Source organism: Artemia sp. Qi Xiang Cuo, chromosome 12, assembly GCF_049724085.1.
Source record: "Artemia sp. Qi Xiang Cuo chromosome 12, ASM4972408v1, whole genome shotgun sequence".
In the NCBI taxonomy this organism is placed as follows: domain Eukaryota; kingdom Metazoa; phylum Arthropoda; class Branchiopoda; order Anostraca; family Artemiidae; genus Artemia; species Artemia sp. Qi Xiang Cuo.
In genome coordinates this window covers 45,179,815-45,305,285 of record NC_142805.1, presented here as the reverse complement: position 1 = coordinate 45,305,285, position 125,471 = coordinate 45,179,815, and the positions used below count along the sequence as shown (strand labels likewise).

The following is a 125,471-nucleotide window of genomic DNA, read 5'->3' as shown; positions in this document are numbered from 1 at the left end:
GATTTTGTTCATAGATAGCGTTGCTCTTTCAACCAAAATATAACACAAGTCCGAAGTCTTGCTCAAATAATTCAATCAAAGATCAAGGATTCCAAATTCTTCACCGTATCTTAGTGCTGAAACAAATTAACTAGCAAAGCAGGAAATTTGGTTCAATAGCCATTGACGATTTCTCACTTAAACACCGTCCTGGACGTCCGCCTGCTCGTTATTCAGAGGCATTTGCTAATTCTGGAGCCAACCCGCTGTATGACTGGAAATCATTCTATGCTAAGGAGCTCTGCGGTATCCTTAGAGCCCAAGTGACTGGCTTGGATGTCGCAATCTACGACAACTCCTCTTTTCTGGGGCCAGCATACCAAAGTTTACCGGGTAAAATGGATGACAGCTACGAAAGCCTTTCCAAGCTCATGAAGATGTTTCCTGGAAAAGGCTTAGAACTAATGTTAGAATAAGGCGCGGAACTAATGTTAGAGCTAAAGGCTTTCAAGCACTTTTTGGCCAGGACTGAGGTTGAAAGCAACAAAGTCATAGATCACACCATCTTTGAGGGACTATTTCGTAAAATTAACGCTGTCAAATTGACATTCCCGACTCTCTGGTCAGTTTACCAGTGGTTTGCGACAGCACCACCAACTGTGGCCACAGCAGAAAGAAGTTTTAGGAAACCGAAACTAGTCATGACACGTTTACGAACAACGATGGACGATGACCATTTGGATCACCTTGTCATGATGTGCTGCAAGACTGACGTTGCAGACGAGCTGAAACTCGACGAATTACTGAAGGTCTGGCTGTCTTCCAAACCATGACGTTTGAATTTTAAATTGAAAGTATATAGTTGTATTTTCTTCTTTTTTTGTTGAATCTGTGTATTTTAATTCACATTTGCAAATTTTTCACTTCTGAGATCTTTTTGTATATAAATCATGTTATCACTTTTCTCCTAATATGTTGCTCCATTCTTCATCATGTCGTTGTTCGTACGCTTCTTGTGGAAAAAAAAAAAGCTAAGCAGCTATTCTTCCTCGGATTATAACACACATAGAGACGACACACATAGAGATAATACACATAGATACACATAAAGATAAGGTTATTACTGAAATCTTTGTCGTAGAAACTTGAAAAAGGGCTCATTCAATTTGAAATTCAAAGGACTAATACCCATTTTAATAGTCGAAAGGGATTTGAGGGCAACTAACCCCCCTCTCACGCCCACCTTTTCCCCAGACACTCACCCACAACCCTCAGTGCAAGTATTATAAATTATGCCCTTGGGGCATATAAGGTTTTTATTTAAATTTTTGTCGTAGAAGATTGAAAAAGAGATCTTTAACTTGGAAATTTATAGAGCTTTCGCCCCTTTTAATAGTAAAGAGCGTTTGGTGGGTAACTACCCTCCCCCCCTCTCACGCCCACCTGTTCCCCAAATCCGTCCCATCAAAATTTTTATATAGCCATTTTATTCAACGTAGTTGAAAGTTTTGGAACTTAGATCTTTAAGGATGACAACCCCTCACCACACAGCCCTTGGGGCAAGTGTCGTAAGTTATCCCCTGGGGGGCATATAAAGTTTTTATTGAAAGCGTTGTCGTAGAAACTTCAAAAGTGTTCATTAAATTGGAAATTGAAAGACCTTGTGCTTTTTTTAATAGTTGAAAATGATTGGATAGAGACTAACTCACGTCCACCAATTCAAAAAGCATCCAATCAAAATTTTGAGATATCCATTTTGTTCAACGCAGTTGAAAGTTCTGGAAATTAGGTCTTTTAGGATGATAACCCTCTCAGAGCCCTCGAAAAATGTTATAGAAATTTCAAAAAGGGCTCATTTGATTGGAAATTGAAATTGCCCTTTTAATAGTCGAAAGTGAGTGGGGAGTAATTAACCCTCCTCTTACGCCCACCATTTCCCCAGAAACATTCAATCAAAGTTACAATGAATGAAACATTCAATCAATGTACAAATGAATGTGCATTGTCAGTTTAGTATACATATACTGATATTTAGTAATCAAAATGTTAATATTATTTGATTTATTAAAGTTATATAAGTAAAAACATTTATATTTTTTCAGTAAAGTGCAAATTTTGTTCTGGCCTTGTGAAGGCATAGGGGTTTTGCCCCCAACTTATCTTAATTTCTGCTCGTTTTGAGTTTGACTCGGTTGTTTATTATAATTTCTGTTCTTTTTGGGTTTCATTTGTTTATCGATGCTGATTTGTGGTAGTTTCACGCTTGGTAGATTATTTGATTTTATTTTTGCTCTATTTTTGTTTAATTGAGTTCTTTACTTTTCTTTGAAAAACTTATCTTGTAGAAAAAGTTTTTTTAATTAATCTTCGTAAAAAGATAAGCTAGTTATACATTATTGAACTCAGGATCCTGCGGATATTTTGATCCAGGCTATTTTAGTTTTTTCAAAAGAAATCTTGGGATAACAACTCATCTTATACAAATGACTAATGAAATAACGCATCATTAAACTATATTAGAAAGGTGAGAATACGTTGCTGCAACTTGGACCATGCAGAAATTGTTTTATTTCAAAACAATTTAAGGATCGCAAGGACCTTACCTTTTTTCTGTAAACTTGGCTAATCGACTTGGCTAGACTTTATGAGAAAGAGGAACATATTGATACAAGCAATATGAATTAAGCAATGCGAGTAGAAATAGCCTTGAAGGACTTTTTGTCCTCCTCCTCATTTCATCTCCCTAAAACTACGGTCACTAAGGATGTCCCAATCCAAACCAATGGTCATAGAATATCAGAAGTTTTTTTCGGAAAAAAAATTCGAATTTTAGTATTTTTTTTACGGGCTAGAAGTAATTGGAGGGAGAGGGGTAACAATCCCCTCGTTGAGATTTTGATCCAGGATTTGAAATAAAAATTCCAAGAACAGTTGGATGTAAAACTATAGCTTACAATTTGACAATTTAGAATATCTTCTGCGAAATAACAGAAGTTCATGAGATGACAGTTAAAAATAAAGTAAGCAAGATCAGAAAAAAAGGCTAAGTTTCGCAGAAGAGAGAACGGTTTTTTAAAAGAAATTTCTGAGTGATAGATCTTGCAAAAATAAGAGGGAAGTAAGTCAAGAAGGTAACGCATTAAAGTGTGAATTAAGGAGATGTGAAAAGTAAGCTATGAATAAAATTGCTGAGAATGTGGAAAATACAGACTGATGTCTAAATACCATATTTAGAAGTCAAGTGAAGTAATTGGAGGGAGAGAGGTAACAATCCCCTCGCTGGACTTTTGACCCAGAACCCTATTTTAGCAAAACATGATGTGAGATTGAAAGTCAACATAGTCATTCCAGTGAGAAAAAATGGAATATACAAAAGTTGTATCTTTTGAGGCAGACCTCTGGAAATGCCCTAAACATGATATTAAAAATGAATATAAATTAATTAAAAAAAGGTTTTTCAAATGAGAGTAAGAGCAACAATAAAACTGAAAACAAACAGAAACTATCCTGTGTATGATAGGGTCTGCCGCCACCCAGTTTCTCTCCTCCTTCCTTCTAAGATTCTTCCGACTATTTAGCTAGAAATCTGACAAAATAATTTTTGTTCTCCATTTTCCTAAAAATGTCAGTAAAAACGCGAGAAATTCTCTCTGACTATTTTCTTGTGCTAAGAATAGTACTACCGTTCTGAAAACAAGAGTTTATTTGATGTTTCAGTCGATTTGAAGCTTCATTTTTTAGTTCTGAGCCGTAATTATACGATATTCTGTATTATTGGGTTTTTGTGTTTGAATATTTAGCTGAAAATTTACAATTTTAGGGGTTTTTTCGGTATGTAAGGTCGGTATGGGGGCATTTGAGATAACCCGTATTTAGCTTCGCGAAACGGCTTTAGAAACGACTGAACAATAGCATGTTTGTTATAGTTAGAACAGATGTATTCTATAGAAACAGCATTTTTCTGCAAGTTTCACGCTGTATACTGAAGGACTGCCCCCCCCTCCATCACCTCAACTGCACGTTTCCTGATATTTCTACTGGCTGCGTTGAGGTTCCTCACGGTTCCATACTTGTCATGGTACCCTCTTCTTGTTAGAATTCTACTTCTGGAAGAAAGATTTGCACTTCAAACTGATTCAAACTGATGCAATGAAATTATTTTCTTAGGCACCTCAGTTTCTTCGACCAGTTTGTGGCAAAACTGAGTCTATAAGATTCTGCCACAACGCCTGACAATTTAACCACAGTTCTACCGAATACTGGTTTCGGTTGGCAAAATTATAGAGCAGTAGGTATAATCTGCAGTCTCTCTCACAAAAAGAAAGTAGAGTGTAGAACTTGCTGTAGTTTAGTCAATTTCGGTCACAAACTCAAGGTTCTATCCCCCCCCTTGCAAATTATCGTCTTATTTTGACAGCTTTGATACATGCCTCTATTGAAATACCCTTCCAAAGACGATTATCTCTGTCCGATTTGTTTGGACCTGAACGATTCTAATTATTTCACTAGAATCAATTAATCTTTTTCCCTTTATTCGAGCAAAATTTATACAACAAGTGGTACAAGCAGACATCTGGAAAATGGACAAGAAAAAATAGCAAAATAAATAGTTAGGTCACACAGACTTTTTTTTTATCATATTAAAATACCACTTTAAGGGTATATTCAGAATAAAGAAATGGGTCTTGAGACAACTACCTCATTGTTTTTTAACAATAACATGTTCAATAGATAATCATACATTTTTGGTGACTATGTGAATGCCATAACAATATACTAAAAACAATATGTGAGCAAACAAAAAACTAAACACCATAAACAATCACTAATTCTTTACCCGCAGAATTGTAGATCCTTGGAGATAATAAATAAACCACACTTTCATGACTACCAATAATTTTGAACTCGAAGAAAATATTGAATAGCAATTGAGTTTATAGAACATCTTTTCCAAGATTATTGTTAGGCCCCAGTTGAGGCAGCAGGAAATTCAGTTGTCTACTTGTATGCAGGTTATATCCACAGATGTTATAACATTAGCTAAGAGTTGTTTTACGGCCTCTTGGAGAAAAATCAGATTTTAATTTTTAAGTTTAGAACTTAGAGGCTCAAAGAGCATTAGCCTCTCCTAGAATACGTTTGAGGACCTTCAATGGTATGACGACAGGAAACCCTGAATTTTTATCAAACATGTTAAAAAGAAGACAAACAGGCAAACCTACCTAATTCCACGACTTATTATAAAGAACTTGCGTTTATCATGGGACAGTTTGCTAGTCATCTATGCAAAAGGAAAAGTGACAAGCTAGATAGTTTGAGGACATGTTACACGATGCCAGCCTCCCCTTTTCCCTCGGAAAAACAGAGATGAAACCAAGTATGGCGATCGCATCATAGGATAGAACATGTAACCATGTTTCAACTGAACTTCTAACTCGAAACCGAATTGAAATCAACTTTTGGCGGAGTAAATCTTAGCTTATTCTTAAATTGTTCCACATTTTTTGAAGATATTGCATACGCTTAAAATTTCTAAAATCATAATTGATCTGCGATATCTGTGTAACCTAAATAATAACAAACTTAATAACAGAAGAGAGTATACATGAAGCCCATATATCACGGGCTCATTCATTGGAGACGTGCCTTGATGACTTCAAAATGCAAACCATTCGCTTCAAGACGGTCGATTAGAGATGTGTCAGCAAATGCGGCCCCTGGTGGAAAAACTCCGCCTCTGAAAAAGAATGGAATGGAATATTCAAAATTGAAGTAAGATTGGTTGATTGAATACCTAGCTCCATTGTTGTCCTTCTCTCCCGTGCCTTACCGCCTCTCTGTACTGTTATTCCCTTTTTTCAGACGAGCGGAAGAAAAGAGAGGCGACAGCAGGAATTAATTTCTCTAATAGTGGAGAAACTGCTTAATTTTGGCATAGTCGCTATTGCAGACCCTTTCAAGGAAGAATTCATTTACAATTTTAATTTTTATTGCATTTTATTTTTCAAAACTAACTCACGAGAAAAAAGGCCTTCAGGTATCTGAGCATATCTTTCTAAGCACAGAAGGCAAATGTAGAAAAAAAATTATGTCATAAGTTAAGATTCATGTCAGTGACGTCATATTTATGAATACATTCAAATATGCCTCAGTAGTGGTTGTATCGTTTTCAGTGTCTATGGTGTAGGCAAAATTACATAAGAAACATATAATTGACAAGAACAATCATATGATTGACGTCATATTTATGAGTACATTCAAGAGAATAAATTACATCCCCCCCCCAGAAGTGAGCGTTTCGTTTTATATCTATGACGCATGCAACATTACAAAAAAAACATAGCTCAGTATAAAATACCAAGTGTAATTAGTCTATTTACAAAAGGCGTTTTAAATTGTTTCAGAATGCCTAACCTACGTAACTGTTTATTACAAGTCATTGGGACCCTGCAATGTTCTATGTGTTCCCTAATGAGCCTTCCGTTTTCCCGAGGAAAGAGTAGCAAACAGAGCTTACTCATTAGAGGTTGCTACTTACACCGAGAATCAATATATACAAGCCTACCATATGCCGAATGCTGAGGCCAAGTTTCAAAATTGGCCAAATAGTTGTTTCTTTATGATCTGCCGTATTGATATTCTGACCACTAAAAGGATTTAAATAGTCACAACTGGAAAAAAAAAATTGTATGTTTGCCAAGGTGGTTGTATAGAACCTATTATGACGCCCTGACATCAAGAAGAGGCTCCCATTGTCTGCGGTAAAAAGATAAATGACTATGTAAATCAATATAGACAAGCCTGTCGCGTAGCCATGATGGGACCAAGCCTCGAAATCGGCTGCATAGTTTTTTATTCTTCTTAAAACTGGCAAATTGACATTTCTGATCTCAAAAACGATCTAAATAGGTCATAAAATTAAAAAAGAATTCATATTTTTCCCAGGGCGACTGTATCGAACCTGTGGTGACGTCTTGACATCAAGAAAAGGCTCAAATTGTCTGCAATTACAGGACAAGCGAAAATAAGAATCCATATATAGAAGTCTGCCGAGTGTCGGGCTCAATATGTTTAATATATATATATATATATATATATATATATATATATATATATATATATATATATATATATATATAAACGAGCAATAATTGTATATTTATTTATGTATGTATCTATGTATGTATTTTTTTTCGAAAACAGCTCCATAATTTTCGGGAAAATTGGCATCCTGGGATATTCTAGCCTAGAAAAACGATCTAGATAGGTCAGAAGTTTGAAAAAATTCGTTAAGAGCCTTAATTTTAGGAGAAAAGAAATCTATGTGAATGACGTCATTTTTATATACATCAGCATTGCAATGACGTTGCCACCCTTGTCACACTTATGTGGAAAAATTGAGGACTTTCGTGCAAGGAGAAGTTTATATTAAATTGCTTAAAGAGCAAAACAACTGACAGTTACAAAAATATTTGCATATATTTTGACAAGGGCTTACAACAATTCAAAAACCTTAAAAAAGAAAACCAAAAGTTTGAAGCTTAGTAGAAATCGTTGTTAAAAATCGGACTTGCTGTAATAATCAAATATATTTGAATAGACTGCAGTATGAAAAGAAATTAAAAAGAGCAAAGAGCATAAAACTGGTAATTGCAAAAATATTTATATATGTATTTTACCAGGGGATTACAACAATTCAAAAACCTTAAAAAGAAAACCAAAAGTTTGAAGCTTAGTGGAAATCATTGTTAGAAAAACATCATTACCGAATTTATTTTCTTATCAAACAGTTAGTTTTAACGAACTGTAAGTAAGAAGAGACCCGTCTCAATGGTAGCCGAAATTCTAAAAAACGAAATTTTGGAACCAATATATACATCAAAAGAATCAAAATTTTATGCTGATTTCAAATATATAAGTTCAATAAAGTTTAGTCTTATCAAAAGTTACGCGCCTGAGAAAATTTGGCTGATTTTTTAAAAAAGGGGGAAAGACACCCTAAAAGTTATAGAACCTTAATGAAAATCACACCATCATATTCAGCGTATCAGAGAACCCTACTGTAGAGGTTTCAAGTTCCTATCTACAAAAATGTGGAATTTTCCATTTTTTGCCAGAAGACAGATCACGGATGCGTGTTTATTTGTTTTTTTGTTTTTTTTCTTTTTCCCAGGGGTGATCGTATCGACCCAGTGGTCCTAGAATATCATGGGAGGGCTCATTGGAACGGAAATTAAAAGTTCTAGTGCCCTTTTCAAGTGACCAAAAAAAATGGAGGGCAACTAGGCCCCCTCCCACACACATTTTTTTCCCAAAGTCACCTGATCAAAATTTTGAGATAGCCATTTTGTTCAGCATGGTCGAAAATATTATAACTATGTCTTTTAGGATGACTTAATCCTTCGAAGCCCCCAGGAGGAGGGCTGAAAGTTATGAACTTTACCCAATGTTAACATATAGTATTGGTTATTGGGACCCGGCTCAATGGTAACCGAAACTCTAGAAAACGGTATTTTGATACAAATAGATACATCAAAAGAATCGGATTTTAATGCTGATTTCAAATATATAAGTTTCATCAAGTTTAAAGACCTCCTAAAAGTTATATAACCTGAATGAAAATCACACCATCATATTCCGCGTATCAGAGAACCCTACTGTAGAGGTTTCAAGCTCCTATCTACAAAAATGTGGAATTTTGCATTTTTTGCCAGAAGAAAGATCACGGGTGCGTGTTTATTATTTATTTTTTTCCCAGGGGTGATCGTATCGACCCAGTGGTCCTAGAATATCGTGGGAGGGCTCATTGAAATGGAAATTAAAAGTTCTAGTGCCCTTTTTAAGTGACCCAAAAAAAAATGGAGGGCAACTAGGCCCCCTCCCACGCTCATTGTTTTCCCAAAGTCACTTGATCAAAATTTTGAGATAGCCATTTTGTTCAGCATGTTCGAAAATATTATAAGTATGTCTTTTAGGATGACTTAATCCCCCGAAGTTCCCGGGAGGAGCGCTGAAAGTTATGAACTTTACCCAATGTTAACATATAGTATTGGTTATTGGGAAGTATACAGTACAGACGTTTTCAGGGGAGATTTTTCCTGGTAGTGTGGGGGGGGGGTCGGGCAGAGACGTACGCAGGGGGGGGGGGCATCCTGCCCCCCCCCCCCGAAATCTCGCGATTTTTTTCATTTTCCCATAATTTTCTGATTTTTCTCACAGAATAATGGGTTTGAAGGATTTGGCCCCCCCGAAACAAATTCCTGTGTACGTGCCTGGGGTCGGGGGTTATGTAGGAGGATCTTTCCATAAAGGAAGTTTTCATGGGGGAAGGGACATTGCTATGAAGGGGACGCCGGACATCCCAGCATTATTTAAAAAACGATCAGAAATTAAATATAAAGAAACAAGTTTTTCAACTGCAACAGCAGCAACACCGAAACTTTAAACGAACAGAAAATATTACATATATGATTGGGTTCACCCCCTAGTCAATAACTCACTCTTTAAGCCAGAGATTTTTTAGTACTTTCATAAGAGCTATCTATTCTAATTAACGGCGGTTGTGATTAAGGGGTCATTTTTAAAGAATTGGAACAAAATTTGGACTTTCGCTTAAAGAGCAATGTATTGACTAGGGGGCGAGCCCCCTAATATATGTATTAAAAATATACTAATAGAGAAGTTCGTTACGTAAGTTGATTCGTAAGCTACATGTATTTATTACACATAAAAACGTTCGTAAATAAAATTAAAAAAGTTTCGAGAAAGCCATTTAACCAAATAAAAGTAAATTAAAATGAAAATTTTGTTTTAGTTATTCATGTAATGTGAGCCAAGATCAAAACCTGTATTTATTCAAAAACGTTCAAAAATTAAATAAAAAAACAAGTTTTTTTAACTGAAAGTAAGGAGCGACATTAAAACTTAAAAACGAACAGAAATTATTCCGTATATGAAAGGGGCTGTCCCCTCCTCAACGCCTTGCTCTTTACGCTAAAGTTTGACTTTCTCACAACTCTATTTTTTTTAAACAATAAAAAACTTTAGCGTAAAGAGCAAGGCGTTGAGGAGGGGACAGCCCCTTTCATATACGGAATAATTTCTGTTCGTTTTAATGTCGCTCCTTACTTTCAGTTAAAAAAAACTTGTTTTTTTATTTAATAAGTATAAGCAATGTCTTTTTAAGACATGAAAAAAAAATGAAAATTTTAAGTTCAGTTCAGAATCGCTAAAGTTATTACGTAAACTGCAAAAATATTTACGTGCCTGAGCAATAATTTTAATTTTTAATTCAAACTGCAAAAATGATTGAAAATTTTGAAGTTAGTTTGTTTTTTGTTAGATAAAATCCACTCGCTACGTGATTAGGTTTACAGGTTTGAACGCAACCAGCTGTATAATGTTAGCAGGAAGGCCCGAAAAACGAAAATTTGCAATTATTACAAATGATGATTTGATATTTTGACAAGGGAATACAAATAATTCAAAAACCTTAAAAATGAAAGCCAAAAGTTTCAAGCTTAGTACATATCGCTAGAAACCGGGGAAGCTTCAATAATCAAATATTTTTGAAAACATTGCAGTATGAAAAGAGGTTAAATTACGTAAAGAGCAAAAAGCTGGTAATTGCAAAAATATTTGTATATATTTTAACAAGAGATTACAACAATTCAAAAACCTTAAAGAAGAAAACGTTTTTGAACACAACCAGTTATATAATGTCAGTAGGAAGGTCCAAAAAACGAAAATTTGCAATTATTACATATGATGATTCTCTATTGTGACGAGAAATTACAAAACAATCAAAAACCTTAAAAAAGAAAATAAAAAGTTTGAAGCTTAATAGGTATCGTTGTTAGAAATCGGACTAGCTTCAATAATCAAATATCTTTGAAAAGACGCAATATTACTGGTTACAGTTTGAGTAATACCTTTTACGCTAAGGTCGGAATAAAACTGGTAGAAAAAATGCACAATTAACTCTAAAATATTGACCTGGGAGTAGAAAGACCAATAGATGGTCCAATAAAATCTCTGTTTTTGTATTTTCTCAGCTAAATTGCTTTTATTTTGATTTAATTTATGCAACAATTTATATTAATCATTACAAGGTCAATACAAGTAGCCATTGATTTGTAGTCATCATAAGGATCCAGCCAGTCATAGACTTGCGATAAAAAAGAAAAAAAAGGCAGTATCATATATTTCTTACCCATTTGGCATTTTTTCTTTCTCTTCAAGGACCGTAATTGCACTTTGAAGCGCAGTAATCGAGCATGTGTAATAACCAGGTTCTGGACCAAATACCTACAAAAAAGGAAAATAATTATTATCACAGCTTCGTCTGCAACTGTAACAAACTCGTTGCGGCGATGGAGTCGACACAAAACCCTACTAATCTAAATTATCCACAACACCTAGCTTTGTCACAGTCTCGATGGTTCGTTTTAGGCTGGTGAGGCTAAAATAAACACGAAAATCAAACAAAAAAAAAAAACAACTCAGCATTTGCCCTACATATTTCACAAATGACTTCTGATCTATAACACAGTTTGTATTCTTGGGTTTCTAATCTTGTTCATTAAAACTGCAAATTTTCGGCAAGGTAGTCAAAAATAAAAACACAGTAACTACTTATTTCACAAATGGTTTAATATTCACGAAAGTTTGTATCCAAGGGGTTTGATTTTATTGCTTACAAATATGAGGCTTAAACTACAATATGAGGATCCTAAGCCAAAAATATAGTGTGGGTTTATAATTTTTTACAAAGTAACCAAATTGTACCATAATCTGTGTCGAATGATTACCAAGCTTGCCAATTTCAAGGGATTCAAAAATTTCAGTTTTTGAAAGACCCTTGGGTGAAATGGCCCTGGATGGAACTTTTGGAAAATTTCGTACGGTACCTTGTCCTACCAATCAGTGAGGGTGTGAGGAGTAAAAATGCGTGGTTGAGCAGTATAGAATTTTAGGTAAAACATACACATTTAACTGAAAGGGAAGCCCCTCAAGGGAAAATTGTAGCAAAAAATACATTTTGTTCGTTTTCTTAATCTCCTTTCCTTTGGGATCTTTTTTGAAGAGTCTTCCTTGGTAGTGTCAAGGTGTAAACCATTGTTTTTTCCCATCCCGAAAGCCACCACCCGATTTCATATCATATCAACCTAAAACTGGCCATACTCATCCCTCGAAAGAAAGGAGGCAGTCGCCCACCACTTGCCACCACTTGCCAACCATCTGCAGCAAGCGGCACTTGATCTTTAGGACCAGTAAAAGCAAGAGGACGTCTTTCTCTCAGTTCAGTTCAGTTCAGTTTATTTAACATCAAAACACATTTAACAAATATGCCAATACCCGCCCCAAGAAAGATACCAAAAAGCCCTTGCGACTGGGCGGGTACATACAACTCATTTACTAATTAATGATTAACTATAAACAAAAAAAAAACTTAATAATAATAATAATAAAAAAACAAAAAAAAATCAATCTCTCATCAATTCATTTAATAATAATAATAAAGATAAATAATAATAATAATAAAAAAGAAAAAAAAAAAAAAACTATGAACCTTGACCTAACAAATATTTTTTCAATTTATCTCTCACCTCAGATTGCTTCCTAAGGGATCTTTACTTTTCCTTAAACCATGGACGGCGCTTCATCTGTCCGCAGATTGACTCCAAGGCATGATTTTGGCAGACATTACTTGCTTCAGGCCATCCAATCGCGGCAACACTTTCTGCAAAATACCCTGCCTTGTGTTCAGACAATTGGTAGGATAGCCAATGTGACTGAAATTGGCAGTAGTAGGCCATATTTGTGCCTAGTACTGTCAGGGCCACCAAGAGAAGGTTGTCTCCGCTACCCCTCCCAAAGAAAAAGCAATTACATATGAGCAAGGTAAAAAAAAGATATACAGTCGACTCTCGCTAACTCGAAATTCTCGGGACCACGATTTTTCTTCGAAATTGCTAGGTTTTATTGGGGAGGTATTTGAAGTACAAAGCTGTTTCATCGGCGTTAAAAGGGGATAGTCCTTCAAAATATCTTTTAAGAAGCGCTTCCAGTCATCACAAACATTACTATCTACAGATACACTCTCACCACAAACTATCTTAAATGTAATATTGTGCCACTTTTCAAGGTTCTCGAGTTAGACGTTACCGACCTTAAAATATCATGTCCTGGAGACTTGGCGAAGTGAAATGAGCCCCCAAGGGAAGTTTTTTTTCTACATTGTCTGGACCAATTACTCATGCACTCTTCTGTATGTCGATAAACTCTTCCTCCTACACTTGATGTTACCATCATTGGCTCGCTTTTTGATTTCTGTACGTTTTTCTCTGTTTTTAATAGTCGAACGTGTACTGAATGGGATGTTGTACTTAGCAGTTATGTCTTTCCTCTCTTGCGTTCCTTCATACACCATCTTAATTATCTCCATCTTCTCACCAGCCTTCAATGTTTTTGCTTGTCTCTTCACACCCATTTTCACTCGAATACGGTAAGCACAATCGTCACACTATCGATGTAAACAACGCACACTCTGCAATGAAGTACAATACTCAATGCTGTGACAATACTGACATGGGGATGTGATTCATCGACTCGTTGCAACCTGCACATCGAGTTTTCGACTAAAAAAGGTCCGAGATACACAGGTAAACTTCGACTTATGAATGTAAAGTGAAAATTAAATTCAACTTCTTTATTGAATTTCCAGTTATAGAGGTAATTTTCGGGTCACTTCGACTCATAGAGGTAAAATATAACTGCTAAATTATTTCGAATTAAGCATAGTTTTTTCTTCGACATACAGGTTTTTCCACGGGGACTGAAAATTATTCGAGATATCGAGGATTTTAAGTTTTCAAGAGTTGACCGTACTAGTAAAACAGCTTCCCAGCCTCTAAAAACATTGATAGAAAATTGACTGACAGCCAAATGATGGTGCACATCAGTAGTAAAAAAGTAAAATATAAAGAAAAAACAGTGAATTTACATGACTCGAACAAGAAGACGAAAAAATGGGATTGTAGTTCCCTTCTACTAGGAAAGAGGAAAACAAGTAATAGTATTTTCCAGGCGAAGTAACTGGTTTTACTTCTAAGAGTGACTGTTTTAAGTTTTTGTGGCGTGTCTGAACTTATAATTAAGTCCAATTCCCAATCATGCTAAGCTAGACATTTATGTCCAGGCATAGTCATTATCTGCCAACCCTCATGTAATTGCAAGAAGATAACGCATTAGCGAGTCCAAAAAATCGTAGAAGAAGAAGATCTAGCAAATCATAAATTTCTTCCTCCTTTATAGGCAGCCCTGACTGTTATAAAGTGATGAAGGGCTGGGCAATCGAACGTGTAAACGAGAGTATAAAGCATATGCTATGCCTTTATAAGATACAACGTTTTATTTATTTCACTATCTGGCTAAAGTATAATTTTTACATACACGATGATATTTTCACACATTCTATCCATTTTATTTCACTATAGAATTTCGAACTTTCCTATGAGCGAAACTCCAACTCTTACCTTCACATCCAGCGTTTTGTCAGGTTTTTCAACATGTTGATCAGTGGGCTCGGCAGCCTTTTCTTGCCAACCACGGCCATGAAAAACCATTTCAAAAGACATGGCATCCATCTCTTCCCTAGTAGGTCCTTGATGAGAAAACGCACCAAGTGAAAAGAATCGTGGATACTAGAAAATATAAAAAAGGTATACAAAAATTCTCACACTGAAAATTGATTAGTTTCATTTTTTATATCGTTAAGCCTTTATTTAAATTTGTATATTTAAGTTCTGCATTGACACTTGAACTTCGTGGTTACAGTAGTAGCTGTCATCTAGTAGAGAGCAAACCAAGGTACGTAGCGGCCAAAATAACAATAATAAAAAATAAAAAATTTAAGAAACTGTCCAGTGACAAATATTTCCCATGTAAAACTAGTTTGAAAAAAAAAATCCATTCAGATCCAAGGGAACACTGGTTTGTAATTACGAGAAGGACATTTTTTAACTTTAGAGAGCCTGAAAACCCTAAAAAAATTGTGTCCAACTGAAACAAAAGTTTATTGCTGAAATTGCCATTGCCAAAACCAACTAGAGGATTATACCCCCCCCCCCTGAATAACAAGGAAAATCACGCTTTTGCATGAGTAGCACTAGTACGATTAGTACCAATACATGACATCATTTTTATACAATCCTGAAAAAGGCTTATGCCAGCTTTGCCTCTCAGTCAGACTATCTGTCTTGGCTTATTTTTCAATTAGTCAGGGCTTTATGGCAACTTAATTTTATTAAAATGTATCTTTTTCCTTCAAAGAAGGAAGCAAATCAAGCTTGAAACGAACAAAAATCACTACAAACAACAGTTTGGGAATCCTTCTCTCACTGTATAAGTCTAAAACCTACTGCATCATGGCGCTTTACTGAAAACGAATTGTATTACAAATTTTTTCTTTTTTACTTAATATTGAAAATAAACATTGAAATTACAGTAAAATTTTGAATTGATGAGCTTTCAGCAATTAATATCATTACACATCAAATATTCAGTTTAATTTATTAGTTCTTTCTAAAATTGTTAGAGACCCCTAAAATTGTCCTCTTTCTTAACTCTAAAAACCTAAAGCCAACTGCATCATTGGCGCTTCACTGAAAAAGAACTATATTACAAATAACAAAAGAGCAGGAAACAGGAAAAAAGGTAAAAAAGGAAAAGGAAGAAGCGGAAAAGATCCTCCAGAACACCCAGCCTTTTATATTTCCCCTCCCTGTGTGTCTTCAAGCTCCTCCATAAGAACTATCTTCTATAACCCTATCCTCTAAAGGAGAGGGGTTGTGTGCACTTATGACAGCACATAATTCCAGAAACTATTGGTTTGTGCGATTAAATTCCAGTTTTTAAATTTCTAGCATCCACAATTAACTGAGCAATAAACCAAGCTATAAAACCTCATTTTTTTTTTTCGGCCATTCTATGTCCCACTGTCCACAGTCAAGCAATTAAGACATTGTGTTAGAAGTTACCAATTTAAGTTTCTACTCAAAGTAAGGTTTTTCCAGCACGTTTTTGTCTTTAGTATGACTATATTTTACCTTTTCAAGCAAAGATCTTCCAAATCGAAAACTCGCAAGAAGTCCAAAAATAGCTGCTACAAATATGGTTCCAATAGTAGTCAGGATCGATTCTTGAGCGACATAGGCCAACATCTGAATTGGCCTTTGTCGTTTATTTTCAAAGAAGTGGCGCTGCGAACGATTTACAACTGATCTGTCGGATCCTGGGAATGGCAAACAATATTTCTTCACAAGAGGGCTGTAGTGGATAACAGACCTGAAATAGTCGTAACTTAAAATTATTTATCTTTATGACCACTTAGTGAACCTCCAAGTAAACCCAACACATACAGCGTTTTAAACTCTTCGGCTGGCTTTAATCTTATTTCGGATACGTCACAATTGCTAGATTACTTAATAAAACAGAGTAAACCATATTCTTTTTTCCTGCTTGAATAATGTAAGATAACCTTTATCCGGGTTGCAGCAGTAGCTAGCAACCTAGTAAGAGACGATCACGCACCATAGTAAAAAATGAAATAGGTCATAACTCCTAAAACTAGAATCAGTTCAAAAAACGAAGTTAACTGATAGAATCACCCTATCCGAACCCCCTATATAGGAAAGTTATGTTTTTTTGGCCTTAAACCAGCGGAAAATTTATTGGATTGAAAATATAAAATAGTGGTTGAAACATCGACAGTCTGCATATACGGCATCTTTTTTCTTTTCCTCAGATAGCAGGGCACTGGAAAATCGTAGAGAGCTGTTTAATGGCTCATTTTAAAGGAAACTGATGGGGTTAAAAACATTTTGTAATGAAAAAAATGTATTTTCAAGGTCAAGATTGATGAATGATGTCATAATCGCAGGTATTTAATCGTCATAATAGAGAGCTGTGTAATGGCTTATTTTAAGGGAGCTTGAATTTACAATAGATTCGAGCCTATTTATGAGTTCAAAACTTCACAAGTCGCTGACTGGAAACTGGTCTTCTCCGTTATTCATCAAGAGAAGTAGAAATGTGGTAGAAACAAAATAGCTGTGGCGTTTCAGAACCCTTGCATAATAGTTGAAGTATCTATTATATATGTATTCTTAACATAAATAATTATCAAAATTAGTATTTTTTTTTTCATCGAGCATTACTGCATACAAAACTTCAAATACTGTATAACAAATAAAAACTTTGAATATAAGTTTGAACTTAGAAGCTTAATTTTTTCATAATGCCCTTTGCCTATATCTGTTTTGTCACCTTTAAAACAGTTGAAATGGGCGACTTTGATATTGATTTATTTTTGATCTTTTAAATTCCCAAAAAGCCTTCCTTGTACTAAAAACAAGTTTTTAATAACAATTTAAAAAAAAAAAATACATTTTAAAGCTTTTTTGGCTTCTTTATAGAATATATGTCATGTAGGCTATGGCTGAACTGCTGCTTTTTTTATTGCTTTTGGCTGCTCTTTTGGATATTATTCATTTTTTCTTTTGGGGATTCATTCCAAATTATAAATTCATAAATACCTAATATCAGCTAAATTATAAACTGCATCTAAAAGGAGTAAATTCATCAAATTGAAAAATACATGATGAACACTTCACACGAGAACACTTCAATTACAAAAAACACTTAATGGTTTATTCGGTATGAAGAAAAATGAAGTGCCAGCTATTTTCTTAGGCAAAAAATGAAAAGCTCATCCGTTTTAGATGTAATTAAATGAAATAACATGCAGACTGAATTAGCTCCAGGAAGATATTGAGATTTCCTTCCTAGTTCGTCAGTGTTAATCCAAGCAAAATGTTAGGAGACTTGGTATCAGTTATTGAGTTTAAGCTTTGATTTCCAAATGCTCACAAAAATTACCAAACTTAAGAAAGTCGCAACAATAAGTCGCCTGGGGTCAAAATGCTCAAAGACTCCTCTTTGATCCCCACCCAGGCTCAAAGCTTCTGGTATGGTCATATCCATGGGAATATCCAAAGAGTTTCTTTTTAAAATATCGTTTAGACGTAGTTAAGGGCATTTAGCCTTTATCGATTTTCTTCAAAGCTTTGAAAAAAGTGTTAAAATATTCCAAATTTTACATTTGTTATATTTGTGCAAACTTTTGGTCATCATTTGGGGGGTGATCGAATTTTTAAACCACTGTAGATACGTAAGAACGTTGCAACATCTAGTTCCCTGAGGTCATAAGACTGTCAAAGACTCCTCCTTGAACCTAACAAATTGAAAGCTTTTAGTATGACCTGGCCTTTTAATGTAACTTGGGCACTGGACAAAGGGCGCCATTGTCACTCGAGCGCAACGTTAGGTGGGGATGTCAATTCGTTTTAGTGTGAATCTGCCTGGTACTTATGAATGAATGTTTTCAAAGTAAACTCGTTTCATCAATAACAAAAAACAGGTTGGACGCACGTGTCCCTTTCCCATTGGACGATAAAACTATACAAGTGCTGTATCAAGTATAACTCACGAAAATTTTGTTAATTTTTGTCAACTTTTCAACTTTTTGGCATCCCTGCTTTCAATAAAATAAAAATAAATGTACTATCACTTAAATGTAATAGCTCCCAATCCCCCCCCCTCTGGATACCATCTTGATAGGATACCGTCTCTGCTTTAAATAAAAAAAAATAATTAACTTATTGGCATCCCTGCTTTCAAAAAAAAAGAATTCGAGGTATTATCATTTAAATATGATAGCTCCCTACCCCCCCCCTCTGGATACCACCTTGATAGGATGCCGTCTCTTCTTTAAATTAAAAAAAAATTAAATTTCTGGCATCCCTGTTTTCAATAAAAAAATTTCGAGATATTACCATTTAAATGTAATACCTCCTCCCCCCTCTGGATTCCGCCTTGATAGGATACCCTCTCAGCTTTACATTAAAAAAATAATTTATTTAATAATTAACTAGGTCACTATATGGTTCAAAGAAACACGTAAAATAACGTTAAACAGCTTAGTGTTCCTTGAGAAAAAAATTGAGGGTATGAGTAAAGGGGTACAAATACAACAACAAAAATGTCGAAATCATTCAGATTTACCTCAAATTATTGGAAAACTGAGTCATAGATTCGCCGTGGCATTCAATAAGATCCAAAGAATCTAATCAAAAGGGAGAACACACAAAAGCGAAATTAGGCCAGTAGCCTATGAGAAATTGCAAAATACCCAAGACAATGAACAAGTCCCAATGTGTGGCCCTCGGTCTATCAAAATATTTCAATGGTTTCTCAGGGAATTTGATATCATTTTCTTTCGTCTCCACTTTAAATGAAAAAATAATTATCTTTTTGACATCCCAGGTTTCAATAATAGAATGAGGAATTATCAATTAAAAACGATAGCCCCCTACCCCCCCCCCCCAATAGGCAATAATTTACAATTTTTTATGAATCATATTTTTGGGGTAACTTCCGTTTCAATCTTTAATTCTACAACCTTGTACATAGCTTAGTCTATAGCTAAATTTTGTCTCAATAGAAGGTTTTTGTTGTTGTTTTTTGTTGGTAACATTTTTTCAGAAAGAAGATTGTATTTTCTTTAATCTATCAGGCGTTCAACAATCGAGTATTAAACATTAAGAAAATCTTATCCTAAAACAGCAAAAGAAAAAAAAATTCTGCAAACTTATAATTCAGATGTAGAAACAATCCGTCGGCTATCAATTTCAAAATCTAACTGAAGGCTGATGCTGTATAGTAGTGAATGCGTTCTGCAATTCTATTCAACATGAAAATAAAATTCTTGACTACAAATAGCAATCGGGAAACTGCATTCGAAATGATCTTAACTCATTTCATAAAGACAAATACTTCTTTGGTCAACATATGAAGAACTGTGTATAGTGCAATATTTGCAATTGCATATTGCATCTGTCTGGTTTTTATGCAAAGTAACAAAAGAGACGAAAACTAACGAGCAAGAGAGTAGTGAAGAATTATGGTATGCAAAGTAATACTTGGCAGGGAAATTCACTGGTGATAAATCGCTATTTTTTTTAGGGTAACGCATAGATTTTCGGGGAAATACCCGAAAATTTGGGGATAGTGCAGGCCCTGCTTGATTTCTAATCAGGAAAATCGAAACACTAAACCACACGAGAAAGAAAAGCTCCGACTTTGCGGTTGACGCAATAAAGAATTGCCGCAAAATTAACTTAAAGTCAGCCGAACGCCGCCGCTTCTGCCGGTTGCGGTGCGCCTGCGGCGTAACGACACTTCGGCGGCGGTCGATCGGGCCTCTCGTCGGCGGCGTTAGGTCCATCCACCGGCGTGGCGCCGGGGTCTACCTGAGGGCATATAAGGTTTTTATAGAAAACGTTGTCGCAGAAACTTCAAAAAGGCTCATTCGATTGGAAATTCAAAGGGCTGGTGCCCTTTTCAATAGTCGAAAGTGATTGGAGGGCAACTAACCCCCCTCCCAGCCCCATCCTTTCCCCAAACACATCCAATCACAATTTTGAGATAGCCATTTTGTTCAACGTAGTTGAAAGTTCTGGAAATTAGATCTTTGAGGATGACAACCCCCACAGCCCTCAGGGCAATGTTAAGTTATGCCCTAGGGGCATATAAGGTTTTTATAGAAAGCGTTGTCGAAGAAACTTCAAAAAGGGCTCATTCGATTGGAAATTGAAATGGCTAGTGCTCTTTTTAATAGTCGAAAGTGATTGGAAGGCAACTAACACCCCATCCTCGCCCACCATTTCCCCAAACACATTCAACAAAATTTTTAAATAGCCATTTTGTCCAAAGCAATTGAAAGTTCTGGAAATTATACCTTTGAGCAGGACACTCCCCCCACAGTCTTTGGGGCAAGGGTTCAAGGGTTATAAGTTATGCCCTAGGGGCATATAAGGTTTTATTGAAATCTTTGTCGTAGAAACTTGAAAAGGACTCATTCGATTGGAAATTCAAAGGGCTAGTGCCCTTTTTAATAGTCGAAAGTGATTTGAGGGAAACTAACCCCCCTCTCACGCCCACCTTTTCCCAAACACATCCAATCGAAATTTTTAGATAGCCATTTAATTGAACGTAGTCGAAAGTTTTGGAAATTAGGTCTTTAAGGATGACAACCCCCTCCCCCCACAGCCCTCAGGGCAAGCGTTGTAAGTTATGCCCTGGGGGCATATAAAGTTTGTATAGGAAGCGATGTTGTAGGAACTTCAAAAAGGACTTATTCAACTGGAAATTGAAAGGGCTAGTGCCCTTTTAATAGTCGAAAGTGATTGAAGGGCAAGTAACCCCTCTCTCAAGCCCACCATTTCCCCAAACCCATCCAATCAACATTTTGAGATATCTATTTTGTTCAACGTAGTTGAAAGTTCTGGAAATTAGGTATTTTAGGATGATAACCCCTCAGAGCCCTCAGTGCAAGGGTTGTGAGTTATGCCCTGGGGCATATAAGGTTTATATAGAAAGTTGTTGTAGAAATTTCAAAAAGGGCTCATTTGGTTGGAAATTGAAAGGGCTAGTGTCTTTTTTAATAGTCGAAAGTGAGTGGAGAGTAATTAACCCCTCTCTCACGCCCACTATTTCCCCAAACACATTCAATCAAAGTTTAGAGGCACCCATTTTACTCAACGTAGTTGAGTTCAGGAAATTATGTATTTGAGTATGACAAACCCCCCAGAGCCCCCAGGGCAAAGGTTGTAAGTTATGCCCTGGGGGCATATAAGGTTTTTTATAGATAGCGTTGTCGTAAAAACTAAAAAAGGGGCTCATTCAATTGGAAATTGAGAGGGCTAGTACCCTTTTTAATAGTCGAAAATGATTGGAGGTTAAGAAACCCCTACTCACGCCCACCATTCCCCCAGACAAATCCAATCTAAGTTTTCAGATAGCCATTTTGTTCAACGTAGTAGAAAATTCTTGAAATTAGGTTTTTGAGGATGACAACTCCCCCCCCCCCAAGCCCTCAGGGCAATGGTTGTAAGTTATGCCTTGGGGGCATATAACGTCTTTATTGAAAGAGTTGTCGTAGAAACTTCAAAAAGGTTCATTTGATTGAAAATTTAAAGGGCTAGTGCCTTTTTTAGTAGTTGAAAGTGATTGGAGAACAACTAACGCCCCTCTCACATCCACCATTTTCCCAAACACTTCCAATCAAAATTTTGAGATAACCATTTTGTTTAACGTAGTTGAAAGTTCTAGAAATTAGGTCTTTGAGGATGACAACTCCCCTCACAGCCCTTAGGGTAAGGGTTGTAATTTATGCCCTGGGGGCATACAAGGTGTTTATAGAAAACGTTGTCGTAGAAACTCAAAACGGGCTCATTCGATTGGAAATCGAAAGGCCTAGAGCCCTTTTAAATAATCGAAAGTGATTAGAAGCCTTGACATTTTTATAGTAAAGATCGTTATGGGTACAATATATATTTTTTTTTTTTTTTTTTTTTTTTTTTTTAGACCGGATCACTTCGTATCGAAGAGGTTGTCGTAGGAACTTCGAAAAGGGCTCATTCGATTGAAAGTAGAAAGGGCTGATGCCCTTTTTAACAGTCAAAATCGATTGGAGGGCAACTAATCCCCCTCCCACGCCCATCCTCCCATTTGCCCATTATGTTTAAAAACTAAATGTTGCCTTAAGATTAAATAAAAATGTATAATGATAATGCTAACTCCTAATAAGGCATCTCAGCACTATCCCAAGATTAACTGAGGGTATTATGTTCAAACTTTCGGGGCTATTTCTGTTCTTAAAACTTAACCAAATCAAAATAGCACAAGTGTATCCAAGCTATCAAAAACAGTAAACAGATTTTTCTGCGAACGGTATCAAGTTTTTCATTTCAGGTCAACTAGAGGAGGTATGAAACTAAATTAAACAGTACTATTTGTGTCCAGATTTTTAAAGGATGTATGTTATTAAAAATTGCTGAAAATTTTTCTCCAGCATACAAATAGCAGGTCCAACTATGGTATAAAGTCTTAAAAAAACGAAAATATTTAAAGTATTATTTTCTTTTTCCCTGTAAAGACTAAGTCAATATAAACGAACAGAAATTAATTAAAAAAACTTTTTCCACAAAATAAGTTTTTCAAAGAAAAGTAAAGAACTCCATTAAACCAAAAATGAGCAAAACTAAAATCAAATAATCTACCAAGCGTGAAACTACCACAAATCAGCGTCGATATATAAATGAAACACAAAACGAAAATAAATAACAATAAATAACCGAGTCTAACTCAAAACGAGTAGAAATTAACAAGAGTAGGGCTCAAAACCCCCATGCCTTCCCAAGGCCAGAACAATATTTATACTTTAGTCTAAAAACATAAATGTTTTTACTTTCATAAATATGATCAATGAAACAATATTAAAATTTTGACTGCTAATTATCAGTATGTGCATATTAAACTGACAATTCACATTCATTTGTATTTTTTTTTTCAGTAAAGTGCAAATTATGGAGCTCAATCGAAGCTGAGAGGTCACGAAATCATCTCCAGCAGCAGGAAAACTAATCAAATACATACTTGTTTCTAAGGAAGAGTATTGTGAGGAATACTAATGAGCTTATTTTTATCTAACTAAAGGGGTATGTTATAGAAAAACCCTGACCTTGACTTTCGTACCTAAAATAAGATTAGGTGTAATTAAATCCACAAACATAGAGAGGTTTGTTAAAGAAAAACATGACTAAGATTCTTCAAAAATAACATGACATAACTCAGGCATGCACAGGGAGCTCCCAAGCCCTAATCTTTAGGAATTTTTCAACAACCTCCAATAATTTTTAATATAATTCATGAATTTTTTCTACCTCGCCGATTTTCCCCACTCGTCCCTCTTTTTTTCAGATTAAATTCATGCAAATATGCTCATTTAGTAAATGTAGCAAACTAGTTCAAATGAAACATAATACCCTATAAACTCTACCTATCGCAAAGTACCCATGAGAATCGATTGTAGAAGGGAATTGGAAACAGTATGGGTCTTCGATAAGCTGTAACGGCAACGAAGAAGAGAAAATATTTATATTCGAGAGATTTAAGACCCTTTCTAGGAAAATTTCTTGAAGTCATAACTCTTAATTCAGACTAATTCTATTTTACTTTTATACTAGATTCTTACTAGACTATATCTAGATTCTTAATTCTATTTTACTTTTATCAGTTGCTACACTCTTTCTTCATAAATTTATCGTTCACACGTTATCGTGTTACCGTTATCACAAGTTTAACGTTATCATAAGTTTAGCGTCCACAAGTTTATTTATCGTTTCTTTCTCGAAAAATTTACAGAAATTTTATATGAAAAATGTGAAATATTGAGAGTATTTACCCCCCCCCCACCCTCTCTATCTGATTTCCATGTGATCCTATTCTTACAACAGTTCAAAGTAGGCTAATTTATAAAATTGGCAAAATTATCGTAACAATTAGCAAAATCAATAGTCGCCTTGTCTTCAGCTTTGGCTTAAACTCGGGAAGCCTTTCTGGGTATAACTTCCTTCTCAGAGGCTTCAGCTCATTTGCGTGAGCAAAACCATAAATAGCTGACTGCCAAGTAGCGTAGTGGAATGATGATCCTTTTGGTGCGTGGGAACTCAAGTACACTTCAACGGAATTCAACTCCCCTTTGAAGAAAATCTAAATATTAGGTAATGTAAAAGCAAAAGTTGAACGCAAAAGGAAAATTTATCAGAATCTTAGTTAGCAGTACAATATTATCGATCTTTAAGTTAAAATTCGTTAAATGACTTTTGGACAAGGTGTACATATAACGTAAACTATTCAGTATTACCGACCTTAAAACTAAAATTCGTAAACCTGAAAATAACACTTTTGAAGGATGTCAAGTATTACCGATTGTCACGACCTTCAGCTTCATGTCATCTCTGCAAGTTTTAGGCATGTTTAATGGCTTTGATTTTCAGAAAAAGGCGAAACTATTACTACAATTCTGTTATATACATCTCCCAGATTACATTTAAAAATTGAATTTTTCTTTTTTAGGCTGACAAATACGTACAGAAGTTCCCTAGGAGAAAGTATAAGAAAAAACATTGCTTTGGCTCAGTGAATAAATAGATCTAAAACTTATGAACCAAATGATATAGGTATCTTGTTTCTTATGGTGCAAGTTACAGCGGCGGGCATGTCGTAAAATTCCATGTTTCGCAAGGAACATCAATCTTAAGAGTTGACAGAAATATACACGTATATCCTATTATTAAGAAATAAAAGGGCGTAATTTATGTAAATATGACAAAGTCCGTTCTTGAAATAGCAATTCTTTTTAAAATACCGAATTCGATTAGCTAGACAAGTGTACCCATTTGTACATCAATCCTTTACTTGGAAAAATCTCTTGATTCCCTTCTAAAAGTTTTAATTGTGTCTCTGTGCTATAATCTCTAAAAAAAATAACGATAAACTGATCTTAAACCTTTTGTCTAAGAGACACTTGGACAAGAAAAGACATTTTATTTGGTCTGAGTTTCATTGCTAATCCATTTTCGTAATCTTTTTTTGTCAAATCTTAAACCACCAAATAAAAATAAAAAAAACCCTCAAAATGACAGCCAAAAATATATACAAAATAGAAAACTTCCTAATCATGACATTACAAAAATATAATTTGGCTATTTTTGCACAACACTACTAAAATATTATTTCAAATATCCGTACTTTGGAATACCATAATGCATCAGAGCTTAACCACGTTTAGTAACGGAGTAAGCAGTTGCAGCTCTACCACTAGATTTAAAGGATTCATTAGATACTAAAAACGTGTAACTGATAATTTTTATGGTGTGAAAAAAGCATGTAATTCTCTAAACCATTATTTTGACTAAGTTACAAAATTCAAGTGTAAGAGCCAAATATCCGACTGTCCTTCAGTCTTACCTTGCATTATAATTGGGTCAACGGTTTGAACTTATTAAGCCCATGATACTTTTTTTTTCAAGAGTCGGCACTGGTCCCCATATTTTTTTAATTTATAGCCATGAAATCACCAAGTTATTTAAAAAATAATATGTCTGTTTCCTTTAGGCATGTGCGCAGGTGTATTTTATAGCGTTATGTATATTTCATAAATAAAATAAAATATCTATCTATCTTACGAGAAGATTGCTGCAAACCAAGGAAAGCATGATAGATACTCTCTGACCAAACCCTATCCCGCCTTCTGAGATCACTCTATTCAGGTATTTTCCCTATTTTTAAGATTAGTGATTGGACTGAGATTTGAATAAAACATTTTTAATTTTATAATTTCTTCTTTATCTTCTATCGTGGGTAAAAAATCACTTTGTTTTGAATAATTTTCGTGTTTCTGACATGGTTTGAAATTTAAACAAAAAGCATAGGAAAATTTCAGGTACAACTAGTACACTTCTATCCTGCCACCATTTTCTACTGGATTTTTTGTTGATTATGCGTTTTTTTTCTTTTTTTTAGAGTAATATAATTTCATTTACAATATCAGTTATTTACCTTCAAATTTCTTGCTTAAATAGACCACACCCATATCAGCAGGAATGGAATCAAATCCACATGCTCCAATGACATAAATCTCCTTTTCTTTTGCAATTGCATTATATTCAAGCTGCATTCTTTCAAGATACTACAATAAAGAAGACCCTATTTAATAATAAATATATAAAGAAAACATCAACAGTTTTGAGCAATCTACTTCTAAAAATCTTTTCCATTCAAAAAGCTGATCATTATTATTCACAAGCAAACACTGAGAACTTTTCTCAAAAACCCTATATTGTTTATTATACTATTATATTTTGCAGGACACAAAATTCATTACGTTTTCAAAATACCTCCATACAGAGAATTCCCCCTAAGATTAAGCTACATCCCTTCCAAACATTTTCTATGGGTTTAATATTTAAGGAAATGCGATTGATTTAGTCAAAAATTACAAAACAGCCTTGAAAATAAACGAATTATGACAACATTTTATGCTCCATCATCTAATTTTTTTTTATCTTATTGTCTATATTACGGACGGCACTTTCAAGCCAACCAGCTAAATCATCTCCAATGCTCTTGGCAAATAGATTCCAGGCACTCTGGATTTTTCTGTCTTGTAGTCACAGTTTGATTTAAGATAAATATGTCTTGCTTGACAAAAAATGTGTCCAAAAATCAACCCCCCCCCTGCCCTAAGATTGTTCCCTCCTCCTAAAGAATTTGAAAAACAGTCCTTTTATCTAATTCTGTAGATAACAAAAAATTGTTTTCTAAGGAATAAAATACATATTTTTGAATTTTAAAGCAATTTCAATTTTCGATTGAAATATTCATTTTGTTAGCTAAACAATTTTGGACTTGATTTATTCGGGTAATTTGTTAACAAAAACATTTAATAAATTATTATCACATTTAAATCAGATTCCAGTTTTGAAATCTACATATAATATTTGATAAATTAGTACGTAACAGGATAGAGACAGTATCCGAGTAGTCATCGCCATCTATTTAAAACAGAGGATGTAAACTAAAAACTCTTGATTCTTAGGGGATGACTATAGGAGAATCGTCCCATTTAATGGGATTAAGTTTCCTCAATTAGTTTTCCTAGTCGAAGTTTCCCTCGGATGCTTGTTTTAGTCTGTTGTGCCTAAATCCATTCCCATTAAAATCAAAACAAACATTTAATGAACGGAAAGTTTTTTTCCGTCCAATAAATGTTTGGCTTGATTCTCTAGGGAATGAATTTGGGCAGAACAGAAAAAAAAAAAAAAAAAAAAAAGTATCGGTCCATCTTTTCCGTACATTAAATGATTGATTTGATTTTGAAGAGAATGAATTTGGACACAACAGAATAAAATAAGCGTCCGAGGGAAACTTTGATTCGGAAGGCCAATGGAGCATACTCAGTTCCATCAAATGGAATTATTCTTCTCAATTCATTCCCTGAGAATCAAGTTTCCAGTTGACACATTTTATATTAATAGATGATACTGACATCAGATACTTTCTTATTCTGTTACCCCTAAATTATTCAAGAATTACATGTTGATTTCAAAAACTGGAATCGGAATTAATTGCAGGATAATTTATTAAAAGTTTTTATTAACAATTTACCTGAATAAATCCAGCTCAAAATTGTTTAACTCCCAAAGTAAATATCTGAACAGAAAACTGCTTTAAAAATGAAAAGGATACGAAAACTCGTTAGAAAATAGAAAAATAACAATTCCAGGAATTTTTTTTTCAAATTTTGCCTCAGCAAATATCACTCTATTTCCCAGGGCTAAATCTATGTGCAGAAGTGGTATTAACATTGTTAACACTGCCTTATTGTTATTTATCTTTCTTTGCAATATTCGTGTTTTATTTCACTTCCAATTATCTGAACTTATTTTCACAGTGGCAAAAATGGAAATTGAGAAGTAAAAAACTTACTTTTTTTGTTTAATATATGATTTTGGTTTCCCATACCTAGCAATATTTAAGAGGCTATATCATTCATAAAAAGTGGGCAGATTATTCAGGAGAGGGGTGTAGGCTAGTTAGTGCCTTTTTATAAAAGAGCTTTGGACATAGTGAATAATGGACAAGCCCAGCAAGCCAGTTTCACCGTCCTAAGAAATGACAAACATAGGAGAAGATATGCACTAATTTTCAACATATGGCATGGCATAATTGACATCAATCAAGGCAAACAAAGAAAATTGTTATCTTCACAGTCTCATGTCCTATTGAACATAGTACGTGCTAAAACAGGACAATGTATGTGAGTGGAGGGAGCCAAGAGCCAACTATTTGTCTAATTTTACTATAGTTATACCTTTTGCTGTTAAATTCTTCAATATCCACTAGTTTATCTATTTACTGTAGGCTAAGGTGTTTCTTGCCAAAAATATGATTGGCTTCAGTTTAATATTACTGAAATCGAAAAAATTGGTATGGAATAAAAAAGTCTATGTTGCCAGAAATTAATATTATAAATGACTCTCGAAAAATCCACTCATAAGTGGGGAGTAGAAGAGAGCCCTCTTCCTAACGTGAGAAGGCTCCCACCCCCAGGAAAAAAATTGAAAAAAAGAAAGAAAAACACTTAAAGCATATATTCTAACATCTTTATAATAGCCACCAGAGATGCAGTTTTTGGTGCCTTTTTTACATACAATTTTTAGAACAATGCTATAGTGTTCTATCTCTAGAATCGTTAACAACGGACCTGATTTTGTAGTATCTGATAAATAGGAATCTCCTGACTGAGATGATATTCTTTGTTGAAAACATATCCTTTGTCTGTCCAAATTTTAGTTCCATAGTTTCTGATCATATTTTTGTTTTTAAGGAAGAGCCCAAAAGTACAAATTTAGATTTCTTTTTTTTAAATTTCTTTACGAAAGAGTAAATTAGGACTGTGTTACACTCCCTAAAAAAGCTTTTAAATCTTGAATTTTTGATTTTGGACCAACTAGATATCACAAACGGTTTTGTTTTGCACGACCAGAATATAGTAAACAAAGAACAAAAGAAAAGAATCTTGGAGGAAATTTTCTTTTGTTGCAACTAATATAAATTACAAAAAAGCAAAAATTCCTTATAGCTCTCCGGTTATATAGCCCTAAAAAAGTTAAATATACACATTCAAATATATTCCCATCTTCAAGACTGCTCACATAATATCTTCAAAAGGAGGGGGGATCAGATTAAAAAAAAAAAAATATGCTTGCCAGAAAAGTCTTACATTTTTCACAATATTCTTAAATTTTGAAATGTTTGATCATTTTTGGTTTACCAGGAATGGGGGATGGGGACCCTAAAGCCCCTTCATATACCTTCAGATCAGTTCAAAACCACCAGGCCCAAACTGATATAGTGAAGCTTGGCCTAATAGGCTATACAGCTTCAGCTGCTTTTACTTAGTGCTTGTGCTTCCCATATTTACAAAGTTAGTCTATTTTGGGCTTTCAAAGAATCAAAGATTCTAAACATTAAAAAGCATGAAATCTAGAGTAAGAATTCTAAAAAAATATTTAACAACTAGATAACTAAAAAAAAAAAAAAAAAAAAAAAAAAAAAAAAACTAACCTGAGGCTCTCCACTTATATCAATATGGTGACATGCATGTTTAACACAAGCACTAACAACTGGTTCCCCATAGAACCTGTATGGTCCAACACAATTTATGACCAATTTGGATTGTCTTGCCATATCCTCAAGAGATTCTGTATTTTTAACGTCAGCAACAATGTAACCGCATTTGGCATCAGCTCCTTAAGTAAAATAACGGCAATGAGAAAGATTTTAAAAGAAGAAGGCATTGGTTGAAGAAGATATGGGCATCAAGTTGCAAACCTGTACGAAAATAATAAAGGTTCACACGGGCAATATTCATTATTAGCGCATAAATCTCTATTAAAACATATGCTATCCTGTTCGTGTAAGTAATGGGAATTGATAGTGTGTATGGAAATGACGGTTTTGTTGATAAATAAAGTCATAAGTTTTCATAGTCCTAAATGTACAAACTTCAAAATGGTATACACTTCTTGTTATTTTAAGTGACTATGAATGAAACGATTATATGTTTTTAAGAAAGTTTAAGAAACTCCTAGTACCAAAAAGATTTGTCCCCTTTTTAGGAGTCTGTAATTCCAGTACATTCACATAGATCTCTTTTAGTGTATATAAAATCATTTGATTGAATTTTAAATATGAAAGTCATAAATTTTCATAGTCCTAAATGTATAAACTTCAAAATGGTTTATATTTCTTGCAATTTAAGTGACTGTGAATCAAATTATTATATATTTTTAAGCAAGTTTAAGAAACGCCTAGAATCAATAATTTTTACCCCCTTCTTAGGAGTCTGTTATTCTAATACATTCACAAAGATCTCCTTTAGTGTATTTAAAATCATTGGATTGAATTTTAAGTAGGAAAGTCATAAATTTCCATAGTCCTAAATCTATGAGTTTCAAAATAGAAAACAATTCTTGTTCTTTTAAGTGACTATGTATGAAATGATTGTATATTTTTAAGAAATTTAATATTTGCATAGAAACATTATTTTTGCACCCTTATTAGGAGTCTGTAATTACAGTACAGTCACAAAGATCTACTATAGTGCAAATGAAATAATTTGATTTACTTATAAATATAAAACTATTTATGTTTAATAGTAATAAATGTCTGTGTTTAAATTTTTTATTCATATCTTTTTATTTTAAGTGACTAATAATGAAAAGAGTATATATTTTAAAGTAAGTTTAAGAAACGACTATACCAACAAGTTTTGCCCAATTATTAGGAGTCTGTAATTCCAGTACATTCACAAAGATCTCCTTTAGTGCATATGAAATCATTTGATTTCATTATAAATATAAAAGTCTTAAATTTTCAGTACTATATCTATGAGAATCAAAATATAAAACATTTCTTTTTCTTTTAAGTGAAAATTAATTAAATGATTGTATATTTTTAAGAATTTTAAGAAAGGACTATAAAAAATATTTTATCACCTTAAGTAGGAGTCAACAATTCAAGAAAATTCACAAAGATCTCCTATAGTGCAAATAAAATCATTTGATTGCATTATAAATATTAAACTCGTAAATTTTCATAGTCCTATATCTATGAGGTTCAAAATAGAAAACATTTCTTTTTCTATTAAGTGAATATTTATTAAATGATTGTATTTTTTAAGAAATTTAAGAAATGCCTAGAAAAACGATTTTAGCACCCTTATTAGGAGTCTACAATTAAAGTACAGTCACAAATATCTCTTTTAGTGAATATGAAATAATTTGATTGCATTTTAAATATCTAAGTTATAAATTTTCATAGTCCTAAATGTATCAGGATCAAAATGGTATACATTTTTTGTTATTTTAAGTGACTATGAATGAAACGATTACATATTTTTAGGAAAATTTAAGAAACGCCTAAAACCAAGACTTTTTGCCCCCTTTTTAGGAGTCTTTAATTCTAATACATAAGAAAGTTTAAGAAACACCTAGTACCAAGAGTTTTTGCACCCTTATTAGGAGTCTTTAATTCCAGTACATTCACAAAGACCACCTTTAGCGCATATGAAATCATTTGATTGCATTTTAAATATCCAAGTTATAAATTTTGATAGTCCTAATTGTATCAGGTTCAAAATGGTTTACATTACTTGCAATTTTAAGTGACTATGAATGAAATTATTATATATTTTTAAGCAAGTATAAGAAACGCCTAGAACCAAAAAGATTTGTCCCCTTTTTAGGAGTCTGTAATTCCAGTACATTCACATAGATCTCCTTTAGTGCAAATGAAATCATTGGACTGAATTTTAAGTGGGAAACTAATAAATTCCCATAGTCCTATATCTATAAGGTTAAATATGGATAATATATCATGTTCATTCAATTGACTGTGAATGAAACGATTGCATGTTTGAAAGCAATGTAAGAAATACCTAGTCACAAGATTCTGCACCCTTTTTAGGAGTCTTTAATTCCAGTACATTCACAAATACCACTTTTAGTGAATATTAAATAATTTGTTTGCATTTTAAATATAAAAGTAGAAAATACTCCTAGTCCTAAATGTATGAGGTTCAAAATGTTATACATATCATGTTCTTTTAAGTGACTATGAATAAAAAGATTGCAAGTTTTTAAGAAATTATAAGAAAAACCTAGTACCAAGAGGTTTTGTCCCCTTTTTAGGAGTCTTCAATTCCAGTACATTCAAAATGCTCTCTTTTAATGCAAATTGAATAATTTGATTTTATTTTAAACGTGAAAGTCGTAAATATTCATAGTCCTAAATGTATGAGGTTCAAAATAGTATATATTTCTTGTTATTTTAAGTGACTACGAATAAAACGATTATATATTTTTAAGAAAGTTTAAGAAACGCCTAGAACCAAAAGTTTTTGCGCCCTTATTAGGAGTCTTTAATTCCAGTACATTCAAAAGCTCTCCTTTAGTGCATATTAAATCATTTGATTGCATTTTAAATATGAAAGTCGTAAATTTTCATAGTCCTAAATGTACGAACTTCAAAATGGTTTACATTTCTTGTTAATTTAAGTGACTATGAATCAAATTATTATATATTTTAAAGAAAGTTTAAGAAACGCCTAGAACCAAAAGTTTTGCACCCTTATTAGGAGTCTTTTATTCCAATACATTCACAAAGATCTCCTTTAGCGCAAATAAAATCATTTGATTGCATTTTAAATATGAAACTCATAAGTTTTCATAGTCCTAAATGTACAAACTTCAAAATGGTATACATTTCTTCCAATTTTAAGTGACTATGAATGAAAAGATTATATATTTTTAAGAAAGTTTAAGAGACGCCTAGAACCAAAAGTTTTTGCCCCTTTTTAGGAGTCTGCAATTCCAGTACATTCAAAAAAACCACTTTTAGTGCATATGAAATAATTTGATTGCATTTTAAATATGAAAGTAGAAAATTCTCATAGTCCTAAATGTATGAGGTTCAAAATGGTATACATTTCTTGTTATTTTAAGTGACTATGAATGAAAACGATTATATATTTTTAAGAAAATTTAAGAAACGCCTAGAACCAAAAGTTTTAGCGCCCTTATTAAGAGTCTTTAATTCCAGTATATTCAAAAGCTCTCCTTTAGTGCATATTAAATAATTTGGTTGCATTTTAAATATAAAAGTCTTAAATTTTCAGTCCTATATCTATGAGTTTCAAAATAGTATACATTTCTTGTTATTTTAAGTGACTATGAATGAAATGATTATATAGTTGTAAGAAATTTAAGAAATGCCTAGTCACAAGATTTTAGCACCTTTAGTTAGAGTCTTCAATTCCAGTATATTCACAAAGATCTCCTTTAGCGCATATGAAATCATTTGATTGCATTATAAATATAAAACTCGTAAATATTCATAGTCATATATCTATGAGGTTCAAAATAGAAAACATTTCTTGTTCTTTTAAGTGACTATGAATAAAACGATTATAAGGTTTTAAGAAAGTTTAAGAAACGCCTAGAACCAAAAGTTTTTGCCCCCTTCTTAGGAGTCTGTTATTCTAATACATTGAAAAAGCTCTCCTTTAGGGCAAATAAAATCATTTGATTGCATTTTAAATATGAAAGTCATAAATTTTCATAGTCCTAAATGTATAAACTTCAAAATGGTTTATATTTCTTGCAATTTTAAGTGACTGTGAATCAAATTATTATATAATTTTAAGCAAGTTTAAGAAACGCCTAGAACCAAAAGTTTTTGTCCCCTTTTTAGGAGTCTGTAATTCCAGTACATTCACAAAGATCTCCTTTAGTGCATAAGAAATCATTTGATTGCATTTTGTATATGAAAGTCATAAGTTTTCATAGTCTTAAATGTATGACGTTCAAAATGGTATACATTTCTTGTTATTTTAAGTGACTATGAATCAAACGATTATAAATTTTTAAGTAAGTATAAGAGGCGCCTAGAACCAAAATGTTTTACACCCTTTTTAGGAGTCTGTTATTCTAATACATTGAAATAGCTCCCTTTTAGGGTAATTAAAATAATTGGATTGAATTTTAAGTATGAAAGTCATAAATTTTCATAGTCCTAAATGTATAAACTTCAAAATGGTTTATATTTCTTGCAATTTAAGTGACTGTGAATCAAATTATTATATAATTTTAAGCAAGTTTAAGAAAAGCCTAGAACCAATAGTTTTTGTACCTTTATTAGGAGTCTTCAATTCCAGTACATTCACAAAGATCTCCTTTAACGCATATGAAATCATTTGATTGCATTTTAAATATGAAACTCGTAAATTTCCATAGTCCTAAATGTATGAGGTTCAAAATGGTATACATTTCTTGTTATTTTAAGTGACTATGAATGAAACGATTATATATTTTTAAGAAAGTTTAAGAAACGCCTAGAACCAAGAGTTTTTGTCCCCTTATTAGGAGTCTGTAATTCCAGTACATTCGCTACATTCACAAAGATCTCTTTTAGTGCAAATAAAATCATTTGATTTCATTATAAATATGAAACTCTTAATTTTCAATAGTACTATATGTATGAGGTTAAAAATGGAATACATTTCTTGTTCTTTTAATTGACTATGTATAAAAAGAGTTCAAGGTTTAATTAAATATAAGATATACCTAGTCCCAAAAGTTTTTGCCCCTTTATTAGGAGTCTTCAATTCCAGTACATTCAAAAAGCCCAACTATAACAAATAGTGTCAAATTTGTTTTTATTATAAATGTAAAACTAGAAAATACCCATAGTCCTATATCTATGAGGTTCAAAATATAAAATATATCATGTTCTTTCATGTGACTATGAATGAAACGATTGTAAGGTTTTAAGAAATTTAAGAAACGTAAAATAAGAATGGTATAGATATGTTAGTCATGACCTTTACGATTAATGTTTGTAGTAGCACTTTTTTTTATTGGACTAAATTTTTTTGGGACTTCGAAATTATTCCGTTTTTTTTACAGGTTTTAGAATGACAGGAAACATACTTAAAACATAAAAAAAATCACATTTAATATTTTCCAAATTCAAAATGAGAACAATATAGAAATATTAGTCGTGATTTTTTCTATTAGAAAAATATTGTTTGTAGTAGCACTTCTTTTTTTTTATTGGACTAAATTTTTTTTTGGACTCGAAATTATTCAACTTTTTTTTCTTTTTTTTACGTATCTTAAAATGACATGATACACAATACAGCTATTTTATTCAAGATAGAATTTGTATTAGAATGAATAAATTCCTTATCATCTTCCTTTGTCGGTTACGTCGGATAAAATTGAGAAAATCTAAGTATCATAGTGAATAAATTCTTTATCAATGTCTTTTGACAAATACGTTTGATAACAATGACATAATTCAAGTATCGAATTGAACAAATTATTTATTAAAATTCTTTATCGATATCATTTGTCAGATACGTCGGATAACATTAAAAAAATCTATGTATTAGAATGAATAAATTCTTTATCATCCTCCGTTGTTGGATATGTCATTATGAAAAAATTGTACGTAAGTAAGTAACAAACTCTTTCTTGAATTCACTTCTTGGATACACAATACAGAAATTTAGTTCAGGAAATTATGAAAAACAATTGAACAAATTCTTTATTAACGTTCTTTATCGATTGAATTCACTTCCTGGACAGACAATACAACAATTAAACAAAATCTAAGTATCAGAGTGATTAAATTCTATATCAACATCCATTTCTCGGATACATAGGATAAAATTGACAAAATCTATGTGTTAGAGTGAATAAACTTTTTTTTATCAACATCTTTTGTAAGATACATCGGATAAAATTGACATAATCTAAGTATTACAGTGAACAAATGCTTTATCAGCATCCTTTGTCGGATATCTCGGATAAAATCTAAGTATCGGAGTGATTAAATTCTATATCAACATCCTTTTCTCGAATACATCAGATAAATTGACAAAATTTAAGTGTCAGAGTGAACAAGTTTTTTTTATGAACATCATTTGTCGGGAATATCGGATAAAATTCACAAAATTCATGTATCAGATTGATTAAATTCTATATCAACATCCATTTCTCGAATACATGGGTTAAAATTGACAAAAGCTAAGTGTCAGAGTGACTCAATTTTTCTTTATCAACATCTTTTGTCAGATACAACGAATATAATTGACAAAATCTAAATATCAGAGTGAATAAATGCTTTATCAGCATCCTTTGTCGAATATGTTGGATAAAATTGCCAAAATCTAAGTGTCAGAGTGAATAAATTTTTTCTATCATCATCTTTGGTTAGATACATCAAATATAATTGACAAAATCTAAGTATCAGAGTGATTAAATGCTTTATCCGCTTCCTTTGATACTTATTTCGGATAAAAACCAAATACCCGAGTGATGAAACTATATATCAACTCCCCTTTCATAAAAACTTTGGATAAAATTCACAAAATCTAACTATCAGAGTTAATATTATTTTTTCATCAACATATTCTGTCACATACAACAAACATAATTTACGAAATCTAAATTTGAGTATTATGAAAAAATTGTAAGTAAGTAAGTAACAAAATCTTTCTTCAATTCACCCCTTGGATACACAATACAGAAATTTAATTCAGGAAATTATGAAAAAAAATTGAACAAATTCTTTATTAACATTCTTTATCGATTGAATTCACTTCCATCAACATCCTTTGTCAGATACATCGAATAAAATTGACAAAATCTAAATATCAGAGTGAATACATGCTTTATCAACATCCTTTATCGGATATGTCGGATAAAATTTACAAAATCGAAGTACTAGAGTGATTAAAATCTAAGTATGAGAGGGATTAAATTCCATATCAACATCCCTTTCTCGGATACATGGGGTAAAATTGACAAAATCTAAGTATCAGAGTGAATAAATGCTTTATCAACATCCGTTAAATGCATTATCAACGTCATTTGTCGGGAATATCGGATAAAATTCACAAAATTCATGTATCAGATTGATTAAATTCTATATCAACATCCATTTCTCGAATACATGGGTAAAATTGACAAAAGCTAAGTGTCAGAGTGAATATATTTTTTATCAACATCTTTTGTCAGATACAACGAATATAATTGACAAAATCTAAATATCAGAGTGAATAAATGCTTTATCAGCATCCTATGTCGGATATGTTGGATAAAATTGCCAAAATCTAAGTGTCAGAGTGAATAATTTTTTTTTTATCAACATCTTTTGTCAGATACATCAAAAATATAATTGACTAAATCTAAGTATCAGAGTGAATAAATGCTTTATCAGTATCCTTTGTCGGATATCTCGGATAAAATCTAAGCATCAGAGTGATAAAATTCTATATCAACATCCCTTTCTCGGATACATAGGATAAAATTGACAAAATCTAAGTATCAGAGTGAATATTTTTTTTTCTATCAACATCTTTTATCACTTACAACGAATATATTTGACAAAATCTAAATATCAAAGATAATAAATGCTTTATCAGCATCCTTTGTCAGATATGTTGGATAAAATTGACAAAATATAAGTGTCAGAGTGAATAAATTCATTATTAATATCCTTTGTCAGATATCTCAGATAAAATTTAAAAAATATAAGTGTAAGAGTGAATATTTATTTTTTAATCAACATCCTCTGTCAGATACATCGTATAAAATTGACAAAATCTAAGTATCAGATTGAATAAATGCTTTATCAACATCATTTGTCGAATATATCGGATAAAATTGACAAAATCTAAGTACCAGAATGAATAAATTCATTATCAACATCCTTTGTCGGGTATGTCGGATAAAATTGACAATATCTAAGTATCAGATTGAATAAATGCTTTATCAATTTCCCTTTCTCGGATAAATGGGATAAAATTGACATAATCTAAATACCAGAGTGAATAAATTCATTATCAACATCCTTTGTCGGATATGTAAGATAAAATTGACAAAATCTAATTATCAGAGTGATTAAATTCCATATCAACATCCCTTTCTCGGATACATGGGATAAAATTGACAAAATCTAAGCATCAGCGTGAATAAATGCTTTATCAACATCCTTTAAATGCATTATCAACATCCTTTATCAGATATATCGGATAAAATTGACAAAATCGAAGTATCATATTGATTAAATTTTATATATACATCCCTTTCTCGAATGCATTCGAAAAAACTGACAAAATATAAGTGTTAGAATTAATAAATTTTTTTTATCAACATCCTCAGTCAGATAAATCGGATAAAATTGACAAAATCTAAGTATCGGATTGAAAAAATGCTTTATCAAAATCATTTGTCAGATATGTCGGATAAAATTGACAAAATCTAACTATCAGAGTGATTAAATTCTATATCAATATCCCTTTCTCGGATATATGGAATAAAATTGACAAAATCTAAGTATCGGAGTGAATAAATGCTTTATCAACAGACACACATTCATAGTGAGAGAGATATACAAAAAGTTAGGTTAAATAAGGTTCACTTAGGTGGCGCCACTCTAAGTGAACCTGAATTAACCTAACTTTTTGCATATCTCTCTCACTATGAATGTGTGTCTGAGCGGGTGTGGTGCCATCTATAACCGGTCTAACCTAAATTCAACGTAACGACGCATGAAGTCAAAATGAATAGAACTTGAATTTTATGACTGTTATCTGATGTATCCGATAAAAACTTTGAAAACGAATTTATTCATTCTGATACTTAGGTTTTGTCAATTTTATCCGATGTATCTGACATATGATGTTGATAATGCATTTAAAGGATGTTGATAAAGCATTTATTGACAAAACAAAGTATTTATTCACTCTGGTATTTACATTTTGTCAATTTTATTCGATGCATCTGACAAAGGATGTTGATGGAAGCGAATTCAATCGATAAAGAATGTTAATAAAGAATATGTTCAATTTTTTTTTCATAATTTATTGAATTAAATTTCTGTATTGTGTATCCAAGAGGTGAATTCAAGAAAGAGTTTGCTACTTACTTACTTACAATTTTTTCATAATACTTAGATTTTGATTTTGTGAATTATATTCGTTGTAACTAATAAAAGATGTAGATAAAAAAATTATTCACTCTGATATTTATATTTGTCAATTTTATCCCATGTATCCGAGAAAGGGAAGTTGATATAGAATTTAATCACTCTGATACTTAGATTTTATCCGAGATATCCGCCAAAGGATGCTGATAAAGCATTTATTCACTCTAATACTTAGATTTTGTCAATTATATTTGATGTATCTGACAAAAGATGCTGATAAAAAAAAATTATTCACTCTGACACTTAGATTTTGTCAATTTTATCCAACATATCCGAAAAAGGATGGTGATGAAGCATTTATTCACTCTGATATTTAGATTTTGTCAATTATATTCGTTGTATCTGACAAAAGATGTTGATAAAAACATTTATTCACTCTGACACTTAGATTTTTTCAATTTTAACCCATGTGTTCGAGAAATGGATGTTGTTATAGAATTTAATCACTCTGATATCTAGATTTTGTCAATTTTATTCTATGTATCTGACAAGGGATGTTCATAAAAACACTTATTCACTTTGACACTTAGATTTTGTCAATTTATCCGATGTATCCGAGAAAGGGATGTTGATATAGAATTGAATCACTCCGATACTTAGATTTTATCCGAGATATCCGACAAAGGATGCTGATAAAGCATTTATTCACTCTAATACTTAGATTCTGTCAATTTTATCCGATGTATCTGACAAAAGATGTTGATGAAAAAATTTATTCATTAGCACATAGATTTTGTCAACTTTATCCTATGCATCCGAGAAATGGATGTTGATATATAATTTAATCACTCTGATACTTAGATTTTGTGAAATTGCTGTATTGTCTGTCCAGGAAGCGAATTCAATCGATAAAGAATGTTAATAAAAAATTCGTTCAATTTTTTTATAATTTCCTGAATTAAATTTCTGTATTGAGTATCCAGGAAGTGCATTCAAGAAAGAGTTTGTTACTTACTTACTTACAATTTTTTCATAATGAAATATCCAACAACGGATGATGATAAAGAATTTATTCATTCTAAAACATAGATTTTGTCAATGTTATCGGACGTATCTGACAAATGATATCGATAAAGAATTTTAATAAAGGATTTGTTCAATTCGATACTTGAATTATGTCAGTGTTATCAAACGTATCTGTCAGAAGACGTTGATAAAGAATTTATTCACTCTGATACTCAGATTTTCTCAATTTTGTCAAGCATATCTGACAAAGCATGTTGATAAAAAATTTATTCACTCTGATACTTAGATTTTGTGAATGTTATCTGATGTATCATTCAAAAAAGTTGATATAGAATTTATTCACTATGATACTGATATATGGTCAGTGTTATCAAACGTATCTGTCAAAAAGACACTGACAAAGAATTTATTCACTCTGATACCAAAGAAGTTCTAAATTTTATCCGACATAACCGACAAAGGATGATGATAAGGAATTTATTCATTCAAATACAAATTCTATCTTGAATAAATTAGCTGCATTGTGTATCATGTCATTTTAAGAAACGTAAAAAAAGAAAAAAAGTTGAATAATTTCGAAGTCCAAAAAAAATTAGTCCAATAAAAAAAAGAAGTGCTACTACAAACAATAGTTTTCTAATAGTAAAAATCACGACTAATATTTCTATATCATTCTCATTTTGAATTTGGAAAACATTAAATGTGATTTTTTTATGTTTTAAGTATGTTCCCTGTCATTCTAAGACCTGTAAAAAAAGTTGAATAATTTCGAAGTAAAAAAAAAATTTAGTCCAATAAAAAAAACAGCTACTACAAACATTAATGTTCTAATAGTAAAGGTCATGACTAACATATCTATACCATTCTCATTTTGAGGTTGGAAAATATTAAATGTAAAGTTTTAATGTTTTAAGTAGGTTTCATCTCATTCGAAGACATGTAAAAAAAGTTGAAAAATATATCACGTTAAAAAAAATAAAAAAAGTTAAAAAAAAACTTCAAAAAAATGGGAGGGGGGCGGGCGAAAATTTGGAGCGGAGGGGGCCCCCTTGGAGTTTGGGGATAGGGGATCTTTGGGGGTTGAGCTCCCTGGTGGTTAGGGTCATTGGTGCTTATGATCCTTGACGGTTCGTAATCATATACACCTCACTACTTGATTTTTAAGGATTTCTATGGATTGTTCTGAATGTCTTTATTAAAATTCTTTTGTTGACACTTACGTCTCTCTTAGTATCAACTTTTTAGTATACTATAGCGTTAGACTCTATTTTAAATTGACAACACTGTTCAAACGCCACTTGTGTATTATACAGAACACATCGAAGAAGTAAAGCTAGGTCAAGTCACAAGACCATTTTATCATTGCTAACCATTTTCATAGATTGATGGTATTCTAAATTTATAATAAATAAGCTATGAGTTAACAACCCCGAGGGGTTACCTTAACTGCTAATCAGTTTAACCCTTTTCCTCCACCTTCATACGATCTGATCACTAATTAGGATCATTCATATCCCTATGATTCCATCAAAAATTAATATCGTGCATACAGTCCAATTCACAAATGCTGTATCCTTTTTCGCAAATAGAGTTAGGTTTTACGCAAAATGGTGTAAAGCCAATTAAGCTACTGAATACCTTGTACCAATGTCTCTTGTAGGTGTCAAATCTATTACGTATCTGAGCATATTCTTTGTATTGTTGATGCATTCCATTCCTCATTCTTTAATTACCCGTGACGCATTCTTAAACAACGGAATATCGTTCCGCAAATACCTTTTCGCAAAAAAAATTCGCAAATAGAGTTATTTTTACGCAAATGGTACAATTTTCAACTTAAAACCATTCTAACTATAGCATTCCATTCCTCATTCGTTAATTACCCGTGACGCACTCTTAACCATCGGAATTTTAATTTGGTTATTGAACTTGAAATTTATTGCCCTTTTCAAAAACATTAGTTGTTCTATTAATGAACCCGTGAAACGAAACCAGTCTGATTGCATTATACAATCTCAACCATAGTTCCAAAACGTGTTTGATCGCTTTGCTTGGAAAGGTACCAACGAACATAAACCAAGCAAATAGCATGGAATGGAACATAAGCCAAGCAAAGTATAAAATAAGTGTGAGGGGATACTCACTCTCTTTGAAAAGGTGTAGAGAATTAAGCAAACAGCATGGCGAGGAACATAAGGCAAGCAAATAGCATGGCAAGGTAGTAAGGCACGTGCTGCAAGCAAATAGCATGGTGATCCCTATAGCTTCAAGCGAAGTATAAGGTACTATTCTACTCTTATATGCCCACAGAGCATAACTTAAAACCCTTGCCCTGAGGGCTGTGGGGGGGGGGGGGAGTTGTCTTCCTTAAAGACCTAATTTGCAAAACTTTCAACTACGTTGAACAAAATGGCTATCTCAAAATTTGATTGGATGTGTTTGGGGAAAAGGTGGGCGTGAGAGGGGAGTTAGTTGCCCTCAAATCACTTTCGACTATTAAAAAGAGCTAACTAACCCTATGAATTTCCAATCAAATGAGCCCTTTTTGACGTTTCTACGAAAAAGCTTTAAATGACAAACTTATATGCCCCCAGGGCATAACTTATAATCCTTGCCCTGAACAATGGGAGGGGGAGTTTCCTGCTTAAAGATATAATTTCCAAAACTTTTAACTATATTGAACAACAGGGTTATCTCAAAATTTGATTGGACTGGTTTGGGGAAATGGTGGGCGTGGAAAGGGTGTTAGTTGCCTTCCAATAACTTTCGACTATTAAAAAGGGCACTGGCCATTTCAATGTCCAGTCGAATCAGCCCATTTTGAAGTTTCTACGACAACGCTTTCTATGAAAATCTTATATGCCCCCAGGGCATAACTTATAACCCTTATCCTGAGGGCTGTGGGGGGTTGTCATCCTCAAAGACCTAATTTACAGAACTTTCAACTATGTTGAACAAAATGGCTATCTCAAAATTTTGATTGGATATGCTTCGAGAAAGGTGGGCGTGAGAGAGGGGTCAGTTGCCCTCCAATCACTTTTTACTATTAAAATGGGCACTAGCCATTACAATTTTCTAATGAATGAGCTCTTTTCGAAGTTTCTATGACAAAGCTTTCTAGTAGAGCCTTATATAGCCCCAGGGCATAGCTTACAATCCCTGTCTTGAAGGCTGTGGGGGTAGTTTCCTGCTCAAGGATATAATTTCCAAAACTTTCAACTACATTGAACAAAATGGTTATCTCAAAATTTGATTGGATGTGTTTGGGGAAATGGTGGGCGTGGAAAGGGTCTTAGTTGCCTTCCAATAACTTTCGACTATTAAAAAGGGCACTAGCCATTTCAATTTCCAATCAAATGAGCCCATTTTGAAGTTTCTACGACAACGCTTTCTATGAAAATCTTATATGCCCCCAGGGCATAACTTATAACCCTTGTCCTGAGGGCTGTGGGGGGATTGTCACCTCAAAGACCTAATTTACAGAACTTTCAACTATGTTGAACAAAATGGCTATCTCAAAATTCTGATTGGATGTGCTTGGGGAAAAGATGGGCGTGAAAGGGGGTTAGTTGCGCTCAAATCACTTTCGACTATTAAAAAGGGCACTAGCTTTTTTGAATTTCTAATAAATGAGCTTTTTTGAAGTTTCTACGACAACACTTTCTATAAAAATCGTATATGCCCCCAGGGCACAGCTTACAACCCTTGGCCTGAGGGTCGTGAGGGAGAGTCCTAAAAAAAAACAATTTCTATCTGGAAATCAACTACGCTTAACAAAATTTCAAATTTTCATTGGAAGTGTTTGAGGAAATGGTGGGCGTAGAAGAGGTGTTAGCTGCCTTCCTATCACTTTCGACTATTAAAAACGGCACTAGCCCTTTCAATTTCCAATTGAATCAGCCCCTTTTGAAGTTTCTACGACAATACTATCTATAAAAACCTTATATGCCCCTAGGGCATGACTTACAACCTTTGCCTTGGGGGCTCTCGGGGGTTTGCCATCCTAAAATACATAATTTCCAGAACTTTTAACTACGTTAAACAAAATGGCTATCTCGAAACTTTCATTGAATGTGTTTGGGGAAATGGTGGCCGTGCGAGGGGGGTTAGTAGCTCTCCATTGACTTTCGACTATTACAAAGGGCACTAGCCCTTTCAATTTCCAATCGAATGAGCCCTTTTTGAAGTTTCTATGACAAAACTTTCTACAAAAACCATATATGCGGCCAGGACATAACTTTCAACCCTTGCCCTGAGAGTTATGGGGGGAGGGGGGTTGTCATCCTCAAAAACCTAATTTCCAGAACTTTCAACTATGTTGAACAAAATGTATATCTCAAAAATTTGATTGGATGTGCTTTAATCACCTTCGACTATTAAAAAGGGCTCAAGCCTTTTCAATTTCCAACCGAATGAGCCCTTTCTTAAGTTTCTAAGACAACTCCTTCTATAAAAACTTCATATGCCCCAAGGGCATGACTTGAAACCCTTGCGCTGAGGGCTGTGGGGGGGATTGTCATCCTCAAAGACCTACTTTCAGAACTTTCAACAAAGACCAGAACTTTCAACTAAGTAGAAACTTTCAATACATATCTCAAAATTTTGATTGTATGTGTTTGGGGAAATGGTGGGTGTGAGAGGGGGGTTAGTTTCCCTCCAATTACTTTCGACTATTAAAAAGGGATCTAGCCATTTCAATTTCCAATCGAAAAAGCCCTTTTTTAAGTTTCTACGACAACACTTTCTATAAAAACCTTATATGCCTCCAGGGCATAACTTACAACCCTTACCCTGAGGGCTGTGGGAGGGGGGGGGGGGCTTGTCGTCCTTAAAGACCTAATTTCCAAAACTTTCAACTACGTCGAACAAAATGGCTATCTCAAAATTTGATTGGATGTGTTTGGGGAAAAGGTGGGCGTGAGAGGGGGGTTAGTTGCCCTCAGATCACTTTCGACCATTAAAAACAGCACTAACCCTTTGAATTTCCAATCGAATGAGCCCTTTTTGACGTTTCTACGACAAAGCTTTCAATAAAAACCTTATATGCCTCCAGGGCATAACCTATAACCCTTCCCCAGAAGGCTATGGGGAGAGTTTCCTGCTCAAAGATATAATTTCTAATACTTTCACCTACGTAGAACAAAATGGCTATCTCAAAAATTTGAGTGGATGTGTTTGGGAAAATGGTGGGCTTCGAAGGTCTGTTTGTTGCCTTCCAATCACTTTTGAATATTTAAAAGGGTACTAGCCATTTCACTTTCTAATCGAATGAGCCCATCTTGAAGTTTCTATGACAACGCTTTCTATATAAATCTTTTATTCCCCCAGGGAATAAATTATAACCCTTGTCCTGAGGGCTGTAGGGGGTTGTCATCCTCAAAGACCTCAAAGAAGGGGGGCCCTCCAATCATTTTCGGCTTTTAAAAAAGGCACTAGCTATTTTGAATTTCCAATCGAACGAGCTTTTTTCTCTATGACAACGTTTCTACGACAACGCTTTCTATAAAAATCTTAACTGCCCCCAGAGCATAACTTACAACCCTTGCCCTGAGGGTTGTGGGGGAGTGTCCTCCTTAATCATAATTTCTATCTGGAAATCAACCACGCTGAACAAAATGGCTATCTCAAAATTTTGATTGGAAGTGTTTGGGGAAATGGTGGGCGTAGTAGGGGTGTTATCTGCCTTCCAATAACTTTCGACTATTAAAAAGGGCAAAAGCCACTCCAAATTCCAATCGAATGAGCCATTTTTGAAGTTTTTACGACAACTCCTTCGATACGAATTGCCCTGGTCTAAAGGAAAAAAAAATAATACATTGTGCCAACATCGTTCTTTACTTACGCAGAACTATTGCGCTGCCTATGATACTACCATACGTAAGTGAGATATAGCACTGAGAACAACACTTTTGTGTGCCACTTCGTAAGTAGAAAATCTAGGAAGGATGAAACGGTATCATTGTAATAATTATTGTCCAAAACCATTAACTGGAGGTTTGCAAGAACACCTCCCGCAAATTCCTCCTCCAGTCCCCCTTAATAAGCTACGCAATTAAAGTCCTACAAACATCAATACATTCAATTATTCGAGGCATGGTTCAGTTAGTACAGCGCTGGATTTCAAATTAGATTATCACGTGTTCGATTCCAGCTTGGATTTTTTTTTTCAATCATGTTTTGTCCCTTCTTATGATTACTTTTAAGATAATCCACTATTTTTGCAAATATGATTCATCCATTTTTAAAATCATATCCCGGGATCATACCTCATTTTAAACCTAATACTCATATCTATGTGCTGTTTATAAATTTTACCATCCAAAAGTGCCATATAGCACAAAAAACGGCACTTTTGGTACCACTTCTTAATTGGAAGAGTTTGGAAGCATAAAACGGTATCACTGCAATAACTATGGTCCAAAGTCCCTAACTGGAGGTTTATTATACCCCTCTCATATACTCCCCCTCTAGACCCTCTTAGTAAGTTTCATAAATCTCCTAATCTTAAAAATAAAAGATTATTGCGAAAACTTTTCAACTGAAAATCCACCAAAAATTAAGCTAGAATGATCAACAGTTTTGAATTGAACCTTCAAAGTTCACTCTGCGATGAAGTCTGTGTGCTAGTTCTTACGGCGGTAATTGAGGGGAAGGGACGTCTTTGCCCCCTTAGTTTTTTGCTCCTGCCTAGATTTTGAAAAACATCTTTTTTGGTCATTTCATTGGAAAAGATACTTTTTTCATTAAAAAAAAGGGGGAAACAACCGAAAGTGCACTTTCTGGGAATGTGCTATCAAGTCGAATTTATAAAAAGCGATTAGGTATAAATATAAGCTTTTAAATGAGCCCTTAAACAGCTCTCTTTTGTTACAGTAGTCTTCTAGTTTCTGTTAATCAGTAGGTGATTTATAAAGCCCTGTCTTCAGTATGGTTTTTCTAGGGGAAGTCGGCCGAGTAAAAACAACTTTTTGCTCATCGAAAAACAAACATTCCTGAAAAACATGTATTGTTTTGTGAAGTATGGATGATGAACTTCATGTTATAGACTGAAAGTTTTTTGTAGCTGTGAAAGTTGTTTGCAGTATTTTCTATAGGTGTCTTATCGGTGATAATTAGAAAATACATTAAAAATAAGTTTTTCAACTGAAACTAAGGAGTGCCATTAAAACTTAAAACTAACATACATTATTCCGTATAATAAAAAAGATCATGGAAACGTTGTTTCTAGATTAAATTTTAATCAAAACGAAAAGAGATTAATTTAAAAAACAAAGTTTTTTCGAGGGAAATAAAGAGCGAAGTTGAAACTTAAAACGAACAAAAATTATTACTTCACAGCCTATCTAACATATATCAATAAAACTAGTACAAACGAACCAACTAATTATGTTTCCCTTTGCTTTTAGAATTATACAAAACTAGCGCTTTAGTGAAAACACAAAAGTCAAGTATAAGAAACAGGATTATTGATTTAAGAGTCAAAAGTGAGTATGTAGCCTGACAAAACTAAATGAATCGATAAGGCATTTCATTGTCTCACACCAGTTGTGAGATCAGTAACTTTCAGTATACAATTAAAATTATCTTAAAAACATAAGCGTAAAAATAAATGTTTCTTTAATAAGTACGAAGTAATTGAGCAGCATACAGAAATATTGGATTAATTTATCAAGCATCATTTTAGTCTTACCAGCTATAATACCAATACTGGGTAATATACAGTCTTAAATTGTGAGAAATATACTCTCGTATCACTTGAAATGAAGATCAAATAAGACATAATATGAACTCTGGAAATCCGCTTATTTCTCTCATTACAAGAGCGAATTTCAAGCTATGATACAAATTCTAAACCTAGTCTGTAGCCATAATACTATCGAGATGGCTTTACTTCCAACTTGTGTACAAACTAATCATGACATATCCTTTTAAGAACCAAAAACGAGAGCCAGTGATTGAACTGAGCCATTGTGCAGAAGTGATACCAAATTAAACGTAAAAAAATAAAGGCAATCCTAAAATGGATTGCTGCTTTATTTTAAAAGGGATTGATAATATTTTGTTTCTATAAAAAGTGTTCTTAATTGCTTTTACTTACCTTTTAATGTTGCTTTTACTGTACCATAGTCCTATATTATTTTGTGTTTTCAGTAAAGTGCTAGTTTTGTATAATCATAAAAGCATAGGAAAACATAATTAGTTAGTTTATTTATACTAGTTATATTAGTATATATTAAATAGCCTGTGAAGTAATAATTTTTGTCCGTTTTAAGTTTCAACTTCGCTCTTTACTTCCCTCGGAAAATTTTTGTTTTTTTAAAATTATTCATTTTTCAAGAGTCTTATGTTTCACCCTGGGTATACGGACACTTTGAATTTCAGAAAGCAGAGGCCTGAGCCTTCCATACCTACAGTGATTCTTTCCCTTCCTGTATTTCAGGGGACTTTTAAAGTTTAAGTTTTATTTTTTTTTTTTTTTACTTTAAAGGTTTTGCCTTTAATAATTTTTATTTTATACCTTTAAGATTTTCAGTTTTTTTTTAAATTTAAGTTCGACTTTCAGTTTTAACTTTTAGATTTAAGGTTCTACTGTCAAAGTTTTAGTGTTAAAGTCTTATTTTAAAGCTTAATTTCAAAGTAACGGCTATAAAGTTTTTTTTTCTATTTTTACAGTTTAAAATTTTACACTCATATAACATCATAATGATAACAAATCTTTAGTTCTATTATTTTTTCTAATTAAACAAAAATAAAGAACGAAGAAATATACAGCTAGAATACTTGCGTCAACGACAATTAAACGAGTCAAAAAAAAAACTGAAGAACAAAGAAATATCCAGTTTGAAGAAAAGTGACAGCAAGAAATAAAAAGAATCGAAAAGAAAAACAAAAAATATATATATGGGGTTACAAGACATTCGACAACGAGGAGTAGAACGAATTAGAAATGAAAGTGAAGAACAAAGAAATACGTAGTTAAAAGATGTGCCACAGCGAGAACAGAGATGCAACTAGAAGATAAGTGGCAACAGAATTACAAGCTATAGCGAAAATCGAGTATCAGAACGTGTCAGAAATGAAGTGAAGAACAAAGAATTGTGCTGTCAGAAGACAAACTATAGCGAAAATCAGAACGAGTCAAAAATTAAACTGAAGAAGAAAGAAATATTTCGTTAGAAGAACAACGCATGAATAGGGTCAAATCTATTGTAAATTTAAGCAGTGGTTTGAGAAAAACTAATGAAAACATCAATGTTTGCGGTCAACATTGATCGTGCCGTTAATTAATTTATCAAGCATCATTTTAGTCTTGCCAGCTATAATACCAATACTGGGTAATATACAGTCTTAAATTGTGAGAAATATACTCTCGTATCACTTGAAATGCAGATCAAATAAGACATATTATGAACTCTGGAAATCCGATTATTTCTCTCTATACAAGAGCGAATTCCAAGCTATGATACAAATTCTAAAGCTAGTCTGTAGTCATAATACTATCAAGATGGCCTTACTAGAACTTTTGTACAAACTGATCATGACATGTCCTTTTAAGAACCAAAACGAGAGCCAGTGATTGAACTGAGCCATTGTGCAGAAGTGATACCAAATTAAACGTAAAAAAATAAAGGCAATCCTAAAATGGATTGTTGCTTTATTTTAAAAGGGATTGATCCTAAAAGGGATTGATGAAATTTTGATTCTATAAAAAGGGCCCTTAATAGGTTTGCTTTTATTGTACCAAAACTCCTATATTATTTTGTATTTTCAGTAAAGCGCTAGTTTTGTATAATCCTGAAAGCACAGGGAAACATAATTAGTGGATTTATTTGTACTAGTTTTATTGATATATCTTAGATAGGCTGTGAAGTAATAATTTTTGTCCGTTTTAAGTTTCAACTTCGCTCTTTACTTCCCTCGGAAAAATTTTGTTTTTTTAAAATTAATCATTTTTCAAGAGTCTTATGTTTCACCCTGGGTATACGGACACTTTGAATTTCAGAAAGCAGAGGTCTGAGCCTTCCATACCTACAGTGATTCTTTCCCTTCCTGTATTTCAGGGGACTTTTAAAGTTTAAGTTTTTTTTTATTTTTTTTTTTACTTTAAAGTTTTTGCGTTTAATAATTTTTATTTTATACCTTTAAGATTTTCAGTTTTTTTTTTAAATTTAAGTTCGACTTTCAGTTTTAACTTTTAGATTTAAGGTTCTACTGTCAAAGTTTTAGTGTTAAAGTCTTATTTTAAAGCTTAATTTCAAAGTAACGGCTATAAAGTTTTTTTTCTATTTTTACAGTTTAAAATTTTACACTCATATAACATCATAATGATAACAAATCTTTAGTTCTATTATTTTTTCTAATTAAACAAAAATAAAGAACGAAGAAATATACAGCTAGAATACTTGCGTCAACGACAATTAAACGAGTCAAAACAAAATTGAAGAACAAAAAAATATCCAGTCTGAAGAAAAGTGACAGCAAGAAATAAAAAGAATCGAAAAGAAAAACAAAAAAAATATATATGGGGTTACAAGACATTCGACAACGAGGAGTAGAACGAATTAGAAATGAAAGTGAAGAACAAAGAAATACGTAGTTAAAAGATGTGGCACAGCGAGAACAGAGATGCAACTAGAAGATCAGTGGCAACAGAATTACAAGCTATAGCGAAAATCGAGTATCAGAACGTGTCAGAAATGAAGTGAAGAACAAAGAATTGTGCTGTCAGAAGACAAACTATAGCGAAAATCAGAACGAGTCAAAAATTAAACTGAAGAAGAAAGAAGGATTTCGTTAGAAGAACAACGCATGAATAGGGTCAAATCTATTGTAAATTTAAGCAGTGGTTTGAGAAAAACTAATGAAAACATCAATGTTTGCGGTCAACATTGATCGTGCCGTTAATTAATTTATCAAGCATCATTTTAGTCTTGCCAGCTATAATACCAATACTGGGTAATATACATCCTTAAATTGTGAGAAATATACTCTCGTATCACTTGAAATGCAGATCAAATAAGACATACTATGAACTCTGGAAATCCGATTATTTCTCTCTATACAAGAGTGAATTCCAAGCTATGATACAAATTCTAAAGCTAGTCTGTAGTCATAATACTATCAAGATGGCCTTACTAGAACTTTTGTACAAACTGATCATGACATGTCCTTTTAAGAACCAAAACGAGAGCCAGTGATTGAACTGAGCCATTGTGCAGAAGTGATACCAAATTAAACATAAAAAAATAAAGGCAATCCTAAAATGGATTGCTGCTTTATTTTAAAAGGGATTGATGAAATTTTGATTCTATAAAAAGGGCCCTTAATAGGTTTGCTTTTATTGTACCAAAACTCCTATATTATTTTGTATTTCAGTAAAGCGCTAGTTTTCTATCATCCTGGAAGCACAGGGAAACATAATTAGTTCATTTATTTGGACTAGTTTTATTGATATATCTTAGATAGGCTGTGAAGTAATAATTTTTGTCCGTTTTAAGTTTCAACTTTGCTCTTTACTTCCCTCGTAAAAATTTTGTTTTTTTAAAATGAATACTTAATCAAGCATAATCATTATTCTAATAAATCAAAAGCTAAACTAACTAGAGTATTGATGACAGGGTAGAAGACAGTTAATAGGAAAATGACTTTATATTATCATTTTATGCTGTGGGATAGAGTTTATTTCTGACAGAAATGAATGTCGTATTTCAACTCAGGATGAAGTTCTGAATCTAAAGGTATATCTGTTTATTAGTAATCTAATTAGTGAGTTACTGGTAATTTGGAAATTTACAGAATCTTAAATTAACTTAAATTGCACGGTCCAGCATCTAAGGTAAATCCTGTGATGTTGCTGGTGAGCGATGGCAATTATTCCAATTGGCAGCACCCCATTTTGTTTTCCATGATTGTTTCAGCCAGTCATGATCAACTCCAGATTTGAATGCATTGGTGGTAGAGGCTGTTACCGTCTCATCAATTAAAGAATTCATGTATGACACAATTCTATCAGAGAAGAAGTTGTTTGCTGTACTTTTCTGGGCTCTCTTCAAGAACAATTTCAGTGAGTGGCCTCTAGTCCTCTGCATGGTGTCTAGTTGGAGGTAAGATGGAGGGTTATTGCTGGTTTATAATTTCTTAGTCATAATCTCGCCTCCCCTTCGTCTTCTATAAACTACTGAAGGTAGCTTAAGTTTGTGTAATCTTCCCAGATAATCCAGACCTTTGCACCCTGCTATAAATTTTGTGGCTTCTCATTAAATGGATTCAAGAGCAGCTACATCATCTTTATTGATAGGGGAGGCAACAGTTATTGCATATTCTATGACAGGACAAACTAGGTGGAACTAGACTATGTGGAGTTGACAGGACAACTCCAAATAGTCTGTAGAGCTCTGGAGGAGATTGTCTGTTTTATTAACCCTAGTCTTGTATGGGATGTGAATTTCAACTTGTTATCAATAATCAGCCGAAGATCTCTTTCTTCAGTTGAATCTGAAATGGGTTGGGGTTGTGCATTAGCCGAACCTATATTGAGTGAACTATATCTTGAGTTTATTTACAGCTGTAATGACCATAGTATACTTGAAACCTGGGTTGGACTTGCCAAAACGAATAACACTACATTTGTCATTATTAAAGCTTTTTCAATATTGAACATGTGCCATGTTGTTGCCCAGTTTTGAATATGATCAAAGATCTGCTTATAGTGACTCATGAATTACTGCACCAAACAACTTTGAGTCGTCAGCATAGAGTTAGATTATTTTTTGTTAATTGAAAAATATTATTTATGTAGATTGAATAGGGTAGACCCTAAGACACTACCCTACAGGACACCACTGGTGACTCCACATCTCTCAGAGAGGATTGATTCTCCTTCATTAGTAAAAAGCCTCACTCTCTGTGTTCTATCTTTAAGAAAAGTTGAGATCCAGCCCACAAGGTCTGCATTAATTCCACATGAGGTAAGTTTTTTGTTCAAGTGTGGATGTAGAACTTTGTCAAACACTTTTGCAAGGTCAAGCAACAAGACATCCACAGGTAAGTCTTGATAAATTAGGTCTGTTATAACATCATAAGCCTCCAGAAAATTTGTTTATACTGACTTTCCTGGTTGAAAACCACGTTGGCTGGGCAATAGTATCCCAATAAGTTTGAGAGGCTTCATGGCAGAGTCATTTACCACTCTTTCCAGGAATTTAGCAACAGCAGAAGTTATGCTTATGGAATGGTAGCTTTATTCACTGGCTTTATTTCCCTTTTTCAACAAAGGTGTGACAAATGCTGTTTTCCAATCTGTTGGCACTTCCTTGGTACGTAGGGAGACTTTGAATAATAGGGAGAGTGGCTTGGCAAAGTCTTCAGCAACTTCTTTTAGAAGACGTAGCCTTAACCTATCTAACCCAACTGTTTTGTTGACATCTAGCAATTTAAGTCGTTTGCGAATATTTGAACTATCAATCTCAATGGGCTCCATTGGATTGTAAATTTATGTAGGTTCAACATTGGGTAGGTCTGTATCTGTTGTGCAACTAAAAACTGCAAGAAACTGGAAGTTCATCTGCATTTTTTTTACATCTGTTAGTTCAGCTCCTGAAGCAGTTACTTTAGATATTGATCGCCGACCAGGACTTTTAAATGACATGTATTGCAAAAATTTCCTCGGATTATGCTTACATTCTTTAGCTAGTGTGAAAAAATGGTCCAGATAAAGTTTCCTGGTTAAATTTATAACTTATCTCTTGCTCTTTTGAACTTCTTTTACTGGTCTGGACTCTCAGTTGTTTTGCATTTTTCCAAGATCTCTTTTTTTTGTTGAGCTGCTTCTTAATTTCCTTGGTCATGTATGGAAGAGTCATTGGCTTTCTCCAGTAAGTTACAGAAGAGTTGCTGTCTTGGATTCTAAGTAGAGTTAAGTTGAAATTTTCTCATTGCTCCTCTACTGATCCCTGCAAAATATCACTCCAGTTCACCATTTTCAGTTCCCTCCTGACGGAATTGTAATCTGTGAAGACGCTTTTAATAAATCCATTAGTTATAGCCCTCGGATGGAGCTGTATTTCTATAGCTACGTGGTCATTCTTACCAATGGGGGGTAAGTACTCAGTATGTTCCAAAAGCTCTTGGTTATTAAAAAAAAAAGTCTAATAGGGTTGGGTTCTGGAAGATTCTATATCTAGTTGGTTTATCAACAGTTTGATATAGGGAGAGGTCATGTATACAATCAAGGAATGGCTGTTGTGTTGCACCATCTTCATGATAGACAAATCCCTTTTTCCATGATATTTGTGGGAAATTAGAGTCCCTTGCTATTAGAAAATCACCTTTATGCGATGCATTGATTGTTCAAAAATGATCTTTTATGGCTTGTTCTGTAACAATTTTAAATGAAGCTGAAAGGCTTCTATAAATATAAGTAATTCTTGTAATACCAGGGTTAAGTAGAACCTTTAGATCAGAGAAGACCACCTCAACATAATCATTAATAAGGGGAGTATCTACCACTTTAAAATTATATTCTGCTCTGACTATTACCAATGCACCCTTTCTGCAATTACTTGAACTAAAGTTTGATGCTACCTGGTATCCAGGAATACAGATATAACTATCCTCCAATCAAGTATTACTATTCTTGGGACTCACCTCTGTTAACATCACCAAATTGTATCCCTTATTTGTTACAAGGCTTTTTACTTCCTTGATCTTTTTACTTCGTAAGACAACCAACTTTATTGTTTATGTTATAGTAAAACGAAGACTGGCAGGATCAATAAAATATACTAGGGTATATAGAAGCGCCTTTATTGTTGTTAAAAGTAAAGACCATACTCTATTAGTGTCAAGGGTTAATATAAGGTTGAAAAATCGGAACGGTAACTACATCCCGGGAAGTTATGATGAAGGTAGACTCCAGGATGAGAACTTGAGAGAAACTTTCCAGGAACAGTTGAATACTATACTTGAGAGTTGAAAATTTTATAATGTGGAAGATGATTGGAATAATTTTAGAAAAATAATTTGTGAAGTTGCTGAAGGTGTATTAGGGAAGAAAGCTAGAACTGCAGCTAAGAATATTAGTGAAAAAGCTTTATGTTTAATCAAAACGAGAAAGGACTTGTACAAGAATTATTTGAGTGATAGATCATATGAAAAGAACAGGACTATAAAAAAAGTGGAGAAAGCATTAAAACATGAACTAAGGAGGTGTGAAGTGAAGGCCATTGATAAAATTGCCAAGGATCTGGAAGATGCAGCTAGACGGCATAATAGTAAAATATTTTACTGGCATGTTAACAAATTGAGAGGAAGTAGTCAATGCAGACTTGGCCCAGTTAAAGACAGGAATGTGGTCGCAATTAGCGATAAGGAAAAAAACTAAAGAAAGATGGCCTGAACATTTTGAGAATTGCTTAACCAAGATAGAGTTGCAGGAAAAAATATAGAGGAAAATGAAAAAGTTTGTGATACCTTGGATGTGAAGGAAGATTTGTTTTGGGAGGACGAATTAGCAACAGTACTAAAAGGATAAAAAAATAATAAGGCTCTAGGTGCTAATGGGGTGGTAAATGAGTTTCTTAAATATGGTGGCTCTGAGGTTAGAAATAAGTTACTGAAGATTATGAATATGATTTTTGAAAAAGGGGAAGTACCTAACGATTTTAGGAAAACCTTAATTAAGCCACTTTTTAAGAAAGGTGATAAAAGTGAGTGTGGTAATTATAGAGGCATTAGTCTGGTCTCTGTAGGTAATAAATTACTTAGCAATACGATACGTTTCAGACTGAGAGATGCCGTAGACAAAGTTTTAAGAGAAGAACTGTGCGGTTTTAGAAAAGGTAGAGGATGTGTCAACCGAATGTTCACTCTTAGGATAATAATTGAGAAGTGTCTGAGTTTTCAAACACCTTTGGTCCTCAGTTTTATAGATTATGAGGAAGCGTTCGATTCTGTTGATGGAAGAGCTTTAGTAAAGGTTTTATCCTTGTATGGTATACTGGACAAATAAATTAAAGTATTTACGAGAATAACACTGCTGCGGATAAGGTAGGAAATGAGGTTAGCAGTTGGTTTTGTATTAAATCAGGAGTTAAGCAGGGTTGTGTTCTATCCCCCTTTATATGGATTATTCTGATAGACTTTGTTTTAAGGAGCACAGGAAAGGCAATGGGAGAACACGGAAACAAATGGAGAGGAAAAAATCTCCTGGACTTGGATTATGCTGATGATTTAAGCATCCTAGATGAAAGTGTGAGCAAAATGAAGGAAGTTTTAGAGTTTTTGCGAGTTCAGGGTGCTAGAATTGGTTTGAAAATTAATGTTAGGAAGACTAAGTCACTAAGGCTATGAATAAGTGAAGATGAAAAGGTGACGTTGGGTAATGAAAAGATTGATCAGGTCGGCAGCTTCACTTACCTTAATAGCATTATTAGTAAAGATGGTGGGAGCAGTGAAGATCTTAAAAGTAGAATAGCCCAGGCTCAGGGCGTTTTTTCACAGTTAAAAAAAAGTCTGGAAGAGTAGGAAGATAAGTCTTGAAACCAAGATTAAAATATTAGAAGCTACAGTGACGACAGTGGTCAAATATGGCTCTGAAGACATGGATGCTCCGAAAAGCGGATGAAGATTTGCTAGATGTTTTCCAAAGAAATTGCTTAAGGATTGTTCTGGGTACCTGACTGACTGACCGTATTTCAAACAATAGGCTATAAGAAAAATGTGGTTCAATACCGCTCTCTAGGGCTGTAATGAAAGAACGTTTGAGGTGGTTAGGCACGTTGTGCGGATGAAGGATGACAGATTGTTCTTTTCGGCCAACCTTCTAGGGCTAAACGGAAAGCAGGTCGTCCCGTCTGGGGTGGGAGGACGTCATAAAGACAGATTTAGAGGAAATGGGAACTTCGTGGGCGGGTGTAAAAAGGGAGGCTTTGAATAGATTGGGGTAGAGGAGGAGCGTGCGTAGCTGTGCTGGCCTCAGGCGGCTTGGTGCTACGGTGAGTTGTTAGTAGTAGTAGTATTTGCCTAGATGGCTATCCAGAGAGAAGGAAACATGTTAAGAAAACAATTCTTACTTCAAAATATGCAGAGTAATCATTGTTAACACATTTTGCATCTATCCTCACCATACTTACCCTCAACCCCCCCCCCCCTTAATGTGCAAATATATAGATAAATATTTCCCAGTCCATATTGTTGACTTGTGAATAAAGTGAACATACCACTCAGTGCTTTTTTATACTCTTTAAAAATATAATGGTCAGTTCTCTCACAAATTTAAATTTAAGCCCTTTTTGAACCTTTGAAAATGACCAAAAATTTCTAAGTATTTTTGTATAAAAAAGACTTAAAACATTAGTTTCAAACTTCCTATTTGAATAACAAATCCGTTTTTAAAAGTTATATAATTTCGACAAGCAATTCTCCATTTCTCTGATAACAATTCAAAACAATTTCTCCATTTTTCTATCCACCATGTTTGTTCTGTGGGCTTTAACATTTTTTGACATATATGTGAAACAGCAGTTTTTTGGCAGCCTAACAGAATGAGAAGAAAACATGATGGATTTGTTTTGAATTTTCTTATTCTACTTAATCTTGACAAAATAATGTTTGTAAATTATACAACTTTTACAAAACGGGTTTATAACGAAATAGTAAGTATGAAACAAATGTTATAACTTATTTTTATTTCCAAAGAATATAGAATGAAATTATTATTTTCAAGGGTCCTAAAAAGGCTTAACATTTAATTTGCAAGAAATGCAATTATTAGGCCTATATCTTGAAAGAGACAATAGACCAACCTTCTTCTCGGAATCCGAAGATGTAAAAAGTGGAGTACTCCAATGAACAGTGTTGGTTTCAACTTTATTTAATATTAAATAAAAAAAAAACAACTTTTTTTTAACTGAAAGTAAGGAGCGAAATTAAAACTTAAAACGAAAAGAATTTTTTCCGTATACGAAAGGGGCTGTCCCCTCCTCAACGCCTCGCTCTTTACGCTAAAGTTACTCTTACTCGCAACTCTATTTTTTAAAACAATAAAAAACTTTAGCGTAAATAGCGAAGTGTTGAGGAGGGGACAGTCCCTTTCATATACATAATAACTTCTGTTCGTTTTAAGTTTTAATGTCGCTCCTTACTTTCAGTTAAAAAAACTTGTTTTTTTATTTAATTTCTGAACGTTTTTTAATTAATGCAGCTTTGATTTTGGCTCACTGTACATGAATAATTAGAGTGAAATTAGCATATTAATTTTATGGCTTTCTCAAAATTTTGTTCTGACGTAACTTACGATTTAACTTACGTAACGAACTTCTATATTTGTATGTTTTTATTACGTATATTGAGAGTTTACCCCAAGTCAATATCTCACTCTTTACGCTAAATTTCTGATTTTGTTCGAATCACAAACCCCTGAATCACAAAGGCCGGTTAATTAGAATAGGTAGCTCTTTTGAAAGTACTAATAAAACTTTAGCGTAAACAGCGAGGTATTGACTAGGGGGGGAACCCCCTCGTATAAGTAATAATTTCTGTTTGTTTCAAGTTTTAATGTTGCTCCTCACTTTCAGTTGAAAAAACTCGTTTTTATTATTTAATATCTGATCGTTTTTTAAATAATGCTGGGAAATTCGGTGCCCCCTTCATAGAAGTGCCCCTTCCCCCAAAGAAACATCCTCCTTGGAAACATCCTCCCCTGTAACCCCCTGCTCAGACCCCCCCCCCCCAAACCATAAAAAAATCCCTCCTGAAACCTCTGCATACTTCCCATTAACCATTACTATATGCAAACAATTGATAAAGTTCATAAACTACAGCCCTACCCCTGGGAACTGTGGAGAACTAATTCATCCTCAAAGACATATTTATTAGATTTTCGACTATGCTGAACAAAATGACTATCTAAAAATTTTGATTGGGTGACTTCGGGGAAAAAACAAGCATGGGAGGCCAAGTTGACCTCCAATTTTTTTGGTCACTTAAAAAGGGCACTAGGACTTTTCATTTCCTTTAAAATTTCTGGCTAATGTATGTCTGGGAAGGTATTTTGAAGTACCTACCTCCACTTCTTCTCCCTCAAGAGGGTCCTGAAATGTGCCTACATGACAAGTCTATACCCATTGAAATGTACCTAACAAGTTGAATTATCACCATATTAAAAAAAAAAAAAAAAAAAAAATAAATAAACATGCATCTGTGATCTTTCTTTTGGCAATAAATACAAAACTCCACATTTTTGCATATAGGAGCTTGAAACTTCTATGATAGGGTTCTCTGATACGCTGAATCTGATGGTGTGATTTTCATTAAAGTTCTATGACTTTTATGGGTTGTTTTCCTCTTTTTTCAAAAAAAGGCAAGTATTCTCAGGCATTTAACTTTTGATGGGTAAAACTAAACTGAATGAAACTTATATATTTGAAATTAGCATAAAAAACTGATTCTATTGATGTATCTATTGGTATAAATTCCGGTTTCTTGGAGTTTTGGTTACTATTAAGCCAGGTTGCTCCTTACTTACAGTTTGTTACCATGAACTGTTTGATTTTTATCAATGATGCACCTTCAATCAGAGAATAAACGTTTATTTTATACAGATGATTCCAAAATAATTGGTCCTGTTCATGACCCTCAAAGTGACAGAGATATCCAGGCTGGTCTTGATGCATTGCCAAAGTGGGCAAAATTAATATCCAGAATTTAATGACTTGAATATCCAGAAATGCAGAGTCATTCATTTTGGAGCAAATAACCCTTTGTGCCAGTATTTTATGGAGTCTAGCAATGGTTCAAAACAGCCACTCATATGTAGTCATGGTGAAAAAGATTTGGGAGTCTTGGTAAATGATAAGGTCAAGTTTAATTTTCCTGTACAGTCTGTAGTATCCAGTGCCAACCAAACACTTGGTTTAATAAAAAGAACATTTCAGAAGATCTCCAGCTGTGATCATCAAGCTCTTGAAGGGCATGATCATACCAAAAGTGGAATTTGGGATGTTTGTTTCTAATCCAGTAAACAAGAGCGATATCTCAATTCTAGAATCAGTGCAGGGACATACAACTAAATGCTTAAAGGAATCTCAACATCTTGCATATCATACCCAGTCACATAAGCTCAAACTACCATCTCTCACATATAAACACAGGCTAGGAGATGCAATAAAGGCATACAAGTTAGTACCTATCAGCGTGATCCCCAGACTGTTCCATACAGTCAGTTTACCAAGTACCAAAGTCCACCCCTTGAAGCTTTATCAAAAACAAGCTAACACCAGGCTGTCAAACAAATTCTATCCTAACAGTGTAGTCAGCTTATGCAACTCCCTTAACCAGCATGCTATTATGTCACCCAGAGTTGAAGCCTTCAAGTCTGCAGTTGACAAAGACTGGTGCAAGAAATATTGGCTCACAATATGGGATGTATCTAACAAGTTGAATTATCACCATCTGTGACCAGTGTTCACAAGACTTGTCTTTATTGCTGGCAAGTGTGATTTAAGGTAATTTTAAGGTAAGAGTATAAAAATAGCTTTTGTTTCATGAGAGATGATTCGATTTACAGGTATATGAGTTGAAACAACTGAGAAACATTCTGAGAATAGATAGGAAATATATAATTTGGGCTACATATTTGCATATCAGGGGGTCTGGGGTAAAGTACAGAGGATATGCATGCAAAATGTGTGGTACAATTTTACTTTAGCTACTTTTGGCTATCATGGAAAGGGGTTGGGTTAGGAAAAATGAAACTTTCAGGGATGGGTCTACAGGCTAAATTATGTCTGGGAAGGTATTTTGAAGTACCTACCTCCACTCCTTCTCCCTCTAGAGGTTCCTGAAATGTGCCTACATGACAAGTCTACACCTATTGAAATTTTGACAAAACACCATGTTACCTTAATTTTCAGTTACCAGTTTCTTTTTCTCTGGCTTTAGTTCTGAAAATGCAATTCCTGTTATTTGAGTAGAACTCCAAGCCATGTTGATGTTGTTTTTCCCCAAAATTTAGGAAATATATTTGCATATATTTAAAACCTCATAAATTAGGACTAAGCAAAGTTGTGAAGCTGAAAGCAATTTTGTTGTACTTCATTTAAGCAAAAGATCTATTTTGCAAGGGTTTCACTTTTATAACACACATATTTTTAAAGGTCACAAAAGGTCAACACCCTCTAGAGGGAGAAAGAGTGGGGGTAGCTACTTCAAAATACCTTCCTGGGACATACTTTAGCCTGTAGATCCATCCCTGAAAGTTTCATTTTGGTACTGTTGTATTATCTGTAACACACATGCAATAGATAATTTTAGAGACCACACTGCCTTTCCATGACAATAAATAAAAGTTCGAATAGGGATAAAATCCTTTAAATAGACAGTGATGATGATAACAGTGATAGAAATTCACAAAAATACCAGATATTTCGGTCAAATATGCAGTGACCATCATCAGTAGTAAAACTTTTATTTATTGACACATTCAATATTGCACATTGAACTTGCTAAGGAAACTAGTCACACAGGTTTCTTTCAACAGACAATTCCTATGCTGAGGATGCAAACAGTAATATATCACTATGTTTACAATATGTAAACTTTTGTTTTTTTGGGGTTTAGGGCAAAAAAAAAAGGTACCTAGATTAGGTTACACATTTAATATATGCTATGCTTGGTAAATTTCTAGGTGGCACTATAATTTAGCTAAGATGGAAGTAAAAATGTCATTTGATGCATTTTTTTATGATATTTTGTTATTCAATAAATGCTTCTGGGGCTAGTTGCATCTTGAATCCTTAAAGGGATCCCAAAGGTATTTCATTTTGTAACTACACAAAGAAGTTATCAACACTAGTTAAGTTGTTGAAAAGTGGTTATAAAAATATCACTAGTTTAAAAATAAGTTGTTCGAGAGTATTATATTCCAAAAACACTTATTTATAATAATTCAGACCTCGTTTATAAGGCAACTCAAATATAAACTATTTTCCTACAGTTTCAAGTTTTTCAAATGCTGTCAACAAAAATAGCACTGAATTTTGGGATTAAAAAATTGAGGTATACAACTCAGGGTATATATTTTCACATTAGGGGGCTTGGGTGGATAAATTTCATGGTAACTTTGCAGTGGGCTATATAATTTAACTAGCATGAAAACAAAAACATCTTTGGACCTTTTTTATGCTCTTGCATAATTCATATAAAATACCTTTGAGGCCCCATTAAGGGCTCAAGATGCAATTAGCCCCAGGAGCCATTATTAAACTACAAAAGAGCATAAAAAAGGCATATATGACATTTACACTTTCATCTTAGCTAAATTATAGTGCCATCAAGAAATTTACCCTATGCTTTACCCCCTACCCCCCTGATGTGCAAGTATATAGCCAAAATTTGTTTCTAAACTAGTAAATCAATAAATTAAGCTAAACATTAGTTTTCCAAGCTAATATTGAAGTAAATCAACAAATTAGACTAGACATTAGTTTTAAAAGTTAATGTAGAAGTTAATCAATAAATTAGACTAGATATTAGTTTTACAGTAGTTTTTCAAGCTAACAATGAAGTAAATCAATGAATTAAGCTAGACATTACTTTTACAAGCTAATAATGAAGTAAATCAATAAATTAGGCTAGACACTAGTTTTACAAGCTAATGTTGAAGTAAATCAATAAATTAGGCTCGACATTAGTTTTACAATCCAATCCTTAAGTAAATCAATAAACTAGGCTAGACATCAGTTTTACAAGCAAATGCTGAATTAAATGAATAAATTAGGCTAGACATTAGTTTTACAAGCTAATGTTGAAGTAAATCAATAAATAAGGGAAGACATTAGTTTTACAAAACTAATGTTGAAGTAAATCAATAAATTAGGCTAGACATTAGTTTTACAAGCTAATGTTAAAGTAAATCAATAAATTAGGCTAGGCATTAGTTTTTTACATTAGTTTTACAAGCTAATGTTAAAGTAAATAAATAAATTAGGCTAGACATTAGTTTTACAAGCTAATGCTGAAGTAATGGGTTAAATTGCATGATGATGTAGAACACTATTGTGGCAGGATCCTCTATATGAGGAAAACTGCAGCAGGGCGAAAGATCCATATATATTGAAAACAGTCTCTGCAAAGGGCTGCCTCAACCCTTTTCAGGTACCTGCAAGACTGGGGACCTTGTGGTCAACTCTAATCCCACTTGAGGAGTGGCGCCCTTGAGGAAATTATAGCCTAGTAAATGAAACAGTATTCACATGGGATTCTGATAAATGAACAATTCTTCTGGGCTTGGTATGCTTTGAAGGGTATCTTTGGGCTGAAAACCTCTTCATAGCTAATTTATCTACTATGGACCGCCTCCCTGTAGTAGCATAATATTTGTAGGCATGAATATATAATGAGTCAGAGGTAATAAGCTTGAGATTTTCTGTGCAGAATTTCAACTCTTGTTGATAGAAGAGCATTACCAAGCACTGAAAACCATGTTGTAATCAAGATGGGCCCAGGATTGCACAAAGTCTCCATTCATGGAGGTCCCAGGGACTTCTTGCTGTCCGGTTCTAAGCTGGCTTAAAAACTTTGGGATAGACTTTAGAAGATATGTGATCCCTGTCCTGCTCCAGTATCTGGGATCATTGCTTTTCCTGAGGCCAAAATAATTTCAATGATTTAAAGAACATAAAAATTGGAATGTTACAACATTAAAAAATGACTATTGTATTGACATTTTGATTAACAGATTCAGACTATTTGAACTGGATTTATGAAATTTGGTATGAACTGGATTTAAACATGAAAATTGGAACTTGAACTGTTATGATGTTAAAAAATGATTATTGTATCAGCATTTTGACTGATGAATTCAGACAATTCAAACTGGACTTGTTAGGAGTTTCAGAAACTCATACTCCAGGGGTAGGAAGCCGGAAATTAGAAGATATAGAATTTGTTTACTCAGGCAGGAAGAATGGGGTACATAGACAGGGAGTAGGGTTCATGATGAATAAGGAAGCTGCTAAGTCTTGTTTAGGCTGGGAAGGTATTAATAATAGAATATTAATTGCTCATTTTATGACTAAAAACATCAGGAAATCAGTTATAGTAGTATATGCCCCTGTAGAACTGACTGGCAGAGATACTAGTGACTTAGATAAATTTTACTTATGATGTTATATATATATTTTCTAGAGAACACCCAGGTTGGTAGAAATAGGGATAGATGGTATCCTAACCTAGGTAAATTTGCTGTAGGAAAGAAAACAGTAATGGTTACAGACTTTTGATATTTTGTAGGTATAACAATCTAGTTATAACCAATATGGTGTCTGGTCACAAAATGGCTTATAAGTTAACATGGTATTCATGTGATGGTAAGACAGCAATCCTTATTGATTATGTTATAGTAAACCAAAGACTGGCAGGATCAATACAGGATACTAGGGTATACAGGAGTGGTGTTATTGATGTTAAAAGTAAAGATCACTATCTAGTAGTGTCAAGGGTTAATTTAAAGCTCAAATTTTGGAAGGGTAACTACCTCCTGGGAAATTATGATGTTGGTAGACTCCAGGATGATAATTTGAGAGAAACTTTCCAGGAATTGTTGAGTACTAAACTTGAGTTTAAAATTTGATAATGTAGAAGATGGTTGGAATAATTTTAGAAAAATAATTTGTGAAGTTGCTGAAGGTGTCTTAGGGAAGAAAGCTAGGACTGCAGCTAAGAATACTAGTAAAAAAGCTGGTGATGCAGCTGAGGATCTGGTGATGCAGCTAGAATAGTCAAATAGTGTACTGAATAGTCAAATAGTGTACTGGCATGTTAATAAATTGAGAGGGAGTAGTCAATCTCGACTTGGCCCAATTACAGATAGGAATGGGTAGCAATAAGGATAGAACCAAAGAGAGATTGGCAGACATTTTTGGGAATTTGCTAAGCCAGGATAGAGCTACAGGAAAAGATACAGAGGAAAATGAAAAATTGTGTGATATCTTGGATGCAAAGGAAGATTTATTTTGTGAAGAAGAATTAGGTATATATATTGGTATATATTGACCTTCACTTTATTCCTAACTCAATAATATGATTTCGTAGAACTTTACCAGATTTACTCTAACATTAGATCTGGATCTATTATTTGATCTAACATAAGAACTAGGCTAACCTGTTTCATGTTCAATGTCTTTAACAGCTTTTTCCAGCTTCTCTTTATTCCTACCACCAACAGCAATATTATACTTCTTTAATGCTCCAGACTTAACAGCTTCAAGGAAAACAAATTTTCCAGTGAAGCCTGTGGCACCAAATATAGTTATGTCAAATACTTTCTCTACAGCCATGTTAGCAAATGATCAAACCTTTCACGATACTTTGCATCGTTGACATATTAGTACGAATGACCCAAATAAGAAGTTACTAGAAATGGCAACAAAGACCACAAAATATACATATACACACACACACACACACATACATAAATATATATATATATATATATATATATATATATATATATATACTACTACTACTACTAACAACTCATTGCAGCACCAATCCGCCTGAGGCCAACACAGCTACGCACGCTCCTCCTCCACCCCAATCTATTCAAAGCCTCCCTTTTTAAACCCGCCCACGAAGTTCCCATTTCCTTTAAATCTTTCTTTATTACGTCCTTCCAACCCAGACGGGGGCGACCTGCTTTCCGTTTAGCCCTAGATGGTTGGCCGAAAAGAAGAATCTTCGGCAATATGTCATCCTTCATCCGAACAACGTGCCCTAACCACCTCAACCTTTCTTTCATTATAGACCTAGAAAGCGGTATTGAACCATATTTTTCGTATAGCCTATTGTTTGAAATACGGTCAGTCAGCCTGGTACCCAGAACAATCCTTAAGCAATTTCTCTGGAAAACATCTAGCAAATCTTCATCCGCTTTTCGGAGCGTCCATGCTTCAGAACCATATTTGACCACTGTTATCACTGTAGCTTCTAAGATTCTAATCTTGGTTTGCAGACTTATCTTCCTATTCTTCCAGACTTTTTTTAAGTGTGAAAAAACACTCTGAGCCTTGGCTGTTCTATTTTTAACATCTTCACTGCTCCCACCATCTTTACTAATAATACTACCAAGGTAAGTGAAACTGCGCACCTGATCAATCTTTTCATTACCCAACGTCACCTTTTCATCTTCACTTATTCCTAGTCTTAGTGACTTGGTCTTCCTAACATTAATTTTCCAACCAATACAAGCACCCTGAACTTGCAAAACCTCTAAAACTTCATTCATTTTGCTCACACTTTCATCTAGGATACTTAAATCATCAGCATATTCTTAGCCAAGGAGATTTTTTCCTCCCCATTTGATTCCATGGTCTCCTATTGCCTTTCTTTTGCTCCTGAAAACAAAGTCCATCAAAATAATCCATATAAAGGGGGATAGAACACGACCCTGCTTAACTCCTGATTTAATACAAAACCAGCTGCTAACCTCATTTCCTACCTTAACCGCAGCAGTGTTATTCTCGTACATAACACTAATCACTTTAATGTATTTGTCTGGTATACCATACAAGGATAAAACCTTTACTAAAGCTCCTCTATCAACAGAATCGAACGCTTGCTCATAATCTATAAAATTGAGGACCAAAGGTGTTTGAAAACTTAGGCACTTCTCAATTATTAACCTAAGAGTGAAAATTTGGTCAACACATCCTCTACCTTTTCTAAAACCGCACTGCTCTTCTCTTAAAACTTTGTCTACGGCATCTCTCAGTCTAAAAAGTATCATATTACTAAGCAATTTGCTACCTAAAGAGACCAGACTAATGCCTCGATAATTACCACACTCACTTTTATCACCTTTCTTATAAAGTGGCTTAATTAAGGTTTTCCTAAAATCGTTAGGTACTTCCCCTTTTTCAAAAATCATATTCATAATCTCCAATAACTTATTTCTAACCTAAGAGCCACCATATTTAAAAAACTCATTTACTACCCTATCAGCACCTGGAGCCTTATTATTCTTTAATCCTTTTAGTATTGTTTCTAATTCCTCCTCACAATACAAATCTTCCTTCACATCCAAGGTATCACAAACTATTTCATTTTCCTCTATATTTTTTCCAGCAACTCTATCTTGGTTAAGCAAATTCTCAAAATGTTCGGCCCATCTCGCTTTAGCTTTTGTCTTATCGCTAATTGCCACCCCATTCCTATCTTTAACTGGGACAAGTCCGGATTGACTACTACCTCTCAATTTGTTAACGTGCCAGTACAATATTTTACTATTATGCCGTCTAGCTGCATCTTCTAAATCCTCGGCAATTTTATCCATGGCCTCCACTTCACACCTCCTTAGTTCATATTTTAATGCTTTCTCCACTTTCTTTACATTTCTTTTGTTTTCATATGATCTATCACTCAGATAATTATTGTACAAGTCCTGTCTCCTTTCTATTAAACTTAAAGCTTTTTCACTAATATTCTTAGCTTCAGTGCTAGCTTTCTTCCCTAATACACCTTCAGCAACTTCAAAAATTATTTTTCTAAAATTATTGCAACCATCTTCCACATTATCAAATTTTAAACTCTCAAGTTTAGTATTTAACTGTTCCTTGAAAGTTTCTCTATAATTCTCATCCTGGAGTCTACTAACATCATAACTTCCCGGGAGGTAATTACCCTTCCGATATTTCAGCTTTAAATTAACCCTTGACACTACTAGATGGTGATCTTTACTTTTAACATCAATAACAGCACTCCTATATACCCTAGTATCTTGTATTGATCCAACCAGTCTTCGATTTACTATAACATAATCAATAAGGTTTGCTGTCTTACCATCACGTGAATACCATGTTAGCTTATGAGCCATTTTATGACCAAACACCGTATTGGTTATAACTAGATTGTTATACCTACAAAATTGCAAAAGTCTGTATCCATTACTGTTTTCTTTTCCTACACCAAATTTACCTAAGCTGGGATACCATCTATCCATATTTCTACCAACCTGGGCGTTAAAATCTCCCAGCAATAACATCATATTTCTACCTGGGACCTTGTCTATTTGCTCCTGTAACTGTAAGTAAAATTCATCTGAGTCACTAGTATCTCCATCAGTCGGTATATATATATATATATATATATATATATATATATATATATATATATATATATATATATATATATATATATATATATATATATATATATATATATATATATATATATATATATATATATATATATATATATATATATATAGATATATATATATATATATATATATATATATATATATATATATATATATATATATATATATATATATATATATATATATATATATATATATATATATATATATATATATATATATATATATATATATGTATAGACTTCGCGGTTCAGAAGTCTATAGAAATTTTAGGATACTGCCAGAGGCGGGACTTCATAATTTTTATATATTAGTATTTATGTATAGATATAATATGAAGCAACTGCCAGAGTGCTATAATGGTTGGTTTTACAGCCGATGGAATATACATAACCAAAATACTAGGGGTAAAAATGATTATTATACTCCACCTATAGTGTCTGCCAGGTCCACGTTTTCTTTTTGTTATAAAGGGTATAAAGTTATGGAATAATTTGGATAATGATATGAAGAAACTAGAAAATTTTAGTGGTTTTAAAGCAAAATTGAAAGAAAAATTATTAAGTAAGTATGAATTCTAATTTTGTTTGTTTTGGAGGTGACTTGATTTGATTTAATTTAAATTAAGTTGTAATTGTTTGTTGGTTTGTGAGTGCGACCCCACAACATGAATATGGTGTGTAGTTGCTGTCCCTGTACTATTATTATTATTCTTTATTTATTTTTTTCTTTCTTTTATTTTCTCTCTTTTTATCTTTCTTTCTTATTATAGTGTACTTGAATGATGCTACATGTATGTATTATTTTTTTTGTTACCTGTTTCACCCAACGTCAACCGTTTGGTTTTGGGTGAATCATATTGATTTTTGTATTTAAAATTCTTTTGTTAATTAATTAAATATATCATATCATATATATTTATATATATATATATATATATATATATATATATATATATATATATATATATATATATATATATATATATATATATATATATATATATATATATATATATATATATATATATATATATATATATATATATATATATATATATATATATATATATATATATATATATATATATATATATATATATATATATATATATATATATATACATACATACATACATACATACATACATACATACATACATACATACATACATACATACATACATACATATATATATATATATATATATATATATATATATATATATACATATATATATCTATATATATACATATATATATACATATATATATATATATATATATATATATATATATATATACTATATATATACATATATCATATACATACATACATACATACATACATATATATATATATATATATATATATATATATATATATCAAGCAAGCTAGTGATTACAGAAGGCACAGATTAATCGAGTGATACGAACGCATATGACCGATTGGTCGAACGCGTCAAACCCCAAACAACCCCATAATAATATATATATATATATATATATATATATATATATATATATATATATATATATATATATATATATATATATATATATATATATATATATATATATATATATATATATATATATATATATATATAAACGCAGACAATTTGAGCCATTTTTCCAAATAGACCTTAAATCTGAAGTCATGGGCGTAGGGAGGGGGGGCAGCTGCCCCCCTAGACCTTCAAATTTACATTAGATATGGCTGAGAAAGCAGATGGTTTGGAAAAAGCAGTTGATAAAACTCCATCACACTATCGACTGCCCCCCCCCCCCACCTAGACAATATGCTGCCTAATCCTGCCTACGCCCATGCATATAGCCGAACCTTTGTTTCTTCTAATTTTTCAGGTGGTGAGACAAAAACTTCTTCTTTTGCCTTGGGTTGTCTTTTGTCATTGTGAGAGACATATCGCCAAAACCTTTGTTTCTTGTACTTGTTAAAGTGGTGGGATAAAAACTTCTTTTTCTTCCAGCGATTTATCTAGTGCATATGTTTGATTTTGAAAGATAGGCCATGGTGACCTTTTATATGTCATAATCCAAAATCAAATCATCATCGCTATCATTTTCAATTTGTTTGGTTTGTTTTACCTTGGCTTGTCTTTTGTCATTATGAAATACATATCAGCAAACCTTTGTTTTTTTAATAAAGGTATGGTAGGCATTGTGTAATGGGGGGGGGTTTAGTTAAGGATATGGCGAGTTTACTTTACTATTCACTTTTCCTTAGTTAATTATTTTCAGTTGAACTCTTGGTTGATGGTTCGCGAGTGGCATACTTAAGTGGAGGCGGAACTTCATGTGTAGGGAGTTTAAATTAACTGTATAAATAGGGAGCTCGCATCAACGACCATACTGAGTCGAAATCAGATTGAATGGATACAGTTTCCCTTGGTAGCGAGTGGAGCCACAAGGACAAGCTATCTCGAGAAATACTAGCATAAAGAGAATAAAATAAGAAGATGATGCATTTATTACTCACAGAACTGGAACAGAGCTTCGGTATATCAAAACACTTGCAGTAAATCGCACTAAGTTAAATCTGGTCACTGATTCAATACTATTGTATATTTAATTCACATGGGGTAAAGGTTGAAAGTGAGTCTACGATAAATTGTCCCGAATCTTAAGTAAAACTCTCATAAGATTCATACAAGATTGACATAAGACTGGAAAAAGACTCCAAAATAGACTGCAAATAGACTGACATAAGACTTTTCTAAGACTGCCTTCCAAATTGCTAAGTTCGAAAATACTATACTCTCAGATTTTAGCCGAAGGTTACATACGGGTGTTACTGAAGAGCGCATTATATTGATCCTATTGGTTTAAATTTTTTGTCTTCTATTACTATTTGGCAGTGCTGTCCCAATCAGCTACTCGATTTTAATTAACTTTTGCTAGGATTTATGATTCTTTAAAACTTCACTTTGGAATTCTTCCTAGCATGATACAATTTTTTACTTGATACATAGTTTAACATTGTATTTCATTGTATTTAATTTATACAATTTTTGACACATTTTATGCAAATTTCAAACCTAAGATTTATAGTTACAGTTGTAACACAATGTTTCGCTACTTTTGAAATTTGACTATTAATTGTTACTTAAATTGTTTGGGTTTATATTCTGGGCATTTTTACTTGGAGAAATTTTTGGGGTATTGGAAATTGATTCCATTACATATCATCCTTCCCATTCTTAACGATGTCCTCATCGTTGTGTTACCCTGATCCTTCTATTCTTTCAAATTTTGATCTCGCTTTCCCCCTTTTTTTGACTTGGTATTTGTTACTTGAATTAACTTAGCCATGGTAAGATATATATATTTTTTTTTCATGCTCCCGATTGTTTTATAAAACTACTTGTATTAAAACATCGCCTTAAAGTCCACCACCTCTACACTCTATTTGACGAAAGGGTCAAAGAGTTTCTATTGACTAACACATTTGATTATATGATTATGTAATAATTATTGTTCCCTCCACCTGATACTAAAATTCCTTCACCTGATATGCTAATAATTCTACATAGTTCTAACTAATTAAGTACTGCCTTTGCGACTATTTTATCACTTAAAATGGTACATATTTGCTGTTTCTCTAAACTTAACTATACTTTGCACCTGACATTATAATGATACGATACGTAACTGATTTTAATTGGTTCTACATGGTTCTAACTAATCGAGTTCTGCTTTTGCGACTATTCTATCTCTTAAAACGGTACATATTTGTTTTTTTTCTAAACTTGACTATACTTCCACCTGACACTATAATGATACGATACGTAACTGACTTCAAGGGCACTAATATATATATAAGATAAATGATTGGGAATAAAAGGTTTCACAATATAATTTTTAAACTTTATGTATGATTGCAACATTGGGAAAATGTAATTTACACTTATTTTCAACTGATTATGAAAAGTTTTTCAGCATTCACTAAAGTTATAGTTAGAGTGGTGAAGTTATATAATAGAAAAGTTAATACTAAAATAGATGAGTGTTGAATAACATTTAAGAATGTATTAAATATTGTAGATATATCAAATGCACATCTATACAGGTATATATATAATCACCAAATCTTGAAAATCTAATATTGTGTTATTTTTTTTTGTAAGCATAATCACTTCTCGTATGATTACTTAAATTGTCTCGTAGTAACCTAGTATTACTGCAATATGAATGTAGAGCATGATGATTGCTTTTATTTTAAATACACCCATATTAAATTGATTTGATTAGTACGACTAATCATGACTATTATTTAAAACAATAGTCCCCGTATAATAATGTATTATTGCTGTCCGTGTTTTAACTTGTGTGATTATAAAGAGCATATGATTCTGCCCAGATATTTGTATTCTAGGGAGCAGAGTAATCAGTTCAGATTAACTATTGGTGTACCAGCAAGCAACACGGATACAACCTAGTAGCATCTACTCTCATCATTTATCTACCACCGAAAAGTACTCACCGAGGAAACCCCTGAAGACAATGACCTGAGGAAAATCCAAGTCATCCAAGCCTAGTACCAGGTAACACTACCCCAGCCACTATCGGCGAACCAAGAACTCCATATATAGATATTCATATATGAATTGATAATCACCTAGAGACCCACCCCGACCATTCATGTCGTAAAACTGCATAAATATCCGTCAAATAACTATCCTTAGACGGCAAAGTCCTTAAGATCTAATGTTTATAACACCAAGAATAACCCTGGAGCCAAATCTCAAAGATGGTATATCTTAAGCCTCAGATCAAAGACAATATTTTAAACCAAGAGGCCAAGATCAAGTTTTGAACATACCCAATTAGATTTCATGAAAACAAACTATCCTCCATGAGAAGAGGATCCAATCATAATCAATTTTGTGGGAAATATAAACTTTACGCGCTAAATTTTTCCCAAAATGAAGTATTAAGAAGAAAACCATCCAGTCATTGTCGTTTTAATCCCTCAATGATGATATATGATTATAACAAGAACCAAAGAGGATACATCAGATATAGAACCTGAGAGAGAGTTTTAATCCATCCATAGTTACCCTTACATGTCTTACGTAACCCTTAGTCCAAATAAAGGAAAGACTGTATGTGAACAATTTACAGGAAACACAGACTGTACGAGTATTAGATTTTCCCGAGGATAAAAGTATCCAAGAAGAGATACCCAGCCCATCGATCAAGACCCCCATTTCATATAACCAATTCCCGGAGAGTTATGTACCTAGTGAACATTTCAACGATACCATTTTCAAAGTATTTCGTGAGATTGTTCACTGACTATTACATTATCTTCCTTTTATGAATTCGAATAGCCATGTATACTGAGCTTTTATTAATTGTCAATAAAAAATAAAAATTTTTTGCATTCGAAGTGTGATGGGCGTTACTACTGATTTTTTTTAGCTAAAAGTATTCTTCGCTTTGTTTAAGTGTTTTTTTTTTAATAAAATAAAAACAATTTTTTTTCATTACCGTGCGAAGTGCATGAGGTACTACTACTGGTTTTTTAGCCAAAAGTATCTTTTACATGGTCTGAGTGGGTTTTTCGAGTTTGAATCGTTAAGGAAATGGTTGTATTATATTATAGACTAGCATATTTCAATTAATGCGATATCTGTCGATCGGTTTGAGGGGACTCTAAAGTTTTCTATTAGAATTTGATGTGGCATTCGATTTCTATACTTGTTGAATCCTTATTTACAACAAAAAATTTTCTTAAGTAATCTATAGTTAACGAGGCAAATTTATCTTTTTGAATAATCCTTTTAAAGCGTTCATAGTTTCAACAACTTTCATTAAGGCCCTTTTTTGAAAATATCGACTTATTCCTTAAGGCTTTCAAAAGTTCAGCTATTAAACTGCAATACTTTTTCATTTATCTTTATATTTCATTTAGCTGTGACGCGACTATTCATCTTTCTCTTGTGGCAGAGTTATCGCCACGTAGCAGAGATACTTATTATCAATTGTGGTATTACTTAAAGGTTTTGTAGTTTGTCGTGAGGCATATAAATTTAATTCTTTTGTATTTTCCAAATGAAAATTAAGACGTATTTTACATTTGATGCAAAGAAGGCGCTGCACTAAGGTGCCGTACGACTAGGGGGGAGACTCATAAATTTGATTAGAATATTACCCATAATATTTATAATTCTTTTTTTTGGGGTATTATTGTGATATTCTTTATTAGGTCAGCCTGCTATAGGAGCTTGATTGAAGGAGAAAGTTTGAAAGTTTAGCTCTATTTTATCTTTTGATTTAGGGTCCCCGAAACACGTTTCTAACTGTTGCTTGATCACTCTAGAAATTACCCTTGAGTTATTCATACTTCATATAAATGCTCATTTTTATCTTGTCAATTTTAGTTAAGGATATTTGTTCCTTAGTGAACAAGACTTAACTTTTGTAAAAATATGTGATTTACTGTACTGCATTCCTTGTGGTGGGGGGGGATAAGGATTAGCAAGGACCTAAGGCCGTGACTGTTTTATAAGGTTAGTAAACACTATTAAATACTGTTTTGTTATAGCTACATTCATGACCTGCGATAACTTCTTTGAAGAATTTTCTTCTTTTTTTGGTTAATCGTTGCATTACTTAGTCTATGAATAATTTTAGTTATTAGCCCGTATTTAGGCAGAATTATATTAGTCTTATTTTTCACTTTTGCAAAGGAATGCTATTATTCTCTTTTCTCTATCCCTGGATTGTCGGCGAATGGTCTTATTCAAGACTCGCCACTTTCTGCCATTCTAGTCGTGTGGTTCCACTTTTCATCGCTATCGCTCTTTCTAAGATAATTTCCATCTAAAAGTATTGATATAATTGGCAGTTTTTTTTGATGATTGTTTTATTCTTCACTTAGCGGCTGTACAAGTTCCGTTATTGTTGCTAATGATTATACAGTTACTGGTTTAATTAGCTTAGACTTTGTTTGCAAATTTAGTTTATGGTACCATGATTTTTGATAGCGAAACACTTCCTCGATAGAGGGCCATCAAAAGTGATAGAAAATTAATCAATATCTCTTCTTTTTCTTGCTTTAGTCTGTCTTATTTGCGATTCACAGGTACGATATCTTATGATTTTGTTAACTATTTTACGTATTTTTTTTTATTTAAGAAAGGTTTATTTTGTCTTTTAAATCGTTTAATCTGCACGAATGATACGTGATTAATTTCTATATTACGGGGATCACTTGTCAAAATAATTTTATTTATGGTTTTGTCACACCTGGCCTAAAGATATCTTAATTAGCATTTGACTATGCTACCATAGAAATTCAACTAAACAAATTGGTCACTAGGTTAGTCTATAAAAGTTTCCCTTTTAGGTCTTCGTATATTTTTTTGTTTGAGGGGCCTATTTTCATGACTTAAGAATTACGCTGCTCTCGATGTTTTGCTTGTATCTGCGGACATGCCTCCTATTACGGATTATTTCCATAGGTCAAAATTTATGCACCAAGATCGGCATTTTAAATTCTACAATTTTAGCTTATTTTTGCCTTTCAGGATTACTAAAATTTTGTTTTGCATTATTTCCTTAGCAATTAATTTCCTTTGTTCACTTAGGTTTCGGAACGGAGTTGTATATTATTTTATTTATTTTGGCTCATAGCACACCAATCCGTAATCAAAATATGATCAAACATCTGGTTAAGGATATATCAAAAGTATTAACTTTTGAGATCAAACTTTATTCTTGGGCAAAAGGACTATTAATTATAGATATGTAATTAGCTCAGAGTTCACGATGGTACGCCGGTCAACTATATTTTTTTCTTAATAAAAGAATGTGAAGTGAAAGTAGCTTAAATCAAGGACATTATGCTTAAGTGATCTGACTATTCTACGATAAATCTTAGTGGTTTCAACTACGTTTGGAAATTACGGGCTTTGATTATCGTTGGAAATTATCGTATCTACGCTTTACGTGGGGTCAATTGAACTGTGTATGTGATTAATGACATCTGAGGTAAATAGTATTTTTACTTCAAGAATCGCGACGTTATTTTTCCGTTTAATTTATGAAAGGTGCTTGGTGTCATTTGTAGGCTTCTTATTTTTTGCTGACTTTTATTTGGAAGAATACTTCTAGTTACTACTTGCACTAAAGCCCTTTTTGAGTTTTATTGTGAAAATTGGTTGCCAAGTTAAGGCATTTTATTCAGGGTTACTTGAACTGCGTGGGCAATTTATAGCGTTGAGAGGAGAGGTCTAAATTTAGTAATAAAATTGGGAAGGGATGTTTTTTTTGTTTTGCTTGGTGAATTGCAAGGGTCGTTAAATAATTAAATTTATTCAGAACAAACTGAGTTTACTGAGAGAAATGATTATGGATTATTTAAGCAATTGAACACTGCATGTTTTATTATTAGTTATTTTATTAACACTAATCATGGTAACAATATATTGTTAAAACGACGGTCTACTTTTGTAAAAAAAATTATATAATTTAACTATCCGAATTTTGGAAAATTTGTTTGTGAATTCTGAAATACAAGAAAGGATTTGAAGGAATAGTAAGGTCTGCTTTTGTTATTCTGATTGATTAAGAACTTTTGTCTATAAAAACGATTAGTTACCCTTCACTAAGAAACGAAGAGAAATTGTATTAACATTAAAGGGAGAACTAGCGTATTTCGTCATTTTAGCTTTTGTAATTATTGGACTGCATTGGAGTTCGTGGTTTTCTATTGTGTTGCGCTTACGTGGTTTGGATTGGATATTTTTGGATTATTTATTACAAAAAAATTTTGAGGATATGACGCAGTACCCGGGGCTAATCGAACTGTAGTCCTTGCATTTACTTTATTAGAGAGAAGGCATTTTGATTTTGTCGAAAGAATACATAAACAATTCTGCCAAATTACAATTATTGTTTTTTTTTGTGAATTTTTGGAACTCTTAGCGAGGTTACTGGCGTAACATAATTTCTAAGGATCAGCATTTTGCAAAGGGTAACTTGAATTGCATAAATAATTTCAACGCTAAGAAGAAATGGTATTAGTTTAGCAAAAATTACGAAAAGAAAAAAAAAATTGATTTTCAGGGTTTCTTTAAATAAGCGGATTTATTTAAAGGCTCAGATAAAGGCCACAAATCTTATATGCGGATTAAATATTCGCTATTTTACCCAGAAAAGATACAATTTTACTTATAACTATTTTCAATTAGTTAATTTTCTGCAAAATCTTCAGTTCATATTGACTTGAATGTGTTGGGAAAAAATTTTTTCTATTAGTAGGCTTACATGGATAATTTTTGAAAGATTAATCAGGTTTGCTTTTGTTATGTAAGTTGACAGAAAACCCTATATTTATGACTCGGTTAGTTGTATATATATTATTTTTTGCGAAAATTAGGGAAATACTTTTTTTTGGGGCTAGTAGAAATATAGTTACTCACTATATTTTATCTCTAAGCTTTATATTCTCTAAAATGTAACCGCCTTACCGTATTTAAATCTTTTTTTTTTAGAAAGGGATTTTTTATCTCTTTTTTTCTTTGTGTTCAATTATTTCCATGATTGATATTCCTTAAACTTCCGTACCATCTGACGATAGTTGTGTTTTGGGCATTCCTTGTGATGCGGATACTTCTGGGGAACTTTGGGGAGAAGTTACAACGGGCGTAACATTTGTTCTGGCATTGGGGTACTGGGTCCTCATAAATACGTTACTGTTCGTCGGAGGATTCTGTTGAATAGCTTCTACTTGGTGTTTGGTGTATTGACACGGGGCCTGGTTTGGAATTTCAAAATACGTGGTTTGTGAATGCGTCGAATGTGGCCCTCCTTTATTAGCAAGAATACTTCCAAAGTGGGGGACGTGGGGTAGATTAATTTCAACCGTAAAATACGTTGCTACCATCATCTCTAGGTTTGAGCAAAATTCATTCTGTCTTTGTAATTCTCTGGCAATTTCGACTCGTTTTTCTTTCAGTTGCTTCTCAAGATTGTCTTGTTGGAGCTTAATTATTTCTTTTTGTGCTTTTAAGTTGTCGTATTTATGTCGTAATCCTAAAAGCTTTACTCGTTCAGGAGCTAAGTGTTCTTGCATGGATATTGTTGCGGATAGCACAGTATTTTTTCTATACTCTTGCATGTTTTTGCCAATTTCTTGCATCTTATCGTATAAAACTTGTAATTTGATGGGCTTGTCGGGACAGTATCCCTTAACGAGCGTGGCGTACGCTTATTGATTCTATTTCAGTATGGATTTTTGCAATCTTCTCTTTAATTTCCCTAAATTGGGCTTCAAGTGGTTTATTCATTTGTTTGGATGCTAAGACTTCGTTTAATTTTTTATTCATTTCTTCCTGAGAAGCCTTAATTTCTCTAAGGGACTTAAGTGTAGCCTCCATCATATTTTCGATTCTCAGTCTCTCTGTTGTTAGTTGTGCTGAAGCGTTTAGATATTTAGATCGCACTTGTAATAGATGGTTCATATTCGTTCTGTCTGTAATGGGATGACACTAGGTGTTTTATTTTGTCTTTTGGAGGATGGGTTGTACAATATCTTCAAGGATTTTTTTTATCGAATCGAATCCCGGCTCGATACAATTCATCTGGAAAAATTAATTATTAACTTCTTTTGACCTTTTACGGGTAGCTTTTGTTGAAGTGTTTTATTTATATACTTTTGTTAAGGTTTTTTTTTCAAGTTTCTCGTTTCGATTTTATGTTACCATATGGTTTTTTTTGGGTTAGAGATTAGATATCCCAATACCTGATTTCTAGACATATTTCCATTTGTCTGGTTTTCTACTTATTCTTCCAGATTTCGTGGTAACTTCCTGTTCGCCTTCTTGTGTTTTATTCTTTTTTGATTTTCCCATAGAGATCAGATCAAATTTCTTATACTGTTTTAGTAGGAATTTTTGACCTTTTAATTTTGTGGCTTTCGCATGGGCCGCGGCAGAAGCCAGTTTTTGTTTTGGTGCATCCTGGGGGTAATCAGGATCTGATTCATCGTCGGACTCATTAGAGCTAGTCTCTGAAGATTCATTATTTGGGCTTTCGGGGACAGTCCTTTGTAATTTAGGGGTATCTCCTGCCCTTGCTTCATATATTTCGTCTCCTTTTGAGGTAGAGGGCTTATTTTCCATTTGCTCGCGTTGAAATCCTGTTTCGGGGGAGTTAAAAGATTCTTGGGAACTCTGGGAGGAGTCAAATATTTTTGGAGAATGTCTCCATTGCTTGAATGCCATGTCTTTCGGGGGGTGAGGTGTATTTCGTAGCATGGTCTGTTTCCAGGAGTGTGATTCCTTGGGTTTTACTTTAGATACCGTTATGTGGTGGTATTGTCTTAGATTTTCATCTTCAGGATGTTCCTGGGTCCAGGGCAAGGTGCTTTGCCTTGTTTTTATCGGATAATTTATCATGTCCATGGCTTCTCTTAAATTTTTTGTATTTCCTGTATTTGTATGCTTGGGTGGAGTTTTCCTTATTGTTGCACCCGGGGTTTCCATAGCTCTGTTTAATTTATCCTGTAACAACAAGGGTATTTCTATCGGGGTTGCTAAGGATACCATGTCATCGGGAAATCTCTTGGGGGGACATAGGGTTGAAATTCTGTCGGGGAAAAATTGGGTTTTTGGGGACAACGTATAATCTTCTTCCGAACTTTCTGAAGATGAACTCCTTGGGCTGTTTGGTGTTCTTATTGGTACAGGTATTAAGGATTTTCTTTTAGGGATGACTAGGTTTTTCATGGCCAAAAATTCTTCAAAATCTTCCTCTTTGCTATGGTTCTCATAGTAGTTTTGTTTGAAATTGAAGGGTTTTAATTCAGATTGCCTCGACTTAGGAAATTTGTTTTCCGCGCTTGATGAATCTGAAGATGGGGGTTCGGGTGCCCATTTAACTGGGTATTTGGCTCCTTTTATACGGATAACATGTGCCTTATGTGTTCTCGTGTTGTCTAGATCTACGATTTCAAAAGTAAAATCATTGTCATATTTTTTATTACTCTGTAGGGTTCCAAAAATTTATTGGAAAACTTTTTGCCTTCTAGCTTTGCCTCATTTTTTAGATACACACAATCTCTCAATTTAAAATTTATATTTCCTTTGATTTTGGACTCGTTTCTCGTTTCTTGGTTCATCTTATATTTTTCTAACTCTTGTCTAACTATTTTATAGGTTTTTCTCATTCTATTTATAAAATCCTGCTTATATTTTTCTGTATTATTGTAATACTGCCTTGATTCTATTATTTCTTGATAAGGTATTTTAAAATCGCGGCCGAATAAAAGAAAAAATGGACTCTCTTTAGTCGTTTCTGAATATGCGGTATTAATTACATTAGTTAGGTAAGGTAGATATAGATCCCAGTCGTTTCGATTATCTTTTGTATAGATACTCAAAACATTGGAAAATAATTTGTGCCTATTTTCAAATTTTCCATTAGCTTGGGGGTGGTAGGGGGAGGTTAATAATTTTTCGATTTTAAGGAAACTCATTAAATCTTTTGTTACTTTAGAAACGAAGTTAGTTCTGTTGTCACTAATAACCTGGTGAGGAACACAAAATTTTAAAAATATTTTTGCTAACGCTTTACTTGTCGCATATGCGCCTTGATTTTTCAATGCTTTGTCAAAAGTGAAGCCGGTGAAATGGTCTATTACTGAGAGAACTCAAGTATGACCTCTATTAGAAACAGGTAGTCCTCCACTCGTACCATATAGGTCGAATGAAACGATATCGAAAGGAAACCTTGCTACTGGTACTCTTCCCATCGGGGGATTTGGGTACGTATGGGGATTTTTCCTTAAATTACACGCTTCACATGTGCCTATAAAATCCTTAAGTTTCGTTAATGCCGACGGAACATAAAAATATTGCTTTAATTTATGAAAGGTTTTAGATACTCCCAAATGTCCAACTATCTCAGAATGGAAGTACTCAAAGGCAGGTATTATTAAACTTTGGGGTAATACAGGAATTATTGAAGTTTGATTTCTACTTGTTTCGCCTGTTACTATCCTGCAGAGGATTTCCTCGTCCAAATCGTAATCAAAATTGTCCATTTCCCGTCTCAGGGCTTTGAACTTATCGGGGAGATTATTAGAATTCACAATATAATCGATGAGAGTCGAACACATTTCATCCTTAGCTTGGTTTCTTTTAATGTTAGCTATCAATAAGGGGCTATGACTGACTTTGTCTACTTTTATTTGGGCTTTGGGTTAACTTTTCTTATGTTTTCGTTTACTGGCATGAATGACATTCAATTGTTTAGATTCATTGTTTGAGGGGTTATCCTCGGGGATCCTACTTAGGTAGTCGCAGGGGGCATTTTTTTACCGGTCACATGTTCAAATTCGTAATCTAGATCTTGGATTTTCATTATCCATCTAGCTAAGATTCCAGTTTGATTTTTGAATGTACTCAGGTATTGTAAGCTTTTATGGTCCGAGCGCAACTTAAATTTTCGACCTATTAAATAATGTCTAAACTTATCTAAATGGTAAATTATAGATAGTAATTCCAAATTCGTTGCTGAATAGCTTCTTTCGCCTTTGGTTAGAGTTCTGCTTGAATAGCATATGACTTTCTCTATATACCGAGGGAGTTCCTGTAGGGTTTCAGGGTGGTTTTCCACGGGGATTAATTGGGAAAGGATCGTTCCGATGCCTAGACCTGAAGCATCGGTAGTAACCACAAATTGTCCTTTTTCAAAGTCTGGCAAAGACAAAATTGACTCCGAAGTAAGAGCTCTCTTGAGAGTATCTAAAGAAGTTTGAGCTTCATTCGACCAGGTGATAATTTTGCCGTCCCCTTTAGTCAAGTCCGTTAAGGGCTTGGCAATCTGGGCGTAGTTGCGTATGAACTCTCTAAAATAACTGGTTAAACCAATAATGCCTCTTAGCTGTTTCGTAGTTTTTGGTGGCTTGAGGTTTTCTACACATTTTATCTTCTCAGGGTCCGGTGATATTTGACCTTGGGTCACTATCATTCCTAAGAATTTTATTTCGGATTGAAATAAATTTACTTTTTCAGGTCTACATTTTAGATTGCCCTCTCTGAATTTTTCAAAAATTTTGGCTAATGTGTTTATATGGTCTCCTGGTGTTTCTCCCATACAAATTACATCATCCACAAAGTGGATAATATTTTCTATACCTTGTAATAAGTGTAACAGAGGTCTACATAATGCACTTGAACTAGTTTTGAGTCTGAACGGTACTCTCAAATATTCATTAGAACCGCATTCCGTCGTTGAAAAGGCCGTTTTATAGACGTCATTATCTGCTATCTTAACCTGATGATAACCTTGCGTGAGGTCAAGAGATGTAAAAATTTTATTTTTGGTTGAAATGGAATCTAGGATTTCATCAATTCGGGGCAGGGGAAATTTGTCACTAACTACCTGCTTATTTAAGGCTCATTAATCTACTACAAGTCTAAGGTCCTTGTTCTTTTTTGGCATGAGTATAACGGGGGCTGAATACGGACTTATACTTGGCCGTATAATATTGTTTCTTTCTAATTCGCGGATTTTATTTTTTAACCAATCTTTATAGGGATAGGGGATGCGATAGGGTTGTTTAGCTAGAGGCAACCCTGTAGTTTGGATAGAATTTTCATAGAATGGTATCAATCCAATATCTTCTTCCCATGTAGAAAATATATCTCTAAAATCCCAGAGCAATTCACATAATTTTTCTTTTAATAGCGTATCTAGGATATGATCTAATTTAAATTTATCCAAAAACTGGGGTTTTGTTAGGGGATATCTATTCTTTGAATGGGTAACACCGATACTATTGACTAAGCTTTCCTTAGAGTTTTTCCAGTTGTTTAGCTCGTGTTCAGAAATCATTTGTATTTCAACAAGACATGTTCCTTTTTTTAATGTAATCATATCATTTTCATGTGTGTTAGTCAACCAAATAAAACCTTCGCCTTTTTCATATGAAATAATCTGTTCTTCACAAAACAGATTTTCTGGAATTTCTTTACACGGGGATACGAACCAAATTTCGGAATTATCATTTACAGGAGTGACCATTTGTGAGATTTTTATCCTTTGCATAGTATTTGGGGGGATTTTTGTCTTACGCACCGCGAATCCATAATATTTCTCTTCCGAGTAATTCTCTATTAAGTTAATATTGGCGCTTGGTTGCGTCAAGTCTTCCGCTTGTGGGGTTGGTTGTAAGGGTAAATCCAAGTCCTGTCCCCTTACAATAGTACTTAGATCTATTATTTCATTCCATAATTCAGCTATTTTCTTTATTTCTGTTTGTCTATATTCCTGCATTTTTCCTATTTTTGCTTTTACTGACTCGATCCATTTGCTGCTTGATTTTCTCTCACGAGACGAGAGATAGGGAACAAAAAATTTTATTCTATTCACTATTACTTCCCCTCTCTCCACGCGTTGGAGATTAGGATCGTATGGATACACGAGTCTGTTATTTGCTACATCTAATAAAACTTTATTAGATTTTAGAAAATTAGCGCCAATTATAGCCTCATATGGGAAATTTTTGCAGATTATGAAGTTTGTAGGAAAGATTCTATTATCTTTGTCACATCTAAACATATGGAGCCTATAGCTTCCAGCCTATGACACGTGACACTAGTTAAACTGGTAATATTGAAATTTTTTTGTCGCTTAATACATACTGGTAGTCCACTAAATACATTCGAAATTATTATGCTGACTGATGCACCGGAATCTATTAACGCCTTGAAATTAACACTTGCAACACTGAAATTATTTAATATAGGTAATATGTTATTATTATCACTTAAGGAAGGCACAATTACTGGAGGGGATCTATGAAAAATACTGGCCTCCAGGGTCCCGATTAATTTTCTTGGGGGCCTAATTCGTCTCCCTGTGTTTTTATTTGATAAATGGGTGTTTGACATTAGGGTTCGGAGGGAAGTGAATTGGGTTCACTAGCAATTGAAGTTCCGAGTTGATTGACATTTGATTGTCTTGGTTGCCACGTATTATTGCGTGGGTTAAAGTTTCTTGTGCCGACAGCTCGCGGCATTTGTTCATTTTGTATTGACGAAAAATTTCTTGCATTTCCCGAAAAATTTCTTTCGTTTCCCGTCGGGAAAAAATATCTTCTGTCATCGCTCGTATTCCTATTAAATCTAGTCGGATACACTGTCCTTGAATTAAATTGGTACGTGTTTTGTCGCGTATTTGGGTTGGGAAACCGATAATTATTTTGTCGGTTGAGGGAAGGATTTGAGTATGCAAATCATTGTTGGTACGGGTTGCGGAGCTGTGGGAGGCGTGGGGGGTTATTTCTATAGCTTCCTGACCCATTGGCATTTATGTTTGTTCTCCCGAACAAACGGTTGTAAAAACTGGGGGTTGCTGGTGTATAGTTGTTTCTCGTACGGCATTTCCTGGCGATATGTCCTTGTTTATTGCATGCATAGCATATAATTGGGGGGTTGTTTTACGTAGTTTGTCGTATTCGTGGGTACAAAACGCACCGTTTTTTGCCTGGTAGGGGTTGGAGATCTATTTTGGTTTGGTCTGGGTGAATTGTCTCTCGAAAGGAATCCTGGGGAAGTTCCTCGTGATCGTCCCGGATTTGAATTTTCTACATTGTTTATTCTTGACTTATTGTGGTATGCCACAATCGAATCAATTTTGATCATTCTCTCTACTTCCTGAACTTCTAGCTCTAATGTTTGAATATTCTTTGATATTAGCATTCGGTATAGTTTGAGACTAAAACCTTGCATGGAAGCATTTAGTACAATTTTATTATATAAAGGACCAGATTCTTTTCCGTATTTAGCTTCAATAGATACTATTAGTTTTTGCAGATATTCCCTAACATTTTGGGTTTTGTCAAAACATACGGTTCCGTGCTTAAGTTTGTGTTTTGAACCAGTTTCCATAAATCTTTCTTGGAAAGCTTTTAACAGTTCTTCTATTGAGTTCACTGGAAGATTGTTATCTTCCCCTATTGTATTTTCTATCTGTTTCAAGAATTTTAGTGCTTGTCCCTTAAGTCTCATTAACAACATGCCTACTAATGATTTTAAGTCTATTTGGGTTACTTCCACAAATTGGTTTAATTGGATAATAAATTCATCTGCATCCGAATCTCCGTTATATGGGGGTAGTGACTTTGAAATTTCAACTGTTTTGGCAATAATTTTTTGCTTTAATAATTGTTCGTTTTGATCTAATGACATATTGATTTGTTTTTTTTATTGGGTTAAAATTCAGCACTGGTTTTATTTGTTTTGATACTATTTAAATTCGATACTTCTTAATTACATGTATTTTTTTGCTACTATTTTCAAGGGATTTAGGCTTAACAAAATATTGCACTTCAAAACATGCACAAAATATGACACTTCAAAGCATGCAGAAAATATGACACTTCAAAGCATTCAGAAAATATGGTACTTTAAGGCATGCACAAAATATCACCCTTTCCCTATGCGTAATATTTCTCAACAATCTTTTTTTTTCAATGTTGTCCTTGTGTTTTTGCTCCTTTAAACAGGCCGCACCAATTGTAATGGGGGGGGTTTAGGTTTAAGATATGGCGAGTTTGCTTTACTATTCACTTTTCCTTAGTTAATGATATGGCGAGTTTTCAAGGAAGGGGAAGTTTTCGATAAAAGGGTTTTGTTCTTCTGCTTCAAGTTATTTCTTTGTACATGAATTCCTCATTTAATTATTTCTATGGATGATTTTCAGTTGATTTCTTGTTTGATGGTTCGCGAGTGGCATACTTAAGTGGAAGCGGAACTTTTTGTGTAGGGAGCTTAAATTAACTGTATAAATAGGGAGCTCGCATTAACGACCATACTGAGTCGAAATCAGATTGAATGGATACAGTTTCCCTTGGTAGCGAGTGGAGCCACAAGGACAAGCTATCTCGAGAAATACTAGCATAAAGAGAATAAAATAAGAAGATGATGCATTTATTACTCACAGAACTGGAACAGAGCTTCGGTATATCAAAACACTTGCAGTAAATGGCACTAAGTTAAAACTGGTCACTGGTTCAATTATATTGTCAATTTAATTCACATAGGATAAAAGGTTGAAAGTGAGTCTACAATAAACTGTCCCGAATCTCAAGTAAAACTCTCATAAGAGTCATACAAGATTAACATAAGACTGGAAAAAGACTCCAAAATAGACTCCAAATAGACTGACATAAGACTCCTCTAAGACTGCCTTCCAAATTGCTAAGTTCGAAAATACTATACTCTCAGATTTTAGCCGAAGGTTACATACGGGTGTTACTGAAGAGCGCATTATATTGATCCTATTGGTTTAAATTTTTTGTCTTCTATTACTATTGGGCAGTGCTGTCCCAATCAGCTACTCGATTTTAATTAACTTTTGATAGGATTTATGACTCTTTAAAACTTCACTTTGGAATTCTTCCTAGCATGATACAATTTTTTACTTGATACATAGTTTAACATTGTATTTCATTGTATCTAATTTATACAATTTTTGACACATTTTATGCAAATCTCAAACCTAAGATTTATAGTTACAATTGTAACACAATGTTTCGCTACTTTTTAAATTTGACAATTAATTGTTACTTAAATTGTTTGGGTTTATATTCTGGGCCTTTTTACTTGGGAAATTTTTGGGGCATTGGAAATTGATTCCATTACAATTGATGGTCTTATCCATGTCGGAATCCCAAACCCAATCCTGATTACTATCATTTTCAATTTTGACACGTTTTGATTCTTGCTGTCCATGTTGATTTTCATTGACTTACTCACATGTTCGGTATCGCATGTCACGTTTTTGGAATTTGATTACTTCAGACAATTTAGCAATGGACTTTTCTTTAGCTGCCCGTATTGTGTTGTCGCAACTGATGGTCTAGGTTGTCGATTTTCGCATCTTATCAGGTTTGATAGTTTAGGTGTTGGTTCCACAGAATCATCGTTTATAGTAATTAATTAAAAAAAACTTTCCGAAAAATAAGTTTTTTAAAAAAAGTAAAGGCAATTTTAAACTTAAGCTCAGCAGATACAAATGCTTGTTAAAACTCAAAATGACTAGAAATTTCTATTAAAGAATAAATGAAACCCAAAACAAACAGAAATTAAATAAGCAATCATAGCAAAAAACATACAACAAGTAATAATATAAATGAATAGATGGATCTTTAAGCGAGTAATTCTTCGATTGAAAATGAAAATCAAGCTTAAAACGAAAAAATTTTGCTATTGAAGTATAAATGAAACTTACAACGAACAGAAATTAAAAAAACAGTAAGTGCAAACTAACATACAATGGATACTAATGTAAATTGGCGCTTTACTGAAAACAAATTTTATTACAAATATTTTCTTTGGCACATAATATTGAAAATAAACATTAAAATTATAGTAAAGTTTTGAAATCAACAACTTTCAGCAATTAATATCATTATACATCAAATCTTCGGTTAAATTTGTTAGTTCTTTCTAGTTAGACGAAAATATAATAATTGGTAGTTCTTAATTGTTAGTAATTAAATTTGTTAGTTCTTTGATAGACGCAAATATTTTAACTACAAACAAGATTTTGGATACTGCCTCCTTCCTTAACTGCAAATAAACCAAAAGCCTTCTGCGTCATTGGCGCTTAACTGAAAACGAATTATATTACAAATATTTTCTTTTGCAGTTCTTACAGTCTTACAGCATTGAAAATAAAAATAAAATTACAGCTAAATAAATTCTTGAACTGATGGATATTTCAACAATTAACATCATTATGCATAAAATATTCAATTTAATGTTATTTATACTTTCCAAGACCAATCAAGACGAATATACTTTTCAGTAAAGTGCCAATGACGCAGTAGGTTTTAGACTTTTACAGTGAGAGAAGCAGGCGATACCCAAACTCTTGTTTGTAGTGATTTTTGTTCCCTTTTGTCGCAACTGATGGTCCAGGTTGTCGATTTTCACAGCCTATCACGTTTGGTAGTTTAGGTGTGGTACCAAAGAATCGTCATTTATAGTAATTAATTAAAAAAACTTTCCGAAAAATAAGTTTTTTAAAGAAAAATAAAGGCCATTTTACACTTAAGCTCAGCAGATACAAATACTCTTTATATTATAATATACTTGTTTGTAGTGATTTTTGTTCGTTTCAAGCTTGATTTGCGTATTTAATATAAGTTTCACTCGTTTTAGGATTTATTTGTTGAATTACATTAATATCTATTGTATGTTAGTTTGTTTTGATTTTTGATTTAATTTCTGTTCGTTTTAAGTTTCATTAATACTTCAATAGCAAAATATTTTTTCGTTAGAAGCTTGATTTTCATATTTAATCTAAGCATTACTCGCTTTAAGATCTATTCATTCATTTACATTATTACTTGTATGTTTTTTGCTATGCTTGTTTATTTAATTTCTGTTCGTTTTGGGTTTTATTTATTCTTTAATAGTAATTTCTGGTCGTTTGGAGTTTGAATCTTAACAGGTTTTTGTATCTGCTGAGCTTAAGTTTAAAATGGCTTTTACTTTTCTTTGAAAAACTTACAATTTTTTTAAAATTAATTTTTGCTCGTTTTGATTGCAAAAAGTTTGAAGTTTTAAAAAATTCTTTATTCAAAATCAAACTTAAAAAAAAACAAAAACAAATGTTCATCAAAGTATTAAAACTGATATCAAAGTAACAGTATCAAAGTGAAAAAATGGGTTTATGTCAACCTCGGAGTTTTTATTATCTGATGTTTGAACTTTTTTTTAACAAAATGGCTATCTCAAGATTTTTATCGGATGGGTTTTTGGAAAAAAGGGTGTGGGTTGGGGGCTAAGTGCCCTTCGGTCTCTTTTGAATCTTTAAAAGGGAACTAGAACTTTCTATTTTCAATCAAATGAACCCTCTCTGAATTTTTTATGAGCATCTATTCTATAATAACCATATATACCCCCAGAGTATAACTTACAACTCCTGTCCCTGGGCCCTGGGTTTTTTTTTCAACCCCTTAGTCTTAATATCTGATGTTTGAGCTATTTTTAACGAAATAGTTACCTAAAATTTTTATCGGATGGGTTTATCCATACGATAAACCCAAAGGCGTGAAGGGCGGAAGGGGCTAGTTGCCCTCCAATCTTTTTTTACTCTGAGAAAATGAACTAGAACTTTTAGCTTCCGTTCAAATGAGCTTTCTCTGAAGATTATACGAGCATCCCTTTCATAAGAACCATATACGGCCTCAGGATATAGCTTACAATTCCTGCTCCCAGGACCCTGGGAGGTTGTGTCGACACCGGGTTTTTCGTTTTCTGACCTTTGGACTATTTTCAAAAAATGGCTATCTCGAAAGTTGTATCCGATGGGTTTGGGGAAAAAAGGGCGTGGCGGGGGCCAGGGGCTCTCAGATCTCTTTTGACTCTTAAAAATTGAACTAGAACTTCAAATTCCCATTCAAATCAGCCCTCTCTGAAGTTTATACGATTATCCCTTCTGTAAGAACCATATATGCCCCCAGGGCAAAACTTGCAACGCTTGCCCCCGGGCCCTGGGTGGTTGTATCAACACAGGAGTTTTTTTTATTATGACCTTTTAACTACTTTTAACAAAATGGCTATCACAAAATTTTTATCGGATGCATTTTGGGGAAAAGGGGCTTGGGGGGATCGTTAGCCTCTGATGTCTTTTGACTCTTAAAAACTGAGCTAGAACTTTCAATATTCAATCAAATGAGCCCTCTCTGAAGTTTACACGAGCATCCCTTCCACAACAGCTATATATGCCCTCCAGGCATAACTTACAGCTCCTACCCCGGGCCCTGAAGGATTGTGTCGACCCCAGAGTTTTCGTTATATGACCTTTGAACGATTTTGAAAAAAACGGTTCTCTCAAAGTTATTATCGGATGGCTTTGAGGAAAAGAGGACGTGGAGAGGGGAGGGGGGCTAGTTACCCTGCAATCTCATTTGACTCTTAAAAAGTGAACGATAACTTTCAATTTCCAATCACAGGAGTCCTCTCCGAAGTTTATACGAGAATCTCTTTCATAGGAGCTATATATACCCCCAGAGCATTACTTATAACACCTACCTGCGAGCCCTGGGGGGCTGTATCGAACCCGGAGTTTTCATTACATGAAAACTAAAAAGATAAAGCCCCAGTTACTCGCCAAAGAGGGATGTATCAAATACCATGAGATTGTGGCAAATACTGTGTAGGTAGAAAGCACCAGAATTTAGAAAAACGCATACAACAGCATAAAGATGATATTGTCAAAGCTCTAAATTCTAATATTTCTACGGTTTCATTTGATTCTGCTTTAGCCAGCCATGTATTTGAAAATCCTAGCCACAATATACTTTTTGATGAATCTGCACTTTTTAGCAATTACCTAGGCATAAAACAGGTAGTCCGAGAAGCAATTGAAATCAAACTTAAGATTAATAATAATTTTTCCTTAAAGAGGGACTTGGGAGAATATACCCTAAATGCTCTATACATAAATTTAACTAAAAATGATCTTACAAAATATTTTTAAAAACCAATAGACATTAACACAGAACCGGTCACAAAAGGAACTTTGAGGTTAGCTGCCAAAAAGGCTGGATTAGCAATAAGAACTTGTTTTTAAATAATTTTTCTTTCATCTCATTGAATCGCCTTATTTTAACCTCACTTTTTATCAGTCCTGGTTGAAATTCACTGAAGTAAGGATGCTGGGACTTCTTTTAAAAAAAAAAAAAAAATTATGATTTTATTGGTCGTATGTTGTTGTGAGTTTTTTTTCTTTTCCTATATTTTTGTCTTGCTGAGGACGGCCTCTGGACATAGGTCCGAAATAGTCATTCAATTTATCTTCATTTTCTTGCAAAAATTTTCCCTATTGTTCTTCATACTTTCTTTGTTTGTCATGGAAAGGCAGTGTGGTATTCGTCACTATTTTTATTATACAATCTTATATAATAAAATCTTAGAATGACTATTCTCAATCTTAGAAAGAGAATGGAGCATTCTCTTTCTAAACTAGCTACAATAACAACATATTACCCTATATTATTAGTATTTTCGAGGGTTTTGGTAGCCTTGATAGAGCATTCTCCTTCTAAACTAGCTACAATAACAACAATTTACCCTATATTATTAGTATTTTCAAGGATTTTGATAGCCTTGATGGAGAATTTTCCGTCTAAACTAGCTACAATAGCAACATTTTTACCTATACTATTAGTATTTTCAAGGCTTTTGGTAGCCTTCCTTCTAAACTAGCAACAATAACAACATTTTACCTTCTATTATTAGTATTTTCAAGGGTTTTGGTAACCTTGATGGAACATTTTCATTTTAAACTTGCTACAATAGCAACATGTTTACCTATACTATGAGTTTTTTCAAGGGTTTTGGTAGCCTTCATTCTAAACTAGCTACAATAACAATACTTTACTTTATACTATTTATATTTTAAAGCGATTTGGTAGTATTGATTGAATAATCTTCTTCCAAACAACACAAAATATCACAATTCTGAATAGAAATATAAAAGGTTTTTTGGTAGCCCTGAGGAAGTATTCTACTTTTAAACTAGCTACAACAACAACATTTTACCCTATTTTATTAGTATTTTTAAGGGTTTTTGGTCGCCTTGATGGAGCATTTTCCTTCTAAACTAGCTACAATAGCAACATTTTACCCTGTACTATTAGTATTTTCAAGGGTTTTGGTAGCCTTCCTTCTAAACTAGCTACAATAAGAACATTTTAACCTATATTATTAGTATTTTCACAGTTTCTGGTAGCCTTGATGGAGTATTTTCCTTCTAAACTTGCTAAAATATATTACCCTATACTATTAGTATTTTCAAGGGTTTTGGTAGCCTTAATGGAACATTCTCCTTCTAAACTAGCTACAATAGCAACACCTTACCCTATATTATTAGTATTTTAAGGTTTTTTTGTAGCCTTGATGGAGCATTCTCTTTCTAAACTAGCTACAATAACAACATATTACCCTTAAAGTATTAGTATTTTCGAGGGTTTTGGTAGCCTTGATAGAGCATTTTCCTTCTAAACTAGCCACAATAGCAACATTTTACCCTATATTATTAGTATTTTCAAAGGTTTTGGTAGCCTTGTTAGAGAATTTACCTTCTAAACTAGCTACAATAGCAACATGTTTACCTATACTATTAGTTTTTTTCGAGGGTTTTGGTAGCCTTCCTTCTAAACTAGATATAATAGCAACATTTTACCCAATATTATTAGTATTTTCAAGGGTTTTGGTGGCCTTGATGGATCTTTCTCATTTTCAACTAGCTACAATAGCAACATTTTACCCTATATTCCTAGTATTTTCAAGGGTTTTTTGGTAGCCTTGATGGAGCATTTTCCTTTTAAACTAGCTACAATAGCAACATTTTATCCTATATTATTAGTATTTTCAAGGGTTTTGCTAGCTTTGATGGGGCATTTTCCTTCTAAACTAGCTATAATAGCAACATTTTACCCTATATAATTAGTATTTTGAAGGGTTTTTGGTAGCCTTGATGGAACATTCTCCCTTTAAACTAGCCACAATAGCAACATTTTACCCTATACTGTTAGTATTTTCAAGGGTTTTTGTAGCCTTCCTTCTTAATTAGCTACATTAGCAACATTTTACACGGTATTATTAGTATTAGCAAGGGTTTTGGTAGCCTTGATGCAACATTCTCCTTCTAAACTAGCTAAGATAGCAACATTTTACCCTGTACTATTAGTATTTTCAAGGGTGTTTGGTAGTCTTGATGGAGCATTTTCTTTCTAAACTAGCTAAAACAGCAACATTTTACCCTATGCTATTAATATTTTCAAGGGTTTTGGTAGCCTTCCTTCTAAACTAGCTACGTTAGCAACATTTTACCCTAAACTATTAGTATTTTCATAGGTGCTGGTGGCCTTGATGGAGCATTTGCCTTCTAAACTTGCTAAAATAGCAACATTTTACCCTATATGTATTAGTATTTTCAAGGGTTTTGGTAGCCTTGATGGAGCATTCTCCTTCAAAACTAGCGACAATAACAACATTTTACCCTAAACTGTTAGTATTTTCAAGGGTTTTGGTAGCCTTGATGGAACATTATCCTTCTAAACTAGCTGCAATAGCAACACTTCACCCTATATTATTAGTATTTGAAGGGTTTTGGTAGCCTTGATGGAGCATTCTCTTTCTAAACTAGCTACAATAACAACATATTACCCTATATTATTAGTATTTTCGAGGGTTTTGGTGGCCTTGATGGAACATTCTCATTCTAAGTTAGCTACAATAGCAATAATCTACCCTATATTATTAGTATTTTCAAGGGTTTTGATAGCCTTGATGGAACATTCTCCTTCTAAACTAGCTACAATAGCAAAATTTTTACCTACACTATTAGTTTTTCAAGGGTTTTGGTAGCCTTCCTTCAAAACTAGCTACAATAGCAACATTTTACCTTCTATTATTAGTATTTTCAAGGGTTTTGGTAGCCTTGATGGAACGTTCTCATTATAAAATAGCTACAATAGCAACATATTTAACTATACTATTATTATTTTCAAGGGTTTTTGTAGCGTTCCTGCTAAACTAGCAACAATAGCAAAATTTCAACTTATATAATTAGTATTTTCAAGGGTTTCTGTAGCCTAGATGGAGCATTCTCCTTTTAAACTTGCCACAATAGCAACATTTTACCCTATATTATAATTATTTTGAAGTGTTTTTTGGTAGCCTTGATGGAGCATTTTCCTTCTAAACTAGCTACAATAGCAACATTTTACCCTATTTTTTAGTATTTTGAAGGGTTTTTGGTAGCCTTGATGGAGCATTTTCCTTCTAAACTAGCTACAATATCAACATTTTACCCTATATTATTAGTATTTTTAATGGTTTTGGTAGCCTTGATGGAGCATTTTCCTTCTAAACTAGCTACAATAGCAACATTTTTAACTATACTATTAGTTTTTCAAGGGTTTTGATATCCTTCCTTCAAAACTAGCTACAATAGCAACATTTTACCCTCTATTATTCGTATTTTCAAGGGTTTTTGTAGCATTTATGGAACATTCTTATTCTAAACTAGCTACAATAGCAACATTTTAACCTATACTATGAGTTTTTTCAAGGGTTTTGGTAACCTTCATGCTAAACTAGCTGTAATAACAAAACTTTACCCTATATTTTTCGTATTTTTAATGGTTTTGGTAGCCCTGATGGAGCATCTTTCTTCTAAACTAGCTACAATAGCAACATTTTACACTATATTATAAGTATTTTGAAGGGTTTTTTGGTAGCCTTGATGGGGCATTTTCCTTCTAAACTAGCTACAATAGCAACATTTTACCCTATATTATTAGTATTTTCAAGGGTTTTGGTAGCCTTGATGGAACATTCTCATTCTAAACTAGCTACAATAGCAACATTCTACACTATATTAGTAATTTCAATGGTTTTGGTAGCCTTGATGGAGCATTTTCCTTTTAAACTAGCCACAATAGCAACATTTTACCCTATATTTTAGTATTTTTAAGGGTTTTTGGTAGCCTTGATGGAGCATTTTCCTTCTAAACTAGCTACAATAGCAACATTTTACCCTATATTATTAGTATTTTCAAGGATTTTGGTAGCCTTGATGGAGCATTTTCCGTCTAAACTATCTACAATAGCAACATTTTTACCCTACAATATTAGTTTCAAGGGTTTTGGTAGCCTTCCTTCTATACTAGCAACAATAGCAAAAATTTACCTTATATTATTAGTATTTTCAATGGTTTTTGGTAGCATTGATGGAGCATTCTTCTTTTAAACTTGCTATAATAGCAACATTCTAACCTACACTATTAGTTTTTTCAAGTTTTTTGTTAGCCTTCATGCTAAACTAGCTGCAATAGCAAAATTTTACCCTATATTTTTCGTATTTTTAATGGTTTTGGTAGCCCTGACGGAGCATCTTTCTTCTAAACTAGCTACAATAGCAACATTTTACACTATATTATAAGTATTTTCAAAGGTTTTTGGTAGCCTTGATGGAGCATTTTCCTTCTAAACTAGCTACAATAGCAACATTTTACCCTACTTTATTAGTATTTTTAAGGGTTTTTGGTCGCCTTGATGAAGCATTTTCCTTCTAAACTAGCCACAATAGCAACATTTTACCCTGTACTATTAGTATTTTCAAGGGTTTTGGTAGCCTTCCTTCTAATCTAGCTACAATAAGAACATATTAACCTATATTATTAGTATTTACATAGGTTCTGGTAGCCTTGATGGAGCATTTTCCTTCTAAACTTGCTAAAATATTTTACCCTATACTATTAGTATTTTCAAGGGTTTTGGTAGCCTTGATGGAACATTCTCCTTCTAAACTAGCCACAATAGCAACACCTTACCCTATATTATTAGTATTTTAAGGGAATTTTTGTAGCCTTGATGGAGCATTCTCTTTCTAAACTAGCTACAATAACAACATATTACCCTTAAAGTATTAGTATTTTCGAGGGTTTTGGTAGCCTTGATAGAGCATTTTCCTTCTAAACTAGTCACAATAGCAACATATTTACCTATACTATTAGTTTTTTTCGAGGGTTTTGGTAGCCTTCCTTCTAAACTAGATATAATAGCAACATTTTACCCAATATTATTAGTATTTTCAAGGGTTTTGGTAGCCTTGATGGAACTTTCTCATTTTCAACTAGCTAAAATAGCAACATTTTACCCTATATTCCTAGTATTTTCAAGGGTTTTTTGGTAGCCTTGATGGAGCATTTTCCTTTTAAACTAGCTACAATAGCAACATTTAATCCTATATTATTAGTATTTTCAAGGGTTTTGCTAGCTTTGATGGGGCATTTTCCTTCTAAACTAGCTACAATAGCAACATTTTACGCTATGTTATTAGTATTTTCAAGGGTTTTTGGTAGCCTTGATGGAACATTCTCCCTTTAAACTAGCCACAATAGCAACATTTTACCCTATACTGTTAGTATTTTCAAGGGTTTTTGTAGCCTTCCTTCTTAATTAGCTACATTAGCAACATTTTACACGGTATTATTAGTATTAGCAAGGGTTTTGGTAGCCTTGATGCAACATTCTCCTTCTAAACTAGCTACAATAGCAACATTTTACCCTGTACTATTAGTATTTTCAAGGGTGTTTGGTAGTCTTGATGGAGCATTTTCCTTCTAAACTAGCTACAATAGCAACATTTTACCCTATACTATTAGTATTTTCAAGGGTTTTGGTAGCCTTCCTTCTAAAATAGCTACAATAGCAAAATTATTACATATATTATTAGTATTATAATAGGTTTTTTGTAGTCTTGAGTGATTATTCTCCTTCTACACTATATAATTCTACGACATTCCAGCACATGCTATTGGTCTTTTTCAGGGTTTTTATTGCCTTAATAGAGTGTTCTCCTTCTAAACTAGCTACAGTAGCACCTAAATATACGTTAATCTATCAGTATTTTCAAGGGGTTTTGGTAGCCTTGATGGAGCATTTTCCTTCTAAACTAGTTACAGTAGCAACATTTTACCCTGTATTATTAGTATTTTCAAGGGTTTTTGGTAATTTTTTTTCACTCCCAACATTACTTTACTTTTTACATACCCCCACACCAAGCAATACTTTTCAATGGTTTTATTATATTATTTCAGAACAAGTTCTTTTCTTAATATTCCTCCTAAACCTGTTTTACAAGTTGAAGTACTCATCTTTTTCACCCCAACATTACTTTACGACTTTTTGCATACCCCAACACCAAGAATCCTAAAATAATAGAAATATAACAAAGTAATGCATAGAATAATCTTATTGAAATAGCAACATGTAGCATATTAATATAAAATATGTTACATACATTTTTATACATTATTACTATTATTGAGCAACTTTGGACATTTGAATCTGTTCCATAAAATAAATCATCATGTTCTGTCTTGATACTAGAGCTGCTCGCTTCTCTTAGTTCATAATCACTAGATTAATTATTATTCCATTTTGAGTCATATACAACTTCTACTGGGGTGTCGCCTACAAGTTCAATACACGTTTTATCCGTGGTATTATTTGATTCATTGACTATATGATCATTGGTAGTAATACTGTTCACTTGTGCTTTATTCTCCATTAATTTATCTTTATATTCATTAGTGATATTTTCTGCCAATGCCCTAACCTAGGTTACGTGTGGGCACGTAACCTAGTCTAAAGTAAAGCGATGTCGACTTTGCATGTCTCTCTCACTATGGCTGTGTTACTCAGCGGCTGTGCTGCCAGAAAACAAAGGGAAATAGAAGACATGCTTAGTGCTGCACCAACATCATAAATCATATCTTGTCTACGTGCCAGAACTGTTACCTCTGTAAAAATAATGTGATAATAGACAATGGAATCGCTGTTAAAATAAAAAGGGCATTGGCAGACAATGTCGCTGATGAATTTAAAGATAAATTAATGGAGTATAAAGCACAAGGGAACATTATTACTACCAATGATCATATAGTCAATGAATCAAATAATACCACGGATGAAACGTGTATTGAACCTGTAGGTGACACCCCAGTAAAAATTGTATATGACTCAAAATGGAATAATGAATATTCTAGTGGTTATTAACTAAGCGAAGCGAGTAATTCTAGTATCAAGAGAAAACATGATGATTTATTTTATGGAACAGATTCAAATTATCCAAAGCTGCTCGATAATAGTAATAATGTATAATAATGTATGTAACATATTTTTATGTTAAAATTCTACATGTTGCTATTTCAATAAAATTATTTTATGCATTACTTTATTATATTTCTATTATTTTAGGATACGCTAGCATGTCAAATACTTAGAATGTTTATTAAAAAGTCAGATATTTTTTATTTTCTTGGGAACAAATTAGAATTGGACTATAACTTTTTTCTTTTCTTTAAGAAATTTCAGAAGAGGACTTGAACTTTTCTTCACTTCGTTTCGAAAACTCAGAATTAAAGTGGAAACTCTTCTCTTCTCTGGGAAAAAATTCAGAAGAGAACTTGAACTTTCATTCATTTCTTTGAAAAAATATAGAATTAAAGCAGAACTTTTTCTCTTCTTGGAGGAAAAATTCAGAACCGAATTATAAATTTTTTTCTTATTTCAATGAACAAATTTGGAACTGAACTATAAATTATTTTATTTTTGAAAATTTAGAAAAGAACTTTAAGTTTTTTTAATTCTTTGAGAAAACTCAGAATAAAAAGTGAAACTCTTTATCCTCAGAAGAGAGAACTTGTACTTTTAATCACCTCTCTGAGAAAACTCAGAATTAAAGTGGAACTTTTTCTATCTTCATGGAGAATATACAGAATTCAACAGTAACTTCTTTTCTATCTTCTACGGAGAAATTTAGAACATAAATTAAAAAAATTTTTTCATATATGAGGAAATTAAGAACTGAAGTAGGACTTTTTCTCTTCTTTGGTAAAATTCAGAATTGAGCCAACCTTATTTCTCTTATTTAAGAAAATTCAGACGAGAACTTTAACATTTTTCCACTTCTTTGAGAAAACTCAGAATTAAAGTGGAACTCTTTATCTTCATGGTAAATATTCACAATCAAAGGTTTAGTATAGGTTTTTTCTATCTTTTACAAGAAATTTAGAACAGAACTTTAAATTTTTTCACCTCTTTGAGAAAAATCAGAACAGAAGTGGAACCTTTTTTGTTTCTCTGGAAAAAATTAGGATTGATCTGTAGCTTATTTTTTTCTTTGAGAAAATTCAGAAGAGAACTTGAACTTTTCTTCACTTTATTCAGAAAACTCGGAATTAAAGTGGAACTTTTATCTTCAGAAGAGAACTTGAACTTTTCTTCACTTCTTTGAGAAAACTCAGAATTAAAGTGGAACTCTTTATCTTCATGTTGAATACTAACAATCGTAGTATAAATTTTTTCTATCTTCAATAAAAAATTGAGAACAGAACTTTAAAATTTTTTTCACCTCTTTGAGAAAAAACAGAACTGAGGTTGAATCTCTTTATTTTCTTTGTAAAAATAGAATTGATCTGTAACTTATTTCTTTTCATTGAGAAAATTAAGAAGAGAACTTGAACTTTTCTTCACTTCGTTGAAAAATCTTAGAATTAAAGTGGAAGTTTTTATCTTCAATGAGAATATTCACAATCAAAGTATAACCTTTTTTTATCTTGTATGGAAAAATTTAGAACAGAATTTTAAATTTTTTATGTCTTTTAGAAAATTAAGAACTGAAGTGGAACTTTTTTTACTTTCTTTGGAAAAAATAAGAATTGAACCCTAGCTTTTTTTTCTTTGGAAAAAATTAAAATTGATCTCCAACCTTTTTTTTGAGAAAATTCAGAAATGAAAAGAGGAACCCTTTTATTTTTGAAAAAATTAGAATTCATCCGTAACTGTTTTCCTTGAGAAATTTTCAGAAGAGAACTTGAACTTTTCTTTTCTTCATTGAGAAAACTCAGATTTAAAGTGGAACTTTTTTATTTTCTCTAGAAAAAATTAGAATCGATCTGTAACTTATTTTTTTCTTTGTGAAAATTCAGAAGAGAACTTGAACTTTTCTTCACCTTATTGAGAAAACTCAGAATTAAAGTGGAAATTTTTATCTTCAGAAGAGAACTTGAACTTTTCTTCACTTCTTTGAGAAAACTCAGAATTAAAGTGGAACTTGTTATCTTCATGGCGAATATTCACAATCATAGTACTAATTTTTTCCTTTTTTTTCTTTGAGAAAATTAAGAAGTAAATTTGAACTTTTCTTCACTTCTTTGAGAAAACTCAGAATTAAAGTAGAACTCTTTATCTTCATGGCGACTATTTGCAATCATAGTATAGCTTTTTTCTATCTTTAATAAGAAATTTAGAACAGAACTTTAAATTTTTAATAAAATCAGATGTATTTTAAACGGGGATGTTCGTATTCCCAAAAATTAAAACCCAACTCTATTTAAAAAGATCAAATATTTTTAATAAAATCAGATGTATTTTAAACATAATTGTTCTTATTTCTGACTACTAAAACCAAGGTTTATTAGAAAATCAAATATCATTAATAAAACCAGATGTATATTAAACGTGGACGTTCATATTTTTCAAAACTAAAACCCAACTTTATTTAAAAAAAGTTGTAAACTAATGTTTGGAGTGAAAAAAGCTGAGTACTTTAAGTTGTAAACCAGGTTTAGGAGGAATATTAAGAAAAGAAACTGAACTGAAATGATATAATAAAGCTGTTTGGAAATTATTTCTTGGTGTTGGGGTATACAAAAAGTCGTAAAGTAATGTTGAGGTGAAAAAAAATGAATACTTCAACATGTGAAACAGGTTTAGGAGGAATATTACGAAAAGAACTTGTTCTGAAATAATATAATAAATTCTTTTGAAAGGTATTTCTTGGTGTTGGGGTGCGCAAAAAGTCGTAAAGTAATGTTGGGAGAGAAAAAAGATTACCAAAACCCTTGAAAATACTAATAATATAGGGTAAAATGTTGTTATTGTAGCTTGTTTAGAAGGAGAATGCTCCATCTAGGTTACCAAAAAACCCTTGAAAATACTAACAATATAGGGTAAAATGTTGCTATTGTAGCTAGTTTAGAATGATAATGTTCTATCAAGGCGACCAAAGCCCTTGAAAATACTAATACTATAGGGTAAAATATTGCTAGTTTAGAAGGAAGGCTACCAAAACCCTTGAAACTACTCATAGTATAGGTAAAAACAAAGCTAATATAGCTAGTTTAGAAGGAAATGCTCCATCAAGGCTACCAAAACCCTTGAAAATACTAATAATATAGGGTAAAATGTTGCTATTGTAGCTAGTTTAGAAGGAAAATGCTCCTTCAGGGCTACCAAAGTCCTTGAAAATACTAATCATATAGGGTAAAATTTTGCTATTATAGCTAGTTTAGACGATGAATGCTCCATAAAGGTTACAAAAAACCCTTGCAAATACTAATAATATTGGGTAAAGTGTTGCTATTGTAGCTATTTTAAAAGGAAAATGCTCCCTCAAGGCTACCAAAACCCTTGAAAATACTAATAATATAGGGTAACATGTTTTAATTGTAATTAGATTAGAGGGAGGTTGCTCCATTTGTGACGCCAAAACCCTTTAAAAAACTACTTAAGCATGGTGATATTTTTCTACTTCAACTAGGTTAGAAGAAAGGTTACAAAAACCTTTAAAAATACTAGCAGTACAGTATAATATGTTTCTGTTGTGGATATCTTAGTATGAGTCTGTACTACATACGCTACCAAAACTCTGGAAAATATTAATAATATATGGTCAAATTTTGCTATTTTAGCTAGTTTAGAAGGAAGGTTACCAAAACCATTGAAAATACTAATAGTATAGGGTAAAATGTTGCTATTGTAGCTTGTTTAGAAGGAAAATGCTCCATCAAGGCAACCAAAAATCCTTGAAAATAATAATAATATAGGGTAAAATGTTGCTTTTATAGCTAGTTTAGATGGAGAATGTTACATCAAGGCTACCAAAACCCTTGAAAATACTATTAGTATAGGGTGAAATTTTGCTTTTGTAGCTAGTTTAGAAGAAGAATACTCCATCAAGGCTACCAAAAACCCTTGAACATACTAATAACATAGGGTAAATTGTTGCTATTTTAGCTAGTTTAGAAGGAGAATGTTCCATCAAGGCTACCAAAATCCCTTGAAAATACTAATAATAAAGGCTAAAATGTTGCTATTTTAGCTAGTTTAAACGGAGAATGCTCCATCAAGGCTATCAGAAATCCTTGAAAATATTAATAATACAGGGTAAAATGTTGCTATTTTAGTTAGTATAGAAGGAGAATGCTCCATCAAGGCTACCAAAAACCCTTGAAAATAATAATAGTATAGAGTAAAATGTTGCTACTTTAGCTAGTTTAGAAGGAAAAAGCTCAAAAAAGTATAAAAAAAATGGAGGATGGTACCCGAAAAGTTGGAGGGAGAGTCAAACTTACCTTAACTGTTACGCCCTTTTAACTCATTTATCCCTTTCATACAATCCAATTGAAAAATTTGAATAATATCTAGCTTTGTTTCACCCCATATGAAAGCTCTACTTCAAGAATATTCGATAATTACATAAGAGGATTTTATAAGCAATGTCTCATGGACAAATTGTGTCAGCAGATAATACGCAGTTTCGACAACATCCTGTTACCTAAATTCACGGTAAATTCATTGGAGGTCAAGTGATGTCACATTGTCCTGGTCGTAATCTAACCCTGTCATTGATCTAGAAAGAGGTGTTTAATCTTGTTCGCCCCAGTTGTTCGTACAGTAATCTTGTACGTACAGTTGTTCGTACAGTATGTAAATATGGGTCCCTGATCTAGAAAGAGGTGCGTAATCGTGTTCGTCCAAGTTGTTCGTACAGTTGTTCGTACAGTATGTAAATATGGGTCCCTTACCTAGAAAGAGGTGTGTAATCTTGTTCTTCCACGGATTCTAGTTCCCTCACTCCCGTTAGTATTTCTGGCTCTGTGATTGGTTTAGAAAGAGGATGTGGTATTCCTCGTCCACGGATTCTAGACCTCTGGTTGGCTGTGATCTTGTTAGTTTAGTATCTCCTGATGCATCCCTACTGCCATATACAACTAAAAATGGTACTTTTGGGGCCAATTCATAAGTGGAAGAGTTTGGAAGCATAAAACAGTGCCATGGCAATAATTATGGTCCAAAGCCCTTAACTGGAGGTATATAAGAACCCCTTACAGATGCCCCTCCCCCTCCAAACCCTCTTAGAAAGTTTCATAAATCGCCTACTCATCTTAAAAGTAAAATATTATTGCTAAAACAACTAAAACTACAAACTTTTCAGCTAAAAATCTACCAAAAATTAAGCTTTAATGATCAACAGTTTTGAATTGAACCTTCAAACTTCACTCTGTGAGGAAGCCTATGTGCCAGTTCTAACGGCCGTAACTTAGGAGAAGGGGCGTTCTTGCCCCCTTAGTTTTTTACTCCTGCCTAGGTTTTGAAAACACTTTTTTTGGTCATCTCACTGGAAAGGGCACTTTTTTTCCAAAAAAAAAGGGGGAAACAACAGAAAGTGTACTTTATGGGAATGTGCTATCAAGTCAAATTTATAAAAAAAGCGATTAGGTATAAATATAAGCTTTTAAATATTCCCTTAAACAGCTCTCTTTTGTTACAATAGCCTTCTAGTTTCTTATAGTCATTAGGCGATTTATAAGGGCTGTCTTCATTATGGGTTTTTCAGGCGAAGTTGGCCGAGTAAAAACGGCTTTTTGTTAATCGAAAAAAACGGTCTTGAAAAACATATCTTATTTTGTAAAGTATGGATATTGAGCCTTATGTTATAGACTGAAAGTTTTTCGCAGCTGTCAAGGTTGTCTGCAGTATTTTCTAGAGGTGTCTTATCTCCCCTAGGGAGTGGCATTAAAACTTAAAGCGAAAAGAAATTATTCTGTAAGAATAAAAAGATCATGGCAGCGTTGTTTCTACATTAAATTTTAATCAAAAACGACCAAAGATTTGTTATAAGAAAAACAAGTTTCTCCGAGGGAAGTAAAGAGCGAAGTTGAAACCTAAAACTGACAAACACTGTTATTCACAGCCTATCTAATATATAGCCTATCAATAAAACTAGTACAAATGAACCAACTAATTATGTTTCCCTATGTTTTTAGGATATAGAAAACTAGCGCTTTACTGAAAACACAAAATAATATAGAAGTTTTGGTACACTAAAAGCAAACAAATTAAGGACACTTTTTAGCTAATAAAATAAAATCAATCCCTCTTAGCATCAACCCGTTTTAAGATAAAGCAAAGATCCATTTTATGATTGTTGCTTTATTTTCTTTTTCGTTTAATTTGGTATCACTTCTGCACAATGGCTCAGTTCGATGCTGGCTCTCGTTTTGGTTCTGGAAAGGGCATGTCATGATCAGTTTGTAGATAAGTTCGATTTAAAACCATCTTGATAGTATTAGGGCTATAGACTAGCTTCAGAAATTTTATCATTGCTTGAAATTCACTGTTGTATAGAGAGAAATAACCGGATTTCAAGAGTTCATAATAATGATAATAATCTGTATTTAAAAGCCTTATAAAGCCATATATAAAAAAACAAATCCTAAAAAAAAATTACACTCCATTTGACATCCTTCCATTCAATACAAAATTTCCTACTGTCACAACATAACGGGAGACCGAGACCTCATTAACCCACGAAGCAGCATACCTCCCCTTCTTGGATAATTGATCCCCTTAAATGAGAAAGCTGCTTACACCTGAGGAGGAAGTGGCCCAACCCATAATCCTTTCCCCCACATATCAAGCAACTAGACACGGCCTCCAGACCTTCCCTCATTTTCTTTACAACCTTACCATAAATTGAAAGACAATTAGCTCGAATCTGAATAATAATCCTCAGATATTTAATGGGTAATCCCAGCTTAAAATAAAACTTCTGTCCAAAATTTTCTTTAACTTCTCTATACAAAGTAAGACTCGGTAATTTATCCACAGCTGATTGCCATAGTTGCGCTGCTTGGTCTTCAAGTCTTGCACTAGATTCCTTGAAGACCTTTTTATGATCTTTTTGCCCTTTTCCTTTCTCCCAGGGACTTGAAAATCAATTCTCATTTAATATCCTTGTGATTTCTGCTGTCCATGATGTTTTGATCTTCATATGCTGCTGGAGCAAGTCTAGTCTGGGGAAGTTTAAGGAGTCTTAACCAAAATTCGATGATTTGGGTGTATCATGTGATGTATTATTTGATCTTCATTTCAGGTAATACTAAAGCATATTTCTTATATTTTAAGATTGCATATAACTCACTATTGGTATTATAGGTGGCGAGATCAAAATTCTACCTGATAATCAATCTAATATTTCTGTATGCTGTTCAATGTCTTTGCTGTTATATATATATATATATATATATATATATATATATATATATATATATATATATATATAGAAAGAAATAGTTTTCTGAATTTAAGAAAGAGTTTATTACTTACTTACTGTTTTCTCATAATTTCTTGAATGAAATGTCTGTATTGTCTATCCAATAGGTGAATTCAAGAAAGAGTCTGTTACTTACTTGAAATTTTTTAATAATTTATTTAATGAAATGTCTGTATTGTGTATCCAAGAGGTGAATTAAAGGAGGAGTTTGTCACTTACTTACCATTTGTTTTATAATTTCTTGAATGAAATTTCTGTATTGTGTATCCAAGAGGCGAATTCAAGAAAGAATTTGTTACTTACTTACAATTTTCTCATAATTTCTTGATTTATATTTCCACATTGTGTATCCAAGAGGTGACTTCAAGAAGGTGTTGGTTACTTACTTACAATTTTTCACAATTTCCTGAATGAAATTTCTGTATTGTTTGTCCAAGAGGCAAATTCAAGAAAGAGTTTGGTACTTCCTTACAATTTTTTCATAATTTCTTGAATGAAATGTCTGTATTGTGTGTCCAAGAGGTGAATTCAAGAAAGAGTTTGTTACTTACTTACAATTTTTCCTAGTGTTACTGTTTTCCTAGAATCCTAGGGTCACACTTTTGAATTAAAATTATCTTTAGGTACGTTACCCTTCTCGTATAGTACTTCAACCCCGAAAAAGCTGCAAATATCACTGACTTCTTTCTGAACCCTTCTCAGTTCTCGACCACTTTTATAATGTGGTGTAATCACTCTATCGTAGAATCTCAGTCCGTTTATACGTTGTAATATAGTACTCCACAAGCTTTTATCATACTCAAACATATTATAGTTCACTATCCAATGATAACAGTCAATTTCTTCGAGTTCAATAGAAAATAATAAAAAAGCGCATTCAAATATAACACCACAAGATGATTTTTTCAAACCTATAAATTCTGTGTCATATAGTCATATCATCCTGGAATTTATTAATTTAGTATTTTAGTAGAGAAGGATTTTATCAAACTTTTATACCTTTGCTCAAGGTTAAAAGGACTTATGGCTAGGGGGATGAGTCCTAAAACCATCTTAATTCATTGATGGGAGGAGTCATAAATCCTGCCGAATTCATTGTGGGGGGGTGGAGTCATAAGACTCTCTGTATCTGTTTCATGCAAATGAAGCGTGGAAATCACAATTTGTTCATAATATCTTGAATGAAATATCTGCATTATGTAACCAAGAGGTGAATTCAAGAAAGAGTTTGCTACTTACTTACAATTTTTTCATAATTTCTTGAATGAAATTTCCGCATTGTGTATCCATGAGGAATTAAATTAAATGTCTGTATTGTATATCCAAGAGGTGAATTCCAGAAAGAGTGTGTTACTTGCTTACAATTTCCTCACAATTTTTTTAATTAAATTTCTGCATTGTGTTTCCAAGACGGGAATTCAAAAAAGAGTTTGTTACTTACAATTTTTTCATAGTTCTTTGAATAAAATTTCTGTATTGTGTATCCAGGAGGTGAATTCAAGAAAGAGTTTCTTACTTACTTACAATTTTTCATAATTTTTTGAATGAGATGGTTGTATTTTGTATCCAAGAGAGTTTGTTACGACTTTACTAAAAATCAAATAGTATTAATAAAATCAGACATACTTTAAAAGTGGATGTTCCTGTTTCTGAAAACTGAAACCTCTCTCTGTCTGTGTGTCTGGACGGGTGTTTGCTTGTCTGTTGAGATTTTTGAGAATAAAATTCAGCTTATATCTCTAAAAAAGAAGAATTATTTCTAAGTGAAAAAAAAATTAAGTCCAAAAAAAAGTGCTACTACAAACATTATTTTACTATTAGTAAAAGTCACGACCAACATTTCTATATCATTCTCATTTTGAATTTGGAAAATATTAAATGTGATTTTCTTATGTTTTAAGTATGTTTTATGTCATTCTAAGACATTTAAAATAAAATTTGAATAATGCCTAGGTCCAAAAAAAAATTCAGTCCGAAAGAAAAGTGCTACTACAAACATTATTTTTCTAATAGTAAAAGTCACGGGTAACATATCGATATCAATCCCATTTTGTATTTCAAAAATATTAAATGTGAATTTTTTATGTTTTAAGTATATTTCATATCATTCTAAGACATGTAAAAAAAAGGTCGAAAAAAATTACCATGTTAAAAAAAGTAAAAAAAAACTTCAAAAAAAAAACTTCAAAAAAGTAAAAAAAGGGGGAAGGGTCCCAAAAAGTTGGAGGGAGGGGGTCCCTTGGAAGTAGGGGAGAGGGACCCTTAGAGTTTGAGGTCCTTGGTGGTTAAGGTCATTGGTGGCTGAAGTCCTTGATGGTTCAAACTCATAATCACTTCACTAGTTGATTTCTATGGATTTCTAAAAATTGTTCTGTGAAATATTAAATTTGAATTTTTTATGTTTTAAGTATATTTCATATCATTCTAAGACATGTAAAAAAAGGTCGAAAAAATTACCATGTTAAAAAAATTAAAAAACAAAAAAAAAACTTCAAAAAAGTAAAAAAATGGGGAAAGGGTCCCAAAAAGTTGGAGGGAGGGGGTCCCTTGGAAGTAGGGGAGACGAACCCTTAGAGTTTGAGGTCCCTGGTGGTTAAGGTCATTGGTGGTTGCGGTCCTTGATGGTTCAAACCCATAATCACCTCACTAAGTGATTTCTATGGATTTCTATGGATTGTTCTGAATTTCTTTCTTAAAATTCTCTTTTTGGCATCAACATCTTTATTAGTTTCAACTTTGAGCGCTCCTTATCGTTCAAAACCAGATTATGCAACAGTGCCTTAGGGGAAAAGCCTTGATAAAGTTCATTCGAATCTTACTAGCACTATACTGAAAACACAAAAGTCAAGCATACAAACAGGAATATTGATTTGGGAGTCAAAGGTGAGTATATAGCTTGACAACAATAAACTAATTTATAAAGCTTTTCATAGTCTTACACCAGTTGTGACATCAGTAGCTTTCAGTATACAATTAAATTTATCTTAAGAACATAAGCGTAAAATTTATATATATATATATATATATATATATATATATATATATATATATATATATATATATATATATATATATATATATATATATATATATATATATATATATATATATATACAAAAGCAAAGACATTGAACAGCATACAGAAATATTAGATTGATTATCAGGTAGAATTTTGATCTCGCCACCTATAATACCAATAGTGAGTTATATGCAATCTTAAAATATAAGAAATATGCTTTAGTATTATTTGAAATGAAGATCAAATAATACATAATATGATACACCCAAATCATCAAATTTTGGTTAAGACTCCTTAAACTTCCCCAGACTAGACTTGCTCGAGCAGCATATGAAGATCGAAACATCATTGACAGCACACATCACAAGGATATTAAATGCGAATGGATTTTCAAGTCCGTGGGAGAAAGGAAAAGGGCAAAAAGATCATGAAAAGGTCTTCAAGGAATCTAGTACAAGACTTGAAGACCAAGCAGCGCAACTATGGCAATCAGCTGTGGATAAATTACCGAGTCTTACTTTGTATAGAGAATTTAAATAAAATTTTGGACAGAAGTTTTATTTTAAGCTGGGATTACCCATTAAATATCTGAGAATTTTTATTCAGATTCGAGCTAATTGTCTTTCAATTTATGGTAAGGTTGTAAATAAAATGAGGGAAGGTCTGGAGGTCGTGTCTAGTTGCTTGAGATGTGGGGAAAACGATTATGGGTTGGGCCACTTCCTCCTCCGGTGTAAGCAGCTTTCTCATTTAAGGGATCAATTATCCAAGAAGGGGAGGTAGGCTGCTTCGTGGGTTAATGAGGTCTCTGTCTCCCCGTTATATTGTGACAGTAGGAAATTTTGTATAGAAGGGAAGGATGTCAAATGGAGTTTAATTTTTTTTAGGATTTGTTTTTTTTATATATGGCTTTATAAGGCTTTTAAATACAGATCATTATTATTATTATGAACTCTTGAAATCAGGTTATTTCTTTCTGTACAACAGTGAATTTCAAGCAATGGTAAAATTTCTGAAGCTAGTCTATAGCCCTAATACTATCAAGATGGTTTGAAATCGAACTTATCTACAAACTGATCATGACATGCCCTTTTCAGAACCAAAATGAGAGCCAGCATCGAACTGAGCCATTGTGCAGAAGTGATACCAAATGAAACGAGAAAAAAAATAAAGCAACAATCCTGAAATGGATCTTTGCTTTATCTTAAAAGGGGTTGATGCTAAGAGGGATCGATAATATTTTATTAGCTAAAAAGTGTCCTTAATCTGTTTGCTTTTAGTGTACCAAAACTCCTATATTATTTTGTGTTTTCAGTAAAGCGCTAGTTTTTTATAATCCTAAAAACACAGGGAAACATAATTGGTTGGTTTATTTGTACTAGTTTTATTGATAGGCTATATATTAGATAGGCTGTGAATAATAGTGTTTGTCAGTTTTAGGTTTCAACTTCGCTCTTTACTTCCCTCGGAGAAACTTTTTTTTCTTATAACAAATCTTTGCTCGTTTTTGATTAAAATTTAATGTAGAAACAACGCTGCCATGGTCTTTTTTATTCTTACAGAATAATTTCTTTTCGCTTTAAGTTTTAATGCAACTCCCTAGGGGAGATAAGACACCTCTAGAAATACTGCAGACAACCTTGACAGTACTGAAAAACTTTCAGTCTATAACATAAGGCTCAATATCCATACTTTATAAAACAATATATATTTTTCAGGAACGTTTTTTTTTCGATGAACAAAAAGCTGTTTTTACTCAGCCAACTTCGCCTGAAAAACCCATAATGAAGAGAGCCCTTATAAATCGCCTAATGACTATAAGAAACTAGAAGGCTATTGTAACAAAAGAGAGCTGTTTAAGGGAACATTTAAAAGCTTATATTTATACCTAATCGCTTTTTTTATAAATTTGACTTGATAGCACATTCCTATAAAGTACACTTTCTGTTGTTTCCCCCCTTTTTTTTGAAAAAAAGTGCCCTTTCCATTGAAATGACCAAAAAAAGTGTTTTCAAAACCTAGGCAGGAGTAAAAAACTAAGGGGCAAGAACGCCCTTTCTCCTAAGTTACGGCCGTTAGAACTAGCACATAGGCTTCCTCACAGAGTGAAGTTTGAAGGTTAAATTCAAAACTATTGATCATTAAAGCTTAATTTTTGGTAGATTTTTAGCTGAAAAGTTTGTAGTTTTAGTTAATTTGTTTTAGCAATAATATTTTACTTTTAAAATGAGTAGGCGATTTATGAAACTTACTAAGAGGGTTTGGAGGGGGAGGGGACATCTGTAAGGGGCTCTTATATACCTCCAGTTAAGGGCTTTGGACCATAATTATTGCCATGGTACTGTTTTATGCTTCCTAACTCTTCCACTTAGGAATTGGCCCCAAAAGTGCCATTTCTATTTGTATATGGCAGTAGGGATGCATCAGGAGATACTAAACTAACAAGATCACAGCCAATCAGAGGCCTAGAATCCGTGGACGAAGAATACCACATCCTTTTTCTAAACCAATCACAGAGCCAGAAATACTAACGGGAGTGAGGGAACTAGAATCCGTGGAAGAACAAGATTACCCACCTCTTTCTAGGTCAGAGACCCATATTTACATACTGTACGAACAGCTGTACGAATAACTTGGACGAACACGATTACACACCTCTTTCTAGGTCAGGGACCCATATTTCAAGGGTTTTGGTAGCCTTGATGGAGCATTTCCTTCTTCTAAGACCCCATCTGAAATACCCGAAAATCTGCTATGCGAGGAACAGATTATATCTTATGACAAAGGAGAAGGTTTTATTTGGGTAACTAATAACCACGAAAAAGATACAATTAAAATTAAAAAGGGGATGTGTTTAGTTGAAATCCAGGTTTTAACGGAGAATGATTTAAATACATGGGAAAATTCTAAAAGAAACCTAATTAACAGCATTAAAACTTCAAATAACAAATATCCTTTAACTAAATCGCAATTTTTAAACAAATTTAATATGGATCCTATTACGGACTTGGAACTTAAGAAAAAATTATGCGAATTATTATGAAATTTTAAAGATATGTTTTCGGCATCTGAAGATGACATCGGACTGATACCATTTTATGAATATTCAATTTAACGACTGGTAATCCCATAGCAAAACAGCCATATCGTGTGCCATATAAGCACAAAGAATGGTTAAAAAATAAAATTCAGGAATTAGAAAAAAAATTAAATTATACGCCCAAGTATAAGTCCGTATAGTGCACCAGTTATATTAATACCAAAGAAGAATGGTGATCTTAGACTTGTAGTAGACTATAGAGCCCTTAACAAACAAGTAGTTAGCGATAAATTTCCTCTACCAAGAATAGATGAAATTCTTGACTCAATTTCAAGCAAAAACAAAATTTTTACTTCTTTGGACCTTACCCAAGAATGACACCAAGTGAAAATAGCCGAAAAGGATGTCCATAAAACTGCATTTCCAGCATCTGAATGTGTTTTATATGAATACTTAAGGGTACCATTTGGACTGAAAACAAGTTCAAGCGCACTATGCAGACCCCTATTGCACCTGTTAAGAGGATTAAAGAATATCATTCATTTTGTCGACGATGTCATATGCATGGGACAAAATGCTGAACAACACTTAGCAACGTTAGCTAAGGTGTTCGAGAAGTTCAGACAGGGCAATTTAAAATGCCGGCCTGAGAAAGTAAATTTATTTCAACATAAAATTAAATTTTTAGGAGTAATAGTGACACAAGGAGAGATATCCCCAGACCCCGAAAAAATAAAATGTGCTGAAAACCTCAAACCCCCCAGAACTATGAAAGAATTAAGAGGAATTTTAGGTCTTACTGGTTACTTCAGAAAATTTGTGCGCAATTACGCCCAAATTGCAAAACCCCTCACGGAATTAACTAAAGGGAACTCCCAAAATTTTACCTGGTCCCAGGAAGCTCATACTTCCCTAGACCGTCTCAAAAAGGCGCTCACTTCTGAACCAATTTTTATCACTTCCCGATTTCGAAAACGGAGGATTTGTGGTCACGACTGATGCTAGTTCAAAAGGCATTGGGGCCATTCTTTTGCATATAATTCCCATGGGCAACCCTGATCCTTTACAAGGACCTTTTAATAAAAAAATAGAAAAAGCTACATGCTATTCGAGTAGAACCCTATCAAAGGGCGAAAGTAGTTATTCAACCACAAAGTTAGAATTAGTATCTATCATCCAACACTTGGATAAATTTAGACCCTATTTAATTGGTACAAAATTTAAGCTACGATCAGGCCATAAAAGTTTGCAGTACCTGCGTACATTTAAAAACCCCATGGGCATTTTAGCTCGAAAGATTATGAAAATCCAAGACCTAGATTAGGAATTTGAACATTTAAAAGGTAAACAAAACGCAGCTTGCGACTTTTTGAGTAGATACCCAGAAAATATCCCGTCGGAAGCGGAAAAAGAAGAAGTTTACGCTATCAATGCTAAGATAAAACATGGAAATAAGAAAAATAAAAGCGAAGACACATTAAGGCAAAATAGGGATAGCTATTATCCTTTGTCGTTGGAAAAAATATAAAAAGAAAGCAAAAAAAGGACGATACGTGTTAAGCGCTTAATAATTAATTTGTGAATGACAATGCGCTACCGGATAAATTCAAAACTCTTAGAAAAGAGATAGATAATTTTTACTATGATCTTGAGGAAGAAATAGTGTGTAGAATTGTGACTGCTGGGACAAAAAGAAACAAAACTTCATTAATAGCTGTTTTACCACAAAACATAATAGGGCCTGCATTTGAATATTTTCATTCAGATATAGATGGACATCTAGGAGTAATGAAAACGTTCTAAAAATTAAAACAATATTTTTACGTGGCGTCGGCAATGACAAAACTTAAAGAATTTGTAAGTACATGCGGACCGTGTAACTTAAGAAAAATCCCCCCAGCTTATCCAAATCCTCCAATGGGAAGGGTCCCGGTAGCAAAGTAGCCCTTCGATATTATCTCATTTGACTTATACGGAACAAGTGGAGGCTTGCCTGTCTCTAGCAGAGGCCATACTTGTATTCTTTCAGTTATAAACCACTTTTCAGGATTTACTTTTGCAAAAACGTCAAAAAATCAAGGTGCTTATGCTACCAGTACGGAGTTAGCGAAATTATTTTTGAAATTTGGCATTCCTAACAAAATTTCGAGTGACAACGGAGGTAATTTTGTTTCAAAAGTAACAAAAGATTTAATGAGTTTTCTTAATATAGAGAAAATGGTGACAGCTCCGTACCACCCACAAGATAATGGTAAAATAGAAAATAGGCATAAAATATTTTTGAACGTATTAAGTATTTATACAAAAGACAATAGGAACGACTGGGATCAATTCTTACCTTATTTAACTAACGTAATCAACACTGCTTATTCAGAAACAACTAAGAATAATCCATTTTATTTACTTTTTGGTCGTGATTTTAGAATCCCATATAATGAAATTATTGAATCTCGGCAGAGTTACAATAGCTCGGAAGATCACAAACAAGAATTAATGAATAGGATGATGAAAACTTATAAAGTAGTTAGGCAAGAGTTGGAAAATATAAAATAAACCAAGAGATAAGAAACCAACCCAAAGCCAAGTGGAGTATAAATTTCAAAGTAGGAGACTGCGTCTACCTAAAGAACGAGGCAAAAACGGAAGGAAAAAAACTTTCCAACAAATATTTTGGACCGTACAAAAAGTACGATAACGATTATACTTTTAAAATGGAGAACCCTGATAGCGGAAGAACTTACCAGGCATATGTTAGCAGAATAAAAAGAGCCAAATTTTCGGAGAGATGGGTATCACATCCCTCCTCTACTGATTCGTCAGATTCGGAAAATGAGCCACCTAGATCAAGATTGGCAGAGCTAAAACCCTTGAATTTTAAACAATATTATTATGAAGATGACAGTGACGAAAAAAACTTAGAAGAAGTCTTAGTAATGAAAAATTTAGTTATTCTCAAGAAGCAGTCGCTGATAACAGGATTTTTCCCCGAATTAAAAATACCAAAAGATCCAAAGAGTTATTCATCAGCGAGCGCAGGAGAGTTAGAGTATACAATATCTCCAAAAACCAAATTTTTCCCCAATAGAATTTCGACCCCATATCCCTCCAACAGATTTCCAGACGATATGGTTTCCCCTGCAACACCAATAGAAAGGCCCCTGTCTTTACAGGAGGAATTAAATAGAGCTCTAAAAACCCCCGGTATTACTGTAAAGAAAACTCCCACCAAAGATTCAACTAAAACAAACCTACAAGAAGCTATGGATTTAATAAATTTTCCAATAAAAACGAGTCAAAGTACATTGCCCGAGAATAAAACTCCCAAGGATGACCAGCAAGGACAATATCATGATATAACTGTGTCAAAGGTCAAGCCTAAACAATGGACTTCATGGAGGGAAACCCCAGTGCGAAATATTCCCCACCCCCCTGAAGACATGGCCTTCAAGCAGTGGAGGATCCCCGCAAAAACTATTGATTCCTCCCAAAGCTCTCAAGAATCTTTCAAATTCCTCGGGTTGAGAACTCAAGGCGAGGATTTAGGGAATAAACCATCTACTTCCAGAAAAGTAGAAATTTACGAAGGAAGGGCAGGTGATACCTCAAAAAGTGTCACCTCTAAAAGTTCCAATCCGGATTCGTCGGAAACCAGTTCCGACGAGTCTGACGGCGAATCAGACCATATAGTAGTTAAAGAAATAGGGAAATCAAAGCGGACTTCAGCAGCTGCACACGCGAAGGAAACAAGATTAAAAGGGCAAGAATTTTTGAAAAAAAACAATACAAAAAGTTTGACCTTATTTCGCTAGAAAAATCGAAAAAGAAAAAACCGCAAGAAGTCGAGGAGAAAGTAACGACACAGTCAGGCAGAACGGTTAAAAAACCTGACAGATGGAAATATCCCTAATTAATGTAAAGACAAATTTCAAATCCCTTATGAAAATCAACTTATGATCCACCATAATAAATTTATTAACCATAATAAATTTAAAGTCAAAATTAATAAAAAGAAAACAAAATAATAATAATAATACGAGTGATGTCAAAATATTGGTGATCAGAGAGAAAGGTTGGAACAGAAAATAACCAAAGGTAGTAAGATCGTGGTCGACTGAAAACGACAAGTGGCGTTGGACCATGTTTTGTGGGAAGCCTGGGGAGGAACTCAAGGCCCAAGCGGCGTTTAATTTACTGGGTTTTTGTGGTCTCCTCAGATTTTCTATGAAAAATAGACCCAAGTCCGAACAAAGATTGATGACATCAAAAAAAACTACCAGTACAGAAGCGTCTAAATATTATCTGATCATGTTCGTGGATGCGTACAAACATAAGGATCATGAATTCCGTTCCCTTGGATCCTGTTCATATTTATGAATGTTATCATGATTTTCTCTTCCAAGAGAAACTGTCGGAACTTTGTCTTGTTATAATAATACAGAAAGAATAGACCCGAGTTACAAAACAGAATTACTATTACAAAATGTGGGTACGATAACCATAAAACAAGGGTTTTAACTCGTAACTGAAGTGTCAATCGTCTGAACGCCGTTAATTACCACGAGCACAAAGATAATAAGTCGCAAAATAACTAACTTCAAGGCAATCAACCTGTCGTGCACTATTCCCAATTTAGAAAACAAGGAAATAAAAACCTCGATATGGTCAAAAATAGAAAAGAATAAAGGGACAATAAGGCTTAAAATAATAAGAGAAGCATTAGATTCGCAGATTCCCCTATTTACAAACGAAGACCAGAGATTAACGTATGTGGATAATAGATACGGATTGTTCTCAACCAATTTCTGGTGGAACATACTATTGGCCGCATGTTTCGTATTCGCAACTTCCCTGACCATAAGAACCCTATTGACTTTTAATCACGGAAAAATCCTGAGACTAAGAAGACGAAAACCCAGAGAAGAACACGGGGAAACAGCTGAAATGCAGAGGTTAAACCCGGAACCCCATGAGAACGTCTAAGCCAAGAAATAGGGAAGACATTAGAAAACGAGTGTGTATAGAGGTCTCCACTCGTCCTTGCTATGTCTTGTTCCCTCATTTTAGTATCGTTTACGTTTAACCGTGTGGTTATGACGCTGCAACATGTGTTTTTTAAACAGCAAGGACGTGCGTGAACAATGCAGGTATGAAACATGTTGTAAAATTAGACCTCAAAATTAAACATGTAGCATAAACTCTGTTTAAATGATTATTTTAAATCTAACGTAAAATTAACAGAGTGTTGAAAGAGTGTTGAACACGATAAAAATTTAGTTTTCTGTACTAATATTAGTTTGTTCATTTAAATCTGTCTCATAGCGTAACATTCATGTACCCGATCAATACGTGACTTATTTGTTCTATAAGTATTTACTTTAAAGAACGTGTGATTCTGCCTCGTTATTTTTATTACAGAAAGTGGATTGACACATTGGATATCGAGCATTACAATGAGTTGCCCAGCGCAGATACAACCTAGTAGCATCTATTTTCATCATACCTCAACCAACGAAGAGTACTCTCCATACACTCCAGGCAATTTTCATCCCAGCTTCGTCTACGAAAACAACAGTTACCTTTGATCATTGTTTCTTCGACCACAAACCATATTACGTATCATGTAACATTATATTTGAATCTCAGTATCCAGTGCTTTATCGAACTATATAATCACATAAATGCTGAGAACCCCATCGATCAGTACAAGATATAAATACATAAATAACGCCTTTGACAACATTAGGGACCCCAAAACCATTTGACTGTATAGTGATGATATTTGATTATCCCGAAAATTATTTATATAACGCAGATTCACGTGTCGAATTCCTTTCGACCATCTCTCAGAATTCATCCTATCCCCTCTGTGTGGAAAGTTCATATCTCTGTTATGCCATAAAGGTACGACATAATTTCTGAAAAAAGGACCTAGAAGCCAAAATTAACCCCAGTGACCAAGCCAGTGACAATATGCCCCTCACACAAGTTAAAGACAATATGTTGAAGGAGTCACTATAGTTTGATGTCAATCCGTTCCAAATCCAAACTTCAATTCCCCCGTGATTAACCTAGGAATCACCGCAAAGGTTAATAGACGCAAGCCATGAGCTAACAATTTTATAAGAGACACAAACGAACAATTTTATACGAGAATACATTCTCTATGTGCCTCAAAATATCCCAAAAGATAAAGCACCCTATGAACTATCGAAAAGCAGGTGAGAGTGAACTCTGATAGCCTATTCCCACACCTGTAGTTGGAAGCATCAGTTCCCAGTTGACAATTAGAGAAAGCCTCTTGTTTGAACACAACCGTGCTTGAACTGTCCCATGAAGAAACCATAACGTAAGTGCTTCAAAAATTTTGCCAAGACGAAAAGAGTGAAGGAAAATAATTTACAACAGAAGGATTGAGTACGGTAAAAAGACTCGAAGGTACTGAATTAGATGGGAATTTACATATATTACTTCTCAATAACTTTGATAACTCAAAAATCCCAATATCCTATCATTAACATTGCGTAGCAAACAGCCCCAGTGAAAGTGTTTTAATTTTACCAGTGAATATGGTAAACCCAATATTGTGTGTTTTAAATCGTTTTTGTATGTAGTGTTAGATGTCCAGATAGAGTTATGTGCAGCGTTGTCAAGCTATTCATTTAATGTAGCATAGATAGGAAGTATTTTGCCACATAGACAACAAAAAAAACCTTGTAAAAAGAGAATTAAAAAAAATCTCATGTGAAGGTAGAATAGCCCCAACCTTGTTGGAAATGTAAAAGTAATCAGTGTTAGATGTAAGAAAAAAAATCTTTAGTATAGTAGTTAGACTAGAACCATGAATAATATTAGTCCGGTAGATGAATTTTAGATAGGGATGTAGAATAAAATAAGAAAAGTAATAGAGAACATTTTTAGCACTCCTGATTAGGCCATAACATAAATATAAAATAATTATGTAGAAGAAATAATTAATAACTTGCGAGCATTCAAAAGCCCAAAGGCAAGCAAGTCATAATGACGGAACGTCATTAATTAATGGGACGGGTAATATGTACCGTGAGCAAAATTCAATATATTTAAAATACCAATATAAAGTTCCTTCTTTCTAAAGATAATTCAATCTAGTTCAATCTAGTTCAATCTAGCTTCAAGAATGAAAAGTCCTTAATCAGCAAAGAGAAAAAGTGCAGTCACTTTCGCAGGAAGTTTAAACGATAAGAACCGTGTGAACATCTAAATCATCAAAAATATTTAAGACGTGCTATTGGACGAAGGGTTGCATCCTTGGGGCCACTCGAGCCAATTGTGAGCTAGTTCTCACAGCGTAGGACGAAAAAATTACATTTGATAGTAGGGTAAAAGTGCTTTTTATATATATATTCGTATTTGAGAATCAAGACCGCTTAGACATATCTCTGTCACCATTGTTGTCGTTTGAAGTGACTCACTGCTGTGCACCTAAATATGTAAGTCCCAATAAATCTATTGTTTTTTATATGTGTTTATTTCACTTTGTATGTCTGCATCTAGTCTAGTAACAGGCAATTAGTTCGCAAAAATCTTCAAGAACGTTCCCAGGGAATCTGATATTCAGATAGCTCAAGAAAAAGAGGTCACATTTATATTTCTACATATTCTATTTCCTCCCATTAATTGAGGGCGGCGCTAGCCTAGTTGACACAATCTTTAGCGCTATAAGTGGCGCTATCGGAGAACCTATATCATTTCTGAATTTTCTCAAAAATAGGTTGGAGATCAATTTTAATTTTTTCCAAAGAAAAGAAAAAGCTAGGGTTCAATTCTTATTTTTTCCAAAGAAAGTAAAAAAAGTTCCACTTCAGTTCTTAATTTTCTAAAAGACATAAAAATTTAAAATTCTGTTCTAAATTTTTCCATACAAGATAAAAAAAGGTTATACTTTGATTGTGAATATTCTCATTGAAGATAAAAACTTCCACTTTAATTCTAAGTTTTCTCAAGGAATTGAAAAAAAGTTCAAGTTCTCTTCTGAATTTTCTCAATGAAAAAAAATAAGTTACAGATCAATTTTATTTTTCCAAAGAAAATAAAGAGATTCCACCTCAGTTCTGTTTTTTCTCAAAGAGATGAAAAAAATTTAAAGTTCTGCTCTCAATTTTTTCCCGAAGATAGAAAAAATTTATACTTCGATTGTAATAATCACCATGAAGACAAAGAGTACAACTTTAATTCTGAGTTTTCTCAAAGAAGTGAAGAAAAGTTCAAGTTCTCTTCTGAAGATAAAAGTTCCACTTTAATTCCGAGTTTTCTGAATAAAGTGAAGAAAAGTTCAAGTTCTCTTCTTAATTTTCTCAAAGAAAAAAATTAGTTACAGATCAATTCTAATATTTTCATGAGAAAGAAAAAAGGTTCCACTTCAGTTCTGATTTTTCTCAAAGAGGTGAAAAAATTTAAAGTTCGTTTCTAAATTTCTCGTAAAACATAGAAGCAACCTATACTAAACCTCTGATTGTGAATATTTACCATGAAGATAAAGAGTTCCACTTTAATTCCAAGTTTTTTCAAAGAAGTGGAAAAATGTTCAACTTCTCTTCTAAATTTTCTTAAAGAAGAGAAAAAAGGTTAGCTCAATTATGAATTTTACCAAATAAGAGAAAAAAATTCCACCTCAGTTATGAATTTCCTCATATATGAAAAATTTTTTAAATTTCTGTTCTAAATTTCTCCGTAGAAGACAGAAAAGAAGTTACAGTTGAATTCTGTATATTCTCCATGAAGATAGAAAAAGTTTCACTTTAATTTTGAGTTTTCTCAGAGAGGCGAAGAAAAGTACAAGTTCTCTCTTCTGAAGATAAATAGTTCCTCTTTTAATTCTGAATTCTCTCAAAGAAGTGAAGAAAAGTTCAAGTTCTCTTCTCAATTTTCTCAAATTAAAAAAGTTACAGTTCAATTCTATTTTTTCCATAGAAGTTAGAAAAAAGTTATACTTCGATTCTGAATTTTTCCTCCAAGAAAAGAAAAGGCTCTGCTTTAATTCTGTATTTTCTCAAAGAAGAGAAGAAAAAGTTCAAGTTCTCTTATGAATGTTTTCCCCGAGAAAAGAAAAGGTTTCACTTTAATTCGGAGTTTTTACAACGAAGTGAAGAAAAGTTCAAGTCCTCTTCTGAAATTTCTTAAAGAAAAGAAAAAAGTTATAGTCCAATTCTAATTTTTTCCAAAGAAAATAAAAATCTCCGACTTCTTAATAAACATTCTAAGCGTTTGACATGCTAGCGTATCCTAAAATAATAGAAATATAACAAATTAATGCATAAAATATTTTTATTGAAATAACAACATGTAGAATATTAACATAAAAATATGTTACATACATTATTATACATTATTACTAATATTTAGCAACTTTGGATAATTTGAATCTGTTCCATAAAATAAATCATCATGTTCTCTCTTGATACTAGAATTTCCCGCTTCGCTTAGTTAATAACCACTAGAATATTCATTATTCCATTTTGAGTCATATATAATTTTTACTGGGGTGTCACCTACAGGTTCAATACACGTTTCATCCGTGGTATTATTTGATTCATTGACTATATGATCATTGGTAGTAATAATGTTCCTTTGTGCTTTATACTCCATTAATTTATCTTTATATTCATTAGTGATATTGTCTGCCAATGCCCTTTTTATTTTACAGCGATTCCATTGTCTATTATCACATTATTTTTACAGAGGTAACAGTTCTGGCACGTAGACAAGATATGATTTATGATGTTGGTGCAGCACTATGCATGTCTCCTATTTCCCTTTGTTTTCTGGCAGCACACCCGCTGAGAAACACAGCCATAGTGAGAGAGTTTGATGAAGTACTTCTCTACTTAAATACTACATTAATAGCGTCCAGGATGATAAAACTATATGACACAGAATTTATCGGTTTGAAACAATCAGCTTGTGGTATTATATTTGAATGCGCGTTTTTATTATTGTTTATGGAGCTCGAAGAAATTGACTGTCATCATTGGATAGTGAACTATAATAAGGTTGAATATGATAAAAGACTGTGGAGTACTACATTGCGCCGTATAAAAAGACTGGGTTTCTCCGACACAGGGATTACACCACATAATAAAAGTGGTCGAGAACTGAGAAATGTTCAAGATCAACTCAGTGAAATTTGCAGCTTTTTCGGGGTTGAAGCACTATACGTAAAGGGTAAGGCACCTGCAGATAAAATTTTAATTCAAAAGTGTGACCCTAGGATTCGCCTTTTCAATCTAGAAGAATTTAAGTGTCCTAAATTTGAAGGGACTTATCACGGTCCTGAAGACGATGTTAGGTTCTTTTCGCAGTGGTTACCTAGAGACATACCTGATCGCGATAAGTGCATAAGACACGGTAAAAACTATTTTGTATCATGGGATCTTCGTTTGTGGATGTTTAACAGTGAACGTCAAGTATTATTTTTATGTAAATATGTGTTAAAAAAATCCTTTTTAATATGTTTAAGCAATAAATATCTTTAAGCTTAAGCCGTCTTTATTCTGTAGAATAGTTCTATTCATGAATTTATGAAATTATGTTCTATTCAAGAAATAGTTCTATTCATGAAATTATGATAAAATTGTAGGGAGTTAACGACTCTTTATTGATTTCACCTCTTGGATACATAATGCAGAAATTTCATTCAAGAAATTATGAAAAAATTGTAAGGAAGTAACAAACTCTTCCTTGAATTCCATTCCTGGGTAAACAATACAGAACTTTCATTCAAGAAATTATGACAAAATTGTAAGTAAGTAACAAACTCCTTCTTGAATTCACCTCCTGGATACACAATGTAGACATTTCATTCAAGAAATTATGAAAAAATTGTAAGTAAGTAACAAACTCTTTCTTGAATTCACCTCTTGGATTCACAATACAGAAATTTCATTCTAGAAATTATAAAACAAAACTGTAAGTAAGTAAAAAACTCCTTCTTGAATTCACCTCTTGGATACACAATATTCAAGAAATTATGAAAAAATTGCAAGTAAGTAACAAACTCTTTCTTGAATTCACCTCTTGGACACACAATACAGACATTTCATTCAAGAAATTATGTAAAAATTGTAAGTAAGTAATAAACTCTTTCTTAAATTCACTCTTGGTTAAACAATACAGAAATTTCATTCATGAAATTATGAAAAAATTGTAAGTAAGTAAGAAACTCTTTCTTGAATTCACCTCTTGAATACACAATGCAAAAATTTCATTCATGAATAAAATTATGAAAAATCGTAAGTAAGTAACAAATTTTTTATTGATTTCACCTCTTGGTGAAATACGGAAATTTCATTCAAGAAATTATGAAAAAATTGTAAGTAAGTAACAATCTCTTTCTTGAAGTCACCTCTTGTATAAAAAATGCAGAAATTTCATTCAAGAAATAGTAAAAAAAATTTTTTTTCATAATTTCTTGAATGGACATATTATTCTTGAATCCACATCTTGCATACACAATACAGAAATTTCATTCAAGAAATTATGAAAAAATTGTAAGTAAGTAACAAACTCTTTCTTGAATTCGCCTCTTGGATAAACAACACAGAAAAATTCATTCAAGAAATTATGAAAGAATTTTAAGCAAGTAACAAACTCTGACTTGAATTCACCTCTTGGGTGCACATAAGTCCAGAAATATATCAGTCCGAAAAAAGTGCTACTGCAATTTTATTTTTCTAATAGTAAAAGTCACGACTAACATTTCTATATTATTTTCATTTTGAATTTTGAAAATATTAAATGTGAATTTCTTATGTTTTACGTATGTTTTGTGTCATTCTAAGACATGTAAAAAAAGATGAATAACGTCTGTCCAAAAAAAAATCAGTCCAAAAAAGTGCTACTACAAATATTATTTTTCTAATAGCAAAAGTCACGAGTAACATATTTATAACATTTCAATTTTGTATTTCAAAAACTTTAAATATGAATTTTTTATGTTTTAAGTATATTTCATGTCATTCTAAGACATGTAAAAAAATGTTGAAATAAATTACCATGTTAAAAAAAATAAAAAAAGTTTTAAAAACTAAAAAAAAGTAAAAAATGGGGGGGGGGGGGCAAAAAGTTAGAACGGAGGGAGCCCCTTAAAGGTTGGGAAGAGTGGTCCCTTAGAGGTTGAGGTCCTTGGTGGTTAGGGTCATTGGTGGTTGCGGTTCTTGATGGTTCAAACCCATAATCATTTCACTAGTTGATTTCTAAGGATTTCTATGGATTGTTATAAATTTCTTTATTAAAATTCCTGTCTTTGAATCTACATCATTATTAGTTTCAACGTTAGAGTGCCTTGGGGGAATAGCCTTGATATAGTTCGCTCAACCTCAATAGAGAATGACCTAGATAAAGTTCGTTCAACCTCAATAGAGACTAACCTAGATAAAGTTCGTTCAACCTCAAGAGTGCCCTAGGGGATGAACTAGACCATGTTCATTCAACTTGATACGCTTCAGTGGTTCCTAGATAAAGTTCGTTCAACTTGATCTCTCTTTGAAATGTGCCCTAGGGGATGACCTAGACAAAGTTCATTAAACCTCAATAGAGAATGACCTAGATAAAATTCGTTCAACCTCAAAAGTACCCTAGGGGATAGCCTTGACATCTGCCCTGGAAAGGTGCCAAGGAACGTAAAGTACCGAAATAGCATGGCAAGGACCGTAAAGTAAGCGAAATGGAACCTCAATAGAGAATGACCTAAATAAAGTTCATTCAACCTCTAGAGTGTTCTAGGGGATAGCCATGACATCTGCCCTGGAAAGGTGCCAAGGAACGTAAAGTACCCAAATAGCATGGTAAGGAACGTAAAGTAAGCAAAATGGAACCTCAATAGAGAATGAACTAGATAAATTTCATTCAACCTCAAGAGTGCCCAAGGGGATAGTCTTGACATCTGCCATGGAAAGGTGCAAAGGAACGTAAAGTACACAAATAGCATGGAAAGGAACGTAAAGTACTCAAAATGGAACCTCAACAGAGAATGACCTATATAAAGTTTGTTCAACCTCAAGAGTGCCCTAGGGGATAGCCTTGACATCTGCCCTGGAAAGGCGCCAAGGAACGTGCTGCAAGCAAAAAGCATGGTGATCCCTATAGCTTTAAGCAAATCCTTACGACGCATTCTACTCATGTTATTGCAGATAGGAACTTGGAACCTCTATAGTAGGGTTCTCTGATACGCTGAATCCGATGGCCTGATCTTCATTAACGTTTCTTTTCGCTCAGGGGCTGTTTCTCTACCCCTTTTTTGGAAAGCAGGCACATTTTCTCTGGCTCGTAGCCTTTGATAGTAACATTAAATTTAATGAATCCAATATATTAAGAATCAGCATAATAAGCCCATTTTCTTATGTATCTATTGATATCAAAATTCGTTACTATTGCTTAGAATTTCGGTTACTATTGATTCGTGTCATTCCTTACTTGCAGTTCTTTATCATGAACTGTTTGAAATGGTTAATACATACATTATTAAAGCTTTCAGTTATCAAAACTCAGTTGATTAATTTATGGCTCCACAAAATAGCGCATGGTGGTGTATACATTTTCTATTCGCTATTAATGAGGAGGGTCACTGAATCTCTCTGAGGGTTGGTTAGGAGTGTGGTGGCCGAAGTCTAAAAAAATCATTATTCCCGGTTCTAGGCATTTACCCCTCCCCCTCCCGGCGAAATCTCCCTGGAAAATCACCCCCCCCAACCCCTCCAAAAAATACCCTCTGCAGAA

At 33.3% G+C, this 125,471-nt stretch overlaps 1 protein-coding gene across 1 annotated transcript; it reads right to left on the bottom strand.

Annotated features, from left to right (window-relative positions):
• Positions 1 to 4,489: 4,489 nt before the first annotated feature.
• LOC148946173 (saccharopine dehydrogenase-like oxidoreductase) lies at positions 4,490 to 65,877 on the bottom strand. The gene is made up of 8 exons (XM_089098249.1): positions 65,696 to 65,877; positions 30,076 to 30,260; positions 26,506 to 26,635; positions 24,464 to 24,641; positions 16,089 to 16,326; positions 14,517 to 14,684; positions 11,192 to 11,286; positions 4,490 to 5,716 (listed from the first exon to the last, which is right to left on the bottom strand). The coding sequence occupies exons 1-8, from the start codon at positions 65,868 to 65,870 to the stop codon at positions 5,611 to 5,613; spliced, it is 1,275 nt and encodes a 424-aa protein (XP_088954375.1). The 5' UTR covers positions 65,871 to 65,877; the 3' UTR covers positions 4,490 to 5,610.
• Between the last annotated feature and the right edge of the window lie 59,594 nt (positions 65,878 to 125,471).

Excerpts from the sequence above, each read along its gene's own strand:
- LOC148946173 (XM_089098249.1), bottom strand. The coding sequence starts at position 65,870 with ATGGCTGTAGAGAAAGTATTTGACATAACTATATTTGGTGCCACAGGC. Across the intron at positions 14,685-16,088 it reads GAAGATCTTTGCTTGAAAAG|TATCCACGATTCTTTTCACT; the intron begins GTAAAATATAGT and ends TATATTTTCTAG. Across the intron at positions 11,287-14,516 it reads ACAAAACGCTGGATGTGAAG|GTATTTGGTCCAGAACCTGG; the intron begins GTAAGAGTTGGA and ends CCTTTTTTGTAG.